Here is a 144179-nt window from a genome sequence, read left to right on the forward strand (position 1 = left end):
CACTTTAGTCCCTGAACTTTACTTTGGAACGTTTCTTGGCATTTTTCCTTTTAATTCCAAATCCAACTTTCCAGTTAGGATATAATATTAAATACTTCGTCGTTAACTTCTCGAACCGACCAACTTGAATTTGTATTTACTTTAATTTCTCGGAAGTCCTTCCGATATCGCCACTCCGGCCACCCAGAACTGGACACGTGGTCCAATTAGATAATTAAAATCTTTTGGGGTATTACATTATGTCTGAATAAGGAATATCACTCCTAATCAGGATCAAACCCTACAAAGTAGGATTCACCTTCCTACTACAACTCTACAAGGTTCATCTACTATAAAAGGAGTTTGAGATATGTCTAAACACAGAACTATATTCATATACACAAAACTCTGCTTAAACTCAATGCTGACTTTAGCATCGGAGAATTAACCACCATCCGATTAGCTTCTACCCTGTTTTGCAGGTCGAATTACCGGATTAGAAGGCACACTCCATCAGGTACTATTGGGTAATGTTGTTGGCATTAAATTTCAAGAGTTATGGGCTTTTGTGTTGGCATTAGGCCCTTTAGTAATTTGTTGGTATCCAATTTATTACTTGAATTTATTCAATTTATTATTTAAATTATTATATTAAGCACTTAATTATTTTAAGTTGGTTTGATAACTTAAAAAATTCAACTTAACTTATTCAGTTAAGTCAAAAACCACTTAAGATAATAAATCAAAAAATTTAATTTTTTTTACTGAAAATATTAAGTTATTAAATATTAGTCTTATCATTAAATAAACTTTATATTTTTATTATTTTCAATTATTACTCATAAATAAAAATATTTAATCTTACATATTTTTATTTTTTTATTTTTTTTAAATATCATAATAAGTGTATTATATTTAGATCAGCACTTAAAATTGCAAAGTACTATTTTTTTCATTAGAAATATTTTATTTCTATCTTTACCTTTCTTTTTATAGTCTATATGTTAGTTATTTAATATTTCCGCTTTTTGATATTATTTAAATTTATGTTTGTAATTGATGGAAACTGAACTCCAACATAACTATAATGGAATCAAGTCGTACATGATTTACCCTTAAGGAGAATTTTTAACACTCGCCTAAAAGGCAAAAGTCTGATGGTATCGACAACCAATTCCATGAGATTCGCCGAATTTGAAAATTATCAGATTTAAATGATTTTTCAAAATTTTAAAAACTAGTATTTTATTATAAGGGATAATTTTCATGTTAAAAGGGAGCATTGTTATAATCTTTAAGGACTATTTATCAACATATGCAATTAAAATTTAATATTTATGATATATATTATTCGTAATATTTTTTTTATATTATTTATTTATATTTTAAAAATTTAAATAATATATAATTTATATTTAGTAATTTATTTTAAAATAGTTCATCTTTAAAGGTTTAATATATAAATATAATAATTTCAATAATGTTCAATAATTGCAACATACAGTTATCAAACAGACTTATTTAATTCAGCACTTAAAAAATCAGCAATTATTATTTTCAGCACTTAAAATTCAGTTTTATCAAACGCCACCTCAGTCTCGTTAAACCTTGTCTCCTTCCTTCGTTTTTCATCTCTTGTTCACAGTTCAGCGCTGGCAGCCATGGCTGAAACTCAGCAACTTCACGCCCGCCTTTATCATTCACACCTCTAATTTTCGATTTTTTGACGTCAGTCCTGGCTCTAACCTATCCTAGTCTGAATCTAGATCCGCTCCCTGGATGCAACTGAAAAGGGGCTGAAAGATGGAGATTTTTTTTTGTGATTAAGCCTTACAAAAATAATAAATATACCTAAATAGCAAAAATAAGTAAGAATAAAACTCTGGAAACAACATATCCAGACGCAACAAAATTAAGTGAAACATGCAACATCTTCCTATATTCAGCAATCCAGAATCATGAATACTAAAGAAACTTCAAATCTTTCCTATCAGAACTCAATCCAAATCCTAAATAAGAACTTCAGCATGTGAAAACATCTTTTAATTTCAACTCTAGGAGATAAATAAAAATGGATAAAAATTGAATCTCTTTCATTTAACTCTTTATAGAAATTATAAATGGCCAAGGAATCTAAACAAAATGGAGAAGTACTGTACAATTAGGCATAATATAAGATCACTTCGTCATTCACTAGAATATTTTTCCTAATTATTTCGTTCCAAGAATATGAGCTTTAGAAGGATTCTAGTTTATTTCAAGATTCTAACTTAAATTATGAATAAAATATAGGAATCGACCCTTTCAATTGTATATGGCAAATATTAATGTTGTTTGTATAGTGAAACAAAGCTTTGAGCATATTTGTATTAAAGCTAATCCTCTGAAAATCTTTCATCTTTTAACTCTAATTCATTGGCACACTCACGCTGTAAAATCACTAATTTTATCCAAATTATGACCTTTCGGTTTCGATTGCACCCTCAATAATCAAAATCCACACCTTTTGGTTTCAATTACACCCCCAAATATCAAATTGGCTTTTTTCAATACTTCAAATTTTAACAAATATTTAAATAGTTCTCAATATTACAATTAAAACAAAAAACCATCTTCCCTAAAATTTCAAAAGTCAATAATAATTTTTTATTAAATAAAAATCAATTGAATATATCATTAAATAATTTAAAAAAAATTAAATAATTTTTTTAAACATAAAATTAATTTTAGTTTTTTTTAAAATTAAAATAATTAAAATCCGCCACGCCATCGACGCCAGAGAACCGCCACACCACCAACGTCGAAGAACAGACCTAGTTTGGGTCTGTTCATCATTTCAGTAGTGGTCCGGCCGTGACCAGCCGTTGACCGCTGTTGACCAGTAATGGTCCGGCCGTTGACTAGCATTGGTCCGACTATTGACCGCCGTTGACTAGCGGTGGTCCTGCCGTTGACCAATGGTGGTCCGGCCAACAATTATTTGACTAGCGGTGATCCGACAGAAGTGGTCCGGTCTATAGAAAATAAGGAGAAATTATTGAGTGTAATAAAAATGTAATAGGCAAAATACAATATAGGAGGGGAGATTATCGAGTGTAATATAAAAATACAATAGGTAAAATACACCGTAGGGATAAAATAGGAAGAAAAATAATAAAAGGATAGGCATATGAAATTATTTTTAAGAAGAGAAATTTCTGCTTATTTTTTTTTGAATCACTAACATATTTTTATTTTTATTTTTAGGGGATTCCATAACATTTTCTCTATTATATATGCCCTTATTGAATGCAATAATATATTTTTTTTATGAATTATAGTGGTAAATTTAATTTTCAATATTAATTTCGAGAATTGATTACTCATTTATTTTACAAGCCACTACTTAAATAAATAAAAAATTGATCATTCAAAAATTTCAAACAGTTGCATGTGTGGTTAATACTAACCAAAAATATTAAAATTGTCAATTTCAATTAACATTTCAATTTTAGCGTATCATTTAATTTTTTTTAAAAAAACAATTTATTTTCGATTTATTTCAGTTATGACCATTTCATCAATTATATCCTAATTTTAATAAGTATTTTCAAATGAAATAAAAATTAGCTTTGATTATAATACAAAATATTAAAAAAAGTTTGACATTTTGTGAATGAATAGGTCATTAAATTTGATAAATGGCTATAACTAAAATTTAAAAATACAAAATAGGGTAAAATTAATGTCTTGGAAAGGTTTGGTTAGAAATAATTATTTCCGAAGAGGTTTGAAATTTTTAAGACATTAAATAATAAATAAGGGTATAGTTGTAGTATTATTCTTCTTTTATTAAATTAATTCAGTTTATGGAAATAAATCTCATTTCTTTATATGTAATGAAATTTATTATAAGATGATCGCGGATTGTAGTCTAAAAGGAATATTAGTATTATTATCCCACGACAATTAGCACTCAATTTCCCTAGGAAATCCACCTATAAAGAATCTAACAATTTGATGGATTAAGTATTTCATATAAGTTCCACACTTTGAGCTTTGAGAATGAAAGGACTCAAAAATAGCCACTTGAGCATCACTTACCCTCTATACATATATATACACACACTATATAATTAAGATACACAATTTGCTCAAAGAGAGATGAGAGCCGTAAGCAAATTAGCAAATAGTAGTAGGTTGAGCAATGATCTTAGCCGATGGAAAACACCACTTCCGTACGCATTCGGAGGTCTAGTATTCATCATCGGACTCATCTTCCTCGCGTTGCTCGTTCTTGCTTGCTCGCACTCATTTCGGTTGTCAACTCGCAACGAAGAGGAGAAACTAACGAAAGACGAAGTTGTTACTATGCAGCCTAACATTGTTGTAATCATGGCTGGTGATGACCATCCCACCCATGTAGCTAAGCCTTCTTTGATTTGCCTTGCTCAAAAATCTTGATATCCCTATGAACTTTAGCTTATGAAACTCTTCATCACTTGTGTTGATTTCTTTGTTTCGGTTTTCCTCCGATTACTTCTACTTCTATTTTTGTAAATCTTGCATCAAATGTAAATTACTAATGGTATTAACAAGAATAGATAACATTTTATTTCTTTTTGGTTATCGAAGTAAGTACCTTTTCTGTAATAAAATTTATAGTTTAGTACCTTTTTTGAAATAAAATTCTATAGTTCGATGACCTTTTTGAATTTATATTTGAAATTAAAAAGATAATTTTCCGGTAGATAATCTCCCATTTAAAAAAAATAAGTATTTTAGTAATCAAAAGGAAATAAAATAAAGTATAGTTTCCGTTTAGTGACCTACAAAGTTTAACTGAAGAATGTATTGCCCTCGTTCGGAAAAAACTTCCACGAAAGGCAAAGGATCCGGGAAGCTTATCCATCAAGAATTCTTGAAACAGTTTCCTACATGTTCTCACTTGGCAAGTTACTGAATGTGCTTTAGGAAATGAATTTTTGAAGTGAAGATTATTCATTTATTTGCATGCCTTTTGTGTTCTGCAACTCTTTGATTTACTTGCTAATTTCCAGAATGATCATTTATCATCAGTTTTGTATTAGCCAATTCAATCAAATCATCTGATTACCAGGAAAATAAGCATTCAAGTTATGTTGATTCAGAGAATGCCAAAATTGAAAGGAAAAGTAGAATCAAAACTATTAATTTATTATTTCATACAAGTTCAGTCCATTCAGACTTCTCATGAGATTAATCATTTTAGGGAACAACGTATGTTTCCAGTGCAAGTCACTTGCATGTACATGCCTTCAGCTTATCAATTGAGTATATAAGAAATGTGAAATATATGTAGCTTTCTTATAATATGTGCATGGGTACAGATTCTCTCTTTGGATAGAGGTAATTCCTGAGAATTAAGTCTTGTTTTATCTCCATATAAACAAGACATAAGAGAAAACATAAAATATTTACATATTAACACATGAAAAAACAACAATAATAGTCTAGGTAGCACCACCACTTCATTCCTTCAACATGTCCCGTTTCAGAAACGTTTCAGACATTTGACGTTTCAGATATGGAACTTCATCATTTTACATAGAAAACCCTTAAATAACACTGTTTCCCCGTGTCTGTGTCCGTGTCTGTATCCGTGCTACCTAGATAATAGCTCAAGAGATGTCCGACTCTAAGGGAGTGAGCAAAAACAAGTTCATATTCTGTTTTTGTTTCAGGAGAATATTCAAGGACAGGCTGCTTGAGCCTCCACAAGATGTGAAAGACCTCTTCGAAGAATACTCGCAGAACGGAAGCATGTCCCAGGAGGATCTGCTCAGGTTTTTAATTGAGAGACAAGGCGAAACAGATGCCAAACCTGAAGATGCTCAGATCATCTTCAATAGCCTCAAGCATCTCAACATCTTCCAAAGAAAGGGCCTCCACCTTGAAGCCTTCCTCCGATATCTCATCGGAGACCTTAATGTCGCTCTTTCTCCGTCTCCCAAGCTCCACGACATGAAGGCACCAATGTCTCATTACTTCATGTACACAAGCCATAACACCTACTTGACTGGCAATCAAGTCAGCAGTGACAGCAGTGCAGAACCCATCAGAAAAGCTCTAAGACAAGGAGTCAGAGTCATTGAATTGGATTTGTGGCCTAATTCCAAGAAAGACAATGTCGAAGTTCGCCATGGAGGGTAATCTTATTTGAATTGCAGCCTCTATTTCCTTAACTTCTCGAACTAATGTTTTTCGTGGCTTTGATAATATGATCCGCGAAGTATACAAATTAAAATTAGTTCGCATAAATAACAATGCAGGACACTTACTGCACCGGTGGATCTCATCAAATGTTTGCATATTATTAAAGACAATGCCTTCATAGCATCTGAATATCCTGTTGTGATCACATTTGAAGATCATTTAACTGCAGATCTTCAGGCTAAAGTGGCCGAGGTGAGCATAGATTTATTAGAAGTCAGTATTGTGCTGGAGTGTAACTTTAGTTTGAATACATCAATAATAATTTTGCCTGTAGATGGTCAAGAAAACATTTGGAGATATGCTTTTCGCTCCGAAATCAGATCAAATGGACAAATTTCCTTCACCAGAAGAATTAAAGAAAAAGGTTTTGATTTCAACTAAACCCCCGAAAGAGTATCTTGTAGTTCAGAGTAACAAAGAGAAAGAAACTCACCGTAAGACACGAAAATCATCGAAGATAGAACATTCGGATGATGAGAAGGCAGGTTCAATTCAAGAATTGCAGAATTCAATTAAAGATTATTCTAAATGCTCTCTATGTTCTGTATAAATAATTGCCTGCTCGGGCTTGGGTAAACAGCAGGAGCTAGGTGAGCAAGACCACGTTCCAGAGGAAGACGAAGAGAAGGCATACTCTGGATATAGGAACATTATCGCCATTCACGCAGGAAAGCCGAAAGGTTCATCAGAAAACTGGCTAAGCATTGATCCAAACAAAGTTAGACGTCTGAGTCTGAGCGAGCAAGAGCATGAGAATGCTGCAAGAACACAGGGAGAAGATATAATCAGGTAAATATTATGACCACATATTCTGCCTATCTACATTTCAAGGTATGAATTTGCTTTTCTGATGACAAAAAGTATCACACACTCTATATTTCCGCACAATAATTATCATAGCGAGCATAGTGACAGTATTTGCTTATTTAAATAGGTTCACTCAGCGAAATTTCCTCAGGGTTTACCCGAAAGGAATTCGACTTGATTCGTCTAATTATAATCCATTTGTCGGGTGGAAGCATGGAGCTCAAATGGTCGCATTTAATATGCAGGTTAGTTTCAGATTGCAATGGTGAAGCCAAAGAGTTCTGCATACTATCAAGAGTCATTCGACAATTAACTTTTTTTGCAGGGGTATGGGAAGCAGCTTTGGATTATGCAGGGAATGTTTAAAGCTAATGGTGGCCGTGGTTATCTGAAAAAGCCTAACTTCTTGTTGGAACCTCATTGTCATCCCACGACGAAGATTCTGAAGGTGCATTGACTGTTGATACATTTAGACTTATTACGAGTTAAACAAATTCGCGGTAACCACAAAAAGTTTAACCCGACGTATTATTCTACTCATCTAAATTTTGGTTATAAACAGGTGAAAGTGTACATGGGGGAAGGGTGGGACTTGGATTTTCACCGCACGCATTTTGATCTATGCTCGCCGCCTGACTTCTATGTCAAGGTAACAACATATACAAGCCAATCCATTAGTTAGATGAGGAATAATCGATCCGGTTGTTTCAGATTTCGGTTGCTGGGGTGGCAGCAGATAAGGCTAAGCGGAGAACAAGAGTAATTGAAGATGACTGGTTCCCAGAATGGAATGAGGAATTTGTGTTCCCACTCAGCTGTTATGAATTAGCTCTTCTACGGATTCAAGTGTACGAGTATGACCCATCAGCAAAACCTGACTTCGGAGGCCAAACTTGTTTACCTGTCTCAGAGATCAGAACTGGGATTCGATCACTTCCATTACACGATCGTAAAGGAGTACAGTTTAAGCATGTAAGGCTGCTCATCAAGTTTGAGTTTCTTTGATCTTGAGCTAATGCTCCATATATTATGGAGCACGAGTAGTTATTCCACGTAACGGGTGAACCACATCATATTTACGACAAGTTAATGAATGTTTGCAATATTGGAATATTCAATTAAGCATGTAAGGCTTCTTGGTATTACTTTATCATATCCACACTCTGCATCAACTAGGTAGCATGGACACGGACACGAGCATACGGGACACTTGGACATGGACACGGCGAACCGGTGTAATTTTAAAGTTTTCTATGTAAGAAATGAAGTTTCGTGTCCTAAATGTCAAGTATCAGAAACGTTTCCGAAACGGGACACGCTGATTGAATGAAGTGTCTGTGCTACCTCAACTATTTGATTCTCTTCTGTTTCAATGATTTCTTTTCCAAAAGTTCAAAAATCTCATGCTGATGTTGTACTTAACTTGACAATTAAACACAGATTAAAAATTAAATCTGTGACCAAATAATTTGGACTTTTAGATTTCTCTTTAGATAACATACAGCCTGTGACACAATACTGCATCACATTTACATAGGATTATGTTGCCCGGGAAAACTATACCTTTTGCTGGTTCATGCAAGAAGAAACAAAAAGTTAGAAAGCAGCTAATGGGCTGAAAAAACCTCGACCTCTATTTTAGTTTTCAATTTCACCCAAACATAGCAACTTTTTCAATTATACTCTATTTCGGATTTTTAGTTTTCAATTGTACCCTGATACATTAAATTGAACTCTTTTTATTTGGTTAATATTCAAAAGAGGTCCTTCATTTTTATTAAAAAATCTAAAAAAAATAAACAATTAGGAATAACAGTTATTTTCTCTCTCATGTTTTCTCTCAGCGCAGGATAAGCTTTTATAGCTAATATACGCTGTTTCCCAAATCATGGGGAAGAAGACGAAGAAAGTAACTACTGCTACAGCAAAGAAGTTTGATCTGAAATTACAACTTGTTAAGGAGGTATTGGATGAGGAACAACGAAGAGAGGAAGAAGCGGAAGGGGTCCATGAATCGATTTCAGATCTGAATATGGCAGTGATTGTTAGTGATGACAAAATAGAAGAGGTAAGAAATCTGGAAGTTGGTGAGGGTTCTGAGCAAATAGAAGGTGAGCAGAATGTACAGATCGGTGTGAGTAATCAAATTGCTGAGACGTATGGTACAAGAGTTTGTCAAGAAGAAATAGCTGATGAGATCGTAGAAGATGAAGATGCTCCAAAGGCTGGGAATGAAAATAGATCTTGGAAATCTCTATTTACTTCGAATAGAATGAAGGAAAATGGTATTAAGCTGCAATATCACCCCCCATCGTTGAGTAATGGGAAACGAGTGGTGAAGTTTAACTCAGAAGAAGTTAATGAGGGTGAAGAAAGATGGAAGTATTCATTAGTTTGTTCAGTCATTGGGATTGAACCGAGATATTTTAGATTGAAAGGGTTTCTTATGAGTAGATGGAGGAATATAGGGCTTACTGAGGTCATCCAGATCAATCCTAAGATGTTCTTATTGCACTTTGATTGTGATGAGGGCAAACTTAAGGCTCTTCATGATGGGCCAATATTCTTTGATCAAAGACCTGTTGTGGTGAAGGAATGGAAAAAAAGGATGAAGTTTAGTATTGATGAATTATTGAAAATCCCAATCTGGATTCAACTCCCAAAACTCCCTTGGGAGTTTTGGTCACAAGAAATGTTGGGGAGGATATCCAGCTTGTGTGGGAGGCCAATGTACTCAGATCAGTGTACAAGTGACTTCTCAAGACTTTCATATGCTCGTGTGTTGGTGGAGATGGAAGTGTTTGGGGATTTCCCTGATGAGATTGTTTTAGAAGATGAAAATGGAGAGCAAATTGTGCAGAAGGTGGTGTATGAATGGAAACTTCAAGCATGTACTAAATGTAAAATGCTAGGTCATAACTTGACTAATTGCAAGAAGAATCCTGAAGTTCAGAAAGCTTGGGTTCCTAAGGAAACAGAAGTAGTGAAGGAAAGGGTGGAAAAGGTGGTTATTGGTAGTAAAGACATAGAAGGGTCTATTAGCTATTCGGTAGTGAACAAAAGTACAGAGAATAACAGTAATGATAATCAGGAAACTCCTTCTGGGAGTAAACCTGTAACTGTTGCTAAGGGCAAAAACAAAGTGGTTAATCAGGCTAAATCTATAACTGTGCTGGGCAATCCAGGTGGGAATAGGTTGGGTTTGAATGTAGGTAAAAGTAATGTTGTGAATGAGATTACTGGAATAGGAAAGATAGGTGTGATTGGAGACAGGAGGCCTGCAAAGAACAATGTTCCCCCTGATAAGGGAAAATGATTGGTGTGTGGAATATCAGGGGTCTTAATGACCCTATTAAGCAGTTAGAGGTGAAGAAGCTTATTAGATCAAATCAGCTCTCTCTAATTGCTATAGTGGAAACCAGGGTTCGTGAGGTAAACATTAAGAAAGTCTGGGAATGTCTGAATTTGCAGGGATGGAGACTTGTTAATAATAATGAATGCTGTTTATTGGGGAGAATCTGGATTATGTTTAAGCAGGATATTTGGTCAGTGAATGTGTTGCATAAAACTGATCAGATGATTAATTGTGTAGTTGAGAACAGTAGTAAGAAGTTCAGGTGCACATTCATTTATGGGGCAAATGATCACCTGAAGAGAAGAGAATTATGGAAGGATTTGTGTAGTATTGCTATGAATCAGGAGATAGCTTGGGTGATCCTTGGTGATTTCAATGCTATTCTCAGAGATAGTGAGAGAATTGGGGGTAATTGTGCTAACCAGAATGATTCTGAGGAATTTCAGGCTTGTGTTGATAAAGCAAACCTACTGGAATTGAAATGGTCTGGTAACCTTTACACTTGGACCAATAATCAGGATGCTACTAGCAGGATTTGGAGGAAGCTGGACAGAGCTTTAGTGAATGAAGAATGGTTGAACAAATTCAACAATACAGAGGCTAGAGTTCTCAATTCAGGTATTTCTGATCATGCCCCTGTCATTATTGAATTCAATGAGGCTGTAGTGAATAGGCCAAAACCATTTAGATTCTGTAATATGTGGACAGAATGTGATGAGTTTTTGAATATGGTGAGAAATGTGTGGAGTAAACCTATAATAGGTCATCCTGTGTTTAGAGTTGTACAAAAGCTTAAATTGTTGAAACATGACTTAAAAGACCTTAATAGGGCTAAATTTTGTGATATTTCCATTCAAGTGGAGAGGGCTAGAAAAATGCTAGATGAAATTCAAGGCAGAATTCAGAGTAATCCCCTAGAACCTGACCTACTAGATGAAGAACTGGCAGTTGGGAATCACTTGAAAAAATTATTGAAATGGGAGGAGGCTTTCCTAAGACAAAAATCTAGGGTACAATGGATAGAACTTGGTGATTTAAATACTAAATTTTTCCATAAAGCTTTGAAACAGAGGAATGCTAGCAACAAGATTAACCATCTTAAGATCAATGGTAGTATAATCACTGATCAAAATGCTATTGCTAGTAACATTGTGGAGTATTACAGGAGTTTGTTTGGCACCAATAATACTAGGAATGCTAGTATAGACAATATGATTTTATCAACAGGGAAAATGGTGTCTGAGGAGGATAGTATGAACATGTGTAAGCCTGTGACTGATGTAGAGATTAAAGAGGCTATGTTTGGGATTGGCAGTGATAAGGCCCCTGGTCCTGATGGGTATAACAGTTTATTTTTCAAGAAGAGTTGGGAAATTATAGGGGTGGAGGTCTGTAATGCAGTTAGGGACTTTTTTGAATCTGGCTGTCTGTTGAAGCAGATCAATACCACTGTCATAACAATTATACCAAAAATAGAGAATGCTGAGACCTTGGGGGACTTTAGACCAATCTCTTGTTGCAATGTGATTTACAAATGCATAACAAAGATCATCTCAGCTAGAATGAAGAACTGTCTGGAAGATATTATTGACAAAGCACAATCTGCATTTGTACCTGGAAGGAAAATTGGTGACAACATCTTGATGGCTCATGAGCTTGTTCACAATTATCACAGAATTAATGGGAAGAAGGATTGTGCCTTAAAAATAGATTTAAGGAAAGCTTATGACTCAATAAACTGGGATTGTATTGAGGAGGTGTTGCTGGGGTTGAGATTTCCTGGAAAGTTTATCAAGTGGGTTATGTTGTGTGTTAGAACCCCAACCTTCTCTGTGATGATAAATGGCTGCCCTGAAGGTTTTTTTAAAGGAACCTGTGGAATCAGACAAGGGGACCCAATGTCCCCTCTACTGTTTGTCCTAGTAATGGAGTACCTGTCTAGAGTATTGAATGAAGCTAGTAGCAGAGGGTTTGATTTCCACTCAGGGTGCAAAGAGCTGAAAATTAATCACATGTGTTTTGCAGATGACTTATTTATTTTCTGCAAAGGAAATATGAGAACCATTAATCATATTGATGGGATTTTGAAACATTTCAGAGATGTGTCTGGACTCCATATTAATGCTAACAAAAGTAATATCTACTTCAGTGGTGTTGAGAGGAGCATAAGGGATAATATTCTGCAGGCTTTGGAGTTCAAGGAGGGTAATCTACCTATCAAGTATTTAGGGGTTCCCCTAATTAGCAAAAGACTGTGCAAAAAAGACTGCAAGGGTCTTATTGAGAAGATAACTAAAAGGGTCAACCACTGGACTGTGAAGCACCTCACTTATGCTGGGCGCTTACAACTCATTAAATCTGTTATGTTCAGTATGCAGGTTTACTGGGGATCTAGATTTATTCTGCCTCTTTCTGTTACTAGGGGTGTTGAGAAAATTTGCAGAAACTTCTTATGGAGAGGAGTACCTGAGTACAAAAGTGGTAGTTTGGTGGCTTGGGAAGAGGTTTGTAAACCTAAGAATGAAGGGGGATTGGGAGTAAAGAATTTGGTTCTGTGGAATAGAATTGCAGTAATGAAACATATTTGGGATCTTGTGGCTATTAAAAAGTCAATGTGGGCTCATTGGGTAATTAGAAATAAGCTGAAGTTGCTCAGTTTTTGGGGCATTACAAAGCCATTCAATGCCAGTTGGAATTGGAGGAGCTTAATCAAGCTTCGAGATGAGGTGAAATCCTGTTACTGTTACAAGCTTGGTAAGGGAGATATAATGTTCTGGCATGATCCTTGGGTGGATGGATGTTCTTTATTAGAACTGTATCCAAGTATGGTGATTGAAGATACTGATGTATCCTATACAGCAAAAGTAAAAGACCTTTGGAGGAGGGGTAGATGGAATTTGCCAGACCCAATGGATGAGATTACTGAAGAGGCTTGGGAAAGAGTTAAGAAGCTCAGTGTGAGCTCAATGGAGGATGTAGTGGTTTGGAAGCATAGCAAGAATGGGGCATTTAGTATTCAGAATGCTTGGAAGATCTTTAGACCTGCATCTGGTAAGGTCTCTTGGTGGAGATTAATTTGGAGTCCAGGGCTTGTTCCCAGACATAGCTTTATTGTCTGGCTGGCAATCAAGAAAAAACTGAGAACAAAAGATAAATTGAAAAGATGGGGCTGTGTAGGAAATGATAGTTGTGTGTTGTGTGGTGATGAAACTGAAACTATTGAGCATCTGTTCTTTAGTTGTCAGGTCTCTACAACAATATTTCAGAAGGTGCTCCAAGCTTGTTTGATTAACAGGAATGTATTGGTATGGAGGAGAGAATGCTCTTGGTTTTCTAGAAGAGCTGCAGGTAAAGGCTTAATGGCAAGATTAAGGAGAGTAGCATTTGCTTGTTCAATTTACTATATCTGGAAAGGGAGGAACAGAAGTGTATTTGAAGAAGAAGCAGTGAATGTTGCAATGATACTGAGCTGGATTCGTAGAGACATGCTTTTGAAAATGTATAGCAGGAGGGATAATTCTCAGAGGTTCATGCTAGTTTATGAAAACTGGCAAAAATTTTGTTAGCAAGCATACTTCTTTGTATAGATAGGGGAATACAGGAAGTCATTTGTAAATAGATATATAGATGTCTGAACTGTTAATTGATGCTTAAGGGCAGTTTGCTTTGTTTGAATTCTGGCGTTTTGGGCCTTTTTAATCAAATTGGTGTTTACCAAAAAAAAATCTAAAAATTCTTTAATGTTATAAATTATAATAAAAAACTATTTTCTTTATAAGATCAACAAAATTAATTACATTTAAATTAATTAAAAAAAATTAATTTCCGGAGGAGGAGGAGCTGCTCCTCCTTCGGCAGCTCCTCGTTGAGGAGCAGATCTGCTCCTGGCCTGAGGAGCAGCAACTCCTCAGGCCAGGAGCTGCCGGAGGAGGAGTTGCTCCTCCTCCGGAAACTGAATTTTTTTTAATTTATTTATTTTTAGGATTTATCTGAAATTTATTTAAATTTAAGGACTTGTTTGAATTTGGCCAAATGGTAAAAAATATGTAATAATCCTTAAATGTGTTTGTTTTATATATTTTAGTCCTTATAATAGTAAATATTTTTAATTTTTTTTAAACCAGGATGCAATTGAAAACTAAAAATCCAAAATAGGGTATAATTAAAAAAATTACTATGTCGGGGTGAAATTGAAAACTAAAACAAAGGTCGGGGTTTTTTTAGCCCATTAGCCTAAAAATTAAAGCAAATAATGAATTAATTCCAAAAAGTTCAAGTGGTGGCTACAAAAAGAAATTGAGCAGAAAAATAAGGAACGGTGGAGTATGTACTAGATAATACTCTGCTAGGCGTGGGTTAAATATTTTCTGGATACCAAACTATATGCCTTCTACACTTTCGATGGTTAATTTTTCATTTGTTATATTTTGGCAACCTAACATCTATTTTCATTATAACGGAAGATTAATCATATATTTTAGGTGAAATCTGCTTACGTGTTAAAGTAAAATTATTTACGAATCCAAATAATAGAAGTCTTGCATCTGGAAAGTAAAAGTCTTGCGTCTGGCAAGTTTGCGGCTCTGCTTTGCTTCGTGTCACTGAGTGGTTCTCATCTTCTGGTCTGTTTTTGCAATCATTTTGTCTTGTTTTTGTGGGTGCAGTGGAGAGCAAAATTTTCTATTTTATTAGAGCTGTTTTGCGGCGGGTGTATTCGAGAAATATTATGAGGAAGGTAGATATGAAGCTTGGTGAGAAATGGCTGAGGGATGACAGTCCAGTTAGGGTTTCCAAGAAACAAGATGACAATGACGTGGAGATTCAAAATGGCAAGATCTCAGAAAATCTGTTCAATATTAATTCAAATTATGCATTCAAATTTGAAAATAACGGCAGATATGAGCAAGATTCATCTTATTCGTATGGAAAGGAAATATATGGCTTGAAGGAAAGAAATATGAATCAGCAACTGATTCCTAATTTTAAGGGATTTGTTGACACAGTTTTAGCAATAGATGATGATGTGATGGAGGCAGATTCTAAGAGGAACATGGGGCTGGTGGAGTTGGGCTTTTAAAGTTGGATGTTGGGTCTAGTTTTCATAACTTGGATATGATTATAGACTCAAGTAGTGACAGACCGGTGGGCTCTGGATTCCAGACCCGCCCGCAACAATGAGTTGTTTAGTTTGGAATTGCCGTGGCATGGCCAATGCACATGCAATTTGTTTTTTGAAGGAGTTGGTCAGACAAAATATTTGGGTTCATTGTAATGACTAGGTGTGGTCGAATTCAGTCCTGGAAGTTGTCAACGTTGCAAACTATCTTCTTCTGGCATGGCAATCAGCTAGAGTGCACTATGTTGAAGCTTTGATAAATCTTATGGAGAAAGGTGATGGAGCTGTCAAATGGTCCAAGCCTAAAATGGGTGTGTGGAAAGTCAATGTTGATGCAAGTTGCAATGTAGATGGGTCTTCGATTGGCTTGGATTGTTTGGTGAGGGACTACGAGGGTAAACTTGTGCAAGCTAGAGTGATAAACGTTCCGGGAAACCTTGGCTCTCAGGTTGCTAAAATCATGGATATCCGAGAAGCATTGAACTGGCTCAAGGTTGATAGTGGTGGAATCAGACGCGTTGAATGTTATTTTGGATATTCAGAATCCAAGTAGAGCGGACACATACCCTTTGATTATGAATTTTGGGGAGTTAGCGAAACAGTTTATTAATTTAAGTTTTTTCTATGTAAGGCAATCTGCGAATCAGGTTACGCGTGTATTAGCGCAATTTGCCTGTTCCATGTCAGGTCATCAGAAGTGGTTTAATGAAGTATTTTGTTTTCTAAAAAAAAGAACGTCATATTAGCAAAACTAAAGAGAAATAATATTCCACGGAGAATCTTGTTGTTGAAAAAAAGACCATATAAGATTGTTCTTAGGAAAAACTGTAAACAAAGCAGAATATAAACAAGAAAACAGAACAGAACAATCACACAAGATTTTACGTGATTCGATCAATGTGATATATATCCAGGATAGAGAGAGAATTATATTCTGTATGTTTGTAGTCAATTTCCTTCTTTAATGAAAAACCTTTCATTATAAGTCTCGCCTTAAATCTAGCTGATTTAATTCCTGGAGTACCCCCTTTCTTCTTGAAGACCGATTTGCATCCTACCCATTTTACTCCTTTTGGTCAAGATACCAACTCCCATGTATTGTTCTTCTCAAGAAACTGTATCTCCTCATTCATGGAAATTAGACCATTCAGATGTCTTTCTACTCTGCATTGCCTCTTTATACAACTGTGGCTCATTAGAATTAATGATCTCACTTATTGCCAAAGCATAAGCCATAGGATTGGTATCAACCGTATCGACATAATCCACATACCTAATTGGTGTTATGATTTTCCTTTTACTTCTCCTTGTTGCTATATTTTCTTCTACCACTTCATCATGAGACTTGCCTAAAGGATTAGTAGTAATCCTATGTGGAGTTACAAACTCCACCTTCTTGTTAGCACCAATGTTAGTTTTTCTAGCAAAATCACCAAGTTCCTCTTTCTGGCCAAACATAGTAGATACATCAAAGGTTACGTTTCTACTAATAATTAGTTTTGAAGTTATATCCATCTCTGTACACCACTGTCTGTACCCTTTAACTCTAGTCCCATACCCTAAAAATATGAATTCCATTTCCATTGCCTCAACTTTACCATCATTCACATGAGCATAGAAAACACAACCGAAAACACGCAAGCTGGAATAATCAGAAGGTTTACCATACCGTATCTCTTGAGGCGTCTTCACATCAATTGTTGTAGATGGCGATTTATTCACCAGATAACAAACAGTGTTTACTGCTTTAGCCCAGAAACACATTGGATGACCAGCGGTTAACCGCATGCACTGAACACGTTGTAACAGTGTTTAATTCATCCGTTCTGCAACCCCATTCTGTTGTGATGTGTATAGTATAGTGTGATGCCTCACTATACCTTCCTTTCTACATAAGTCATCAAGTGGTGCATTCAAAAAATCTAACCCATTGTTCGTCCTGAGTGTCTTGACTTTTCAGTTAGTATGTTTTTCAACCATGGTCTTCCACCACTTAAACCGCCAAAACACTTCATCCTTTGATTTCAGAAAATAGAACCAAACCTTTCTCGAGTAGCCATCGATGAATGTCACAAATACTTGAGTCCCCTATGGGTTTCAACCCGAGCAGGAGCCAAAAAATCTGAGTGAACATAATCCAAGATGCCTTTAGAAGTGTGTCTGCCAGAATTGAACTTCACCCTCCATTGCTTGCCAATAACACATGTTTCGTTGAATTCCAGTTTTCCTGTTTCCGCTCCTTGTAACAACCCTTATTTACTCAATATGGACAACCCCCTCTCACTCATATGACCCAGCCTCTGATGCCACAACTCGAATGTACCATCATGCACTTCTAAGGATCGAGCAACCATAGTCGTATCCACTACTGCACTCCCTGTGAGAATAAAAATGTCGTGTTGTAGCACACTCTTCATTACAGTCAAAGAACACTTAGAAATTTTGATTTGCCCATCTCCACCTGAGTAGTTGTACGCTTGTTTGTCAAGTATACCCACATAAATCAAGTTCTTCCGCAGTTAAGGAATTAAACAAGCATCAAATGTTTTAACCATACTGTCATACATCTTAATCTGAACAAAACCACTACCCTTAACACCAATCTTCTTATCATTCGCCACCTTTATAATGTCATTCCACTCCTTGAAAAAATTAAACGATTCCTTTATATAAGACATATGATAAGATGCATGAGTATCTAGGACCTAAGTGCTGATTATTAGCAAAAAGCCAACTCGTAGTACTCGACAAGTCGAGGTCGACCCCACAAGGACTAGAGGTTTAAAGTGAGTGAAATACGCTTTTGAAGTTCAATTCGGAAAGCAAGAAAGGAGATTGTTTTTGATTAACACTACAACTAAACTCAAACAACTAATCACTTAACAATTAACGAAAAGCAACAACAAACAACTAATTGAGAAATAAGATAAAATACGATGGTTAAAAACGCCTAAGGGTTGTCTAATCATGTCAATTGAATCCTAGGATAAATAGGCCGAGTCTAAGGATAATGGTTTGGATCAAGCTATTCGAAGGTATCAAGTCCGCTCTCTCGAGCCGGAGGTTGAAAGAATCGCTACTTGATTAAAACACTGAAATCTAACTCACTCTCGCACAATTAGATTTCAATAGGACTAATCAAGCCGATTAATTCGCAAACTACACAATCGCACAAACCCTAAATCACTCTCGTGTATCTAGGTTTCGAGCTAATGCTAGCTAGGTCCGCTCAAATAATTTAACTCTCGTTCTCATTAATTAAGCAATAACAAAGATTAAGGGATCAACTTAATCTAGGAATTTGGTTCAAACTAGCACAACAAACCTTAATCCAAAACCCCAAAACCTACTTACCTATTTAACAAACATGGCAATCATAAACAACCCCTAGACTAGGAGTTTAGCTACTCATGGTTAAAGTTAAAGCAACAACTAAGCAATAGTTAATCAACATAATAAAAGTGGGAATGAATACCTTAAATAGCAATGAAGAGCAATAAATCATGAACAAGATAATAAAAATTCAATAACTAAGCTTGTATTGAAGATGATATTAAACCCAAAATCTGGAAATAAAAGCTTGAAGCCTTCAACAATGGAGGAATCTCCAAGAACAAGCAAAAAACTAAAGAGAATATTATGCTAGAGAATTAATTGTTTCTACAAAAGGAGGCTTAACCTAAAATGTGACATAAGGTGCCTTTATATAGTAAAGCCCAAAAAGGAAATAAAAAACATCCTATTACAAGCTTGTTTGTCCAAAAGTGGAAATGGGCCAAGAGAACACAAGAACCCAAAAAGATTTGAAATGCTGAAATCTGGGGCTTCTCGATCGAGAAGCTTCATTAAAATCAGCTTCTCGATCGAGAAGCATGAAATGTCGAAAATCTGGAAAAAATGGCCCTTCTTCTCGATCGAGAAGCTAAGTGTAAATCTGCTTCTCGATCGAGACCATGTAGAATAAGGGCTTCTTTGATCTTCACTTCGCTCTTTGCTTCAATCTATCTTCCGACTTCCAAATATCATCGATTCTTTGCTCTTTTGGACTCAAAACCCTTCAATACGCTCCGTTTATCCTGAAACACTAAAACACGTAATAAGCGATATAATCACTCGAAACATGCGATAAAAGTGTACAAAGCGATGCAAAAGTGACTCGTAATATAGGAGTATTTTACTCATATCACTGATAGAACTTGATGTACTCACATTCAAAATATCACCACTATCTTCCTCATCAGAACTCTTATTTACCACAACTGCATTCACATTACTACTTGATTCCTTGTTTTCACCACCCTTCTTTAGCTTTTGACAATATTTTCTAAAAATCCCAATCCCGTTGTACTGTTAGAATCGCCGTCCATTAGACTTCGATTTGGAACATGACCTATTTTCTTTCCCACCATCTCTCTCATGACTTCTGCCCCTACTCACTGCTAGACAGGAAACCGATTCCTCCTAATTAGAGTTAGAGACCTTTTTTTTAGTTCTTTCGATTGCAAAACATCGTTTACATCACTAATCAAATTGAATCTCTGCCATATAATATTGTATCAATAAAACTTTTATATGAACTAGGCAAAGGACATAAAAGAATGAGGGCTTGATCATCTTCTTCAATCAAAACACCAACACCTTGTAAATTTATAACAATTTGATTGAAGTTGTCAGCATGATCTCTTGCCTGAGTATTCACCCTTAATGTATACAAATGTTGTTTCTGATACAACCAGTTTGTAAGAGATTACTTCTAAAACTTCCTTTCCAACGCTCCCCATAAAGCATTAACAGTTCCTTTACTGATAACCTCTCTCAACACCTCATCTAAAAGACTCAATAGAATCGTACGACGTGCCTTATATATAATGTCAGCCTTCTCTCCTACAAATAAACCCACCGCAAAATTGTCTTCTCCTTCTAACGCCACTACGCATCCTTGTTGAACCAGAATAGCTCCATATTAACTTTCCACAAAGTAAAGTCATTTGAACCATTGAAATTTTCAATATTAAATTAATAAAGCAACATATTCAATCAATAAATAAATAACTAGAATCTCAAATTTAAAATCTAGGCTCTGATACCACTTGTTAGCGTAGTAGAAAATAAATAAGAAAAGAGAAAAAACAATCACACAAGATTTTACGTGGTTCGAGCAATGTGATCTAAGTTCACGGGTAGAGAGAAAATTTCATTCTATATGTTTGTAGTCAATTAATTGCTGGTCCAGAAGAAGCACAACGTACGAGAGAATACATTCATGAGGCCTAAATGAGAACCATATAACCGTGCACGAGACACCATATCAAACCCAAAATCCTAAGATAATATTGTCCACTCCACTTATATGTTTCACATTCTATTCATGTCTTTACAATGTGGGATTTATGATACACTTAATATTCAACAATCTCCACTTTAAATGTGATACCCTTTCACATTAGGCCGTTCAACTTCCCCCAGAACTAGACTCTCACCTGTTTAGGATGGGAAGCCTAGAGTCACCAAGTTCCACCCAACTGGATCAAGCTTTCATACCATTAGCCAATAACACGGCTGACCCACTGACAAAGCCCATGACTTAGAGTCATTAAGGTTTACATCTTGTGAAGATGGGGCTTAGATATAGTTGCCAATGACACTAGTGCAAGTGGGAGATTGTTAGTAGTATGTTCCCTAGGGCCATTTTATCGTGTATATTTGTAGAACTAATCCCAATGGCAAAAGATATATATGTTTTATTTGAACTAAGTGTCTCATCAACTAAGTGTTCATTTAATATGTATTGTCCTTATCACATTGTGATATAATATTTTCTTAAGGTGTTAAGAATATGAGTGAAAGATTCTATAATATAAGTGATCTAAATAACCATTCACGATCGATAGGGTCCTACGAATAAGGGCATCACATTATCCCGGAAAGATCGTCACCTCTGTTTATTCTCCTGATTAGTAAAGAGTTACTAATTATAGGAAGTAGTGAGCCTCATACTACTTGATGGGGATCAGAATAAACATGCGGACACTCAAAGGGTTTGAGTGAGTCGAACAAGTGACGCTAGATGACTTATACATGGTAATTTATCAAAGTCAATTTAATGTCATCTAGTTCATAATTGTACATATGTCCTTTGACTTGCGGTAACACTATCTTGTATATAGGTGATTAGAGTTTGATACTCCTTAACCCTAGATCTTTCATGAGCTAGGATCGCGAGATGTGTTGACTCTAATTAGTTGTATATGGAGATAGGGGTTTAACCTAGAAAGAATTCATCACTCTGGATGAACGGAGACAAGATTCTATGCTATCTCGAATTGTTCTTGATGGATGATAAAACTTGCGCAAGTGTATATGACTTACTTAGAAAGTTGTTTCTAGTGGAAGTCATATTTATCAAGTATAAGAACTGAGATGAGGTCATATGATCAAGACAAACAGTGTTTGACTTAACCGTGACACTAGTCGAGATCGGAATCTTAGATGAAGGGAAGTTTAAGTGTACGGTAATTATGAACATTGGTTCATAAAGAATGCATCGAAACATTCATATCTATTTGGGGGTCGTGATATGTGGCTAGACGTCACTCACGATCTACGAGAATTAATAATTAATGGGATTTAATTATTTAATATAAGAAAGGCGTTTCTTATGACTCTCGTTGCCATATAGATGTGAACCTAGTTAGTCACACACAATAGGGTGTGCAACCGATTGAGTTTACGACAGATCAATTTCATATAGATACTAGCATATCTCGAAAATTAATCTAAGATGAAAAAAACAAGAATAAATTAGGGACTAATTTGTAAGAGTTATAAATTAGTAGGCACCTAATTATATTTTATCCAAGTTAATGTGATGGTGTCACGATGATGTCACGTGATGATGTCACGATGATGTCACGTGATGATGTCACGATGATGTCATGATGATGTCACGTGATGATGTCATGCGATGATGTCATGTATGTCTCTGTGTGTGACACCTAGCATCCGACGTGTAAGAAGGTGGCAACACCTATGCTTGATGTGTGACACCTAGCATGTAATGTGTCAGATGGTGGCAACACCTATGCTTGGTGTGTGACACCTAGCATGTGAGGTGTCAAATGGTGGCAACACCTTTACTTGGTGTGTGACACCTAGCATATAAGGTGTTGCATTCTTAAGCAAAGCTCTACCCTATAAATAGAGGTTGTCTTTGCTCATTCTAGATACACCACACTTAAGAGAGCATATTTGAAGGAGTTCAAGTAGTCATCAATCACAAAAAAGCTTGGAGAAAGTTTTTCATACATCCCAGCAAAGACGTAATCGAGGCGAGAGTTTGAGCTTACGGTTGCTCGACAAGAGGAACTCTTGCAAATTACTTCAAGGCAAGGATTCAATCCGACGCATACTCGTGTGGACGAGCTTGAGGTCGCCGTAGTATTGGGACTACAAGAATCGTTGGAGAATCGACATAGGTATTCTTCTTACGGTTTCTAGATGCGTGCTTTAATTACTAGATGATACGACGATCCATTAGTTATTGATATGATCAATTTCTGGATCCGAATTGTTGGAATTCCAATTTTGAATTGAAATATACGATTCAGACCCTCACGTCCCGCTGCAACAACAATTATACGAGTTTTGTTACATGAAAACTAAGAAGCAACAGCTTGAAACTGTCCAAACCACATAGCTTTGATCTCCAAATCCGAGAAGACTGCCTGACTTGCTAAACTAGTGCCGTCACCTACAAAAATCCGACAAACAGGTCTTGAAGGAAAGGTTTCGATAGCGAGTCCGAGAAATCCTGCATCATCGTTGTTGTTCACACTTGAGTTATCTTGATTCCTAGCAAGAAGTTAAACCCTTTGACAAATCTACAAAATGAGTTGGATGAATACAAACCTGTAGTGGAGTTCCATAAAATGACATCAGCAGTAATGGACGTACAGTCCAGGCGACCGAAGATGTTTTGGAATGATTGGAACAATAATGCCTCGGAACCCCGCAAATAACGTCTCCACGCTAACCCAAAATCCAAACCTCATCAATAGACACTCTTTTTTGGTTTAAAAGATTGTATAACCTAGGGAATAAAAAAGAAGTGGATCCATAATCTATCCAATTAGCGTTCCATAGATAAATAGAATGCCCCTTCTAATATCATAATTAACATTTGCAATAGATATGACCCATGCAAATATATCCAAAAAACAAGATTTTTGAATTTCTTTTCAAATAAAAGATAATTTCTTAGCATCCCTATTGAAAAGGCAATCCTAACTCATAATTGAAGAGCAAGTCGAAATAATCTTAAATTAGAGAGAGTTATCGTTGTTACTCCTCAATTTCCACACCTATTAAAACAATAGGCTTTGAAATCTGATATGTAAATTAGTGTTAGCAAAAAGCCAACTCGTAATAAAGTGGACTTTAAGTCCGGGTTGTCGAACCCACAAGTACTAGAGGTTTAAAGTGAACGAAATTGATTGTGAAATTCAATTCGGAAAGCAATAGAAAGATTGGTTTTGGTTTCAATTAAAAGGAACACACAAACAAACTATTAATTAAACACGCTACTTAACTAAAACAATTAACTAAACAATCAACTAATTAACACGAGATTTAAACAACTAGGGTAAAACGCTTAGAGGTTGCTAGTCATGCCAAAGTAATAATTTGGGAGTTCGGGTCAAGGTGATTGGATCTTAGGCCGGGTCAAACTATTCTACGGAATCACTTCCGCACTCTCGAGCCGGAAGCGGAGAATCGAACTTGATTAAAACACCGAAATCTAATCCACTCTCGTGCTCATAGATTTCGATAGAATCAATCAAGCCAATTAATAAGCAAACTACACAACCAAATTAGCCCTAGGTCACGCTAGTGCACCTAAGTCTCAAGCTTGTACTCCCCTAGGTATAATTTAATTAGTTAACTCTCGCCCTCCTAATTAAATCACAAATCATAGATTAAGAGATCACTTTAATCTAAGCACTAGGTCCAAGGAGCACAACAACCATCTTAATCCAAAACCCTAACCCTAATCACCTAGCTAATCAAACAAGGCAATCATAACAATCCCTAAACAAATGGTCTAGCCACTAATTATCATCACAACACAACTAATTAAACAATAACAAAGATTAAGCATAGAGTAGAGAATAAGTACCTTGGAATAATAAATGAACATTAAAAGCATGAACAAGATAATGAAGCTTCAATAAATAAACTAATACTTGTATTGAAAAACTTTTCCAAAGTAGCAAAATCTGGAAATAAACTTGAAGAACACTAAGAACTATGATGATATATTACTACAAATAGTAAGAACAATAAGAACTACAACTAAAAGCTATTGCTACAACTAAAAGCTAGAGAGTAAAGTGTTCTACAATAATTGAAGTTGACTACTACTTACTATCAAATCACATATGGCCTAAAAAAGAGATAAAAGTGTTTATATAGTGTTTACAAATGAGGAAACAGGAGACAACTATGAAAAAGGGTGCTTGGCCAAATTGGGGAAGTGGACTTCAAGCCATGTGCCTTTGTCTTGTGCTGAGATTCCTTATTTTCTCTTGTCTCGATTCGAGACAATCAACTAAGGGCATCTCCAAGGGGAGTCACCATTTTTTCCTCACCATTTTTCAATTTGGTGAATTTTCACCAAATTCACTTCAATGGTCATCACCAAATTCTTCACCAAAAAACATACTTTTTTACTTTTTAATATAATAATCATTTTTAATTCTTAACATTTTATACACTTTTTACCAATTACACCCACAAACTTATTTATGCTCATATTCGTCCGAATTATAGTATGAAGATAAGGGTGAAATCTATCCAACGATCAATTTTTTTACGAAATCCATCCGACGGTATTAAACTTTTACGATTATTTTTAATTTTTTTTACTTTATCCATAAAGAAGATAAGGGTAAATCTCATCTAACGATTGATATTATTACGAAATCCATCCAATGGTAATAAATTTTTACAATTATCTTTTTTAACTTTTACTTTATCCATACTTTGTTCTATTTATTGAAGAAGATTTTATAGTTCTCCAACCCACAAAAAAAAGTCTATCTTCTTTTCAATCAACAATATCACCTTCATATTTTTAATAGCCTTATTTTCATTACAAAAATGTATATTCGAACGTCCGGTTACGGTGTGCATGAAGATATACGATTATGTGAAGTGTATATGGAGATTTCTCAAGATTCTATTAGAGGTGTGCAACAAAGTTCAACTTCATTTTGGAATCGAGTTGAGGAAGCGTATAATAAAGATAAAAATGAAAATTGGGAGGAACGCAACGTTAGATCGGTGGGTGCTCGTGTTCGTACTATAGAAAAGGCAATCCGAAAATTAAATGGGTGCATGAGACAAATCGAAGCAATGAATCCTAGTGGAGTATCGAATGAAGATATTGTAAGTACTCGAAATGTAATTTTATATTTTAATTTTATAAAAAAAAATCTTGAAATTTAATTTAAATATTTATTTATTTTTTTATAAATTATTAACTTGATATTTTTAATAACTTGCAGTTAGCCCAAGCAAAAATATTACTTATGCAAGATCCAAGCTATAGTAAGGGTTTCAAATTCGACCATGTTTGGAATATCATGAAAGATTTTGAAAAATTTAATAATATTAGTAAGAAAGGTACAAACTCTGTATCATCAGAGTCGGACAGTCCTATGTCTGATTATCCTACGTGATCTCCAGGTTTATCAAATTTTTCTATGAATTTAAATGATGATGGCGCAGGTAATTCATCGGCTGAAAGACCTATGGGGGTTAAGAAATCGAAATTGAAAAGAAAAAATGACGAAGAAGTTACGAAAATCCTCAACTCCATCAAAGAAGATAATAAACAACTAAGGGAGATGCTGAAGAAAAGTCAGTCAGACAGAGGTATATACATGGAAAGTAATTCCAAAAATATGGCACTCAGAGAATTTAGTGAAGAAAATAAAATTTTGATGATGGACTTGAATTCAATTGTTGATCCAAATATGCGTGCATATTGGGAAGCCGAACACAGGCGAATATTTCAAAAAAGAGCTCAACAATCATCCTCTACTTCAAATACTTTTGGTGACTATTTTACTAATATTGGTGGATCTGATACCAATCTACCAGATTATTGATAGAATATGTGTTCTATTTTATTTATTATGTAATGTCGTAGTATGTTTGTTTTTAGGTTATTATATCGTAAAATTATCTATGTAATGTTTTATATTATTGTCTCGTAAAATTAATTATGTAATATTTTTTAATTGTCTCGTAAAATTATTAATGTAAGATTTTTATGTTATTGTTTTATAAAATTATTCATGTAATATTTTTTTATCATTGTGTCGTTAAATTATTTAATAAGTAAGTAATTAATTAAATACAACTACAAATTATATGTACTAAAGTGTAAATTAACCATATTATTATATTCAAAAAGTAAAATGGTGAAGGAAAAATTCCTTCACCATTTTTGATGAAAGAGAGTGTGAGGGAGTCACCAAAATGCATTTTGGTGACTCCCTTGGAGACGGGGAGTCATCAATTTCCATTTTGATAACTCCCCTTGGAGATGGTCTAAAGGAGTATGTCTCGAATCGAGACACAAGTGAAGCACAATTCTGGTTCTAATTTCTTTGTGTCTCGATTCGAGACACCATCTTAAGTTGGTTGTCTCGAATCGAGACATACTTTCCACTACACAACCATGAACTTCAAAACTTCATAACTCGGTGTAGAAACGTCCAAATGAGTTGGTTCTTAAACCTCTGGAAAGATTAGGATGTCTACTTTATTTCTTATGAAGAACACAAACTCGTTTGAAGCCTCGAACTAGTCCAAATTCTTCAATGAGTGCAGCGGGGTCAGATTCTAAAATGTGATTTCAGCGTCTCTTTACTTCAAGACTTCGCCCTTTTCCGAATTTAACGATTCTTCACTCTTTAGGCCTTAAAACACTCCACAATGCTCTTGATTCCCTGTAACACACACACACGCTATAAGGTATACATTATCATAGAAAAGCGAGGTGAAAACATATGAAAGCATGCGGAAAAGCACTCTAAATATAGGAGTATTTTACTCCTATCAATTAGTAATGCCAGACCACCTTTGTCATAGTCTTGGCATATAATATGTTATGAAACCTTGCTTAAAACCCAGTTGGAAGCATCCCCTTTCCAAAGAAATCGAATCATATACGGTTCCAATTTCTTATAAACAATATTCGACATGCTATGCAGAGACATAAAATAAACTGCAACACTAAAAAGAACTGACTTTATAAGAACCAACCTTCCTGTAGGAGACAGTAGAGATCCCTTCCATAAAGCCAAACGTGATTTAAACCGCTTAATCACATGATCCCAAGCACCAATAACAAGCTTTTGCCCGGTTAAAGGACCCCAATACTTTAGAGGGAAAGAATCAATAATGCACATAACCATTTCAGCCTCTAAAAACAAATCATCACCAGAAACATTAATTCCCATAATAGAGCTTTTATAGAAATTAATAGGGAAACCAGAGACAATTTCATAACAGTGAAGGATCCTGGTAAGTTTCTACAGCTACTTAATATCAAAACGAAGATGAAGTAACGTATCATCCGCAAATTGAAGCCACGAGATAGGATTTTGATCATCCGCAAAGCAATAACCACTGGTGAATCCCATTTCACCTTATCTGTCTGAATGTGTTTTAGCCCCTCTACCGCATTAAGGAACAAATAAGGTGAAATTGGGTCCCCTTGATGAACACCTCTTCTTAAGTTAATCGGTTCCACAGGAATGCCATTAAATAGCACTACTGTAGTTGCCGATAAGAGACAGTTAACTATCCAATCTATCCACTTTGCAGGAAAGTTCATACACCGCATAACACACGACAAATAGTTCCAATCTATATTGTCGGAAGCCTTACAAAAGTCAAGCTTAAGGACTAACAACTTATCCTTCCTCCTAGAGCCCAAATGAACTAGTTCGTTGCCAATCATAGAACATTCTAGAATGCCTCTGCCTTTTAAAAAAACATGCTGACTATGAGAAACCACCTTAGTAAGCAAGGGCGCTAATCTCAGAGAAGAGACTTTGGGAGTAGCTTAAAGAAACCATTTACTAGACTAATCGGTCTATAGTGCTTAATATTAGTTGACTTTGCCACTTTAGGAACCAGATCCATGAACGATGTGCTAATGCTAGAGGGGCGAGAATTCGAGCCATGAAACTCAGCAAAAGAACTAAAAAAAACATCTTTCTTAAATGCCCAAGCTCGTCTGTAAAAGTAGAAGTTAAACCCATCAGGTCCAGGAGCTTTTCTTTTACCACAAGAAGAAAGCGCTTTAAAAATTTCTACTTCACTAAAAGGCACACTCAGCCCCTCTGCCTCTGAACATCGAAAATTTTCTAAAAAAGCAGCCACGAGAGATTAAAATTTACAAAATCTTGTTGACTGTAAAGAGATTTATAAAAATCTCTTATATAAAACCAAATATCGCCAGGCTCCACAAATACAGACTCATCCACTTGAATACTATATATATGGTTATTGCTATAGTGTTTAGAAGCGACACAATGAAAGAACTTAGTATTCTGGTCACCTGCATTACTCCAGTTAAGCCTTAACTTCTGAACCCAAATCGATTCTGCCCTTTGCCCTTTTTCGGCTTGCCAAAGATCAAATTTAAGCTTCTGATCTCCATCTTTTCCTCCTCAGAAATCACGTTATCATCAACTCTAGCTTCTTTCAAAAAAAACTCAGCTGAAAGCTCCACGATCCTCTTATTTTGGTCACAAAAAATATCTGATCCCAAATTTTAATAAAATGTCGAAACTCCTTTAGTCTCAGAGTGAGATTAATGCGCTTTGCACAAACTGTCACCCAACTATCCGCTACAAACTTAGCAAAATATGCATGGTCCCACCACACATCCACCAAGCAAAAAGGCTTTGTCCGCCAATCAAAAATATTTGTTGAACGAAAACATAAAGGAATATGATCTGAGTGATTTCCAGGCAAGGCAGTGAGAGACATGTAAGGCCAGATAGTACCTGCTGCAGTAAAGATCAAACAACAATCAATATGCGATTTGGAGAAGGAATTTTTCCAAGTGAATAATCTACCCTGAAGCGGAAAGTCCATCAACTTAGAATTGTTCACAAAATTACATAAAGCCAACATAGAAGGAGAATACACAACCTCACTCTGTCTATCCTCTGGATGAATAGTTTCATTAAAGTCATGATAAAAGTAGTGCCAATGAAACTCAACAAAGACCTTAACTCTTGCCAAAGCAATAATCTCTATAGGGCCAAGTTACTAGAATAGATAAGGATATGGCGGCAGCTAAGACCCTAGAAAAGAAAATCCATGCAATCCATCTAAATCCTTTGGAAATAGCAACATTACTTAAAATCACAGAATTTCAAATTAAAAGTAAGTCACCCGAAGCACCAACAAACGGAATCCAATTGAACATAAAATTCAAATTATACCATAATATTTTAACAAGAAAACCATCCACTAGCTCCCTTATAGACACTAGCAAACCACCAAAAGCAAGTTTATGAGTAGAGACCAAATAACGAATGAATTTTTATTTCCCATTATATAAAAGCCCACCTCTACAATTCCAAGATACAAAAGTAAGTGGCATTATTAATAGTCAATTTTGTTCTTTATCGCCAGAGCGGCAGTCAATTTTGGCATCCGTTCCTCGCAATAATGGCAATAATGTAATTAGCACAAAAATGCTTTCAATCGTTGAGAGAAAAAAGTTGAGAGAACAAAGAAGAGAAAGAAAACGTGACTATAACTATTAGTTACTAATATGTAGAAAAAGTCTTGTAAAAAATCTTTGTTTAACACCTAACAAAATTCCATTCTCTCAAAATACTATAGCATACCCATGCGTGTGTAATCATGGCTGGATAATGGATAGGAACATGATCCCATAAGTCAATAAAAGGGATTTTTTATGGATCATAATCTAAACCAATTGATTTATTTTTGTGATCTTGTCCCATTCTCACAATTATTTCATTTTTTATTTTCCTTAGAAATTATCTTTAACCCACAAACAATTAGAATACATTTCTTTTTATATACACACATACGAGCTAAAGCAATGAGAATCAAATCTCCAGCTTAGAAAAAGTTGTCATCGTATACAATTATACATGCAACAAAAACGACATGTTAAATCCCTCACGTGGGGGCCAATTAGAGAGTGTCATGTAGCAAAACGACAAGCAACAAGAATAATTCATGGGCCAAATTTTGTCTAGTGTGTAATGTGAGGTCATAGTTTTTGTGTAAATTATAAGTGGGGAACAACCCAATTCTTGCTTTCTAATACCAAGACATGGATGCCCCAAACCTTCTTGTCTTCCCCGTCAACTCTTTTTGTTGCTTAACTTCGTTTTGCTTTTTGTTTTTGCCAAAGAGTAGTTTATTTTAAAATAAAATATTATTTTCATTTTTAATTTAAAATTTAACAATTTATTAGAGACTTGAAATAGAATAATGAAAAAAAAATCTTTAATTAAAAATTTCAATTTTAAATAATATCTAGAAATCTGTCGGTCTATGAGATCCTTCTTAAATTGCTCAGATTGGTTCGGTTTGAATTTCAAACATTCATCTCTTTATGCACGGCGGACCCATGCATATAGCCTGAGGGGTATTTGCTCTTGTCAGTTCGTCTTTTTACTTTCATTTTTAAAAAATAAAATAGTCATTTTTATACGATTAACCTTCTTAAAAAGTTATACGATTAAACCGTTATGTTAGAAAAACTAGTTCCGCTCATGTCTATGGGTACTCAAGAAAAAAATTTAATCATTTTCCTTAATGATAGAGTCTGCTTAATTAATAATATATAGTAGATGTATATTCTATGAGATGAGGCTTGAACTAATTCAAAATTGAGACATAAGGCATGTCATGTGCCCTTTGAAAAGAGATTATTATAGTATTATATTTTTTGTCTGATTTTACCTACCAAATACTATAGAACAAACGTTTTTTCATTATTTTTATTCATATAAGAGTTAGTTTTGAGCTATTTTTGGTCAAAAAATTACTTCACAATATCTTCAAATTCAAACTTTTTAAATATTCTTACAGTGTTTTTGCTTTTAGTTTTGAGTAAAGTTCCTTTCTTGGCAAACTTTGATCTAAATTTCAAATGTATTCTAGTCTAGTTTTTTATTTGGATTAAATTTAATCTAATCTAATCTAAAAATAGTTTATTTTTTATATTCAAAGATGTAGATGTTGAGCTTTACCTTAAAGCAAGTTTGATCTTTACGATTATCAAAATCGTAATTTTGCGATAGATTCCATCAAACATAGGTGTGTTTGGAAATTCTTTTGATGGCTCCTCTATTATAAATAATAGATATAACACAAGAACGAAAATTAAAAATTGCAACAGTAAAGACAGAACTGCTAGTTATAGGAGTTCTGTGATCAAAGATAGTATTATGTTAGCAATAAAAGAATATCTCACGCCCTTTAGTTTAAAGCTGTAGCACTTGTGGATACCTTCAACAGGTTTTTGTTCTCTTGTAGTAGTATAAGTTTGATGGAGAGATTCTTAGATAAATTTAGTCTACCACGTTATCCTTGAACTAGCCTATCACATTATGACACGTCATTAAAATAATAACACTATTATAATTTTGTTTATTACTTTTTTACACTTTAAAATAGTAATATTATGATACTGCCGTTATTTTAATGTGTCATTGTTGCGGAAGCTTAACAATTATTACTAGCAAGTCACGTATTGTGCTAAATAATTATACCGGAAAATTCCCAGGAAAGATTGGTGGGTCACAAGTGGACCACTTAAGTACCAAACTCCTTAGACAGAATTTCACTCGATATAACTAACTTCACAATAAATAACTCTAACTAGTCTAAACGTTAGCTACTAAATAAACAATAAAGAGAATACCAGGATTTTAACGAGGTTCAGCCAAAAGAACCGGCTTACATCCTCGGGCACTGCCAAAAAAATACTCCACTATTTGTTTGTAGCAAAATACAAACTCGAGAGAGAAAGCAAACCGAAGCCTTAGGAGTAATAGGCTAGCTCGCTATAAGAAAGAGTGAGATATAGATACTTTAGAAGTGGAAAGTGGGCTTTCTTTTATAGGTGAAGAAAGGCCCCACCTTCCACTTCATTTCCAATGTGGGACAAACCACAAAAATGAGCCTATTTCTACAAATCTCCACCTAGGCGAATTTTCTCTTTCTACAAACTTGGACTATCTTCAGTAGTGCCTTCCGTTGCGCTTCAAAGCGCCAAATCTCAAATTTTGAGAATACTGATCAAATCCAAACAATGTTTGAATTTGACTGCTGTCACCACTTTGGTCAACATATCTGCAGGATTTTCCGTGGTCAAAATCTTCTGAAGTAGGACTCCACCTTCTTCGATAACCTCTCGGATAAAATGCTACCGGACATCAATATGCTTTGTCCTTGCATGGTAAACTTGGTTCTTTGCTAAGTGAATAGCACTCTGACTATCACAGTGTATCTCTACATGCTTCTGTCCAACTCCCAGTTCACCAAGCAACCCTTGAAGCCAAATTGCTTCTTTAACAGCCTCTGTAATTGCCATGTACTCTGCCTCTGTGGTAGACAAGGCAACTGTTGACTGCAAAGTAGACTTCCAACTAATCGGCGCCTTTGCTAATGTAAACACGTAGCCTGTTGTTGATCGCCGCTTATCTAGGTCACCCGCATAATCTGAATCACAATATCCAACAACTTTTTGACCATCTTTGTTGTCCCGCTCAAATATTAGACCAACATCTACGGTGTTCAGAATATACCGTAGAATCCATTTTACAGCTTGCCAATGCTCCTTTCTAGGTGCATGCATGTATCTGCTCACCACCCCAACTGCGTGCGAAATGTCGGGCCTTGTACACACCATAGCATACATCAAACTGCCAACAACACTCGCATACGGAACCTTTGACATATAATCTCGTTCTGTATCATTCTTTGGAGATAGAGATTCACTCAGCTTCATGTGAGGAGCGAGTGGAGTACTAACAGGTTTTGATTGTTCATTCATACCAAAACGCTTTAGTACCTTTCTCAAATATTCCTTTTGAGACAAACAAAGTTTTCCCAAACTTCTATCTCTACTTATCTCCATACCGAGAATCTTCTTGGCTTCACCTAGATCCTTCATTTCAAACTCTTGACTGAGTTGAGCCTTCAGTTTCTCAATTTCTCCTTTATTCCTCGAAGCTATCAGCATGTCATCAACATAAAGGAGAAGATATATGAAGGATCCATCTTGTAGCTTGCGCAAATACACACAATGATCATATTTGCTTCTTATGTACTTCTGCCCCAACATAAACTTGTCAAATCGCTTGTACCACTGCCTTGGTGATTGCTTCAATCCATACAACGACTTTTCAAGTTTGCACACCAATTTTTCTTTACCAGCAACCTTGAATCCCTCTGGCTGAGTCATGTAGATTTCCTCTTCCAAGTCTCCATGTAAAAACGCTGTTTTTACATCCATCTGAACTAGTTCCATATCCAGCTGTGCTACTAAGGCCAACAAGATTCTAATAGAGGAATGTTTGACAACTGGAGAAAATACCTCATTATAATCAATTCCCTCCGTCTGAGCATAGCCTTTAGCTACCAATCTTGCCTTATAGCGAATATCATCCTTGTCAGGAAATCCTTCTTTCTTTGCATATACCCATTTGCATCCAATTGCCTTCTTTCCCTTCGGCAGACTTGCCAGTTTCCAAGTCTGATTCTTATGAAGAGATTGCATTTCTTCATGCATAGCATTCTTCCACTTTTCTACTTCTGAACTTTGCACAGCATCCCGATAAGTGGAAGGAAGCTCATCATTTGTAATTGAAGATGCACACGCTACCAAATTAGCATAGCGAGCGGGAAGTTTCTTTGTCCGTTTACCCTTCCCTAATGCAATTGACTCATGTTGTTGTGGAGGTTCTTGGGTTTGAACCTCTTCTTCATCTGACTCCTCTTCCGTAGGAGTTTCCATGTCTGCTTCTTCATTCACTGGGTCAACAATTCTTTCAAACTCCACCTGTTTTGGAGTGTTCTCCACGTGCCGTGAAGTACCATCACTTTGTATGTTTTCTGATGTTACCTTCTTTAACAGGGCAGACTCATCAAAGGTAACATCCCTGCTAAATATTATTTTCTTTGTCTCTAGACACCAAAGACGATAGCCTTTCACTCCTTGGCTGATTCCCAGAAAGAGTGACTTCTTTGCTCTTGGGTCTAACTTTGATTCCTTTACGTGGTAGTATGCAGTGGAACCAAACACACGTAAAGAATCATAATCTTTAGCAGGTTCTCCATACCATTTTTCTATAGGTGTCTTGCCACCAATAGCAGATGATGGTAAGCGATTAATGAGGTGAGAAGCATATGTTACAGCCTCAGCCCAAAACTTTCTGTCCAACCCAGCATTGGACAGCATACACCGAACTTTCTCCAGTAATGTTCGGTTCATGCGTTCTGCCACCCCATTCTGTTGTGGTGTATGTCTGACTGTGAAGTGTCGAACAATGCCTTCATCTTTGCAGATTCTCATAAAAGGATCACTAGTATATTCTCCGCCATTGTCCGTTCGGAGACATTTGATCCTTCTATCGGTTTGAGTTTCCACCATCTTTTTCCAAGTCAGGAAAACTCCCAAAACCTCATCCTTCGACTTCATAGTATACACCCACACTCTGCGAGAGAAATCATCAACGAAGGTAACATAGTAATGCTTGCCTCCCATTGATGCCGTTTTGGAAGGGCCCCACACATCAGAGTGAACATAATCCAAAATACCCTTAGTATTGTGAATCGCAGTGCCAAATTTCACCCTTGTCTGCTTACCCTTCACACAATGCTCACAGAAATCCAATTTGCAGGAACGTAGTCCCTTCAACAATCCTTGAGTTGCAAGAACCTTCAAAGATTTTTCACCAGCATGCCCCAAACGCCTATGCCACAGACTGGTTTCCTCTAGCTCCTTATCATCACTAGAAGCTACTGCAGCTGTCCCAATAATTGCACTACCTTGATAGTAATACAAATTATTGTTCTTTCGAATGCCTTTCATGACTACCAGTGCACCAGAGATTACTTTCATTACTCCATTTTCTGCAGTCACTCTGAAGCCCTTTGATTCTAGGACTCCTACAGAAATGAGATTTTTTGTCAAACTCGGTACATAGCGAACATCTTTCAGAATCCTTGTTGACCCATCATGGTTCCTCAAGTGAATTGAACCAATTCCTTCCGTCATACAAGGATTGTTACTTGCCGTGTAAACAGCTCCACCTTCTAGCTTTTTGAAGTCAACAAATAATTCCCGATTGGGACACATATGATGACTGCAACCCGAATCTAGAAGCCATGCAGTAGGAGTATTTGTCAATGACACAACAACTAATGAAAGATCTGAATCTTCATTGTCACACTCAGCTACATTCGAAGCAAAGACAGCTTTTTCATTATCAGTCTTGCTTTTGTTCTTCCGTTTAGGACAATCCCTTTTCCAGTGCCCTTTCTCTCGACAAAAGGCACATTCGTCTTTCTTTAGACGGGATTTTGATCTCCATTTCTTTCCTTTCATTCGGCTTTCTGGACGGCCTCTAACCACCAAAGCTTCTACCGCACTACTAGTTGTTTCTTTCTTATCATTTTTCCTCAATTCGTAACTATATAATGCAGCACAAACTTCACTAAGAGACACACCAACCTTCCCGTGAAGAAGAGTAGTTTCAAGAAACTCGAACTCCTCAGGAAGTGATCCCAACAACATTAAAGCCAAATCTTCATCATCAAACGTCACATCCAAATTTAACAAATCAGCCACTAATTGATTGAAATTTGTGATGTGTTCATTTATAGTAGTACCAGGGAGATACGTGAATCGAAACAGCCTTTTCTTCATGTGAAGCTTATTCTGACTGTTCTTTTTCAAGAACTTCTCCTCCAATGCATTCCACAATTTACACGCAGATGTTTCCTTTGAGAAGGGATACTTCTGCTCTCTGGAAAGGCATGACCGAATGGTACCACATGCTAAACGATTGATGCTACTCCATTCTCTCTCATCCAGGTCTTCCGGTTTCTCTTTTTCAATAGCGACGTCTAGACCTTGTTGAAATAAAGCGTCTAGAAGCTCACTTTGCCACATGCCGAAATGTCCCGTACCATCAAAAATCTCCACCGCAATTCTTGCATTTGACATTGCCATTCTTCCCGAGGAAGAAGCTATCAATGTGGACGAACTTTTGTTTCCCGACATTTCTGCTCCAACTTTATTTAATAGCTAACCAGTACGCCAAGAATAGAACCTTGGCTCTGATACCAATTGTTGCGGAAGCTTAACAATTATTACTAGCAAGTCACGTATTGTGCTAAATAATTATACCGGAAAATTCCCAGGAAAGATTGGTGGGTCACAAGTGGACCACTTAAGTACCAAACTCCTTAGACAGAATTTCACTCGATATAACTAACTTCACAATAAATAACTCTAACTAGTCTAAACGTTAGCTACTAAATAAACAATAAAGAGAATACCAGGATTTTAACGAGGTTCAGCCAAAAGAACCGGCTTACATCCTCGGGCACTGCCAAAAAAATACTCCACTATTTGTTTGTAGCAAAATACAAACTCGAGAGAGAAAGCAAACCGAAGCCTTAGGAGTAATAGGCTAGCTCGCTATAAGAAAGAGTGAGATGGGATACTTTAGAAGTGGAAAGTGGGCTTTCTTTTATAGGTGAAGAAAGGCCCCACCTTCCACTTCATTTCCAATGTGGGACAAACCACAAAAATGAGCCTATTTCTACAGTCATAATGTGTCATATGTTTTTCTACTTTTTAGTTTGATTATCGAATTTTATCACAAATTTGTTCTTATGTTAGATTTTTAATGACTATATGTTATTAAATATATATCAGTTATGTTTTAATTCGAAGTAAAAATCTTAAGTAAATTATCGGAAACAAAAAAAATGCCAAATATAATGTCCACCACAGAAATTTAGTACCTTCTTTATAGGGGTATCAAAATGGGATAGCGGGTCGTGTTCCTGTCGTGTCGACCCACTCTGTTGCCACGATTATGGTCAACACGAAGACGACTCATTTAACAAATCGTGTCAAAATTTCCAACCCTAACACGACACGAGTTTTAAACGAGTGACACGACATGATTAACACGTTAAGATAAACGGGTAACACGATTAACACAATTACACGGCTAGCACGACACGACTAACACGACCCACTTATCATTTAAGAATTTTTTAAACCATATAAATATAATTTTAACTTCAAATTTATCAATTAATATTCAAATTATAAAATTTACTATAACTAATTTTATTTTTATATTAATATAACTAATTTAGTAATTTTATTTTATATTTTTATAATTATAACTATTTTATATTTATATTATTATAAATAATGAAATTTGTAAACAGGTTAGGTGGGTTAGATGGGTTTGCAAGTCAACCCGTGAAACAACCCATTTTATTTCGTGTCATAAACGGGTTGACACGTTTTCGACACGAACCCGCTAAACCTCAACACGGATTCGCCGAACTTACGGGTTAGGCGAATCATGTTACCATGTCATGATCCATTTTGACACCCCTATTTCTTCATGTCAACCTTAGGCGCTTAGCTTCTTCATTATATTAAAAATAAGAGCAAATTACTTATAGGCCTTTGAAGTATAGCATAATTAACAGTTTGGTATCTCTTGTTTCAAAAGTCTACTTAATGGTCCCTCAGTTTTAATTCCGTTAACTGAGAGATCCTTCTGTTAATTTGAGGGATCAAATCGTTTAACAGATTGAAACTCGGGTACTAAATCGTTTAAAAGTGAAGGACCAAATCGTTTAATAAAATTAAAAGTGAGGGATCAAATCGTTCACAAAACTAAAGGTGGGGTACCAAATCGTTTGAAAATAAATGTCGAAATTAACGGAGGGACCTAATAGTTACCGGAATTAAAACTGAATGACCATTAAGTAGACTTTTGAAACAAGGGGTACCAAACTATTAATTATGGTATACCTAAAAAATAGCGTAATTTACTCTAAAAATAATTTGAACGTAATTATTGATAGGTGAATATAATCTAATTTCAGACACCCAAATCAAAAATATTATAGAAACTGATTTGCAATTTGATTGTATAAATTATAAATATCATATTATCTCAAATAGACCCGGTTTTTGAAAAATTTATAAACCAAACCAATTAAATATGAAAAATCTAATATATTTTTCTCTCACTTCACATTTTGATAACATTTGATTGGTTTGTGTTTATGAATTTATCATAGACCGGGTTTAGGGATAAAGCCAAGATTTTTTTGAGGGGTAAAAAAAGAAAATATTAGATACTTGGAGGGACATACAAATTTAAAGAAAAATTTAAAGGGTCAAAAAAGCTAAAAATATTCTTAAGAATAAAATAGTAAAAATTTAAAATTCGGGGAGGGTAATGCCACTACTAACTCCCCTTATCTCCATCCATGACCGGGTTTAGGCAAGAATTTACAAGAGTCAAATATGTTCGACCGTGAATTACCCTTTGGCTAGGGTCGATTCAAAAAAAATACAAAAAGATGGAGATAAATTTGTAAATAATTTATGATCAAATAGAGGTTAAGCCGGGACTACCAAAAAAAACTACAGATAAATTTAAAATTGAGGGTGGGCTAAAATGAGATTATAATTCTGCCACTGGCATAGGATTAACACAATATAAATGATAAAAATATGATAAGCAGATAACATATATATTATCCGGGAGAAAAAAAAACATATATTCATGCAGAAGTAAATTTAATATTTTAAAGAAGTCATTTCAAAAGTTGTAAAATCACTTCAGAAATGAATGCAGAAGTAAATTCTGGGAGTTGTGTGTCTGATCAAATATTAATTCACCGTAGCAGTAGCTACTTCTGCTTATATTAAAACCGAAATCAAGTGAGTTACAGTCCAATAATTACTTAGCTATCAAGAATTTACTCTCAGATTAGCCCTTTACTAACATGATCCTCTTCCCATTTTAGGATGCTTAATGAGTTTTAAATTATAGTATGGCATGCAATTTTACTAATTGATTGTTCTTTATTATGTCAAATACTACACTGCATGCGTACTCTTATATAAGTCGTAGTATGAATTTTAAATTTATAAAATATTAAATTTTAAAAATGAAATTTAAAATTTTAAAATTATTGTTTGAATTACATATAATAAATTATAAAGATAATTGCAAAATAATAAAATATTAAAATAACTTTCATCCATAAAATAGTGAATTTTCAACTTTTTTGAAGATAAATTATAAATGATTTTATTTTAAATGATAAAAATTTAAGATGTGTCTGAATTGCCGTAAATTTAATATGACTAACTTTCTTTTTCGGAAAGTAATATTAATCTTTTACTTGGTTTGTTTGTTATTTTATTCTATTTTCCGAGAAGTTGAGAGACTGACTTCCCTTTAATTAATAAAATAGCGTTCCTCATCTCCAACCCAAAACCCATTTTTGAGTTCTAATTTACACATTTTTAGATTTGCTATAGTGTTTTTACTCCAACCCTAATTTCCACTACTAAAAATGAGTATGGGTTGGAGATGGTCTAAGAAAACTAAATAAGTAGACTTAGTACTTTTCTAGTAGAATTAATACAAAGTATAATTTTATCTTCAAATTTAATTATCTTAGTTAGTTATTAAAAATATATTATTTTTAAATTTTAACTCACTAATAATAAAATGTAACTTCTTGAAAAGTTAGTAAATAAAACAAAACAATATGTTTTTTTTATATTCCAAAAGGATTGTCATTTTTATTTATTAATACACATGTTGATATTGATAATTTATTGCGTCATTTATATCTCATACAGAAAATGTATAGGTCATACAATACTTCATTGGATTTAAACATTCATGTTGATATTAATATTGCTATAATTAATTTGGATATTGATAATTACTTAAATATAGACAAAATGTTTATTTAATATGATATATAAATTATTATTTTTGATTTGGCTTAAAAGACAAAATGTTTTTGTTAAGGTTTGATATAAATGGAATCAAAAAACTAAATTTAATTAAAAAAATCACCAAATCAATAAGTCTAATTTGATTTTGAATTAAAAACGTAAACATTCTGTTTAATTTATTTCGAACGGAATGCATATTCCTGATTGTTACTGGTTGTCTCCCAAGCATTATATTTTTATTAATTTCCTGATTCCATTTTTTTGTTTCTTATGCTAATTTAGAAAAAAAAAAAAAAACACGCAGCTTCTTTACAATTATAAGAAGAACAGAATAGCAGCAGCTATACTGATAGAGCTAGCCCAAGACATTTAATCTTTAACTATCCAAATTAAATTATTTCCGTATGCTAAATTGACACCAATCATTTAAAAAAATTTATATTAACGATTTATGAACTTTTTAAATTTTTAAATTTTGGTGTTTAAACTTCTTGTTTTCATAATAGCGTCTTAACTTTTTTTTTTAATGTATTAAAGACGTATTTTCAGCTATTTTCTGGTCACCAATTTGCCAATAGCAAAATAACTCCTGTTTTAGCCTAAAATTATGTATCCCATTAGTAAAAGGATAAATATCTTTGTATTAATAATACACTTACATATATAAAATTAAAATGAAAAATCATATCAACAAAATTAAAAATAAAATTTAACCGTGTTACAGAGAAAAAATAATTATTTGATATATTTTTAAGAGCAAATTACTCTAAAACCCCTCACATTTGTCATAATTTACAGTTTGGTACCCCTTGTTTGAAAATCGATCGATTTGGTACTTCAGTTTTGATTTTATAAATTATAAGGCCCTTTTGTTAAATATAGGTACCAAATCGTTAACGGAATGAAACGTGAGGTACCAAATCGTTTGCAAATCGTTTGAAAATGAGGTAACAGATCGTTTATATAATTAAAACTGAGATACCAAATCGTTTATATAATTAAAACTGAGCTACCATTTCGTTTGAAAGTAAATAATAACTTATTAACGGAACTAAAATAAGGGTCTTATAGTTTAAAAAATCAAAACCGATGTACCAAATTATTTGATTTTTAAATAAAGGATATCAAACTGTGAATTATGACAAACGTGAGGAGACTTAGAGTAATTTGCTCTATTTTTAAAAAGGTGAAATGTTAATAATTAAAAATAAAAATAGAAGATTTAGAAACATTGTTGGTTTAATATTATCCATTAATAAATGGAACACTGAACAGTTTCCAGTTGGGTAAATTAGAGACAAGTGAAAAAAGGGTAGAAGACAAAAAATGAGAAAAACTAAATGAAGTAGTCAATTAGGTGTCATTGTAGACAATTTAAAAATCACAAGTCATATTCTCTCTAGTTTTGTATTGTTTGAGCCAAGCATTTCTGATTGTATTTAAAGCACATCATCTTCCCCTTTTTATTATTAATTACAGAGGCACAGAGAATTAAAGATAATTTGTTCAACCCAATGACCAATCAAGAAATTTATGCCTTTTGTAAATCAACAAGTTAATTTTACATTTTTACTTTCTTTCATTTCATGCCAGCTTATACCTGTATTTCTGCTGTTTCAGGTCAGAAAAATATTTAATGTTCTGCTTATTTTTAGGTTTCCACTGAGTCTTAATTGCCTCTTACCATCAGAACAAAAATATTGCATGAAGTGGGTCTTACTTGTTTTTTTCTTTTTTTTAGTAGCTTTCAAGATTTTTTTTTGTTTTTCCTGTAGGGAAATTTACTGGTTTAAACGAGGAATAATTATACAACGCACCGGTTGCGACACGTTATTTGTGTAACAAACCAGTGAAGTGTTTGCTATATCAGAAATTTGGTTTAAAAAAAAAACAGTAAGCGTGGCATAACCGCTGTGTGAGATAAATAAATTTTAAAAGAGTAGTTAAGTTTTTTTTTCTTTTCAGGTGTCTCTATAATAAATTCTATTTAAGAACCCAAAAATCCTTCTGTTCTGTTCATTCTCTTTAGTTAAAAGCTTTCTCTTTCTTTTCTTTTTCTTCTAAAAAGTTTTTTCTTTTGCTTTCAAGATTGATTAATGGAGTCTTCCCAGTTTTTTGGAGCATCAGCAGAAGAAGAAGACGAGTGTCACAGTACTGAATCAGGATGGACCATGTATCTTGGCTCCTCTATCCATGGTGATGATGATGATGATCAACATAGCTACAGCAATGGAGGAAATGGTGGCCGGAATGGTAAATATTACTGTCAAGAAGATGATGACAGTGATGATTCTATGGCTTCTGATGCTTCTTCCGGTCCGAGTCATCAAGACACGGCTCATTTAAAGCGCGACGATGACCGGAATGAATACGACGACGACGGGGACGGAAAATATTGTTCGGAGAGCAAGGTTAACAAGATAATGGAGAAACCGAAGAAATTAGGTGATGGCAGGAAGAAATTAGCAGAAGTTGGATTAATGGGAAGCAAAGGTAATAATAATGCTAACAGTAATACTAGTCCTACTCAGAGTGGATCAAAAGTGAGAAAAAGCAGTTGGTTGGGGAAAAGAAAATAGTTATTTTGTGTCCTTTTTTCTTTTGTTTTTGTTGCTATTGCAAGATATGGATATGTCCATTGGGGGAGAAATATGAAAAAAAAAGTAGCAAGGATAGGGTACAACTTATTTATTTTATATTTTGTTAACTGTGTTGGACCAATTTTTTTGATGTTGTGGGAGTACTTTGAAATATGATGATCAAATTTCCACAGAATATTTAACAAGCATGCATATGATCTTTAGTTATTTTGCACATACAGAAAAATTATAGATGATGGGGTCCGCAAAATTTAGTTTCTAAAAAAACAAAATTAAATCCTTCAATGTATATATAGTTGGAATCCCAAACATATTTTTATCGACAGTTTTTTTGTCGGTAATTAAACCAATCCATCGGTAATTATCTTTACGATTGCTTACTGAAAAACTATGTTTTTTAATGAATATCGAAAAGTCATGTTCGTCGGTAATTGTATTTACTGATGGCTTGGTGAAAAATTATGTTCATTTTATTTTGTCTTTACCAATGGCTCATTAAACAATTATGTTCATCGATGAAAGTGGTGAGCAATCCGAACCCCAACTGTGTTGCTTAGGTTTATGGCAACATGATGACCGTTACTGGGATGAAGTCGCAACCTAGCCGTTTTAGGACTACCATTTACAACGACTTACAAATGTTACTCTTTATCTTGAATGCATAGAGTAGCTTACATCGTATAAAAAAATCTAGGTCTGAAATTTATTTCAACTCGAAGAATTTTTCATTGTTAAATTTATTAATTTAGCATAAGACACTCATTATCATACGACATGTTATAAGCATGGCAGATTAAATCAAACTAGAAAATTGAAAATAAGATAATTAATTCGAAATATATGCTAACAAAATTGTAATGCATGAATTGAGACATGGTTGGCATATGACTTAGTAATTGACCGAAATGACAAGCACAAAATATAGAGTTCCGAACAAGTATATAACCCTATATTTATACTAATATTCAAATAAATTAAATTTTATTAAAATTATATGCACCAAATTTTAACCGGATGTATATGTAAGATTTATTTTAGATATTTACCATCTTATATTTTTGTCATAATCTTATAACTTATTACTCTAGAACTGAATTAAGTTCTTATTAATCTTTAATTTAATTTTGAGTACAAAGTGTGAGTTTAAATAATGCTAAATTGATTAATACATACCTTTTTGTACGTACGTTGAAAGTAATAAACAAGATTTGAATGCTCAAACGACAATTTGAACATAAAAGAGGTATTTTGAAACGGTTGACTATTTATAATTTAGAGTATAATGATAGGCGTAAAAATACTTTTATATTTTGTGTATATTTCGAGTCATATTCGTGCATATTACATTTGTTTTGGACTTCTTCGAACTCATTTTGGGACGTTTGAGCATTTCAGGCACCATATTGGCAGATTTCATGAGTTTTAAGTCATTTAAAATTCTTTGGGATCATAATTGAAGCATGCATACTAGAATTTAATGCGAAGATCCGATGAAAATATACGCCTCGAATGTTATTTTATTCAAATTAGCTATCCCATAATAGAATTTCTAATTCCGCCCATGCTGCTCGATTTTTTTTTTCCGCTAGTGCTGTATACATAACCACATGGAAAATTAGAGAGCGGAGACAGCAGTGGGACCTGTGGGTAACACAATGCCATGCATGTGGGGGATGAGAATTTGAGCAATTTAGTTAAGATTTTGAGAAATCCCTACACCCGGGGCCAACATATACAACAAACCAAAAGAAGCTCCTCCAATCTAATCCAACCTTAATCCTTTTCATGTTCAGGCTAGGCAGACCAAACAAATTCATTATTTTGTGTTGCTTTCGGCTGCATCTTTTTAATTTTTTTCTAACTTTCTTTCCAGTTAAACATCGATTGGGCTGGCTGAACCATATATGTCTACGACGGGGGGAAGAAATTGTATTCTTCTGAAGGAAATTTATACATGTACAAGATAAATTACAAGGTAGTGACATTTTTATGTAACATTCATTTTTGGTAAAATGTATATTTTATCCACAACTTTAGTTTACTTTTTGAATATATCATGTTTTTAAAATCATTTTAATCATCTTTTCAACCATAGGCAAATATACTGAAAATCAGTTCGGATCAGATGTGTCGCGATATTATACTTCTCTTTATAACCTTATGTGGCAATACATAACATCGTGTCATATCAGCTCTAAATATATGTATATTTAGCAAAAGTCAAAAAAGTGAAATTATATAATACATATTTAAAAATATGGTATATATAGCAAAACAACTAAAATTATTGATACATCAATACATACTGTTTTCATTTTTTTATGGGAATGCATCATCGTTTTTAGGTTTGGATGCACATTTTATTAGTAATATATTACGAAGTATCAAAACAAGTGTTCTAATAGTTACGTTTGGACCAACAAGTTGTATCTCAAATGGTATAAACGCTAGACAGGAAACTGTTACGATCGTGAGTTCAATTCCTCTCTCAAACGCTCACTCTCCCAATTATTAAAAAAATAGTTACGTTTGGATGCACATTTTATTAGTACTTGATAAATAAATAACACAAGTGATCTAATAGTTACGAAGTATAACAACAAAACATCATGTGAATATAGTATAGAACAAAGAATCTGAAACAAAGTATCAAAATCGTACAAATTGAGAAAACCGGATCACTTTTACCCTGAACTGGGTAAACCGGTTCAAAAACACCCTATGCTGACGTGGCATCTTAATTGGAGAGTGAATTTTTAATAACTCATAATTTCTACTAATTAATTATATTTCAACACTAATTAATCATAATTACACTTTAATTAATCAGGCCCTTTATAAACCTTTTTCAAAAAAAAATAGTTTTTTTTTAATTTTCCGGCGAGGAGCAGCTCTTCCTCCTCCCCGGAAAAGAGGAGATGCTGCTCCTCGGAGGCGAGGAGTAGCATCTCCTCTGAGCAACTTTGCTCCTCAGACGAGATGCATGAGGAGCTGTTCTTGACGAGTGTTCTGCACAAATTGTAAAGAACAGCTCTGTTCTTCACGATTCGTGAAGAGCAGATCTTCTGTTTTTAACGGACCCGTGAAGAACAAAGACTGTTCTTCACGGGTCCGTGAAAAATAGTCTATGTTCTTCACGGGTCCGTGAAGAATGGAGATTCGTTTTCCAAATCTGGATTGCTGGAGAAAATGGTGGCTGGAAAAATTTTAATATTTTTTTTGTTAAAAATATAAATTTTGGAGGTTAATTTGTTATGCATATAAAATTTAAGGATCAATTTGTTATATAAAGTTTTAAATCATAGGAACTATAATTGTTTTTTCTAATTATTAGGTATTAATTTAAAATGAAAAAAAAATAATCATTTTAAACTTTTCTCTATTAAAAACTACCTTGATAAATAAAAAGTAAAATAGACAATTCATTTTTACTTTAAAATTAATATTTAACTATTTAATCTTATTATTTGTATTAAATTAATTTTCTGTGAATGAGTTAACTATTATGAAAATAAATGTTAAAAGCATTTTTATTGCTATGCTAAATCGACCTCAAAATGCTAATAAATTTAGTATTTATAATGAAATACACAACTTCATTGCAATTCTATATCATATGTCAAATTTGGATATGTCAAATTCTTTTCTCTTAAATTTGAATTGTCTATTTTGCATTCTATATATATATATGTATATATGTATATATATTGAGAGAGAGAGAGAGGGAGAGATAATTAACTATTTAAAACTTAAAATTAATATTTAATTATTTAATTGTATTATTTGTATTATTTGTATTCAATTAATTTTGTGTGAATGAGTTAACTATTATGAAAATAAATGTTAAAAGCATTTTCATTGCTATACTAAATCGAACTAAAAGGTCTAAATTTAGTATTTATAATGAAATGCACAATTTTATTGCAATTCAATATTATATGTTAAATTTGAATATGTCAAATTCTTTTATCCATCTAAATTAATATTATTAATAGAAATTTTATTGAGAAGATAACAAAATTATCACAAAAAAGCCTTCTATTTACATGCTTTACCATATATTAAATTTGTTTTACATGAGCACCATCTTTATTACTTTCATACAATTTTGATGATGTTACGCACACATCACCGCATTGTTAGGAACAGTGCACTGTTATGCACTATTCATAACAGTGCACCAATAATACCTACATATTGTTTTGTTTTTGCTTTTTTAAAATAATTACAATTATTTATATAATTATTAATTTGAAATATTAAAAATTTACCAGCATAAATATTAAAAATACCATTAATTTTAATTTTAGAGATATAAATGTATTAAATTGTAAAAATATAAAATATATAAATACACAAATAATGCAATTTTTAAAAATATAATTTTACAAATTATTTATCGGATACATTACTGATACATACCGAATACAAGTCCGATGCATAAATAATTTATTTATCATGTATAATTATATATTAGAGATGTATCTATTAAATATATTTAATATATATATATATATATAATGTATAAGTTATATGATAAATCTATAAATGATGTATCAACAATGTATCCATTTAATACATTTAAAAAATGTATTTAGCATGTATAAATTATATATCACCGATATATCTATTAAGTAGATTTAAAAAAATGTATTTATCATTTATTTATAGCATAAATTACACTTTGATAATAAATATCTCAAAAATATATCTATCATGTATAAAATATGTATCAGAAATGTATAAATATAAATCGGGCCTATCGAATTAGTCGGTTGATTTAATTACAATCGATTGAATATTTAAATTATGTATTAACAATGTATCTATTTAAATACATTTAAAAAATATATTAGAAATGTATTTATTGAGTATATTTAAAAATATATATATTATATAAAAATTATGTATTAACAATGTATCTATTTGGGACAACTTATGCGATTGAATTTCGTCTCATGCATTTCTTCAGCGCAGTAAGAAGGATTAATGAAAATACATTTAAAAATATATCGATCGTGTATAAATTATGTATTTGTGATGTATCTATTAAGTACATTTAAAAAATGTATCAATCATGTTTAATATTTTTTTTTGGATAAATATCACGTATAAATTATGTATCGGAGATGTATCACATATGTATATGAGATGTATAGCATACGTATAATTTACATATATGTTTATAAGCTTTTCTAAATATAAAAACGAACCAATCGAATTAGTCAATTAATTCAATTAATGTATCAAATATGTATTTATCATGTATAAATTGTGTATCAGAGATGTATCAGAAATATATTCGAATTACAATTAAATGTAGTTGATTAGAATTCAATAAGCACTAGAAAATAACATTAGCAGCAATAACATATCCGAAATGCACTATATAACATTCAAAGATTAAAAATTTAAACTCAATTCATTAAAATAAAATTGGAGATGTATCTCAGATGTATCAAAAATGTATCAAAGATGTATCTGCTCTATTAATAATTTTCTAAAGCTGGTCTCCATTTAAAATTTTGAAAAATAAAATAAAATTAATTCATCTTGCAGAACTATAACAATAGAGGTATTATACTCATTTAACCGAATAAAAATTATAAACAAAAGTAAAATGAATTTAAAAAATAAATTTACAAATAAATATAATTTTATAACCAATTCGAAGGTGAAGAAAGTAATAGCCAAACAACCCCTTCCTCTAAATCAAATATACTTACTACCATAATCATCAATTAAGGAAATAGTATCTTGTTCAAATTTATTTGCTCAACTTTCTTTATCACTCTTCTTCCATTATTATTCTCTCTTATTCTTCCAAAAAAACCTGTAACTACTGTTTTTTGTGAAATTTTAACAACAGTCTTCCCTTCTATAGAAAGCCTCCCATTTCTTCTTCTTTTAACTGTTTCTAAGTTTTATTTATTGTGGATCTTATTCTTTTTACGCTTTAAAAAATGCAGATTTGGAAGTGGGCTTTTTGTGGGATTTTCTTGCATGTTTTTTTTTTATATCAAATCTCATTGCTTTAAAGATGGGCACCAATTTAGAATCAGACTGTGAGAAAAAACGGGAAAAAGAAATAATAAAGAAAAAAAGGATATGAAGATCAATAGGGTAAAGTATATGTGTGATTTGGTAGATATGTGTTGGCTTGGGAGGATGATGGTGCTGATTGAAAAGTATTAAGGGAAGATGGTATTAAAGAAAGAAAAATTGTATGAAAGTAAACAAATTGATTAATATTGTATTATGTGAAATAGTGAGACATTATTGTGGTTTTCTTGTTATTTTCTCAATTTTATTTAGCATAATTATACCGACAAAATTTATTTGAAATTAATAAATTATAATAATAAGAAATTTTAATATCTTTTATTTCAAAAAAGTATTGTATAGTTATTGTTATTGTTAAATATAAATTAAATGATAAGTAACAAAAATTGTGTCAATATAATATATTTTTATTAAAAAAATATAAAATATAAAATATAAAATAATTACCGTTAAAAATTATAATTCAAATAATTAATTAATAGCATATTATATAAACAATATTAATCTAATTCTAATTGTATAACATTTATAAATATTTATTTTATTATTATATTTAAATTTAAAATAATATTTTTTTATTAAAAATAATTTATTAGAATATATATTAATATATTTTGTTTTATTAGTAACTATTAATGAGATGTAGATATTAAATTAAAGTTATTATTTAAAATTTACGTTTCTTGTATATCAAAATAAAAGGCCTTAGTGCCTTAAAAAAATCCAAATCTTTCATCCCCTTTCAATCCTACCCTGACATTGAAAATTTATCAATTTATCCATTTTGCATTTTTTTTTTCATTTTAATTGTACCATGAAGCATATAATTGACCTTTATTTATTTGACAAAAGTTCAAAACAACTTTTCAAAAATGGTCAATTTAATATAAAAAGTTAATTTCATGAAAAAAGGATCAATTTAGAGAATTTTTGCCAAATAAAAAAGGTCAATTTTGTGCTTTAAGGTGCAATCGAAATGAAAAAAATACAAAATAAGGTAAAATTGACTGATTTGCAACGTAAAGGTAGGATTGAAAAGGGAAGGCTAATAATCATGGACGATCCTCGACTTTTGCACTAAGCTTCCCTAAACCCCTTGACCTTTCAAAAGCTTCCCTAAACTCCCTGACCTTTATGGCGGCGCCACTCACGGCCCTCCTGAAAAAAAAAACCAAAATCGCGGCGCCGCCAACGATTAAATCGTTTGCATGCCAGTTCCTCGCCACCTGTCCCCACGTGGGCTCTCCTCAGTCAGAATCAATAGTTCCTCCCTCAGACATGTCGGTTGACTTTTTTAAATTTTAAAATGAATTTTTTTTCACCTTCTGAATTAATTTTCTCTTTCTCTTTTTTCACCTTCTGACATACTCTTTCTTCTTCATTATATTTGTTTTTGAAATCAGTCTTTTTCTATTTTCCCTCCCCTCTGACCTAGGCGTTTGTCCTCGTCATTTGTTGCTTGTCATTTTCTCTCGTTCTCTAGTTCGCCTGCGTTGCATTTCGAGGAAGAACAAATCTGGGTATGGAAAAAAATGGTTGATTAATTTTTGTAGAGTTGCTGTCATGTTGACACATTTTTGGTATTGATATGTTTATAGGGTAAAATAGCAAAAGAAGATAATGGGAAAAGAAAAGATCTTTGGCAGTGATGAGACGAAAGGGAAGAAACGGCCTAGGTTCGAATTTTAATTTTAGGTTTATGGTAATTTTTTTGGTTTTTGGGTATGTGTTTTTGGATACTTCAAATTGTAATTTTAGGTTTATTGTAAATTTTTTGGTTTTTGGGTATGTGTGTTTGGAGGAGTTATTCTTAAGTTGTTTACTTGAACAGCCCCTACCATGAAAGTGGATTCTGAGATCCTGGAAATTGTTCTGCACTACGATGGACAATTTGGAGAGGGTGGTTATTTGTGGGGTGATGTGTGTGTGTCACAATCCAAAATATTGAGCCGCAACCGGCGCTAGGGAATGGGAGTGGTAGCTCCGGAACCCGTAGCAAGCCTCAAATCACTATTAATTTTTTGCAAATAATATAAACAAATAGCATAACACAACAGAAGCAAATATATAACATATATAAACATTTGCACTAACTGTTCTGTTAACCTCGCGGGCTCTAGTTACCGTACCCTGCACGAACTGGCCTCGCGGTACTATATACATCAGTTAGTGTATCCAAACATTTCACCGGCCTCTGGGGCCGTAGATTATATATCAAACACGTAGCTTATCAAAAGCATATAAAACAATGACAGCAGTTAATATATACAATCAAAATGAACTGCTGTCTAGGCTACTAGTCTGTCAACACAGGACCACTACTGCAGCGCTCACAAAAGTCAGAAACTAACATATACAGCTGATTTCTGGACTTCAAAATTGGCCTCTAGCTAGGTCCACAAACTAAGCACCTGAAAGACATCAAAGGTGAGGGGTCAGTATTTGGGAAAATACTGAGTGAGTTGACATTTACTAACAGTATTAATATCGAAATATAGCATCGCATCTCAAGAAAACAATAATGTAAAACATATAAACAGGTACTTGATCCGTACGAAACTAATATCCTAGCATGCGACATATTTCTCGAATAATCATTATCATTCAACCCAATCGTAAATATCAATCGCGAGTCCAACTCGCTGGTGGCCCAGCCACTAGATACGGGGACTCCAGACTACACCGTAGCCGAGTACTCACTCGTATCAAAATCATATACCCAATCGTAGATATCAATTGCGAGTCCAACTCGTTGGTGGCCCAGCCACGTAAATTTAATAATCATCATCAGCTCCCAGCTGTGTCAAATCATTTCTCAAATACAAACATACTAGACTGACTCGATACTGGTGATCACACAGCCTATTGACACCCAATAGGTAGCTAGTTTCTTCGGATCGCATACTAGTTCTTGTATATAGAAACTAATAAAACATATAACATTTCAATCAATTATATATAATGCGATGCGTGTAAACAGTATATATATTTATATAAAATAACTTTAATATATAATACATGAAAGTAACGTGCAACTCACAGTGACCGCTATCCACTCTACAACAAGATCGATGTGGTAATATGCTCGTACTAGTACACCTCTATTGTCCTCACTGCTCGGTCGTACGTCTGATACATATTAATAAACGTTTAATAGTTAGACGCAGACCATGTGTTTATACGTATAATACCTTCATAATTTAAGTATTGGTTTCATTTTTAGTATTATTCTTGTATTCGGAAATTCTTAGTCGTATCCACGACTTATCGAATACCATTCCTTGTATTCGAGAATCATATAATTCCCTTAACGTTTTTCATTATCATAATTCGTGTAAAACGTCGAGCTAAATCTCCATTTTTGACTTATCGAGGTCTTTAATTGAGTTTTAGGGTTTAATGTTCAATATTATCGAAATTCGGGTCAAACTAGGTCAAAAGTCCGTTCCGGTACCCCGAACCTACTGTGCGGGCGCATAGTGTGACTATGCGCTCGCATAGTCTGGCTATGCGGGCGCATAGTCTGGCTATGCGCTCGCATAGCCTTGCTTGGCTATGCGGGCGCATAGCACGGCTATGCGCTCGCATAGCTTCTGCTATGCGGGCGCATAGCTGACCGCTATGCACGGCCCCGGAAACGTCGTTTCCGGGCCGTTCCGCCGCACCCCGACCTACTACACATATCAATCATCTCATTTCTCACCAAACCCATCATTTCATTTTCACCAAAACGTCCAAACCGAGCCAAAAACGTCAAATTCATATTCTTTACCAAAACAGCCCATATAACTCGAATTTGGCACCAATTCTCAAAATCTTACCTTGAAATGAAGCTTGAGATCAATAGAGATTTCGATTACGAAGAGATCGACGTGAAAATCGCTTGAATCGGACGTCGAACGAAGAAACGGCGAAACGACGTAATCGGCGATTTCTCTCGCTGTCTCTAGAATCCTCCTCTGCTTCTTCATTCAAATGAAGAATTATATATATTTTGGTAAAATTCCCACTTTGATCCTTTCTTTATTTACTTCTTACTTGTAATACCCCGGAAAATTTTTCAGTGTTTTTCCGACAATTTTTCCAATCGTTCTGAATTAAAAATTGAAGTTATCGGTTTGGTTCGAGTTGGTTGGATTGGGGTTGATTTTATTGGTTTAACCAATTAATTTTTTTAATTAAAAAGAAAAAAAAGAAATTGTTGGATTCCCGTTCGAGAAATTGGATTCTCGAACGAGAATCCAGTTTCAGGGCTTGGTCTCGTTCGAGACCAGGTGGTTCTCGAACGAGAACCAAGCCCAAAAGGCTGTTCTCGTTCGAGAACAAGGTATGTCTTTTGGATCCCTTCGCCTAGCCCACTTCGAACTCATTTACGGCCTATTTCCGCTCGTTATTTTAAGTCGATTTCTAAATGAAAAACCTAGATCACGCTGCAAACAAACCCTAGCCGTCTTTCTTTTATTCTTTCGCTGAGAAATCGCTGTTCTTGATCGCTCTGAAGTTTTCAGAAAAATCTTGGGTAAGTTTGTATTGAATTTCAGATTTTTGCTTTTGAACGGCTTTCCGTATTTTGATTCGTTCTCCTTCGTTTCTTGGTCGAATCCAGTTCCGTTTCGTCGATGAGATTGTAGACACACGGCTCTTCAATTCCCATCTTTGTTTTCGCCAAAACGGTACGTAATTCTATGCGATATAGTCGCCGCCGTTTCATCGTATTTACACGTTGTGATGGTTATGTTTTGTTCTAAGTTTCTGCCTTCTGTCTTGAGTTGGACTATGTGAATCTCATGGATCTTTTTGGGTTTAAAACCTATTTCATGTTATTATAGCTTGGTTTGAATCATTCGGAATCTTTTCTCATCGGTTGCTTGATCCGATCCGCCGCTCTTTGTCTTGAGCATGGCACTGTCCTCTTGTTTTGTTTTAAAATCATTAAAGGGTGAAGTTTGTTATATTCGATTGTTTAATTAGGTTTACCGTTGATGATTGGAGCTGCTGTTTTGTTAACCTTGGAATTTATTAAGTTGTTTGCTTAAGAATCATGAAAGCTTGTAATTTGGAAAGTTTAAAATTCATGTTTATTGTTTCTGTAACTTCATGTTATTATGTTTTGGGTTCAAATATTCAAATGAGGAAGATGATAGTGGGCGGGGTTGTTTGGTTTTGATATGCAAGGGATGGCTAATTAGCCATTATGGTTATCAAAATTTTATGGATTAACTAATGGAATCCCTCTAGTTATTTAGCAATTGTTTTTGTTTTAATAATTTTTGTTTCTCGCTCTAATTTATTAATACGCAAATTGTGAACGATAAATATTTTAACAATTTAAGTTATAATTACTCGGGTAATTATATTTGTTTTCGAATATTAAAATTTGCTAATTTACCATTTAGCCCCTGGACTTATTTTATAACTTAATTAAGTGGATTTTTGGTTAATGACTTTATGGTTGGTTTTAATTATAAACAAAAGCAATTAATTTGATTTCGGATATCAATTTGGTTAAAGTACAATTTAGTCCCTAGTTGGCTAAAGTACAATTTAGTCCCTAAACTTTTATAAACTTAAAATGTTTAAGTTTTTGATTGTAACTCGGCTTACTTGAAGTTAAAGATATTGGGTTCCGTTTTAAATATTGATTTATTATTTTATCAAAAATTGATTTTATAATTATAGACTATGGTTTATAATTGGGTATGATTAAACTTATTTTATTAAGGTGATTTTGGGAATTATAAACTCTGGTTTATATTTTGATAAAATATTTTGGGTCGGGTTAGACTTGGATCACCCGACATGTGAGGTAGCTTGGTAGTTATTGGTAACTCGGCTAACCCAATATTTGAGGAAATGGATTTAAGTTATTATATATTTATTATTTAAGTAATATTTTCGGAACGGATTTTAAAACGGGAACCCAATAGACTTTGCTTAATTATTTGAGTATTGTGTTACTCGATGTGATTCATTTTGACTCGGGTCATTACGTGATTAATTGTTCATTCTATTCTTGCTATGTTTATGCTTGGCTCGGTATTGTGCTAGTCCTATGTGGTGTCTAGTATTCTTAGAGTTAGGGGTTGAATGGAGTTTAACTTATATATTGTTTTAGACCCGTCGACTGCTCGTGCTTCGGAGTCTACGCAGGGTTAGCTGTTTGCCAAGATTCACGTGGATAAGCAAGCAGTGAGTTTATATCGCTATTTACCGCTTTATTAAGTAAATTGTATTTTGTATATATGTACATATTGTATAAAAAGATTTCGAACTGTTTTCGGCATTATGGATCTGAATTGGACGGGCTACTCGATGGGCATCATCGAGACTGTGTGCGCACCGGTACGATCATATATGGTATTTGAGGTAGGTTAGAGATACGTCTCACCTAGTGAGGGGGCCGGTGGAAGATACGTCTCCTGGGACTCACATGTTTTATTCGAGTGACAGTCGGGGATCGGTTTTTGAGATACGTCTCACCGAAACGACAATGGATTTAGTATATTGTGGTTTAGGGTTTCAATACTTATCCATAATGATAAATTCCTTTACAAATGTTTTAAAAGTGTTTTAAAGGTTTTCACTTAATAAATGTAAATAGTTATATGAACTCATCTCAGTATATCTGACCCCGTTGTTTTCCCAAATTTTCCAGGTTTATGATTTGAGCATTGGTCGATCTCCGTTTCTTCATTCTCGGAGGTTTTTATTTTATTTTCAGAATAAAAGAGTCGAACTGTTTTAAACTCTTAGACCGCAGTAGTAGTATTAGATTATTTATGATTAGCCTTTTATTATATTTTAGACGGTTGATTGTCAGTGATTGCTTTTCGCTTTTGGCATGGTTACAGTAATTATGGTATTTATATTATATTGCCATACTGTTGGAGTTATGAATTTAATTAAGTATACTTTGAATATATGTTGCTTATTGTACTGCTAGATTAGGCTGAAGTCTCGGTTGCCCCAGAGCATGTGGTTTTCTGCAGGTACATTGTTTTAAATGATATAAGTTGATAATCCGCAAGGCTAGCTACGGGTTTTGGTACAACCATACCCATACCCTAGCGCCGGTCACGATTCATGAAAATGGGTCGTGACAAAGTTGGTATCAGAGCTTTGGTTTCAAACCAAGGCCTTATGCATGTTGATTGTTATGTGTTTTTGGCATGATAAGTTGATGTCGTGTCTTAGGAACTACTGCAGAATTAGGATTCGAGTCTTGTCTTTTAAAACGTCATCATTTGTTTTCAAACTTTCAGCCTACATCCTATAGGTGATGTCTGTCACTCTTTATTTGATGTTGATGATATGTCCGACAATTAATTTCACTTAGATGTTACTTGTTGTGTCTTATCATGTTGAGTTTATTTCACTTGAGTGATTTTAATTGCTTCTGATTTCTCGGGAAATCTTTTGTTGATGAAATTTTCTAAACTCATACTTGGGTATGATGTTGTTTGGTAAATTTTGGCATTTAAGCCTGATACGATTTAGAATATATGGAATGGTTACGGTTAATTTACATGATGCGTTGAATTGCTTTTGACTTATTAAAAAGTACAATTTGGCTTTTTCCTCGATTGTTGATTTTGAATGTGATCGTATGCTGGGCGTTTGCCTTGTTCTCTATTAAATAGATTTTGGGTTAAATTTTAAAACGTGTTTTGGTGGTCATACATTACTTTGACCACATGTCGCTTTAAAATTTTCATTGAGAATATTTGTTTTATTTGATTTGTGTGTAGACACAGAATCATAAGTGAAGTTGGCTTTAAATTCTTAAAAAGTTTGACTTTTGGTTAAGTTACCAGTAAAAAAGAAATTCTGGTATTTTTAAATACTATGTTAGTCTTGGTGTTAACAAGCGATGATTTCAAAAGGATATTTTTATGAGATAATTCATTGTTTTGAGAATTTTAACGTTGAAATTATTTTACCATGTTGAGGTATATCAACATTTTAAATTTTTGGGATTTACGGAATAGATGTTGAGATTAAAGATTTTTCATTTGAGATTTTAGATTGCCGTTTAACAGTTGGGTTAAGTTGAGCTCTCAATTTTGAAAGGATGGAAATTTTATTAAAAATATTTTCCAGTTTTACGAATATTTTGAACACGTTTGTTGAACGATTGTTTTGGGTTCGACTTGGGTCACCCAAATTTAGGAGTTGAGCTTGGTAGTTATAATGACTCGGCTAGCTCGATGATTTTATGATTTGAGATACTTGGGTATCTGTTTTAAAGCAACTAATTAATAAAAAGAGATTTTTACAAATTGTGATTTTGTTTTAACCATGGGGCTCAACAAAATTTGGAAGTTTTCGTATTTGACTTTAAATTTCAAAACGAATTTTGAAGCGTACTATTAAAGGATGATATAATTCCACGGTGATTTTGTATGAAATTTCAAGGATATGTTGTGACATATCCCGATTTGTTTTTTTTAGTATGTTTGAGTTAATTGGTCTCAATGGTATGCTTACGTGGTTTACGATTTACAGATTTGTTTTCGTGTGAATTTAGTGGTGTTGTATAACTTGCTTATCTGTTGGATTAGGTTGATTGTTTTTGTTTTATCTCTTCGTACGGAGTAGCACGTGAGATGATTTAATCACGTGGTTATGGTTGACTTACCTCGATGTATAGTTTGACCTTTGAGTAAGAACTTCCTTTAGATTTTGTTTCCTTCGTTTGGTTTAGGGTTGCGCGGAGTTTTGCTGTTTCTGTTTCGTGGATCGAAACCTTTGGTTTTGATATCGAGGAATACGAGGGAAGTATTCCCTTGGATTGGCTGATGATATCTGATTATCCTAGATCGGATATTGAATACTCTGAACCGAGGAGATAGATCGGTGTATTAATGCACTGATGTTTCCATCAAGTCTGGTGATGCGATGCGGTAGCTGGCGGTAAATTTGGTAGGAACGTTTTGATGTGTTATTTCTTTGGGAATGAGTTTCAATTAAAGTTTAGGGTAGGTTGGTATTTATGCGGAAGAGTTGTAACGGAATTTTAGGTCGAATTGTTTAATAACATCGAATGTTGCTAGGTTACAAGTAAGGAATTTTGAGAAATATTTTGAGGTTATCGAGTGCACATCTCACAGAGTGTAACATCTAGCAAATGTTTTATTGAGGAATGGATTTCAAAGATCGATTTGCTGAAATATTTAAAATATTTTCAACACGTAATTGTGCCCAGACATATCATGAACATGCATTTTGAATGTCACGAATAGGTTTGCATTAAACACAGAGTTGTTCACTAAATATAAATAAATTAATAATTGATACATGCATAATAGTACATGCATCACGTGCATAGAAATTATTAGGGTTGGATGCAACTCTTTGGGGATGAGAGATGTCATCACCCTGGCGCACAATTATGTAAAATGGATTTTTATCGATAAAGTGTTTTGAGAAAGATGTTTTGAAACAAACTCGCGAGTCCCTTTGGGGTAAATGTATTTATAAAGTTGTGAAATTTCAAATGATTTTGAAACTGTTACCGAGAGGTAGCTAGACAAATACTCTGTGATGATGGTGATGGTTATTGAACGTTTACGTTGTGAGTGATTGGTCTGTAGAATCAGAATCTTGTGGTTATGAGTAAAAATGATTTAAAGGTTGCACTCGAGATATAGTTGTGCTAAGAGCAGTATAGAATATTTTAGAATAGAAAGCTTTCGTGATAATTTCCGATTTGTAATTTAAGGATTTGTGAATTTTGAATGTTGGTTATGCTCATGTGTGTACACTACGTTTGTTGTTTTTAAGGAAACCTTATCTTTTCAGTTTTGAAAATGTCCAAGTATTTTGGTGTATTGATATAAAGTTATTTTCATAAACAAGAGAATTACACTTGCTAATTTTACCTTTCTGGGGAAAGGGAGAAATTTTGTCAAAATTGGTTCAAAAGGGATAAGAAATGTTTTTCGCTTGAGCGATTTCTTCAATTGTGTTTTTGATTAAGAGGAAAAATTCAGAAGTGACTTAAATTTAGATGTTTGAAATATCAATGTGTATTTTGAAAACGGGGAATTTTGTCATATTTTAACTTATATGAAAAATGGTATAAACTATTCAAAAGGGTGTCTTAGCAAGCTTGGTTTAAAGAGAACATGAATTTAGTCAGTTGAACTGTTTAATAAATTTGCAAAAGTATTTGAAAGTGGGAAAACTTTCGGAGTCTAAGTGTGGATACTTTGAAAATTTTCAAGATTTTGTAAAACCAATGGTTTTCAACGGCAAAGGTATTTCGTTTGTGAATGAAAATTTTTATATATAAATATTATGTATTTAAAGATTTTATACCCACAAGAGTTGATTTTGAGCATAACTGACAATCCGGTCATAGTAAACTGGTTGTATTGATCTATCATTGTATACGAGGTTTTAGTCAATGGATTGAATAACTTTGAAAATTTTGAGAATTTGAGTTCGATTTGGTTATATGAGATAGTTGATTTTAGAATCGGGAATCGCGGTTAATAGGTTTCGACAACCATGATTGGTTGATCGATTTTGTTAATTGATGGTGTTATCGTAATGTTTGTATATCGTTTGATCATGGTTGAATAATTGTTGTGAGAGACAAAAAAAATTTAAGTTGTCAGACGCAGTCTATGTTCAGTGTAGTCGTGGCATTGTGTATTTGAAGTTTATTGGGTGTTGTTATCGATTATTTTATATCGATCTTATTATTAATGGAAGGAAATAGGTTTTGTAAAACATAAGATTTTATCAGCTTGTGTTTTTGGTTTTCCTGTTGAGACGATAGAGTTTAGAATCATAAGAGCTATAGTTGACCTAATGGCTTGATCTTGAATTTTGATATTGAGGATTTTATAAGATTCGAGCTGGTTTTGGAAGCCACTCCGGTATAGAGTATTTGTGACTCTCAGTTGAATAATTGTGTTATCATTAGTTGGGGTATCTAATGGCTAGAAACAGAAATTGGTACATATGTGTGTTGTGATCGCTTATTGTGAAACAGTTTTAGATTTGAAATTGGAGGTTCGTTTTTGTTTATCCTAATTGTTTCAGTTGAGTTTTGTCTGGGAGACTTGGTGTTTCTTCAGGTTTCGCTATGTAAGACGTGGTTCGTTTTGGTGTCAATGGAAAGTTGGCACCAAGGTATATTGGTCCTTACGAGATTTCAGAGAGGATTGGAGCTGTGGGTTATCGTCTGGTTCTGCCGCCAGACATGTCTTTAGTACATCCTGTGTTTCATGTTTCTATGTTGAGGAAGTGCATTTCTGATCCTTCGCACGTGATTGTGCCTCAGAGTGTTGAGATTGACCAGGAGCTGTCCTATGAGGAACAGCCAGTTGAGATTGTTGATACGCAGGTGCGTAAATTGCGGAACAAGGAGATTCCGATGGTCAAAGTTCTCTGGCGCAATCATTCTGTAGAGGAGTGTACGTGGGAGACCGAGTCGGATATGCGAAATCGCTATCCTTTTCTTTTTTCCGTGAGGTGCGATATCTTGAATTTTGATCTTTTATAATTTTCTACTTGTGTTACAGTTGTCCTGGTGGAAATTGCTTATCGTGTTAAATTCGAGGACGAATTTTTATTAGTTGGGGAGAATGTAATACCCCGGAAAATTTTTCAGTGTTTTTCCGACAATTTTTCCAATCGTTCTGAATTAAAAATTGAAGTTATCGGTTTGGTTCGAGTTGGTTGGATTGGGGTTGATTTTATTGGTTTAACCAATTAATTTTTTTAATTAAAAAGAAAAAAAAAGAAATTGTTGGATTCCCGTTCGAGAAATTGGATTCTCGAACGAGAATCCAGTTTCAGGGCTTGGTCTCGTTCGAGACCAGGTGGTTCTCGAACGAGAACCAAGCCCAAAAGGCTGTTCTCGTTCGAGAACAAGGTATGTCTTTTGGATCCCTTCGCCTAGCCCACTTCGAACTCATTTACGGCCTATTTCCGCTCGTTATTTTAAGTCGATTTCTAAATGAAAAACCTAGATCACGCTGCAAACAAACCCTAGCCGTCTTTCTTTTATTCTTTCGCTGAGAAATCGCTGTTCTTGATCGCTCTGAAATTTTCAGAAAAATCTTGGGTAAGTTTGTATTGAATTTCAGATTTTTGCTTTTGAACGGCTTTCCGTATTTTGATTCGTTCTCCTTCGTTTCTTGGTCGAATCCAGTTCCGTTTCGTCGATGAGATTGTAGACACACGGCTCTTCAATTCCCATCTTTGTTTTCGCCAAAACGGTACGTAATTCTATGCGATATAGTCGCCGCCATTTCATCGTATTTACACGTTGTGATGGTTATGTTTTGTTCTAACTTTCTGCCTTCTGTCTTGAGTTGGACTATGTGAATCTCATGGATCTTTTTGGGTTTAAAACCTATTTCATGTTATTATAGCTTGGTTTGAATCATTCGGAATCTTTTCTCATCGGTTGCTTGATCCGATCCGCCGCTCTTTGTCTTGAGCATGGCACTGTCCTCTTGTTTTGTTTTAAAATCATTAAAGGGTGAAGTTTGTTATATTCGATTGTTTAATTAGGTTTACCGTTGATGATTGGAGCTGCTGTTTTGTTAACCTTTGAATTTATTAAGTTGTTTGCTTAAGAATCATGAAAGCTTGTAATTTGGAAAGTTTAAAATTCATGTTTATTGTTTCTGTAACTTCATGTTATTATGTTTTGGGTTCAAATATTCAAATGAGGAAGATGATAGTGGGCGGGGTTGTTTGGTTTTGATATGCAAGGGATGGCTAATTAGCCATTATGGTTATCAAAATTTTATGGATTAAGTAATGGAATCCCTCTAGTTATTTAGCAATTGTTTTTGTTTTAATAATTTTTGTTTCTCGCTCTAATTTATTAATACGCGAATTGTGAATGATAAATATTTTAACAATTTAAGTTATAATTACTCGGGTAATTATATTTGTTTTCGAATATTAAAATTTGCTAATTTACCATTTAGCCCCTGGACTTATTTTATAACTTAATTAAGTGGATTTTTGGTTAATGACTTTATGGTTGGTTTTAATTATAAACAAAAGCAATTAATTTGATTTCGGATATCAATTTGGTTAAAGTACAATTTAGTCCCTAGTTGGCTAAAGTACAATTTAGTCCCTAAACTTTTATAAACTTAAAATGTTTAAGTTTTTGATTGTAACTCGGCTTACTTGAAGTTAAAGATATTGGGTTCCGTTTTAAATATTGATTTATTATTTTATCAAAAATTGATTTTATAATTATAGACTATGGTTTATAATTGGGTATGATTAAACTTATTTTATTAAGGTGATTTTGGGAATTATAAACTCTGGTTTATATTTTGATAAAATATTTTGGGTCGGGTTAGACTTGGGTCACCCGACATGTGAGGTAGCTTGGTAGTTATTGGTAACTCGGCTAACCCAATATTTGAGGAAATGGATTTAAGTTATTATATATTTATTATTTAAGTAATATTTTCGGAACGGATTTTAAAACGGGAACCCAATAGACTTTGCTTAATTATTTGAGTATTGTGTTACTCGATGTGATTCATTTTGACTCGGGTCATTACGTGATTAATTGTTCATTCTATTCTTGCTATGTTTATGCTTGGCTCGGTATTGTGCTAGTCCTATGTGGTGTCTAGTATTCTTAGAGTTAGGGGTTGAATGGAGTTTAACTTATATATTGTTTTAGACCCGTCGACTGCTCGTGCTTCGGAGTCTACGCAGGGTTAGCTGTTTGCCAAGATTCACGTGGATAAGCAAGCAGTAAGTTTATATCGCTATTTACCGCTTTATTAAGTAAATTGTATTTTGTATATATGTATATATTGTATAAACAGATTTCGAACTGTTTTCGGCATTATGAATCTGAATTGGAACGGGCTACTCGATGGGCATCATCAAGACTGTGTGCGCACCGGTATGATCATATATGGTATTTGAGGTAGGTTAGAGATACGTCTCACCTAGTGAGGGCGCCGGTGGAAGATACGTCTCCTGGGACTCACATGTTTTATTCGAGTGACAGTCGGGGATCGGTTTTTGAGATACGTCTCACCGACACGACAATGGATTTAGTATATTGTGGTTTAGGGTTTCAATGCTTATCCATAATGATAAATTCCTTTACAAATGTTTTAAAAGTGTTTTAAAGGTTTTCACTTAATAAATGTAAATAGTTATATGAACTCATCTCAGTATATCTGACCCCGTTGTTTTCCCAAATTTTCCAGGTTTATGATTTGAGCATTGGTCGATCTCCGTTTCTTCATTCTCGGAGGTTTTTATTTTATTTTCAGAATAAAAGAGTCGAACTGTTTTAATGTCACGACCCAATTTCATGAATCGCGACCGGCGCTAGGGTATGGGTATGGTTGTACCAAAACCATAGCAAGCCTTGCGGAAAACAATTAAATATTTAAACCTGCAGAAAACTGCTCGGAGGCAACCGAGACTCCAACCTAAATATAGCAATTTATATTACAGTTCTAATATAAATAACTTAATTATCCAAAAAATGCTCAACAACATGCCTTAAATATAATATTAAAGTAATCCAGAGTAGACATGCTAATAGTAAATAATCGATCAAATCGATAATCCCAAACTGCGATAACAATGTAATATACTAACTAGTTCTACTGCGGTCTAAGAGTTTGAAAACAGAAGTAGTTTAAATAACATAAAACCTCCGAGGAATCAAAAGAATCGGAGTGGACCAGCTTTCAAATCATTAACCTGGAAAATTTGGGAAAACAACGGGGTCAGATATACTGAGATGAGTTCGCAATACTATTTACATTTATTAAGTTTAAAACCCTTAAATCAAACATTTTATACTACTATAATATGATTATGGAAAACAGTATTGAAATGATCCCAGCGTAAGTATGACATAGCATACTGATAAACCCAGAGTGGACGGGAACAAATCCTCGTCATATATATATACCAGCGTAAGCAAGACTTTAGTCTGCCGATTCCCAGAGTACTTACCGGTGCACACAGTCTCGATACAAGCCTATCGAGTAGCTCGTTTCAATCCAGATCCATAATCGCTTAAAACAGTTCAAAATCATTTATAATATTAAAATATAATGCGGTACTTAATAAAGCGGTAAATAGCACTACAAACTCACTACTTGCTTATCCACGTGAATCTTGGCAAACAGCTAACCCTGCGTAGACTCCGAAGCACGAGTAGTCGACGGGTCTAAAACAATATACAAGTTAAAATCCGTTTAACCCCTAACTCTAAGAATACTAGACACCACAAAAGACTAGCACAAAACCAAGTCAAGCACAAACATAACTAGCATAGAATGGTTAATTAATTACATAAAGACCCGAGCCAAAGTACGAACCACATCGAGTAACACAACCCAATAAATAAATAAGTCAAGTCTATTGGGTTTCCGCTTTAAAATCTGTTCCTGAAAATATTACTTAAATAATAAATAAATAATAACTTAAATCCATTTCCTCAAATATTGGGTTAGCCGAGTTACCAATAACTATCAAGTTACCTCATTTGTCGGGTGACCCAAGTCTAACCCGACGCAAAATATTTTATCAAAATATAAACCAGAGTTTATAATTCCTAAAAATCATTTTAATAAAATAAATATAATCATATCCAATTATAAACCATAGTTTATAATTATAGAATCAACTTGATAAAATAATAAATCTATATTTAAAACGGAACCCAATAGCTTTAACTTTAAGTAACCCAAGTTACCACCAAATACTTAACTAAAATAAGTTAAGAAGACGTTATAAAAGTTAAAACGTAACTTTAGCCAAAATGGAATAACAATCCATAATTCTCGAAAACGATAATTACTCAAACAATTATTCGATTTAGAGATTAAAATAAAATATCGTTTCAAAATATAATAATCAAAACAATTTAAATTATAATCGATACTAACAATATTTTAAAAATTAGATATCGTTATCAAACAACAAAATTAGAAATTAAAACAATAATCTAAAGTCCGGATTTTAAATCAGTATTAATCAATTCAATAATCTTTAATTATAAGAAAACCAATCAATAGGCATAAGTATTTTAAATAGCCCAATCACTTTGAAACAAGACATTGCCGCCATAGACAAACCCAAACAGTAAGAAATAGTGAATCATTTAACTAACACCACATCTCAATCAGTAAGTAGAATATATGCACCTCCATTAACATTGGATATCATCATAATTAATGTCTCAGCCAACAATCATAACCATATTATTATGAGAAAACAAAAGAAAAGCATGAGCATCCAAACACATAAGTTCATACTGCCATGAACTATAGGAAAACGAATAGAGCTTAAAATGAGACTCATTGACAAATAGAGCAATCAGTATCCTGGTCACAATTAACAAACCATCTCAAATAATCGTTAAACAATTATGGTCATAGTAAGGCATCTATAATATCAGAAAATTTAGTAAAACCTTGGCATGATCATGAGTAAAGAAGGGCAGCCAAGGCTCAACAAAACGGATAACGAACCCGCAACGAAATAAAAAGATCGAAGCAAGGCAGAAATCAAACCGTTAAGGACCATCACATAACATGAACCACCTTTAAAATCACAAGAACTCATCCGAAGAAGATATCATACGGCAGAATTAAAGAGAACAAAACAGTAGCCAAAGTAATAACAAAACGATTTAACATAAACTCAAGAGAATTGACGTACCGTTAGACCCACCATGCTTGGAAGGCTTCAGAGGTAATTTGGCAAAGATTGGACGTGAGAAACAACTAGTCACAATGCTAGAACAACACAACATAACAAGTCACGAAACGGCAAAACGATGATGAACGAATTCCAAGGAAAATAAACGATTAAAGCTTACCGGATTTTAGAGAGATTTGGAGAGATGAGGGATGAGTATTCTCAGAGTGAAAGTTAGGGATTAGGTCGGCTAGGGTTTGCGAAATAAACTGAAAGAAACCTAAGAATTGAAATGGATAATGCAGCATATATATACTGCTAAAAAAAAGATCTGCTACTTATAAAAAAAAATGGGCTTCTAATATAGGCCACATACAAAATGGTGATGGGCTTTTCACGTGGGACTTAGAATGTATGTATGAGTTGCATGCAATTGTCATACTTTTCTCTTTTATTTTTCTTTTTAAAAAAAAAATTTATAATACAAACCAAACATGAATCGTACGACGACCGAATCAACGAACGACTAAAATAAAATTTAATAAAAATATATATTAATAATATTAATAAATTACCTAAGCTTGACGGAAATGCAAAATTTTAAAATTAAAATTTGAAATAATTTAATAGTAAAATAAAAGAAAAATACGGGATATTACATTCTCCCCAACTTATTAAAAATTCGTCCTCGAATTTACCATAAACCAAAGTAATATAAAATCCATTATATCACGCAAAACAAATCACATGTAACTCTAAAAGTACGGAGCAAAGCATCCTCAACGGAACGAAAGAAAACAACTAATCGTAGCAAATTTCAGATTCCCAAAATCACTTTATGACTAGGTGACAATTCAACGGAAACAAAATTACATCGCTTAATTCAATCTAAGCAAAACACAACCACAATCTCACTAGATTAAACAAACTCTCATCAAAGGTAATCCTACCACAATGAAAACTGAGGAGAGTGAAAGCGAAACGAAACATATATCAACCAAAAACACGCTGAAAATATATGGGGTATTACATTCTCCTCGGCTTATACAAATTCGATCTCGAGTTTAAAACTGATTTAAAAACTCGAATGATCACCACACGCATACACGAAATTATTCCGAGTTCAACAATTTGGTACATCAACGACTTCTCAAACACCACGGGTGAACGAATTAAAAATTTATTTTCTAACCGGAAATAACCAAAACGCTATACGATGAAAAATTTCGAAAATAACAGGCTCAACTCTCAAAGACTGCCAAAGCAACACTACACGTTTGGGAACAATCCCAAAATTCAAATCGTAATCTTACTAAGCCAAACTTCATGCTACAAACCGAAATATAAAGACACTCTCACTGAAAATAATCTTACATCTCTTCACGCCTATGCACTATATCATTATGTGATCACAACGCCAAATACCTCATGAGAAACTTACTACTCCCATTAACAAGAATACGAGCAATTCAAATGTCGTCCTTCTTACATACGCTCTCCCAAAATAATTGCTGAAACTAAATACCACTAGAATCGTCTCGGTTAACTAACTAAGATCAGCTCGACAATACGATCTACCTTTCGAGTCAAGACGTAAGAAAACACATAATTTCTAAGGAATATATAACTTAAACTTTCTGACAACAATATTTTCCATCCTCGACATTTATTTTTAATCACCAAAACCCCGAATCCTACTGAAGATCATTAAAAGTCAATCGCACTCAAATTGATTATTGGTTATGCTCAAAACAGAATTTTTCCAAAAAAAAAAAAAAAACACTTTATGTAAACACAAATATATTAAAACGCAATCCACTTTCAATTTGAAATCACTGGCACCTCAATTTATTTTTCACTTTAAACCAAAAATAATTAACCCGTTGAAAAATCCCTTTGTTCGTAAACGTACTAACAAAATAAACACTCTCATTTTTTTTTTTTTTGTAATCGAATTTACTTTCAAAATAAATTCACGATTTTTATATAATCTTTCGTTTAGAAAAGTCTTAAATCTACTTTAAATCAAGCTGATAAAATTACATCACTTTTCCTAAAAATAAATTTTGCAAATGAGAATCCCTTTGTTTACAAAATAGTTTCTATACCGGTATCAAAATTTTTTAAACAGATATTAAATCTGTAAAAACAAAATTGTTTTTAGTTCTTTATAAAAACACACGCAGAGTATAACCAATGTTCTTCAAAACAAAACTCCTCAAATCATATACTCTAAGCTGACACAACTTTTTAATCTGAACTCAATATTTTTTGGCACCTAGCACAACTAAACCTTGAGTGCAACTTATAACCATAGCTCCTATTTACCAAACGCTGATACCCCAACAATATAGAATAAATCCTTACAATGCCATTTCTCTTAAATCACTACCGTCGTCACAGAGTATTTGTCTAGTTCCCAACCAAATAAAAATTTCAAAACCGTTTGAAATTTAATAACCTTTTAAACACTATTTTCACAATATAACTCGCCAGTTTTAAACAAAATATTTTTCTTGAAAAATCTCACTGACAAAATTTATTTTACATAATTCTGCGCCAGGGTGATGACAACTCTCATCCCCAAAGAGTTGCATTCAACCCTAATAATTTAATGCCGTGATGAATGTTCTAAATGCATGTATCAATTATTTATTTCTCTTTTAATTAGTGATCATGCTTAATGCTCAATGCAGTTTCCTATTCGTGGCATTCCAAAATGCATGTTCATGACATGTCTGTGCAGAATTATGTGATAAAACATTTCAATGAATTTTAACACGTTAACATTTGAAATCAATTTTTTTTTTCCTTCGAAACATTCTCTAGACATTACACTCTGTAAGACGTACACTCGTCCATTTTGACATATTTGCCCATCTCCATAATCCTAGTCCACCAATTTGAATTCTCAAAACGAAATAACCTAAAATCAACAGCGAAACTAAAATTTACCTAACAACGAATTTCTCTTCAAATCAATTTGAAAATTTTCCAAAGGCATCAAAGCAACACGACCGCCTTCACAGCTTCAATATCAGTTTCGATATTTCACCAATCTATCTAAAGAAAACACTATTGTATTACTACACTGATCAACCTCGATTCACAGATTCCATATCTAATTCTAGAACACTAACAGCTGAACTATCGACTTATCACAAACGAGTCCGACGTAGAAACACATAGCGTTTAAAATTTCACGCACGAGGAAAACTCACACGAGAAGAAATATTTCACCGGTGCTGACTAATATAATTAATTCGTCCTCCTCCAACTAGGACAAGTTTCGGGATTTGAATCTGCGAACAGCTCTTGAGAATCGCTCCTCAAATTTATTGATAAGAAAATTAATCACTTCGATTTCCAGGGTCAAACGCTATATCCGGCTAAAACAATTATAACGTCAAAACTAATCGTAGGGTAAAATAAAATAAAGGTTTGAATCGCACATCGACACTAATACCAAAATTAAGCCAAAGAAAACTAGCGAGGAATACTCTCACGTGTTACTCCACACAATGAGGTCAATGAGGACAAAAACTGATATGGCTTAATTTAATAAAGCACGAGATACAATAATAATAACATAGTAATATAGATCAAGAATTAATTACACAACCGATAAGCACTAATGCATCTTGCAGTAAAACAACTACTCATTAAGGTAGATAACCAAAACAATTTCAAAAGGTTAAGCACACAACATCTTATATGATCCACGAATTCCTACCGACATGACAGTAATATTAAATAGTCCAACAACGATTAAAATATTAAATCGTGCAATATATTCAAAACGTCAACTCAGAATAAAACGAATTGTGATACTGATCAAAAGTACGCATTAAACCGATTTCGAAAGATAGTATTTACAAAATAGGTTTCAAGTTTATGTCGAGCCCCACAGTGTAAAAATTCATTTTCCGGAAAACCTCTTTTATAAAACATTAGATATAATTGTTCCCAAACGCTTCAAATTAAAAATTGTCGAGTTGGCCGAGTGATTACCACTTCCAAGCTCAACTCCCAATTTGGGTGACCCAAGTCGAACCCCTAATAACCAATTGTAAAACGTTTACAAACATTCTCAAGTCCGAAAAACGCATTTTAAAATAGATCTTAATATTTTCAAAATAAAAAGCTCGACGTCACACGATAACAACATCAGACTCATCGCCCGAGTGAAAAACAATTATTCTTTAATAATCTTTTCAGAAATACAAGTTTCATTCAAAATTAGCAATTCGCAGTCATGACCAACAACACCAAAGTACTGAAAAACTACAAATGGTAAAATCACAAATGTCAAAATGATATTTCCCTTTTTTTAAAAAAAAATAATTAATAATAATTTTTTTTTTTGAAAACCGTCGTTTTGGAACAACGATTCAGATGTAGCATTTCAATTTTTTTTTAAAAAATAAGAGAAATTCATTTTTTTTTCAATTTTCAATCAAATACACAATTTTTGAAATATATGAATTTCATCATTTTTTTTTTTAGATACTTAAAATAATATTTTATGGTGTCGTGTCTAGACCACTCTTTTGACTTTTTGCATCAAAACACCAGTTAGGCAAAATTTATCTCCTTAAGGTAATTTTAAAACTAATACGTAGCCAACAACGTAATTCCTAAACGTGTAAAAAGATTTTTCGGTCAAAAATTATTTAAACTCAAAACAGTGTCAAATCCTGACAAATATATATATTTTTTTTTAAAACAATCAAGGCTCTCGGCCAAACCAGAAGTACTCAGAAAATAATTTAACGTCAACAACATCCTTAAAGCATAACAGCCAACATATATCACCCAAGTGAAGAGCAACATCATTAAGATAAGGCAACTAACATCATACCCAAGTATGACATAAGGAAAAATTAGCAACATAAGAAGAAATCAAAAGCAATTAATTCACCCAAGTGAAATAACATCAATAAAATAAAACATCATATCAAAGCATAATAAACGACTGACTTGACGCAATCCTATCGGTGTGGACAGAAAGTTTTAAAATCAAAAGATGACGTTTCAATGACAAGACGTGAACCTAATTCCGCAGTAGTTCCTATGACTCTATAACAAACTTAACAGAGTAAACACATAGCAAGAAAATGGCCTTGGTTTGAAACCAAAGCTCTGATACCAAGTTTGTCACGACCCAATTTCATGAATCGCGACCGGCGCTAGGGTATGGGTATGGTTGTACCAAAACCATAGCAAGCCTTGCGGAAAACAATTAAATATTTAAACCTGCAGAAAACTGCTCGGAGGCAACCGAGACTCCAACCTAAATATAGCAATTTATATTACAGTTCTAATATAAATAACTTAATTATCCAAAAAATGCTCAACAACATGCCTTAAATATAATATTAAAGTAATCCAGAGTAGACATGCTAATAGTAAATAATCGATCAAATCGATAATCCCAAACTGCAATAACAATGTAATATACTAACTAGTTCTACTGCGGTCTAAGAGTTTGAAAACAGAAGTAGTTTAAATAACATAAAACCTCCGAGGAATCAAAAGAATCGGAGTGGACCAGCTTTCAAATCATTAACCTGGAAAATTTGGGAAAACAACGGGGTCAGATATACTGAGATGAGTTCGCAATACTATTTACATTTATTAATTTTAAAACCCTTAAATCAAACATTTTATACTACTATAATATGATTATGGAAAACAGTATTGAAATGATCCCAGCGTAAGTATGACATAGCATACTGATAAACCCAGAGTGGACGGGAACAAATCCTCGTCATATATATATACCAGCGTAAGCAAGACTTTAGTCTGCCGATTCCCAGAGTACTTACCGGTGCACACAGTCTCGATACAAGCCTATCGAGTAGCTCGTTTCAATCCAGATCCATAATCGCTTAAAACAGTTCAAAATCATTTATAATATTAAAATATAATGCGGTACTTAATAAAGCGGTAAATAGCACTACAAACTCACTACTTGCTTATCCACGTGAATCTTGGCAAACAGCTAACCCTGCGTAGACTCCGAAGCACGAGTAGTCGACGGGTCTAAAACAATATACAAGTTAAAATCCGTTTAACCCCTAACTCTAAGAATACTAGACACCACAAAAGACTAGCACAAAACCAAGTCAAGCACAAACATAACTAGCATAGAATGGTTAATTAATTACATAAAGACCCGAGCCAAAGTACGAACCACATCGAGTAACACAACCCAATAAATAAATAAGTCAAGTCTATTGGGTTTCCGCTTTAAAATCTGTTCCTGAAAATATTACTTAAATAATAAATAAATAATAACTTAAATCCATTTCCTCAAATATTGGGTTAGCCGAGTTACCAATAACTATCAAGTTACCTCATTTGTCGGGTGACCCAAGTCTAACCCGACGCAAAATATTTTATCAAAATATAAACCAGAGTTTATAATTCCTAAAAATCATTTTAATAAAATAAATATAATCATATCCAATTATAAACCATAGTTTATAATTATAGAATCAACTTGATAAAATAATAAATCTATATTTAAAACGGAACCCAATAGCTTTAACTTTAAGTAACCCAAGTTACCACCAAATACTTAACTAAAATAAGTTAAGAAGACGTTATAAAAGTTAAAACGTAACTTTAGCCAAAATGGAATAACAATCCATAATTCTCGAAAACGATAATTACTCAAACAATTATTCGATTTAGAGATAAAAATAAAATATCGTTTCAAAATATAATAATCAAAACAATTTAAATTATAATCGATACTAACAATATTTTAAAAATTAGATATCGTTATCAAACAACAAAATTAGAAATTAAAACAATAATCTAAAGTCCGGATTTTAAATCAGTATTAATCAATTCAATAATCTTTAATTATAAGAAAACCAATCAATAGGCATAAGTATTTTAAATAGCCCAATCACTTTGAAACAAGACATTGCCGCCATAGACAAACCCAAACAGTAAGAAATAGTGAATCATTTAACTAACACCACATCTCAATCAGTAAGTAGAATATATGCACCTCCATTAACATTGGATATCATCATAATTAATGTCTCAGCCAACAATCATAACCATATTATTATGAGAAAACAAAAGAAAAGCATGAGCATCCAAACACATAAGTTCATACTGCCATGAACTATAGGAAAACGAATAGAGCTTAAAATGAGACTCATTGACAAATAGAGCAATCAGTATCCTGGTCACAATTAACAAACCATCTCAAATAATCGTTAAACAATTATGGTCATAGTAAGGCATCTATAATATCAGAAAATTTAGTAAAACCTTGGCATGATCATGAGTAAAGAAGGGCAGCCAAGGCTCAACAAAACGGATAACGAACCCGCAACGAAATAAAAAGATCGAAGCAAGGCAGAAATCAAACCGTTAAGGACCATCACATAACATGAACCACCTTTAAAATCACAAGAACTCATCCGAAGAAGATATCATACGGCAGAATTAAAGAGAACAAAACAGTAGCCAAAGTAATAACAAAACGATTTAACATAAACTCAAGAGAATTGACGTACCGTTAGACCCACCATGCTTGGAAGGCTTCAGAGGTAATTTGGCAAAGATTGGACGTGAGAAACAACTAGTCACAATGCTAGAACAACACAACATAACAAGTCACGAAACGGCAAAACGATGATGAACGAATTCCAAGGAAAATAAACGATTAAAGCTTACCGGATTTTAGAGAGATTTGGAGAGATGAGGGATGAGTATTCTCAGAGTGAAAGTTAGGGATTAGGTCGGCTAGGGTTTGCGAAATAAACGGAAAGAAACCTAAGAATTGAAATGGATAATGCAGCATATATATACTGCTAAAAAAAAGATCTGCTACTTATAAAAAAAAATGGGCTTCTAATATAGGCCACATACAAAATGGTGATGGGCTTTTCACGTGGGACTTAGAATGTATGTATGAGTTGCATGCAATTGTCATACTTTTCTCTTTTATTTTTCTTTTTAAAAAAAAAATTTATAATACAAACCAAACATGAATCGTACGACGACCGAATCAACGAACGACTAAAATAAAATTTAATAAAAATATATATTAATAATATTAATAAATTACCTAAGCTTGACGGAAATGCAAAATTTTAAAATTAAAATTTGAAATAATTTAATAGTAAAATAAAAGAAAAATACGGGATATTACATTTAAACTCTTAGACCGCAGTAGTAGTATTAGATTATTTATGATTAGCCTTTTATTATATTTTAGACGGTTGATTGTCAGTGATTACTTTTCGCTTTTGGCATGGTTACAATAATTATGGTATTTATATTATATTTCCATACTGTTGGAGTTATGAATTTAATTAAGTATACTTTGAATATATGTTGCTTATTGTACTGCTAGATTAGGCTGAAGTCTCGGTTGCCCCCGAGCATGTGGTTTTCTGCAGGTACATTGTTTTAAATGATATAAGTTGATAATCCGCAAGGCTAGCTACGGGTTTTGGTACAACCATACCCATACCCTAGCGCCGGTCACGATTCATGAAAATGGGTCGTGACATTACTATTGATCTTTCTAACTTTTCTTTCTTACGATTTAGTCCATAGCTAAATTGTTAAACTCTTTTATTACGACTTATACGTATTATTTATATCCGATAAATAATACGAAGCTCGATATTAGCACTTTCCCGTCAAAATCCGATATTTCTATTTTCGACTCAAAGTGGCTAAATTACCACTTTGGTCCATGTGCCCTATTTTGGACTTTTCTTGACATTTTTCCTTTTAGTTCCAATTCTAACTTTAGAATTGAAATATAATCTAAATTTTCGCATAATTAGTTTCCCAAAACCGACCTACTTAAGACTTATTTACTTTATCTTTTCAGAAATTCTTCTGATATCGCCACCCTAGCGAATCGCAACTGTCACTGAATAGGCTTGATTTGTGGGCAAAAAAATTGTAGTGAAGGGGTTGGTTATGTATTATTGGAGGCAGCCAGAGTTGGACTATCATCAAGGGATAAAGCCAATTGAACATGATAGAGATGTTGAGGAGATGGCAAGGGCTGGGCTAAAAGCAGGTGTGGTTGATGTGTACGTTAGATATTTAACCTGTGATGATGTGCATAATTTGGTGCCTGAGAGTGGACTCAAGTTAGAATTGAAAGAAATTTAAGAAGATGGTCCATTTGAGCCAGTTGAAGATGGTCCAGTCGAGGCAGTTGAAGATGCTTCGGGAGTTGAAGAAGGTCCAGGTGAAGAGATATTGTTGTTAGAGTGGTACGGCACTGAAGATGAGGGCCAAGTAGAAGCCTTGGAAGTGCAGATTGCTGCTGTTGAAGGCCCATTTGACGTGGCTGAAGGTTCAGAAGAAGGGTGCAGCAAAAAACAAAAGAACAAATAAAAACAGCAGAACAAATAAATGTAGCGTTGTTTTTTATTTCCGGATATGTTGTTATTTTATTTTAAAACACTTATATGTTTTTTAATTTTGCAATTTCATAATGTAGCATTGTTCTTTATTTCCTGATATGTTGTTATTTTATTTTAAGACACTTATATGTATTGGAAATTCTAATTTGGAAATTTTACAAATTTATTTTTAGAAAAATGAAATATGTATAGTTCATGCATGACCACTATCTTTCATTCTTATAATTTTGTTCACATAAGGTCCCTGACTTTTAAAATGGATTGAGCAGTGGACCCTGATATTTATTACTCTGGACAAAAAAATATACATAAAACATATAGAACATACATTACTTACAGAACATGTAAAATATAATACATAAAGACATATAAACAAGCAGAAAAGTAAAATTAATATTTCATTTCATTAAATATTCAAACATTTCAGAACATTTAGAAAAAAAATACATAAACAAGCAGGAACCCTGAACAAGAACACAAATCTCCATCTTGACCAAAAATACATAAACAAGTGATCCTCTTAAGCAAAAATACATAAACAAGAAAAGATAAACAAGTCATCCTCTTAAGCAAGCTCTAGTGCGCGATAAACACAAAACTCCATCTTGATCATACCGTCAACGAAAAATTTGTGGTCACTATCAAGAAGGAAACCTGAAAAAGAACGATAATAATTGATGGTGCCTTGAATGTTCTGGGTAGCACTGTGAAACTTGTGACTTGAGTTGGCATTCACTTCAATTTCATAAGGGCAGCATCCAGTTGCTAACGGTCCAAGACAACACATTGTAAGAATATTCCCATAAGAACAAATTGTGTTGTTCAGAATAAACACAATGTCGGTGTTATCCTCTTGGAGAATAAAACAATTATCATTCAGCCGGACAGAAACATGGAATTTACGACAAAAAACAAACGGCTTCACAAAATCTTTATGCATCACTTTACAGTGAGCATAAATCATTTCAGATGTTCCCTTGACATTGCAAACTTCAATGGGGCATGAACACTCTATAAAAGAACATAACTTTTCGTGGTTGATCTTATCGGGGTACCTAACAGTTTCTGGGCATCCATAATTCTTGAACGCGCAACAAACTCTCAAAGACTCAGCAACATCTTCCAGAATCCGGTTCCTCATTCTCCCGATAGGCAGGGTGCAAGAATGGCACTTTTGAGTCTTCTCCGAGCATGCGTTGCATGTTGCATGCCCATTTTCACACTGAATATAATTACAGAAACAATGCAATTACTAAACAATACAATTACAGAAATAAATAACAGTAAATGGTAAAGAGAAACAAATGGGTACAAACCTGAATAATTGGAGTTGTTAAGGGTTCACAGCATATTGGGCAATCCATAAGTTCCATATTAAGTGAAGACACAACAATATTATCGGACATCTTCTGGTTAATCTGAGAATATGAACAATTTGTGTACTCTGAAATGCTTGAATCAGTTGCTATGGTAGCCTATTTAAATAAGTTAGCATCATGACTCTTCAATTTCTTTAGATGCCCTTTGTGGATGTAATTAATTAGTGATTGTAGTTAACGAAGAGGCTGCATTGGAACAATACAACTGATGGAACGGGTGTAATGAAAGGGTTTCTTGGAAAACCCATTTCTAATCTTTGCTATTAAGTTTTTATTTTTCTGGCGGTTTATTTTTTCTGTGAAGTCTAATATAGCCCTTAAAATTTCCAACAATTATAAAAGACAGCACCTGAACTTATATTTTATAATCAAGTAAACCCCTTCAACATTGAACAAGGGTTCAACGGCAGTACTGTAATTTAAAATTTTGAATCACACACAGTTTTCATAGAAAGCAAGTTGAATGAGTTTAAGATAATACAAAAAATTATTGGAACGCAGTTAACTAACAACACTGCACAAACACAAGCCATTGTCACTTAACAAAAAATGCATCAATTTTTCTTGAAGCAAGCAACGGCTAAACTGCAATCGGCAACTGCAAATGCCACAAAAAAACCAAGCTTCATGATCTTGTTTTTCCTCTCCATGTCTGAGCACTTGACTTCCATCAGCTTGATGTGGTCCTTCAGAGTCTCTATCTCCATAAGTTGCAGACCACTTTCCTGCATCATAATCACATTTTCTTCGTGGTACATCTCATGAGACTCCTTCAATCCCTCGAAGGCCTCATTAAGTTCCTGCAGTTCGTTAATTTTAGCTGCTACATGAGTATGGGCATTAACTAGTTCCAGTAGAGTGGCATTGCGTTCTTGAGTCATGTCATTAAGCTCACTTTTCAACTTCCTGACCACCGTCATCTGATAGGCCATGTCGTTATCGACCCAGGCAAAAAAATCGCATTGATTCTGTGTAATGTAGGTCAAACGACAGTTAGATGGCAACAACGGAGGATTAAGTTTAAATAAAATACTTACATTTCTCTTAGAACAGCAGTAAAATCTAAAATACTTACATTTCTCTTAGAACAGCCGTAAAATCTCCATCCTGGATTTCGTTCCGTAGAGGAAATCTGCAGACGGCATGGAATTCCACAATCGCACACAACTTGTTTAGCTTCTCCTTCCATTGTCGTTGTGTCTTGGAACTGGAGATCTATGGGAAGGCTGGTAAGAAAAAAGAGAAGGAGACGAGGGTTTTCAGAAAGGGGTTGAGTGTTGAGTTGAATTATGTGTTACACCTTCATTTATGTAGGGTTCATATTTGCTTTTTGTTGTCAAGTGTGACAGATGTCCCTTTTTAAATTAATAACGAACCTTTAGTGTTTTAATTATGAAGATTGAGTACCTTAAGTGATCTTGATTTAAGAGGTTGAGGTCCGAAGCTGATCTTTGAGGAAAAGGTTGAGTACCATATTTGTTCTTATAATAAAAGATGAGGATCGTGGTTGATCTTTAAGAAAAAGGATGAGGACCTTAGTTGGCGATATAAAACGTTGACCTTATGGTTGCTAAAAAAAACTGACAAACACAAACTGTTTAATACAGGAACTGTTGAATACATCCATTCATCCATTCAAATACATCCATTCCAATACATCTATTAAAATTCTACTCACAATGTAAAACCTACCTGCACACCCTAACAAAATACTACCTATGTGCACCAAAATAATTAACAAAATAATTAGCACTAAACCATGATCTAGAACTACGTGTTTTGGATCTCTTCCTCAAGATGTTCATGTATCTAGAGGGAACATATTTAGCTATCCTCTTCCCTTTTCCTTTTTCAGCTTGAGTAGGGATAGGTTGGGACGGAGCTCCATCTTCAACAGTGCTCCGTTGGCTGTGGAAGGCATGCTCTTCTGCATCACCTGGGTGGTTCTGGTTGTTCTGGTCTGGTTGGCCTTGGTCAGCAACCGGAGGTTCCGCCTGAACTGCTTCATCCACAAATGGAAAGGTTTCACATCTACTCGGTGACCTATGAACGACTTGACTTGTACCCTGCCATGGAAAGACACAGACCAATTAAAAATTTAATGGAATAATAAACCAAAAACTAAAAACAATAAAACCAGACATTCACTAACATCCATCATCCAGCGGAGGGTGACTGGAGCGTCAAGAAGCACATATTCTCTTTCAGCAGACTGACCACCAGGCTCTCTTTCAGCAGACTGACCACCAGGATATCTTTCAGCAGATGGACCACCAACCTCATGAGTTGACTGACCCCCACTTCTCTTTAGGCAACCCCTCTTATTGTGTCCAAATTTGCCACATAAACTGCAAGTCATTCTCATATTTCCCTTCCTTGGAAACTTTGCCCTACTTGCAGCGGCTTCCTTGGCTTTTTCAACCCTTTGTTTCTCTAGTTCCTCCGCCTCCTTTTTTCTAGCCGTTGGTATTCTGCCCCTCTTCTTCTTATGTACTGGGGATGGTGGGAGTATGATGTTGAATGGCTCAGGGTCTGTTTCCCACATGTCTGGCCCATTCATAGGGTTGATTACATAGATGTATACCTTCTCATACGTAGCTATGCTGTAACAGTCATCCACAAACTCTTCAGGCCGTCGATTATTTCCATATATGCATGGTGTAGCATGCGAACATGAGATTCCACTAAGTTTCCACCTTCGACATGTGCATGTTCTGTTAGCCAAATCAACCACGAACTGGCCCCCTGGGCCCTCTACCTGCCACTGAGGGCTACCACCAGGATCTGCGGTGAACTTCCAACCATAATCAATGATTTTGGCCAACTTCTTTCTGATCTTTGGACACATCTCACCCTCCATATTTCTCCCAAACTTCTGCTTGTCATTTATCCTCTTCATAAGCTGAGTCCTTATCATTTCGAACATTGTCAGCATTGGCTTCTCTCTTGCAGCAAGTATGTACTTGCTGAATGCTTCAGCCAGGTTGTTTAGGAGGATATCACATTTCACTTCCTCCTTGAACAGCGCTCTACACCAGTGTTTCTTGTCCTTCTCTTTGATTCATTTGAAGCCAGCGTCATGTTTGTCTTCCAGAGCTTTCATTGCTCTATCCATGGCTGCTTTATAAGTTGCTGTTCCAATGTTCCAATTGAAGGGCTTCATGTGTTGCGTGTGAAACGTGCTCCTGAAATTGGCCCACAAATGCCTCCAGCAAAATCGATGCTCTGAATATGGGAACAGCTCCTTCACAGCATTCACAAAACCCTGCACAAACGCACGAAATATAATCACCCATGGAATCTATAACAGACCCTATAGTTTGTAAATTATACACCAAAGGACCCTGACCTTAATGTAAAAAAGCTAATACAGCACATTAACATTGATCACTAAAATCAACTAAGATTGTTCACCCACGGAATGTACCTTTTGTTTATGGGACATGAAAACAGTGGCATTCGTAAGGTGCAGATCAGCTTGAAGTAGCTCAATAAAAGGTGTCTGTGTTCTCCGTTTTAGCTCAGGCATATGCTAAGGGGTACATACAGTCGTTTGGATCAATCCCTGTTGCAGAAAGAAGTTGACCCCGTATTTACCCTTCAACCAGCACCCATCCAGACAGACAATCTGTCTCATCCCATTCATGAAAGCTTGCTTCAACCCATGAAAGCATACATACATTCCCTGGAACTCCCCCCTTGCTTCTTTAAACTCCACCGTGCTACCTGGGTTGGTTCTCAAAACCTCCCTCTTGTAATCATACAGCTTCGCATATTGCCGATCCTCATCACCCTCCAGTTTGTCCAATGCTGCCCTTCTTGCTCTTCTGGCTTGCTGAATGCTTATTGATTGTTTTAGCTCCGTTTGAATCTTCTTCATAAACACTTTAGACTTATATTCAGGATCATTTCTAAATTCTTCTAAGTACTTGTCGGTGAGGAATGCACTAGTCAGGTGGAAGTTTTTCCTCACTTTATGACATGAATGGCACAGATTAAGGGTCTTCACTCGGAATGTGTTGTCATCGGGATCTTTGAGGTGCAGCTTTGAGGCAAACACATAGAAGCCACATTTAGTCTTTGAGTAGCACTTTGCCCTCACTCTTATTATCTCATTTACAGGGAAGTGCAGTTGGTACCTGTGGTGTATCCCCCACTCACGGCATGCCTTCTTAAATTGCTCCCTGTCATTGAACAACATCCCAACAGAGAAAGTTGGACCCTCCTGGTCGTGGTCTTCATCAAACACATTAAATGTCTCCTCCCCATCTTCTTCTGAATCTGAAATAGATTTATTACCATCAGACTCTATGTACTCTGAATCACCACCTACAGTGTCCTGGTGAATGGTTCTAGACACACCACCAGACTCAAATTGGGCTTTACCTTTATGTCTCCCACCAGCCATGTTCTGCGAGGCACCAACATTCTCTTCATTCTCTTCATTCTCTTCATGCAACTGACTGGTTGACCTCAACTCGGTAGTCAAATCTTCATCACCATCCAAGATGTCATAATCAGGATCCATAATGTACTCATCTAGATCATCATCCCAATCTTCAACCCATTCCTGTGAATCATGATGCTGTTCTTCAGTAGGCATCGGTGGCTGGTCTTCACTGCACCTTTGAGGCAGTTCCCTGTTCTGGTCCTCAAATAAACCCTCAAATGGGGGCTGATGTTGGGTCTGGAAGAAATTGTTAAAGTCCACATCTTGAGTTTGTTGAGTATGACCCTTATCATGCAGCCCCTCTTCCTCAGCCATGTGCGGCCCATTGTCAGCCCCCAAATCATGAGCTTCCTCATGTGGCCCCTGAATTTGAACTTCTTCCTCATGTGGCCCATTCTGTTGGCCATGAAATTCCTCATGGGGTATATTCTGTTGGACATCCACAGGTGGCCCTTGATCTTGGCCATCTTCACCAGCCCCAGCCCCATTCACGGCAATCTTCAGCAGCCCCATCCCCCTTATCATGGCAATCTTCATCAGCCAACTGAACGCTTACCTCTTCATTTAACCCCTCAGCAGTAACCTCATAATTCCCAGTATCAGTTTGGCCCAAATAATCTGCCCCTTCATTCCCCTGAGCCTCCATATCTCCCTGGACCATAGAAACCCCTTCACTTACATATGGAATCAACCATGACCCCACTTTCTGAAGGACCTTCACCAACAGCCCTGGTAGCCAGTGGTTTAACCCTTACTTTTTTCATAGGAGTGGGATACACATAAGTGTCATCTTTGGGGTTTGGAATCTCCTCAAGTACAACATGTGGGGGCGACGGGGGCGGAGGGACTAAAGACTCAATGTCTTTAATTGTCAGTTTCCTAACATAGACATCCACTTCTCCATCCCTCTTCCCAGCCCTTGCCATTTCCATGACATCGTCTTCGTGATTTATCGGTCTAATCAAATCATGAAATTCCTTGTCTTTTTCTTTCCAATAATAATCAACTAATCCGTTAACTTTTTGGTTTTTCACTCATCTATCTAATTTCCTCATAGACATATTGGACACAGAATAAACGCCGGTGAACACTTCCCCATCATGGTAGCCCCATTCCCCCAATTCCCCGTTAATGTGAAGGTTGATTTGAAAGAATTCTAAACCTCCTGGTGACACTGCAAACAGACAAATATTTAAACACACCAACAACCATCAAACAACGCAACAAGAATAGTAAATGCCAACCAATAGAAACGTGAAAACAAAAAACAAGTCGTACAAAGATTAAACAAATCAAACCAACTAGTGGTCCTACAGCAGTAAACAAACATAAAGCAACTTGTATTCATATGTCCAAAAGCAATAAACAAATCAAAGCATAGAATAACAAATATTTACAGAAATTAAAGTACTGATGTGGTCCTACAAAAACAAATGGGTACCAAAAAAAACAAAACAGGGTCAAAATTGACATACCTTCCACTACATCATCACTATTGCTCTCATCCATTAAACCCCATCCAGGAGTTCCAGGTGGTCCCGTTCGTTCTCTTTCCTTTGATTTTCCTTTTCCTTTCTTTCTCATTTCTGTAATTCCTTCACTATAAAAACCTGTGACAGAGAGAACATAAATAAACCACATTAACCAGACAACAAGAGTAAAAATAAATCTTTCTCACTCTAAATTTTTGTTTTGTTCCTTCGTTATGTTATCTTCTTCGCAATGCAAGAACGGAAGACGAACAGGCAATCGAAGAAACAATGGTTGTGTGAAATGGAGATTTCGAGAAGAAAGAGAGGGAAGGAAGTGTATGTCAGAACGAAGATGAAAGAGAGAGAAAAGTTACCGGGCGGTTACTTTTTTTTGATATTTTAATTTAAAAAGTCAACCTGCAACTCTGAGGGAGGAACTGTTGATTCTGACAGAGGAGAGGTCACGTGGGGGACAGGTGGCGAGGAACAGGCATGCAAACGATTTAATCGTTGGCGGCACCGCGATTTTAGTTTATTTTTTGTCAGGAGGGCCGTTAGTGGCGCCGCCATAAAGGTCAGGGGGTTTAGGGAAGCTTTGGAAAGGTCAGGGGGTTTAGGAAAGTTTAGTGCAAAAGTCGAGGACCGTCCATGATTATTAGCCAAAAGGGGATGAAAGGTCAAGTTTTTTTAAGAAATTAGACCAAATAAAAATCAGTATAATATTAAAAGTTTGTCATTTAATATAACAATGTGCATTTAAATTAAAATTTAAAGTTTATACTGTATTTTTTGCTATATGTTTTTGCTAAAATTGTAGAAAATATAAGTTGGGAGATTTATTCACTTAAATAGCAATTTTCCCCTTCAACTTGTAAACAATGGACAATTAACACAAAAATTAACTATATGGTCAAATTAGTCATGAGCTTGTTGATTATGACAATTAACCCTATTTTGGTAATTTGCCCTCTCAAATTATAAGCTAATTTGTGCAAATGGGGTTAATTGCTCATAACTATCAAATTCATGACTAATTTACTTAGAAAGTTAATTTATATGTTAATTGCACATTGGTTACAAGTTTAGGGAGCAAATTGCCACTTAAATCAAAATTTATTTGTAAAAGTCGTGACATGCAATACAAGTTTAACAAAGTTATAATAAGGTCCTTTTATTCACAAAATAAAATATTTAAAGTTGTGATTAAATTAAATTAAATAAAATTGAAGTTGGAGGATGCAATTACAATGAAAGTAGAACATAAAAAAATCTCTATTTTTTTAAAGTACAAATCAACCTTTTTATTTTTTTAGGCACAATTAAACCTTCATATTTTTAAATTGTACAAGTAAACTCTCGTTGTTTTAAAATTGAACGAATAAGCCCGTTTAATTTACTTTTTGAACACTTACCCCTCAAATTTTCAGTAAATATTTTAAACATTATAATTATTTTTGATTTTTTCTATAATTATGAGAGACATGTCAGCTATTAACGAGTGTTTCTAATGGTGTTAGACGAAAATGATTATTAGTTTTATTTAAAAATAAAGAGAGTTTAATTATATCCAAAAAACCTGATATGTACTTTTGTAAAAACTATAAGAGTTTTTTTTTTATATTTGGCCTAATCACTCAAAAACCCCTCACCTTTAAACTTTTTTTCAATTCCACCCCGACGTTGAAAATTTGTCAATTTTACCCACTTTTAAATTTTCCGTTTTCAATTGTACCTCAATATTTTAATTTTTGTTAATTTTTTTACTTAAATCATGAAATCATTCAATTAATTAAGTCTAAACATGAAATTAAATTCTTTTTTATTCAAAAAAGTACAAATAAGTCCTTTATTTTTAAAAACTAACTAAAAACCATAATCAAATTAACACTAATTTAAATTCTTAATTAATTTAACTAAATTTAATTAAATTTTAAAAATATGCAATTAATATATGCGAGACATGTAGAATGTTTTAAACAAATTTCCAAACGCAAAAGACGTTAGTTTAATTTTTCAGGGTACAATTGAAACACAAAAATGCAAAATAGGGTAAAATTGATAAATTTTCAACGTCAGAGTATGATTGAAAAGGGGTTAAAAGGTCGGATTTTTTTAAGACATTAGGCCTTTATATTTTACCTACAAAGAATGTAGAAGTTTGTTTGAGACCCTAAAATAGTTTTGAGACCCTAAAATTATATTTTGTCGATAAATAATGACATGCAAGGAGAACTCTAGAGTTTGAAATAGCCATTATAGTACTGTACATTTGTGTATATTTTTAGAGAGAGAGAGAGAGAGAGCAACCGTTGGGGTAGTAGTAATAGTACAGGAGCATGTGACCACTTGCTCAATTATATATACACACAACGCCGTTTCACTATCAAATGGTTTCTTTGAATAGATAATGAAACCATTGTACGTGCATGTGACCACTTGAGGATAAATGATTTTCAAGGTAATTGATAAATTATCGTTTTTTTAATTTTCTTATGATAATCTTTATTTTTTTTTAATTAGGGAGGAGAACGATCTGTGGAAAGATTGAATCTACGATCTAGCAGTTTGTCGTCCAGTATTTATATCATTTGAACTCAGGGACGAAGAGAGGGTAGGGCCAGGCTGTGCCTAGGCCCTACCTCAATTCTTCTTATGAAATATTATCTATGATCAATTAAAAAAATTTAATAAATTATATAAAATGTCCTATCTCAATTTTTTAAGAGATAATTACTATTACTCATGAAATTTTATTCGAAGTATTACTTTTTCTATAATTTTATTAAACAAATTTTATATTCTCTCGTATTTAAATTTTCTTTAAATAATTTCTCATTTATTACGGATTTAGTTAGGTGAAATATAAAATTAAGCGGAAACAATTATTTTCCAAAACTCATGTAAAAGTAATATTTCAGACGAAACCTCATGGTGGTAATAGTAATTATTTCAATTTTTAAATTGTTATATGTTCTAAGTGTTTATTTTTATGACAATGTAATTAATTAAATACCTAATGTTCCAAAAAATCTTGACCTTTTATTTTTTTTTTCAATTTCACCCCAACATTATAAAATCGTCAATCGTATCCAAATTTACACATTTCACTTCCAATTGTACCCGTAAATATTATGTTGATTTTTTTTTCATTATAAATTTTTTTTACTCATACATTTTGAATTTTTCAAATGAAAAATACTTCGAAAAGTTTATATTATATATAAGGATTTTTTTAAACAAAATCGAATAGCAAAGAGTCGAATTTATAAAATTTGATACAATTGAAACCTAAAATGTGTGAATTTAGGTACAATTGATAATTTTAGAACGTCGAAATAAAATTAGAAAGAGACTAAAGATCGAGATTTTTTAGGAATTAAATCTTAATTAAATTGTGCCCTATCTGAAATTTTAGTCTGGCTTCGTCACTGTTTGAACTATTACTTAAATTTTTATAAATATTAATTTTATTTTAACGAGAGATTTGTTTGAGAAAAAGGACATATATAACAACCAAACTTTATTTTTTGTTTTCAATAATTTATAATGTATGCATAATTTGGCTTGAAAATTCTGTTAGAAATGAAATTATACATATATAAATTTTTGTAATGAAAATGCAAGTAAAGATTGGTTGCCACCTGGAAAAATCCAACTGCAACATATGTATAAAAAAACTCGTTGAAAAAAGTTAAAAGTTAGTAATAACAATAAACAAATTTAAATTGTTCTTATACTGAAAACAATCCAAACCTTTAAAATTTGTTGTAATTTAAATTAAATATGTTAATTTTTGTGATCTTAGTCAGATTGTATTTTTTTCATTGCACTATAGCTAAATTGTATTTTTTTGTGCAAAAGCTTTGGACCTAATTTTAAGTCGTTTTGTCAATTTGCCAATTATTATAAAAATTAAAAGGTTTTATAAAAATTAAAAGGTTTCGTCTCAGACTGTTAAGTCAGAGTCGCTAGCACTACAACGCCCAATGACATTAACTGACCTTTATGTCAGACACAGTCTCGTCTCTACTGTACAACTGGTGATCACACGGTCCTATTGGCAACCAATAGGAAGTTTGTTTCAATGGATCTTTGATGGTATAAGCATACTAGTGCGATTGTTATTAAAAAATAGTTTAAATTTAAATATTCGAAAGTAAAAACCATAAAGTAAACTAACAAAACTGATGTCCCCCAAAAGCTTATGCTTCTGATAGCTCACTAGTCAAACACCCTGGTGTCTTGACTTGGCTGATCGACTACTCCTTTTATCTAAACATAATGAGAACATCACTCTCAAATCAAATATAGACTTTTCAAGTCTAGACTTTACAAACAAAATTTAACTTATAACGTTTGAACTAATCCCATCTTAAGATATCTCGTTCAAACATAATATTGTTCTACGTACCAACACATAATCCTTTTAACATTAATCCATTGATTATGTATGGTTTAATTAAAACGTCGCAGCGTTTTATTATACCAAATAACCCTTACTTTTTACAAACGTTTTAACCCTTTTAAACCTCCTAATTCACTTTTTAAAGTCTGTTTAATCAAATTCTAGTGTACGACTCGAAAAGAATCAAAACGTCCAACTGCCGACAAATTGACGTCATTGTGCGTCCGCACAATGTGGGGTTTGCGTTCGCACAGATGGGGTGTGCGTTCGCACAGCCTGAACGCATAGCCTCATGGTTGTGCATTTGCACAGCTCTTTGGCTGTGCGGCACAGCCACGAGATGACTTCCCCGGGCTGATTCCGACCTACTTCGATATTCAAAAATGACAAAAATACCAATTCCACATAACCAATTCCTAATCCGCAATTAAAACGTTAAATCGATTTAAATTCGATCAATTCGATACGGTTGACGTTATAAATATAATTATAATCTAAATTATTAATAACCAAATTTAAATTAACGGTTATTACCTCGAATACGTGTGGATTATTGAAGAAATTGAGGTCGAAATTGCGAAATCAATCGCGCCGCGACGAAACCCTAGGTCTCGCGCATTGAGAGCTTAAGCAGCTCAATGATTTCATTTGAAATCATAAAAACTAGCACAATACCCGCGCTACGCTGCGGGTTTTTCATTATATAATATATAAATGTATTTTTTTTTATCAAATATTATTACATCAATAAATTATAGGGTTAATTCCTAAAAAAATCACGAACTTTACACGAAGTTTCATTTTAATCATGACCTTTAAAAATTGTCATTTAAAGGCACGAACTTTCATATTGTTTCAAATTCATCATTTCAGTGTATTTTTATTGACTAAATTCTTCATTAAGCCATTAATGAAAGGCCCAAGTTATTAATTAACATTAAATCTTATTATCTTTCAGTTAGAGTATATAGGATTAAGAATTTTTAGTCAGATAAAATACACCGAATTTTACTTTGGTGATAGATTTGAAATAAAATGAAAGTTCGTGCCTTTAAATGATAACTTTTAAAGATCATGATTAAAATGAAACTTCGTATAAAGTTCGTGATTTTTTTAGAAATTAACCCTAAATTTTATAGTAAAATTTATTTATACAATAGGATCTGAAATTTTTAAAATATACGACAAACACATCATATGATTATCCAATATTTTTACTACTATATTGAGTTTTTACAATGTCTTATTAATTTATAAATATCCGTGTCATAATTTGTTAGAGTATTTTTGGTACAAAATTAAAAAAGTATTTGATCAAATTTTAATAAAGTATTATGCAAAGCAAGACATTTTTTTTTTCGTCTATAACACTTCCAGCAAACATAATTGATTGCATTTTATTATTATTTCCAATAATTTGCTGATTAGAATCTTATTATGTGACATATATACCGTGAAATATATATATCTCCTAATCCAATGCGAAGTCATTCAAGTGGGAGAATGTATTAATCCGTTTTACTTTTAATACAAATAAAGCAATGTTTTAATTATAAACAATATGTCTATTGTTTTTTGTTTTGAGTTTAATGTAAAGTATACTATAATTGTAATATACATATGTGAATCCAATTAATTTTATGTTAGAATAAACATATGTAACAATATTTAAGCTGCACTAGCCTTCAAGTATCGGAAATTTTGACCCTCGTGCGGAACCGACATACAAATTGGTGCTCTTTTAACATTGTTTACCTTAATTTATGGGGGGTTTCGTTCTTTATATGCACTTTATATAAATTTGTTACTAATGAAGATATTTTTTTTAATTATGTAAATAATATTGCAATAATTTTAAAGTTTGAATTTATTCTTGTTTTGTAGCTGCGCTTGTTGACTTATAAAAGGGAAAAATTAATTTAAATGGTTTTAATTATAAAATACATTATTTTTGTTTGTCATTGGAATAAAAGGGTGTTTGATAATTTGGAGAGTTCACATGAGACCTTAGCTTACTTGTGTATTACCAAGACGGTTCTCTATTTTTCTTCTTTTCATCCTCATTTTCCATATAACGGAAATGATGTGTTTAGATGTTTGGATATTTTTGTAGTTCCTTTTTAATTGATCCTTTTTAGGATCTTTTGCCTTCCACTACTTGTGGTTGAGCTAATAAACTATCATTTATCCAAAAAAAAGAATCTATTATAATGCAACATATATACTGTCAGGGGCGAAGTTGTTAATTATTTTTAAGAGGATTTAATTTTATTGTTTAGTATAAAATTAAACAATAAGGAGGTCGATTTATATTAAAAAGAGTATAATATATTAAATTAGCCCAATTAATACAAACTTTTACTTAATGTGATCGTTGCTATACATCGTTAAAAATATATGCATTTTTTTCAGTTTCTAATTCAATATGATGCCATTCATGTTAAAAAATATATCAATGTTGTTTTACTCTCAATATAAGTATATCAATGTCACTTTAGCCATAAACAATATGCTATTATACATTATAATTGTTTGATTTTAACTTATAATATAATTGTAATATGAATTTATGTAATTATTTTAGATCAAAATATCAAAAAGGCCAAACATTTCATGAAAATTTAATAGAAGTCCAAACTTTTTAATTTTATCCAATTTATCCTGAAATGCATGATTTTGTTTTAATAATGTCTAACTGTGTAATTTTACTCATGTGAAATCTACGTGGCGCTGATATGGCATGGCACACATCAGCACTACATAAGTACAATTGTGTAGTTGGACATAATTTAAACGAAATTAAACGTTTCAGTTAAAAAGTATGGATTTTTGTAAAACTTTATAAAACGCTGGCTTTTTTTGATTATTTGGCCATTATTTTTAAAATATAAACAGGTGTAAAAATAGCCAAAGATCATCATTTGCAAAATATTTCTACATTTCTTTTATTTTTTTATCGTCTATATTAACACCACTTTATCATATCTCTCAATATTTAATATTTATGGATAAAGATAAAAGTTTAAAATAAAAAGCTTGTTTTATCATTGTTGTCTTAAAAATTTACATATATGGATTTTTTATTTTGTACTTTATAGAATATGTATTTTAAAATGAAAAATTTAGATAAAATTATTTTTAGGAAAAGAGGCAAATACGCCTCTACAGTCTAAAAAGCAGCAAATAAACCTCTAACGTCTTTAAAAAGGGGATATAAGTTCTCCTAACGGCGTATGCATAATGTGTAAATTTTGTGCACATGACATACCTGAATCTTACATGGCACTCCTATATTCACGAATTGCATTTGTTTTATCTTTTTTTTATAATGAAAAGGGCATATTTAAAATTAAAAACTCCAATATCTCAAATCTAAATCAATCAACAACTCCAATTTAAACAATTTCAATTTTACTTTCACGTCATAAATTAGGGTTTTTGATTGATTTAAATTTAATAGAATTCACATTTGCCATATTATCAAAATTTACACACCGTGCGCACACTGCTAATATACCGTTTAGGAGAAAAGGCATATATGTACCTTTTTAAAGACACCATAAGCTTATTTGTACATTTTTAAAGACATTAAAAGTTATTTATTTCTTTTTCAGACAATAAGGGCATATTTGGCTCTACCCTCAAACGTTAGGGCATATTTGCTCCCTTTTTCTTATTTTTTTCTATACATAATAAAGTGCACATATATAGTTTAAAAAAAGGTACTCTTATAGGAAAAAATTTCATAAAATTCAAAATTAAAATTTCTAGAATTTCATATTTTTTTAATCTTTTAAAGTCATCATATTTTATTTTTTATAGATAATGAATAAAATAAAATAAAATAAAAGTGATAATAATAGAATTTGTTTTAAATACTATTTAATTATATTATAGCAATGAAATATATTTATATTAATAATAAATTATAAGATGTTATTTTTAAGGATTAATGTTAAAAAAATTCACGAACTTTACATGTTTTCTCATTAATAATCACACAGTTTAAATTTTTTCATTTCATGCACGAAGTACCACTTTTTCTCAAATTCATGCACGGTGCTGAGGTGTCACGGCTCCATTGGTATAATTCGTTAAGGTGGAGCTCATTTTACACCAATGAATGAGTGCCAGCTCAGCACCATGTATGAATTTAAGAAAAAATGATAGTTCGTGCATGAAAATGAGAAAATTTAATCGAACATGAAAATGAGAAAATTTAATCTTTGTGATTAAAATGAGAAAACGTGTAAATTTTTTGATTTTTTTTGACATTAATCCTATTATTAAACAAATTGATTCTCCTTAAATAACTTAATCATGAAAAAAAAGGTAAGGATTGAAATGTAACTCATGATATATATAAGGACCAAAAAAATTATATCCCTATCTTATATTGACATATTAAGTTAGCCTTACTTCAAACCAGAGAATTTTATGGAATAAGACACGTGTTTTGCTTAATGGGACAATAATTATTGCTTGTTGTGTTTTGTTGACTTTTTATCCAAACCACGACATCCAAATGAAAACGGCACCAAGTGGAATAATATGAGTTATGTCGTTTACCATTTGCGTAGTTTTGATTTCAAAATCATCTATCTATCTATCTATATCTATATCTATATTATCTATCTCTATATATTATATAATTGAGAGGACCAACGGAGCTCTCTCATTCATTCTCACAAAATAGAGCATTCTGGTAGTCTCCAACTTTTTTAAACAATCTATTTTATTTTAATTGATTTAAATGTATAATTATAATTATTTAAGCTTTTTAATTTAAGTCCAACTCCTATACCTAAAACACAAAATAGAGCATCATGGTAGTCTCCAACTTTTTTAAATAATTTATTTTATTTTGATTGATTTAAATGTGTATATTTATAATTACTTAACCTTTTCAATTTAAGTCCAACTTCTAAACCTAAAAGAAAATCACAACCTAAATAGCTGCCCGTAATATAAAAGAAATCAAAGTTTATCAAGCAAAAACTGAAAGACGATGGTTGTAATAGGTGATTTCATATTAATACCTCATAGACCTTTTCTTTTTGATGAATTCATAGATCTTTTTATATAAGCATTATTGTTTCTTATTGATTGTTTGTGTTTTTCTTCATTATTAGAACAATTTTTTTCTTTTTAGGGTCTGATTGCTTATTATATATTTGCATATATATTAATTTGATTTTTAAAAACTAAATGAATACATGTTTGTTGCTGGCATTAGAAAGGCTTTCTTTAATTATTTCTTACTTTCATGTCTTTTTTTTTATTAATTCGTACGTATATTTATTCATGAGCTATGTTTCATAGGAAAAACAGTATATTGGAAACGAAACATGATGAAGACGAAATTTTAAGAGAACAGATAGTGCTCGCAAATTTTTAAAACTTGAATTTATCAAAATATTGGCGATGTCAAAATTTTATTCTTAATTTTTATTATATTATTATGTTTTTAGTAGATCAATTGCTCAATTTAATTTAAGTTTTGATTTTTTTATAATAGTTATATTTTTATCAATATATATTCTATATTTGATAATAAAAACATTAATAGGTGTGCAAATTGAATTTTCTCAAATTCATTGCAGATTATTGACTTTGCGCTAAGCTAATATTATTCATAAAAATTGTCTATTTATTTTTAACTTTCTTCTCTCTTCTAAAAGAGATGGTTGATTTATATTGCTTATTAATAGTATGTAGTATTCAGAGAATTACTTATCTAGACACAATAACACTACTATTTGTGTTAGTATTAGGAGAATTATTCTTTTAGACACAAAATTCTCCTATTTGTCTGGATCAGACCTTTGTATTTTATTGTTTCTTGCTAAGTAATATTAGGAGAATTGCTTATCTAGACACAAGAACTCTACTATTTGTTTTAGTATTAGAAAAATTGTTCTTTAAACACAAAACACTTCTATTTGTCTAGATCGGGTTTTTGTATTTTATTATTTTAATTGATGATTAATGAAACTTCCTTTAGTATCACTATAATTTAACTAATAAGTTTATAATTTCAGTTTAGAATCGATTGTAATTTAAAATTTATAAGAAATTTAAATCTTTCAAAATGTTGAGGCAGACAATGTTTGTTTGGTGAATTATGAAGCATTGCTTAGTAACAATTTGATAAAATTTATGAACAGTGCATGTTTATAGGATCTGCATGCTCATATGCTTATTATGGCTTCTCACAATCATTTTATCATATATTTATGTTTTACTTAGATTTTTCTAAACACATGTTAATGTTGAGTAAAAACTATCACTATATTCGTTTATACACATGTTTATCCATTTCTTTACTAATTTTTTTCTTTTAGAAACTCTTTTAATATTAAATATATTTTTATTATAAGTTAGACTATTTTTTAAAATTTTCTATCTTTTTATGGATATTACGACAGTTATATTTAAATTATAAAAAATCTAATATTATCTTTTAAAAAATTGCTACAAAAGTGGAAAAATCAAACATGACTTATTTATAAATTTTAAAATTAATATAAATAAAAATTAATTAATTATTTACCATTATAAAATATTTAATTTAGTGTAAGCAATTATTTTCTTTTACGAATCATTCAACTTGTATGTTACAACATAAAAAATCAAATTTTACAAAGAATTTGAACCTTGAGTTTTTTTTTGTTTTTTTTATTTAATGTTAAGAATGTGTATATATATATATATATATATATATATATATATATATATATATTACTGAAATTGAGGAACAGTGATTAGCGCTTATTTCATTCTCTTCTTTTGGTTATGTTTTTATACACTATAAAAAGAAACACGATATAAGTGTATCTTGTGCAAAAGTTTAAACCAAACAAAATTTTACTATGAAGTTTTTGAATCTTGCTAAAAAAATTTCTCTAATATAAAGTGTGTAACAAAACATAAGAATAATATATGAGCTTTAAATTTATTAAACTTTTTTTTTTTGATAAAATAAATTTATTAAACTTTCTGTTTGTAATTTAATCTTCATCGATACATTTTATTTTTGGGAGAGAAAAAACAGAACATGAGATAGGATGAAACCAAGAAAAAGAAGAGAATGTTTTCATAACACAAAGTTATCTTCTCAAATTAATTGAATAAAATTGTTAGTAAAAATGTTAGTAACTATGAAGATCAATGTTATGTAATTTATGTTGCAATGAGTGAATAAGAAAGGTGTTTCCAGTTTCAGTAATAATGTTGGTTAAATAAAATATTAAAAAGGAGGGAATTCAATCATTATTTATTTTTAATATATTTTTATTCATAAATTAGATAGAAATAATTATTCAACGATAATAATAAATGGATAAAATAATAATTATTTTGTAAAAGTCAAAACAATGGTAGAATTAGAAAGCACTTTAAAATGGTAGGTTTAAATAAATGGAGTTGATTGAAATGGTAAGAGCTTATTTCTTTAATCAAAAACTTAGATTCATTTTAATGAGCAGCCTTATAAATCTTATGAAAAAATGTTATCTTTTTAGTGAGTCATATTAATATTCCGAATATCAAATGAAAATTGTTAAAAGAAAAGTGATGGCTTTAGGTAGACATGATAAAATCAAGATTTCAGATTTTTTGACCTAGCTGTAACATTTTAAATATTCTTGTTCCTTACTACTCCTACGGTATATTTAAGTGGTGTAGGTTGCCCATAATGTTTGGTAGAAATCCAAACATTATCATCATCATTGATTCTCACCAAATAGAGCATTCTCAGCAGTTCCCACTTTTTTCAAAATACTAATTTTAATTTAACTAGTTTCTTTAGCCACGTGCTACGCACGTTAACGATATCTATATGACCCGTTATTTAATATTATAATTTTATATTTTTTAATAATATATTATTATTTAAATTTTATTAGACTTGTATTTTTTTATTTTGTTTGTTTAATTATTTTATAAAATTTTAATTTCTTTTATTGGAAATGTTAAAAAGTTAGAATTAAGCAATAGATTTAATTTTTGATATTGTTATTATTAAAAAATGATAATATGATTGAAACAAATTTATATTTCATTGTAAATAACTAATAAATATCAAAATATCAAAATTTTAACACAAATATTATAATATAATTATTTAATATTATTGAAACTCGTCATATTCTTTTATATATAATGATATATCTGTGGAATTTCTATTAGAATTAGGAATTTAACACATAATGATAGTTGTTGCACAATTCCTTTTAGAATTAGAAATAATTTTTAATATATTTCCTTTATGGATTAGGAATATCATCTTTTTATTTGTTAAGTACAAATATGTAAAGGGTATTTTTGTCCGTGAATGAAAGTGTTCCCCCCGCGAATACACTTTTATATTTGTTATAGATAGATATAGATTAGATTAATTAGATTTGTATAACAACTTTTAACTTCCTAATCTATATAAACTATTTAAAATCCTAATCTCTATAAACAACCTGTTTATTTACACCAATATAAATATCAACTTAATATTCATTTTTTATTGCAGTTTCCAACACTAGAGTTTAATTTTAATATCCATTTTCTTCTTTCCGTTGTGATTTGTAGCCGCCATGGTTTTACTTTTTCTCATTAGGAAATGTTTGTTTACCGTTTTGTTATCAAAAAGTGTTTTGTTTGTGTTAATAACATGTCTAAGTGAATTGTTCATTGTTTTCATTTAGATTTTAGTTTTTGTGTTATGGTTGTTACAATCTGAATTTTAGTTTCTTGTATCATCAGATGGCAACGTAAATTGTGAGAAAAATGGCAGCTACCAGCTTTAATTTGGAGGTATTACATAATTTTCTGTTTTTTTTTTATCAATTCAGATAAATTACTATTTGGTGTGGTTCCGACGGCAGTGACCTTCAAAAAGACGCACCCACTTCACTATTGTCAATCAAATTTATTAGTATTACAACAAAGACCAACAAATTCAATCAACCAGTAGTATATGTTAATAGTAAAACTCCTATAACAAAAATTCAATGCAATTAAAAAAGAGAAAGAGTGAAATGATGACCAATAAATAATTTAGTGAAAAATTGTTGACGAACCCATAACTATCTAATTAAAGGATACGTTATACTTTTTTTTTTGTAAATATTAAAACTAACAATTTATTGAAATATTGAAGATCTAAATTAAGTTGAATTAGTTGGGCTGAGTTGATTGTTTTTAGTTTATTTGATTTGTATTTAAATAAAATTAACTTTTTAACTACTAAAATTGAACTAAATAGTTATTTTTTATAATTTCAAATTTTCATTCAATTAAGTCGGTGTTGATGTTATAATCTCCTTAAAAAAAATCAAATATAGTGTTGTACTATAACATCTAGCTTTGAAGTTTAATATTAGTTATGATATAATTGAATGGATTTATATGCAAGAAAGTGTGACGATTTGAAAATTTCATAATAAATTCATCAGTTGGATAAAATCGTGTAATATATGAAACCTACTTTTTCAAATTAGTGTCCAGTTGCACGGAAGTGAATATTGCATTGGTTGTATGTGAATATGTGATAGAAATAGATTTTTTTATGTTATATTGTACTTGATAATCAAAAATTTAAAAGTTGGGTGCAAATGTTGCTTTTGATAAATTTCAATCAAAAATATTTGAATTGTACAACAATAATTTTGATCTATCCTTTAACACTGCCAATGCAATTATTCACATTTTATAAGAGAATAAGTCGCAGCCTTTGATCGAATGAAAAATAAATTCAACATGAAATTACTAATAAATCAATATTAGGGTTCTTTGTTTAACATAACCCTTTGCTCCTTCAATTACCAATATCATTTTTTGTTTTGTTATGTTCCCGCTTATTAATTAAGTGATATGTCTAGACATATTTCAAATTTAGTGTTGGAAAAGTCTAAGACTGTAAAAGATAGTAGTTAATTACTTCAATTTTCAATGGTTTAAAACAACCATCGCTATAGTTTTTAGTATATATAGATTTTATTTTATTTAATCTTTAAGTTTTACATACGTTTACATATTAATATGAATTTTTACTTTTATCATTTTATGTATTATAAATATCTAATAAAAATATTTTTAATTTATATTTTATATTATATTAATTTCATGCAAATGTGTTATATCTGTGAGAAAACCAACATAGGCTTCTCATATTTTTTCACTAAATAGAATTTTCTCATTAATTCTCGCCAAATAGAGCATTCTCATTAGCTTTCACTTTTTTTAAATCACTTATTTAAATTATATTTATTTTAATGAGTGTTCTAATTTATATTAACCTCTAATGTATACACTTTATAGTGTTCTACTCTATATTAACTTCTAATCTCTACACTTTATAGTGTTTAATATTTATTAACTTCTAATCTCTACGACTCATATATTTATTGAATATTAATTTTTAAAAAATAAAATTAATCTGAAATTTTGACAAATTCACATGTTATAAAAAATATTTATTTATTTTTTTATAATTTTAATATTATACTTTATTTTATTTTAATCTAATATAAAAGTTATTATTAAAAGAGTTTTAATATTAGAGATCATCAAGAATTATGACAAATTTTATTTCAAAGTATTAGGCCAAAAAACTATTATAAATTGAAATAAAAAATTTATTTTAATTTTTTAAAATTAGTTTAATAGGTAGTTTTCATTAATTTTTCAAATTGAATAAAAAATATTTTTGTGAATTTTAAATTAAAGTAAAACACTTATTCTAATTTTTTAAATGTTAATATTAATAGGTAGTTTTTATTAATTTTTCAAATTAAATAAAATATTTATTTATTATTTAATAAAATATAAAATATTAGATTTTAGCCATTATTTTTATAAATTTATTTTAAAAATATAATTACTAATTAGATTCCGTGCAAATGCACGGGCTTACGACTAGTATATTATATAATTAAGAGGACCAACGGAGCTCTCTCATTCATTCTCAACGAATAGAGCATTCATGTTAGTTCCCATTTTTTTCAAATTACTTCTCAGTAGTTCCCACTTTTTCTAAACTACTTATATTATATTATCTATCTATATCTATACTATATATAAAAGCACGGATGGGGGGGTGGGGGGGGGGAGATGCAAATTTATCGAATAATCCTTTCAGTTTATTACTAAATAAAGGTTTTATAGTCATTAACTAATTAGTTATTTAATAATCACTATTGTAATTAAAGTCTTAATTAGAATAGGTAGCCAAATTATCTTCAATTCAGTTTTAGTATATAATAAATAACTAAATTGTCTCCAAATTATTAGAAATACTTATCTTTTAGTTTGATTTAACTACAAAATTAAAATACTGTATTTGGTCAATATATTATTATTTAAATATATATTTTATTATTTTTAAAGATATTATTAATAAAATTAAGTTAATTATTTAATTATGGGTATTATAAAACCAAAAGAAGAATAAATTCAGCATGAAAAAAAAATTTAATAACTGAATAAATTTACTAATATGTTTATTAACGAGTTACGTTACGAGCCACGTGCATAACACGTAACGCAAAACTAGTATAATTAAGAGGACCAACGGAGCTCTCTCATTCATTCTCACCGAATAGAGCATTTCTGTTAGTTCCCATTTTTTTCAAACTACTTCTCAGTAGTTCCCACTTTTTCTAAACTACTTATATTAAATTAATTTTTTTAATTAAATTATTATCATAAATTCTAAGTGATTCGGTTAAAAAAATAAAACAAATCAAACCTGCCAACTGATAATCAGTATCCTACTATACATCAACTTTCTAAATCAACGGAAAAACATATTGTCTTCCACCTGTGCTATGAAGCACCAAACATTTATTTCTCATAATATCCTCTGAAGGCTGAAACTAATCTATTCTCTATATTGCACCAAGAAAAAAGGAAATTTAGCAACAGACATTGCACATACATGTGATGATTAATGAATGTTTTTGTTTTTTGATTTCCCACTCATCAAATTTAGTATGATTTACAGTGATGCCGATTTTTATTTTTCAAATCTGATTCATGTACACAATTATTTTTGTTTATTAACCTTTGTCCATCATATTTATTATAGTTTATCGATGTACTAATTTTATTTTTCTTAATGTTTATATTTTTTATTTCTGTCCATCAGATTAGTATTTTGCTTGTGGGTTCTAAAGTTTTGATTCGAAGGAAAAATCTTCATCATGTATCTAAGGTGAGTTATGTTATTTATAATTTTATATTTAGTTTAATATGGAAAATAATTAATTGTTTTGAATTTTAATTTTATGTTTCTGTTAGCAAATAAGTTTTGAGCTTCTTATTTTTTTTATTTTATCTTGTAATTGCGAATCTATAAATTTATAAATTCAACAAATTTTAAATTGAATCTTATTAGGCAGCTTACTATGCAATAATATTTTTAATCTTTTTTACATATTTTAGATTTTAGTTTGAAATTAGTATCACAAATTATTGTGAGTTGTGGAGTTTAAATTTTTCATTTTTATTATAAATAAAGAACATGCAAGGCGAGAGCTAGCTAATGGAAAAGGATTTTGGAATATGAAAAGAAGTACACTGTTAGCGCATATTATATAAGATCTTCATAAATGAATTTATTTTAAATATATATACTTATATAGTCATATTAGTTCAAATAATCCAATGATAATCATCTTCCTTATCCAATATTTTTCTCATAAACATCATTGAGAACCATGATACGTTGTCAATTGAAGAACAATCATGTGGTTCAGGTAATCATTCTACAATTAAATTTTGAAATTGTAGTTATGTATCTTTTTTAGTCTAAACTATGAAATGTTCTTAATGTATCCCAATTATTTTTAAATATTTCAACACTCAAACTAATTTGTCCATTTTTTAATTAACCATTATCATATATGAAATCAAAATATCTATTTTCCTTTTCATCTATATTATGTTTTTAAATTTGGAATTAGAAATCCTCTTATTGCAATACTATTTGAAAAACAAGTCATGTTAATATTTTAATAATTAATTTTTTTCTCATTTACTATTCAATAAAGCATGCTCTGGTTATTAGTCTTTTTCCTTCATTCTGTTAGACGTGCAACTGAGGTGAAAATATTTAAAATTATAAATTTGTACATTCAGAAACAATGTATATAATTCACATTTCATTACAAGTAGTAGCTACATAGAAATTTATAAGAATATGTAAAAAAATAATTGAAGAGATGAAAAAATAAATGTGGTACAAAAAATATTAAAAATATAAAATAGACTAAATCTATTTTGGGTTCTTAAACTATACAATTTTAGTTCATTAGATCCCTCAATTTCTATTTGGCTTCCTCAAATCCTTAAATTTTTATTTTTTGGTCAATTGAGTTCTTAAACTTTTGTTTTTTGTATTATTGGGTGTCTAAATTTTTTATTTTTGTGGTTCATTTGGTCCTTAAATGATTTTTGTTTAAGGACCTAATGAAAAAAAAACAAAAATTTAGAGATTTGAGAAAGCAACATAGAAATTGAGGGATATGATAAACCAAAACAACATAATTTAGGGACTTCAAAATGAATTTAGCCAATAAAATATAAAAGTGTATCATAGTTATTACTATTTTGAAACAATTCATTATTCAGATTACATTAAATATTTATTCTATTTTATTTTATTAGTTTCCAAGTTATGAACTTTAAAGTTTTTAGGAATTATTTATATTATTATTTTAAAATTAAATTGTAATTAAAATTATATATAAATTTAATTACGCGCAAATGCGCGGGCTTCCGACTAGTGTATAGTATAATATAATGAGCTTCTGTGCTCTTTTCTTAAGCTAATGGATTGGCATAAATATATATATACACACACGTTTTAATAGTAGCTCAATTATGCACTTTAATTCTAATTTTAATTAGTCGTCTGTAGTTTAAATGGAGACTAATTTTAAATTTTACGAAATCTTACTCAAACATTTAATAAAATATAAAACGAATAAAAATATAATTTTTATTCGCATCCGACTTATATTTTAATTTTAATAAATCCTGCATGGAAGATTTATTAGGTCTAAACCAATCTCACTTGACTAAAATTACTACGTCCAAATTCCATACAATTTTGACGGTAGCTTCGTCAAATTATTCCGCGAGTATTGACATCAAAATTATCCATTCGGAATTTATAAATTATTTTATTTTAATTTGAACTAACTAATTATATTTAATTAGTTAACAATTCAAAGTAATTAAAGAAAAAACATTAGAGACTAAACCGTATTCTTTTTATTTCTTCCTTTGCACACATCACCGCCACATCCTTTTCTTTTGCTTTTCTTTTTATTTTTTTAATATAAATATATACCTTTTAATATAACGTCAAAACTCCCGAATTTCGACATTCTAATTTCGGAGTTTTATCCGAAACTTTTAACTCTCCAATAAAAGATGTATATTGATATATTAATTATCAACATATTTCCTTATACAACACCTAATAATACTTTCCTTTATTTTTTCTTATTCTATAATTCATAATTTTTAATTCATTAAAATCCTATAAATACGACATACTTTTCGGGATATTAATAAATTTAATTTATTTTTAAATTTAATTTACATACTTCCGGCTGTCAAAATTTTGACACGTGGCCTATTCAGACGATTAAAATATACAGAGTGTTACACCCAATCTGTATAGTTTTCAGTATATGAACTCAATCGTTAAAAGTGGGTATTTAGATAATAAAGGGAAGTTTAGGAGAATACCTAAAAAACTAAAATATTTGTAAATTTACCTCAAAAATTGAAAGTTTATAAGCGTACCTAAAAAAAAAATTTATTTTTTTACTCTGCAATTTATTTTTTTACTCCGCAGTTTCAAACAGTTTCAAATACAGTTTCTAATAGAGTTTCAAACGGTTTATAACGGTTTCATAAAAATAGAGTTTCAAACGGTTTCAAATACAGTTTCAAAAAATACAATTTTAAACTGTTTTATAAAAACGTTTCAAATAGAGTTTCTAATAGAGTTTCAAACGGTTTCAAATAGAGTTTCTAATAGAGTTTCAAACGGTTTATAACAGTTTCATAAAAATAGAGTTTCAAACGGTTTCAAATACAGTTTCTAATAGAGTTTCAAATGGTTTATAACAGAGTATTTTTAAAAAACTTTGACATTTTTGAAACCGTTTATAATACAGTTTCAAATAGTTTAAAAAAACGGAGTATTTCTACAAATTTTTTCAAAGTAAAAAAATAAATTTCGGAGTAAAAAAATAAATTTTTCGAAAAAAAGGTAGACAAATAATTTTTCAAAAAACGGAGTATTTTTGCAAATATTTTAAAAACGGAGTATTTTCTGCAAATTTCTCGATAATAAAGGGTCAACATAGCCTTCAACAAGTATCCAACATTGTCAACTCCAGACGATGTACAATATCTGCATTACAGGATATTTGCGAAGATATCTAGCATCTGAAAACATCCTTCACAGAGGTCTTTTTCCAGTTCGTTCCGAGAACCCAGAACTCAGAAGCACACAAATGGGCCCAACATATAAAACATTGTATTCTTATTTAATCCTTACATATGTTAGCTATTAGCCTGTATTGCTTTTTCATTAATATATCTCCGGAAAAAAAAACATGGCCTTCAATTTCTGTCATCAATTTTATTTCAACTTTTTGGATAAATTATATCCAAAATTTGTATTTTTGAAGTCAAATAAGTTATTAAAGTCAATTAAACTTTTAAATTTGTATTTCAGGGTCAAATAAGTTCATATAATATTAGAGTTATTTGGTCTAAATAAAAAGAGTTTTAAGTCTAATTGAGTTATAAAATTAAAATAAACTTATTCTATCGAAAATATAAATTTTGAGTTTGATTAACTTAAAAAATTTAAATGAATTTATTTGATTCCGAGATGCCAGTTTGATGGCCGCGCGTTTTGTCCTTTTTTTGATAATATTTCAACCGGTAAATAAGAGAACACATAAGCATAATATCCATGACACGTCGTCCCAACCAAAAAGAAGTTGATTACGTGGACTAAACTTCACCTTGTCATCCCTCTTCTTCTTCTTCACTCTTCAATCTTCTCCCATTCTGTTGTTTTGGAATAACAAAAATGTCAAAATTACTGTTATTCCACTCTCCACACTTACCACCAATCTACCACACTCGAACAATTACTTCACTCCTCTCCTCCTCCACTAAACCCTATCTCCACCTCCCTCCGCCACACTCCGCCGCGTACCACCGCCCTTCCATTTCCCCCTCTGTTTTTCATTCTTTTTCGCCGTTTCTTTCTAGGAACTTCTCGACTCCTAGGGCTTTCGATTCTTCTTCCGAGGATGCGGAAAAGGAATTATCAGCTGAACCTGAAAATGTTAATAAGATTAACAAAGAAGATTATCCAACTGGTGAATTTGAATTCAAACAAATTGGACCGTTGAATCGTTTTCTTGTGAAAATTAAAATGCTCTTTGCATTCCCTTGGCAGCGCGTTCGCAAGGGTAGCGTTTTAACCATGAAACTCCGCGGCCAGGTTTTCTATTGTTATTTCTTTAATTGTCTGATTATATTAAACCGTCGTGCTATGTCATATTTACAACAATGTAAATATCTCACATATATAAAGAAGTTAATAAGCATTTGCAATAAAGAATTTTTAATTAATTATTTTTTTATCATTAAAACGTTTTATTGGTTTGTTGCACGAATGACATGTTGTCTTGTATAATCTTCCTTAATTGATTAGTTATATTTTACTTTTGCAGATAGCTGATCAGCTGAAGAGCCGTTTCTCATCAGAATTATCATTGCCACAAATTTGTGAAAATTTTATAAAAGCTGCTTATGATCCTCGCATTTCCGGAATCTACCTTCATATTGAGTCTCTCAACTGTGGTTGGGCTAAAGTTGAAGAAATTTACAGACATATTTTGGATTACAAGAAATCTGGTATAAAAACAAACCTTAATAGGATTATATCTACCACATTTTGTATTACATTAATGTTACAACTGTATGTTTGTGATGAAACTGTAAATTGTCATTTTGTTACTTGGTTAGGTTGAAAAATGTCGTATCTGTGATATTTGCGCAGGTAAATTTATTGTTTGCTATGTCCCTGCTTGTAGAGAGAAAGAGTATTACCTTGCCTGTGGCTGCGATGAGATTTATGTCCCTCCCAGCGCTTACTTCTCGCTATACGGTTTAACGGTTTCAGCATCATTTCTTGGAGGTTTGTGTGCTGATTTTTGCAAGATATTGCTTCAATAATTTCTTTGTTTGAGATTGCACCAATTATAGAAATCAGTAGTTTAATGATTTTGATTATTTGATTTAGTTCAGGGATTGACTTTCTTAAATTGACCCAAACAAAAAATATCTTTCATAAAGATGGTATCATCTGTCATTTGAACAGATTCCATACAAAGTTACAATTGGAAGTCTCATCACAGTAATGTGATGATAAATTTTGTGCACCAGTGTGGTTGTCATATAAATTCAGTAACTGGTATACAGTGACTAGTGCTAGTAGCATTACTCGGACTTAACATCTAAAAGCTCGATTCAGCGGCCTAAACTGTTCAACGCTTTCTCAGCTGAAGGCTGAAATCTCTAAAAACACTGTAGTTCGGATGGTGGTGATTTTGGCATTAATTGTATTCAAGGCTAAACATTGACTAGTGTTGACTGTGCTTCTTGAAGATGTTCACCTGGTTGATACTTTGTGTCTAGAAATTCTTTGTTTCAATTTGCTTGCACATAAATGCTCCTTAGTGCACAAAAATCACTCAAGTCCAACTGGGAAGAAAAATAGAAATTTACCTTTCAATATGCCTTTCAATTTTTTGGTATAATTATGACTGGTAATATACTCCTGTATACCCATTTGACTTATACGGCTTCCTATCTCCAGATCTTTGTCTGATTAATGATTATTATACAAATTTCTGTAAATGTTTATTTAAAAAACTTACTGTCACTAGTTGAGCTTGGCCGCCTTGCATTCAGAATCTCCTCTGTGATGGGGCACCATAAAGTTAGGTGTTTTAAGTGAAATAAATTAAAACATAAATATCATTGATTTAAAATTACCTTGACATACTGAAACAAAGATTTTTGTTTTTATTATTTTTGATATGGAACTAATGCTGATAAGATAAGTTAGATGAGAAAAGGTGAGAAATTGTTTGCGAGCTCTTCTAGAGGAGTCTTATCAATCCCTCTTCTGTCCCAGATAATTTGCTACCACATAGGTACATTTTTCAATACTTCGATGTAGAATACCCTCCCAGTTTTACGACTATTTGAATTGCAATGGACTTACTTGCTAAGTACAATTGAATGAGACTGAGTATCATCGTACTTTTAACATCCTTTTCAGGAGTTCTTGAGAAAGTAGGAATTCAACCTGAAGTGCAAAGGATTGGTAAATATAAAAGTGCTGGCGATCAACTTACACGCAAAACCATGTCTGATGAAAATTGTGAGATGTTGACCACATTGCTTGATAACATCTACGGGAATTGGCTGGATCACATTTCTTCTACGAAAGGTTTGTTTTATCTCAGATTTTGGCTCGATCATGTTGTAATTAGTATGATTCATGGGTGTCTGCAAATTTACTGCAGGAAAAAAGAGAGAAGAAATTGAAAATTTCATCAATGAAGGAGTCTACAAAGTAGAAAGGCTAAAAGAGGAAGGCTTGATAACAAATATAAAATACGATGATGAGGTAGAGTTAGAGATTTCTCTTTTCTCTATATCATTGATTTAACTTATTCTTTTATCTTATTGTGTTGGTGACACTAAAATAGCTTTGTCAATTGCTATTATGTCAGTATCTATCTATATCTGTACTATCTATTCATACAATACTGTTTGAATGTTGTCTTGTTATTATGTCAACCTGCAGGTTATTTCGATGTTTAAAGAAAAACTTGGAGTTCAAAAGGATAAAAATCTTCCTATGGTTGACTATAGGTAATCAATTTCTTTATGGATTTATGTTCCCTTGTTGCCTCTATGTATGTTATCCTCCAGGAATGGATATTAATGCGACTAAACTTGGTACCCCTTAGATTAGAATTTCAACAATCAATCTCTCATTTCCTTTTATGTTAGACTTAGAAATATAAGGTTTAAATGCAAATAAAAGCATGAATTATAGCGTGTGTTGTAATTTCAACAAAAACTTATAATTCTTGTAATTCGAAATACAAACTTTTATATTTTTACAATTCAAATCATCAATTGAAAATCCGATCAATCGGTGCTCGTATGGGAGAACAAAAGGTAAATTTTGTTAAGAACCAACCAATTAACCAAAATTGAATTAATGGAATTACTCTATCTTTTCAACTAAACCGATCGAACTGTCAATTTTAACCAAAATCAGTTTAACAGAATTAACCAATATCTTAAAATTGCAGAACTTAACCAACAAACTGAATTAGTCAGTTAATATTGGTAATTTGATATAAAGAATAATAATATAAAATAAATCACAGTCAAAAATCTGTAGAAAATTGATAGTATAATCTTGAAGTTTGAAAATTGACAACTTTACACAAGAAATCTTGGGATCGCTTGTTCTGTCTTATCCACCTCATAATTATACCTGTGAATCTTCTTCTGATAGAAACACTTGCAGTAAACATAAATGGTATTTCCTATTTCTTGGTGAACTGGACTTAAACTTGATAGTGCAATCTTGTTTGTTTTGGATTTGTCATTGAGCACAGTTAAAATTCTGTAGAAATTCTAGAAATTTAAGCACTTGCTAAATCCTTACTGTATTTTTCATTTCAATATCTTGATAAGGTCTTGACCCCTCTCTCATAAATGCCCACCTCAAATAAATCTGAAATATCTCGAGAATTTCATTTTAATCCTCTGAATTCCTAGTTATATCAGTAACTGGTTTCCAAACTTCCTAGCCATATCCTTACTGTATTTTTCATTTCAATATCTTGATATGGTCTTGACCCCTCTCTTATAAATGCCAACCTCAAGTAACTGGCTTCTTTTCTTAGATTCTCATCTCCTGGTCCTCCCAATCTTCCCTCCATCCCAGTTGAGATAAATATTTGGCCTCTCTGCTGGTTAAATAAATCATGTATTAAGTATATAGCTGTTAGATGTTATGGATGTCAGTTTGGTCAATTTCATTCTTTTAAAAAATATTGATGTTAAATTTGTGCACAGATCTTTCTGTATGATGCCCAGCAAATTGCATGTACAGGAAATACTCACGAGTTAGGAAATGGACACTTGGTTTAACCGGTGGCAAAGACCAAATAGCAGTGATTAGAGCCTCGGGGAGCATTAGTCGTGTGCGGAGTCCAACAAGTCTACCTGGATCTGGTATTATTGGGGAGCAATTCATTGAGAAAATTCGCCAAGTAAGAGGTATAATTGATCCTATGAGTCTCTTCCTCAATTTAACATGTATAAAACTCTTCCTTCTGCTAATATATAGACAGAATAATTGAATTTCAATCATTGATATTATCTACCATATGTCCAGTGTAATTATATCATACTTTTTGAATGATTAGTGATGACATTTCTCCCTTTTTGTTTTGTTGTGAAATGTATGTCATGTTCCCTCGTCTCTACAGAAGTTTGGAAAATTCTGAACATTAATTTATGCTATTTTTTAAGATAGATTTTGGCCATTCTTTTCTAGTTGAAGGCAGGAAAATGCTAGGTCCATTCACATAAACCTCATAGAAATGCATAATATCTAGCTTATACATTTGTTAAAATGTAATTCTTCTAATAAGAAGATTAAGGTAGAGAGAATGAATAAAAGTACTTATAGGGTAGGTCACTTGATAAATCATCAGACTTGCCAAGTTTTGAATAAAGGAAAGAAATGGTGAATACCCAAAAGGAATAGTGATCAAATCTGTCTCCCATACTTTTGTTTTGTTTTATAACTCACCAAGTCATTAGTTGTCTTACTTTTTTGTACCCGTGACTGATGTTTTGTCAACTATTTTTCTCTCTCCGATTTTAATTTCCTCTAGAGTCGAAAAGATTTAAAGCTGCTATTATTCGGATTGACAGCCCTGGAGGTGATGCCCTTGCTTCTGATTTGTAAGTGGTTCTTTTCTTCCTTTTATATTTAAAGATAAGTGGTTCTTTTCTTCCTTTTAAATTTAAAGATAAGTGGTTCTTTTCTTCTTCTTAAATTTTTCTCTAGTCTCCCTCTTTCCTATTCCTGACTCAAGATTTAAAGGAGCGAAATTGGTTTTGCTAAGTAATGAAAATACACTAGCTGCACTTCAAACATGTAGACAGATCCCACACTCATTTGAAGTTGAATGTAGAACCTCATACTGCATTCAACTCTATCAATACATATTAAATACATGTACCCATTCAATTTTATGCGTCGTTTTCCAATCTAAATGATTCGACTTCTTTCAGGAATCAAATTACTTAAAATTGGCATGTAGATCAAAATTGAACAAAATGCTAGATGCATTTATATTAGCTGTATGATCCTATGATTCAGTGCAATATTGTCATGATTTATTATAAACCTACATTTGCTAACGTGACTTGAGAAATTAGACTTTTGCTTGAGGAAAAAGTAGCGAGAACTTGAAAACAAAATAAGTAAACATAAATTCCAGTTTAAATGCCTCTAACATTTATCATTTACAGAATGTGGAGAGAAATTAGACTCCTGGCTGAAACAAAACCTGTTGTTGCATCAATGTCTGATGTGGCAGCAAGTGGAGGATACTATATGGCAATGGCAGCAGGGGCTATTGTTGCAGAAAATTTAACCTTAACTGGGTCTATTGGAGTTGTCACAGGTGAGCCAAGATCTCTTAATACAAACTAAGTATGGAAATTAAAGAAATCTTTGAAAGTTTAGGAAGCCGTCCGTCTGGACTGGACTGCCTAACTTGGGGGAAGGGGGAAACTACCTCCTTCCCAAGTCATTACTCTAAAGTTAAGTGGATGCTTCAATTTATTGCATAGAGTTCGATGTTATCTTGAACAAGGAGTAATATAAACATGAAAATGTTCAGCTGAGATTTATGGATCTTAATCTATTGAGGTGAAGTGTAAAAGTTGACTAATAGCTTAACAGCAAACCAAGTTTAAAAGAAAGAAAAAAATGCTGAAAATGAAGAAAAAAAACCAGCTCTAAGTACTGAGATTAATGCCTTTATGTTTACATTTTCTTTTTTTTTCTTTTATAAATGAAAGTGTTCAGTTCCTTAAAATGGTTATTTATAGGGAAGTTCAACTTGGGGACACTATATGAAAAGATAGGGTTCAACAAGGAGATCATATCAAGGGGTAGATATTCTGAGCTACTTGCAGCTGACCAGCGACCTCTGAGGTGAGAAATGTTGTGGTATTTCTCTTACTATACTGGTATGTTTTCTCCGAACTAATAAATGCAAATCTTATTTGAGGTTAAAACTTGGTTTGTTGGATATTCATATGTGGATTTCTTGAAGGCTTATAGCAGATAGCTCCCTAATTGTTCATTTTTTTCCTTTTCCTTGGCTCTTTGTTCCATTTGCTGTGGTAACTGAAGGTAACCAGAGTATTTTTTCAGCCCAGATGAAGCAGAACTGTTTGCAAGGTCTGCTCAAAATTCTTATCAGCAATTTCGTGACAAGGCAGCATTTTCGAGATCAATGCCTGTAACTTTTTTCAACCATTTATTTTGAAACTAAATTGTTTACTTTAGAGTAAACATCAGGATATTATTAGAAAAGACAAAAAGTAACTTGTTTTTCTTTTATTGTGTTTACGTCGCCAGGTGGATAAGATGGAAGAGGTTGCACAGGGTAGAGTCTGGACTGGTAAAGATGCAGCTTCACGAGGTTTGGTTGATGCTATTGGTGGGCTTTCTCGAGCAGTCGCCATAGTAAAACAGAAGGCTTCAATACCTCAAGAAAGACAGGTTTTTTTTTCTTCTCCAAAATAAGGTTTTGTTTTGTATATCATGTTGATTTCAATTGTCCTTCTATTTGAAAAAGAGCTTGTATCACTATATTATTTTCTTTAGCTTTCTTAAACTGGCACAAATTTCTGTAATGTCACATAATCTTGTTACTTAAGATCAGGTTGCATTAAAAACAGGTGTGGGCAAACATGGAAATGCCAAATAGGTATCTGGAATTGCCATTTTCCAAAATTGTAGGTGAAGAAACATGAGGCAAACATGTAAACATTAAAATTTTCGGGGTATTATACAAACATTAAAAATATATAAAATACTTATAAATTCCAATTTTAGATACAATCTTAAGTTTAGGATCCCTGAAAATATAAATATGCAATGTGAAGCTCTTGTAGCCCCCTTTTGTAGTTACAAATGGTTCACCAATGCTTATGCAAAAATGGCCTCTAGTGTCTTAAATTACCACCCAGTAGAATCCAAGTGGGACATTTGCAACGCTGTTCCCCTCATGCGATGAACATTATTAGTCTCTGGGAAACCTCAGTTTTAGCGTTCATGTAATTTCTGTAGATGAATCATCCAGTGGTATGCAAACTCTTCGTTGGAAATTGTGAGCCGGAATCTCCTTCCCTCTTTCTCCCTGCTAATTAGTGGGCCACTGCAGTTTAAGTTGCAATATTTTCTTCTATCAACATTTTGTTTCTGTGAGCCCTGTATCTCAATGATTTTTTGCCTAGGGTAGTAATTCATATTTTTGATGGTCATGATCAGGAGGTCAAGATATGTATGAGGGAATGGTCGCCTTATTTATTTGTTTATTTATTTATGCAAACATTATGTTTTGTCCAAAATCAAATATCTCAAAATCTCATTCTATAGAAGTCCAGCACTCTGATTTTATCCTATTTTCTGTTCACCCTGTCTTGATACCTGTGCTTTAATTGTTCAGGTAAACCTTGTTGAGATGTCAAGACCCTCACCAACATTACCAGAGCTCTTAAGCCGCGGAGGGAGTTCTATAGCCGGAGTTGACACAATGTTGAAAGAATTATTACAAGAGTTGACAGTTTCAGACGGAGTTCAAGCTCGAATGGACGGAATCATGTTCCAATATTTGGAAGGAGCTTCATTTGCCAACCCCATTTTAACTTTGATAAAAGATATCCTCAGGTCCCTCTGATCTAGTTCATCAATAGTTATTTCTGTCCCTTTTGAAGGGAAAAACATATTAAGGTTATTAGATTTCTATACAAGGGATGGAGCTTGCTTCGGTCTGAAAAAAGATGCTTGAAGGAGGTTCAATCCAACAAATATATTCTTTATATAGCATTATAATGGCATTTAAGAAATTGAAAACATACAAAAATGAAACCTTCATAGCTAGTTTATAGCCGCAAGACGGCGTCGTTTCACTTCAGTGGACTTGTGCCAAGAAAGAATTTGTAATCACTGTAGATAACATCTTTTACAAGTGGCAAATGTATACTTGGTATGAATATAGTGGGAATTGGTGCTCAAATTTTTATTTGATGCAGATCTAGAGCCAATTACTTTCGAAGAAAAATTCTTACCTTTTTATTCCAGATTTTATGCATGCAAATCTTATTATCAGAATGTTGAAGCGACAACGCAAGGATGCAGTTTTCCGACGACAAGACCTCTACAGTTTTCAGAACCAAGTGCAAACTAAGTCCGCGACCATGGAGATCATATTGACCATCCGAGCAGTCTGGTTTAGCCTTGCAGGTGAGGCAACTGTAATAATGGCCAGAAAAGTGGCCACTGCATAAAGACTGCCGGTGCTCTAGCAGTTGCGCTGTAATGGACAATTTGATATTTTAAAGAGAACGGTTATATCCTCCATTGAACAACAGTACCCGCTTCCTTCATTCATACCGCCGTGAACTGGATTTTCACCGCCTTTGTCCATTAACAGAATCTATGTGCCGGTAACCGCTTCTTCAGAATTCCAATTGTGGCGCACATTTGTTCCGGGTAATCCAAAGTGGCCAACGCTTAGCCGATGCCGGTGATGGCCATATACGTCAAGGATTTCCCCTCCTTCATTCTCAAAATCAACACAATAAGGTACCTTTATTATGTATATATTTATGCGTTTTGTGGGTAAAAATTTATGAAATATTTAAAAACTAAAAACTAGAACCTAAAAATGGGTGCACCATTCTCAAGCAAAATTTCTCACTACAATTAAGGTATTTCTTTCAGTATATTTTTGAAATTATAATTATTATAGTGAATTTATAAATTTATAGAGTAATTGAGATCAATATTATGTTCTTAAATTTTGTTGTCTTCTGCTTTGCAGTATATAGGGTATCCAATTCTTTATTTTATTTGTATAGAGTAGGAATTTCTAGTGTTTAATGACAGTGAACCAAAAGTTACAAAATTTAAAGGACATTTAATGAATCAAAAGTTGATGAAAAATTAGTGTTTTTAATTCATCTAAATTTAATCTTTCCAACAAAAATTTTACAATGCAGTTTTTCTTATTTGTTAATTTCCAATGTAAATTTGCATTTCCTTAACTAATGGATTTTCCATGTCCGTGAGAAAAAAGAAAAACAATTATGATTATCGTTTTAACGTTGCAAAATTTCCAGTTATTTACAAATAGAATTAAAAAAAAAAGTTATTCTAAATATAAATAATTATATTTTAATACAATAATATTTTATTTTAACCTTAATATATTTTATTTTCTTTTTTTAGCAAGCAAATACTCATGTACATAAGACTTGGCGTGATTATATATCACATTCTTGGCACTTTCCCTTTAGAGCATCTTAAATGGAATTAATTTTATTTAATATTTTATTTTATTACTTTTAAAAGCATATTTAAATAAATAAAGAGGTTTTAATAATAAAAAGTGAAAATTAATTTTATTTAACATTTTTTTAAATTTAATGATTATAATTTATAATTTTAAAATAAATAATTGAAAAAGTCATAAGAAAAAATATTTTTATTATATTTAAATAAAAAATTATTTCTAGTGTTTAAATAAAAATTCATTAACGCATTGTTTTTATATTATATCTTTATATTAAAAAAAAATTATCTCGTTAAAGACTCCATAATAGATGCTCTGAAAGGGTAAAGTTTATATATTTGGCAATATCTGTAATTTTAGATGGAATATGGAGTTATTCAACACCGAAGACAGGTACCTCAAAACATATACTTAGTTAATTTGATTAATTCGTTGTGTTATAACTAATATAAAAAAAAATTATATTTTATAAATATGGTATAGATATCATGGTAGCATAATAGAATGTTTCAATACGTGAATTGATATTCATGGCAATAACACATATTTGCTGGCTTTCTCTATGGTTATTTTGTTGTATTTACTTTATTTATTTTTCTATTGGAAGAAAATTGGTAAAATTCATCCAATAGTCATAAATAAATAAATTAAAATACCTTATACGAACAAATTAACCATAGACTTATATTTAATGGCTAATTTTATTTCATTTGGTTAATATTTGGCTTATTTAATTATGGCGAAGTTATCGAAATTTTAGACACCTAAGAAAAAGTTGTTACTATAATATCATCTCATCTTTAAAGGAACACTCACATTTTTAATTTATTGGTGCAGGGATTTAAAGTGACAATTAGTTTCAGTTTAATTTTTCGGTCACTTTATATATATATATTTGGGTGGCTCATTTTGTAGTCAAAAAGCCCTATTGGATGACTGTTTTGCAGTATCATCATTTGATTTTGATATCACTCTCTCATTGTGATGAGGAGTTGTTGTCTCTGTATATAAATACTTTCACTTCATTTATTGAAGTATAGCCTATGCTAAAAAAAAAAAATATTATAAAATAATTAAATTATTTTAATATTAAAATCATTAATATTTTAAAGTCACTTACACTGTAATTAAGTTTTATTGTTATAGATAATGTAATGGTTGGTTATAAAAAAAATGACAAAAATAGATTAAAAAAAAGAGAAAATAAGAAAGAAGAAGATAAAAATAATAAAAAAAACTACCATTTTATTTTTAAAAATATTCAGATATTGTAAGTTACCATATTATCTCCATGCAGCAACTCAACAACACTACTATTATCCTACACCCTCCCTTCCCGTCCTTCTTCCCTCAACCTCACCACGGCCACTCTCACCTCTACAGAACCAATCTAAAACCACCTCCAAACCCAAGAACACCACCTCTCCATTTCTCCTCAAAAACCATCTCATTCCCTCCACCAAATCACACTGATCCCCTTAACCTCTCATTACTACCACAAATTTCCAATCTCTGCCAAACAAATAACCTATCCTCAGCACTCACCCTCATTCAACAAACCCTCAAACATGAGTCCTTCAACCCCTCACAAACTAAGGAAGCAATGGGTATTCTTCTCCAAGCTTGCGGCCGCCAGAAAGACATGGAGACGGGCAGAAAGTTACACCAGATTGTTTCAGATCTTCACTTTTATCGCGACGACTGTGTTCTTAATACCCGTCTCATTACTATGTACTCAATGTGCGGGTCTGTGGTGGAATCCCGTGCTCTGTTTGATGGTTTAAAAAGGAAGAATTTGTTCATGTGGAATGCGATTATTAGTGTTTGTGCGAGAGATGGACTTTATAGTGATGCAGTTAACCTGTTTGTGAAAATGCTGACGGGTGGCGAGTTTAGACCGGATAATTATACTTTTCCTGGAGTGATTAAAGCTTGTGGTGGGGTTTTGGATTGTAGGTTGGGTCAGGTGGTTCATGGGATGGTGGTGAAGATGGGTTTGGGTTCGGATGTCTTTGCGGGTAATGCTTTGGTTGCTATGTATGGGAGATTTGGGTTTGTTGATGAAGCAGTGAAGGTGTTTGATTATATGCCTGAGAGAAATTTGGTTACTTGGAATTCGATGATTTCCGTGTTTTCGGATAATGGGTTTCATCGAGATTGTTTTAGTGTCTTAGTGGAGATGTTGGTTGATGATGAGGCATTGTTGCCTGATATGGCGACTATCGTGACTATACTGCCTATATGTGCAAAAGAAGGAGAAGTTCGTATGGGAATAGGAATTCATGGTTTGGCGGTAAAGCTGGGGCTGACCGAAGAGGTGAGGGTTAATAATTCTTTGGTTGATATGTATTCGAAATGTGGGTACTTGGTTGAAGCTCGAATGTTATTTGATAAGTACAATAGCAAAAACGCAGTGTCTTGGAATACTATGATTGCAGGATTTTCTACTCGTGGATATGTCTGTGAGGCATTTGATCTTATCAGGAGAATGCATATGCAAGGAGATATTGAGGTTAATGAGGTTACAATGTTGAACATTCTGCCTGTTTGTTTGGAGAAATCACATTTGTCAAGTTTAAAGGAGCTTCATGGGTTTTCAATTAGACTCGGGTTTCAATATGACGAGTTGGTGGCAAATGGTTTTGTTGCAGCCTATGCTAAATGTGAGAAGCTGAGTTCTGCTCAGCTTGTTTTTTCCAGCATGGAGAGAAAGACTGTAAATTCTTGGAATGCACTTATAGGTGGTTATGCACAAAATGGTGAACCTAGAAAAGCTCTAGATGTGTATATTGAGATGACAGATTCAGGGTTAAAACCTGATTGGTTTACAATTGGCAGTCTTCTGTTAGCTTGCGCCAACCTGAAGTCAGTCCGCCATGGCAAAGAAGTTCATGGATATGTGGTACGAAATGGATTAGAAATTGACTCATTTATTGGCATCTCGCTACTTTCGCTTTACATTCAATGCGGAGCAACATCTACCGCTCGTTTATTGTTTGATGCGATGGAAGAAAAGAGTTCGGTGTCTTGGAATGCAATGATTTCTGGTTACTCCCAAAATGAGCTTCCAGATGAAGCCCTGGCTTTGTTTCGTAAATTACTTTCTGAAGGAATTCAGCCATCTGACATTGCTATTGTTAGTGTGCTTGGGGCATGCTCACAACAATCAGCTTTGCGGCTGGGAAAAGAGGTTCATTGTTATGCATTAAAAGCCCTCCTTATGGATAATGATGTTTTTGTTGCTTCTTCTACTATAGATATGTATGCAAAATGTGGATGCATAAAAGAATCTCGAATTGTTTTCGATCAGTTGAGAGATAAAGATGTTGCTTCGTGGAATGCTGTAATTGCTGCATACGGAGTTCATGGACATGGAAATGAGGCAATAGAGCTATTTGAGAAAATGAAGAAAGTTGGCCACAAGCCTGATGTTTTCACATTTATCGGTATTTTAACTGTGTGCAGTCATGCCGGTTTAGTGGAGGAGGGGCTGAAATATTTCAATGAGATGCAGACTTCAAATGGAATAGAACCAAAACTGGAACATTATGCATGTCTTATGGATATGTTAGGTCGCGCTGGAAGATTGGATGAAGCTCTAAGGCTTGTCCACGAGATGCCTGAACAACCAGATAGTCGAGTCTGGAGCTCATTGCTGAGTTCCTGCAGAAGTTTTAGCGAGGTGGAAATAGGGGAGATAGTTGCAGAGAAGTTGTTAGAATTAGAGCCAAGGAAAGTAGAGAACTATGTGTCACTTTCAAACTTGTATGCCGGTTCAGGTCAGTGGGATGATGTCCGAAGGGTGAGGAAAATAATAAAGGATATCGGCCTTCAGAAAGAAGCGGGCTGCAGTTGGATTGAACTCGGAGGTAAAGTATATAGTTTCATTGCGGGGGACAATTTGCTACCGGAGTTAAAAGAGATACGGACTACATGGAGAAAATTAGAACAAAGGATAAGTAAAATTGGATATATACCTAACACAAGCTGTGTTCTTCATGAAGTGGAGGAAGAGAAGAAGATAGAGAAATTACGAGGTCATAGCGAGAAGCTTGCAATTTGTTTAGGATTGTTAAAGACAAGAAAAGGTACAACTCTGAGAATCTTCAAGAATCTGCGAATATGTGCAGATTGTCATAATGCTGCTAAGTTCGTATCGGAGGTTGTTGGAAGAGAGATAATCGTTAGAGATAACAAGCGGTTTCATCATTTTAGACATGGACTGTGTTCTTGTGGAGATTATTGGTGAAAAGAGGCAGTCAAGTTTCCCTTCTGTTAATGTGTGTTAACAGGATCAAAGTACAAATTGTATCTATCCATTGTAAAATCAAAATTATGTATGTTTATTCATAGTATATAATTAGAAATGATTGAACAAAGAGACTTGATTCAGTCTGAAATGATTCAAACAATTAAATAACAGTACCAATTAAATCACAAACTTCATAACGGAAAAGGAATATTTAACTATCGAGTTCAACTATTTTTGCTTCTTGTTCCCAATCATCAAAACAATTAGAAATCAGTAGGCTTCCCAATTTTAATGTTCTGCTCTCCCAAAAACCCTGTAATAGCAGTTTTCTGCCAACCCTTGAAACTCCTGCAAGCATTGATTTGCATCAAGTTACACAGGCTTAAAATAATCACTTCCAAGGTTTTTAATTTAGGTACAAATTCTTTCTAGAACTGTACTCCTTCAAAATTTCAAGATTGGATAAACTATGTTCTTGTTCGTCTGGTTATTCGGAGAGACAAACAAATGCTAATTACGGAATTTACGGGCATTGCCATGGAGTAAATTCCAATTTGGACGAATAAACCTGACTTCTACAAGCAATTTGTATATTTAGTTAACTCCATTACGAGAATTCCAAAATTATAGAAAAGCTTGAAAAAGAAATTGCATCCAAAGCTTGTAAATATGTTTACAGCTGTGAGAAATAAGAAGATTACTCAGAGTTCGGTAAGCTAGGGAGCTTTGGATTTTTTGCCGTTGAGCGGAATGACTACACAGCATTATTAGAAAATAATTATGTACTGTATTATTTTCTTGGTACACAGCATTCTTCTCAAGCAACTTACTTGTGATCAAGATGTGCCAAAATTTCCCCACCAGGAAAAGCTGTTCTAGTAGCCTCATATGCAGCTTTAATTGCTTCTCTCCAATTTCCACCAATATCTTTATTATTATTATCTTTGTTTGTCTTACTAGGATCTTCCATGGGTAAGGAATACCCCGAAAGGAGGTGTGACACCCAAACACCATCTTTTCTGCAAGTACACGCATCAAAAACTGTTAACTTGGTAATCAGAGCATGTTAGAATAATAAAAGATAATCTTTCATATTTCAGTACGTCAACATAGGGCAGGTACAAAATCAGGTTTGAAACAACCCTTAGTGTCATGGTTGGCCACATGTGTGCTATTTCGCCGACCAATGCGAGTATCAAATTATAACATTAAGATAGCATGGTAAAGTCAATCTAGTGATGGTGTATATGATCATGTATGACCAGATTTTTAAGCATATCTAAGGAGGGGAAACATGTTGGCGATGTGTTCAGAAATGTCCCCCGCGACTTAAACACAAAGTAGACTTTTGCAACTCCAGCATATAGATGATGTAAAATATAACCGGCAAGGACGATCAAATTCTCAAAAGGAAGCAAGCACATAAAATGACTTACAGTGCTATATCCATATGCCGAGGTGCATAGTGTCCTCCTCCTATTCCAAGAAGGACTGTTTTCTTGTCATTGGCACTATACATCAACAAATAAGAGCTATGGTCAGAGAAGCACCAGAACAATGAAACAGTTTCAGATAATTTACACAATGCAAATTATCGGAAAGTATATAATTTATTAGGACTTGAGTCAATTAGCAATGAATATTTTGACCAATTACGCAGGGATCATTTCAACACAGATACACAAGCATAAGAAGCAGTAAGAAGTAAGAAAAAATTTAAACAAAAAGGAGCTGGAGTGTAGCGATTAATATTTCTTTATCATGTAACATGTGCATCCATATCATACTAATGAGGATCTCATAAAAAGCATGCAGGATATTCAACTCAACACTTTCTTACTGTGTCAAAATTATGAAGAAAAAACCTGAAGGTTAGCATCAGATTGCTGCATTACCTGCTCCAATTTCCTACTGAGGGACCTCCTCCAAGCCCAAGTCCTTCCCAAACTAGCTTCACACACAAGCAAAATCAACTTATCAATATGAAATCATCTTCCACTAATGTGTTTACTGTACCAGCATGCCACAAGAAAATGTAAAAAAGAGATGATTTTGACTCTAGAGGGTAAATGTATGTAAAAATAGTAAAAGCTGTAGATTGCAAGCATGCTCTTTCTATTTTTGTGTCATATTGTTAAAATATGTGATAAGAGCGGGCATGATGCATGCAGAATTATTCTGTTCCTTCTTTTCTTCTACTCAAGAAAAACAATTTTTTTTCCAAGTCGGTCTTCTTAAATATGCAGCAAGACTCGCTAAGTCACAATGATGTTTCTTGTATAATACAAATCACAAGAAAATGAATAAGCCATTAAATTTGAAACACAAAATGAAGAGTAGTATCATAGTCTTTAATATATACTCAACTAGTGCAATGAGTTGAGCAGCATCGAGCCTTTTCCAATACTCTTCTGTGCTACCTAGCCAATAAAAAAACCAAACAAACAAACTGTTTCAATCACCTAAGAAATGCTCAATTAGGCATAGAATAAATAAACCAAAAAAAAAAAACCGAAGATCAAGAAAAAAAAATCAACGAAAAACAACTACCTATTTCAATGAACATAGTTGGTTTAGTGGTGACAGGTCCATGATGAGTAGCCTCTAAAGTAATCTACAGATTCATCAGTCAAAACAATCCAAAATGAATAGAAACACATCTCAACAAAAATTAAAGAAATGAAATAGAAAGTACCTCAAATTCAGGAAGTAAATTATGAGAATTAGTAATCTTTTTAAGAAGCCTAAGCCATGGTCCCATTCTTGGATCAGGTGGTGCAGCCCATCCCGGTTTCCCTCCTTGTGGTGGCACCTCATCTTCGCGTAAATGAGGAACTCCTATCTCACACAATGGATTACATATTTTTGAGGTTATCAAACTATACTCTTTTTTATAAAATGGTTACCAAATCATAAAAAAATACAAAACGGTTACACACACAACTATTGTATTTTAATAAAATAGTTACAAAACAACAAAAAATTACAAAACAGTTGCCGGACTATAGCTTTCTTACAAAACATAAAATGATTACCAAACTATAATTTTTTTACAAGATAGTTACTGGCTTGTTGCATGGTTGTACAACTTTTCCTTGTCAACATCTACAGTTCGGTAATTGTTTTACTAAAAACTAATAGTTCGGTAATTGTTTCATAATTTTTTTATTACATTTCATAAAAAGGCCATAAATAGTTCAGTAACCGCAAAAATATTGAATCTCTCATACAACTAACATTTTTCTGAAACAAAATTCAACATTTTCATTTTTTTTTAAAAGCTAAAGTTTTGTGTAAAATGTACCGATGGGATGAATAGTAAGAGCAGGACGATTCGAAACGGCAGTGTGTTTACTAAAGAAAATAACCTCATCCACCACCTCACCGGTAGCCTCCTCCCACCGCCGATCTAAATCGTCTTCTTCAATTATGCTTTTATTATGCTGTATCAATCTCACTTCTTTGTTACTGTAACTCTTCATTTCCTCCTGCTTTTTCGAATAAATAAAATCAGATACTGATTCATTATAGCTTAGGAATTAAAATTGAGAAGTTACCTGAAGAGAGGGGCCAGGTCGCCACCCTGTCATGGCTAGGAGTGCGGTGGCCGGATTAATAGAGGCGGGATCGGTGGTTGTCGCCACCAATAGTGTCACCATTATTCTTTAATAACGTATTTGTTGATAGGGCGAGATACTAGTACTAGCAGTATTTCTGCTGAACACTTAAAAGTGGCGCGCACATAGATTTTGACGGCACACCGACGAACGACACGCGCGTCTAATAAACGGTGACGTTTTAAAGATGAACTTATGATTAGCATTATAGCCACCGGATCAAAGTATTAAACCGCTTTAGTCCCTCTTAAACATTTAACACTCTCTGCGTCCCATTTAGGACAATGAGACTTTCTAAACGAGACGGACGAGTATTAAATGGTACACACAAAAAATAACAATGACACTTTTTAAATAAAACAACAAAATAAATCTTTGTGCTGTTCATTTTTCATTTAATAGGTTATTTTATGAAATTAGTTGCGGATGTATCGCTCAAGCTCAATTAAATAATTCACAATTTTGTATTTAAAAGTGATAATTTTCTGAAATACATGTTTCAGTAACTTATTTACACTTTTATCTGTTAAGTTTTGACTTTTCTTTTCTAACATTTTTTATTTACGAAAAATACTTTTTTTTTTAATTTTACAAATACCTTTCTCGGTTTCCAATTCCGATTTTTGGTTTTTTTGGTTCGACCGACCAAACCGATCGATTGCACAGCCCTATTTTTCAGTTTTTGATAATTTATTCTTTTTTTATAGATTTTTTTTCTGGATTTTTTTTTATTTTTTATCGTGTGGCAATAGTGTATATATAGTGTTTTTATGATATTTTTATAGTGTAAGATTAGTGTATATATAGTGTATTTATGGCATTTTGTAGTGTTTTTATGGTCTATACCATAAAAACACCGCAAATACACCATAAACATTGTAAATGCACCATAGATATACTAAAAACCGGCAGAAATACATCAAAAAACATAGATACGCGAAAAACACCAGAAATACACTATAAATACACTAAAAATACACTAAAACGTAAATATATTATAAAATTATTACAAATGTATCAAACTCAATTTGTTCTTTACAAAATCAGTAGTAATAAACAAATATATGAATAAGAGAAGACAAAATAAATAAGTATATGAATAATAGAACAATTTTATAAGTAAAAAATTATAGATTTATAATAATTTATTTTCAAAATGTTTAAATCATTATAAAAAATCTAAAAAATTACACAAATCTAAAAATGAGTCGAGAAATCCATAGCGCGAACGGAAGAGACGAACAGACTAGCGCGAACGGAAAAGACGAACAAAAAAACGACTGGAAACGACGATAAATCCATTGGAAGTAAACGAAAGGAAGCGCGAACAATAAAGCGAACGGAAAGGACGAACGAAAAAGTAAACGGAGGAGACAAACTGAAAATCAAACGAAAAAGAAGAAGAAAAGAAGAGAGAACTTTGAGAGAAAAGAGAGAAAAGAGAGAGAGAGAAAATGGTGTTTATGTAAAAGTTTAATCTAAAATGAGATAAAACTTTTATATATAATGGGTATTTTTGTAAATAAATTAGAAAAATAGATAGCGTAGGAAATAAGGGGAAGATGAGCCAAAATGCTGTAAATACTTTGCCAAAAACAGGTATTTAGAAAATAATCCCAATTTAAAATGATAAAAAGATGTTGTACTCTAAACTTTTATGCTTATTTAAGTCATTTTTAAAGCTTTTTATTTAATAGATCTAAATATTTATAATTTTTCATATAGTTTCTTTTTCTCAATTAATTTCGAAATTTATATCAACTGAAACGTAAAGCAATTACAAAATTTAGCTTCGGGATAAAGTCCGATGACCTGAGATATAACAACGCGCCTAAACTACAAATACAAACATTCTAATTGTAAAACGTCTTACAAACTTTATAAGTTGAATTACATAACTGTTTTGGAGTTATATAAAATTTTTGATTCTTCAAAACTTAGTTATATGCAAGCTTATATAATTATAAAAAATGATGAAATCGACAAAAACCAGCAACAAACAAACTTAAACATTATAAAACATGGAAAAAAAATAGAACCAAAAAACGAGATTCATTAAGAATCGGTATAGGTGATTGTCCATAACTCTAAGAAATTGATAGAATCTGAAAAATATCAATATCAACATAAAACACACAACACATCCAGAACTCCACTCGGAATGAAGATATTTTTTCAGAAAACAGAAAAAACACACACAAAATGAGATTCATTAAGAATCGGTATAGGTGATTGTCCAAAATTCTAAAAAAATTGATAGAATCTGAAAAATATCAATATCCATAAAACACACAACACATCCAGAACTCCACTCGGAATGAAGATATTTATTCAAAAAACAGAAAAAACACACACAAAACAAGATTCATTAAGAATCGGTATAGGTAATTGTCCAAAACTCTAAGAAATTAATAGAATCTCAATATCAACATAAAACACACAAAACATCCAACGGAATGAAGATATTTATTCAGAAAACAGAAAAAACACCCACAAAATATGTCAAATCAGTTGAATTCCGTCTCACGAGCCTTTCACGGCGAGCTAATCTACGACCCTTTTCCGTTTAAAAAAAAGGATATTCAAAATAAATTAAGTCCACGAATAGATAAAAGATAAAAGTAGAAACAAGGATCAGATATACAAAAGTTCAGAAATACAGGGACCAAAAAGAGAAATTAGCCATTAAACGATATGAAGAAAAAGAATGAAAGAGAAGAGATAGTGAGTGTAAATTAGGAGGTAGATGATTTACTGCGCTCGAGTATTGCACTCCACCTTTCTCATGGCTTCTAAACCTCACCGTTTACACCAAGGTAAATTCTTTCTCAATTACTATTAAAAGTTTCTCATTCTGCTTATTCTTACCCGTAAAACTGTTAATTTTTTCTGCAACATATTCAGAAATAACTAAATAATTATAACAGTTGCAGGCACAGTGTTACAGAGCTCAACGAAGAGAGCAAGGACGACAATGAGCACACAAAGTTCTTCGTCTTCTTCGTCTTATATCAAAGACGCCTTTACAGATTACGCTGATTATCTCAATAAACTTGTATGTTATAAATTCGTAATTTAAGTGTTTTTTCTTTTACTGCAATTGTGAATTAAAGTTTAGTTTAGCCAAAAGACAACTGATTGTAGTTCAACAATCTTCATGAAATTTAAAAATTAGGTTTCCCTAAAAAATGATATAATTTGAAGCCCAAGATTAGAGATTTTTTGGGCACAAATGGAGTATTTACTGTAAACCTAATGTATTGATATTTAATGTTCATTCCGAGGGTGCGTTGAAGTTTTATGGTATTGCACATTTGCACCTTTATTTGTTGTTTCACATTATATAGTATTATTGAAACGACACAAACGTTTACATTTATGTTTTTATTGTAGAATGAAAAGCGTGAAAGATTGGTAAAAGCAAGTCGTGATGTTACCATGAACAGCAAAAAGGTCATATTTCAAGTTCACAGGTTATAACAAAAACATTTGTGCATCTTCCTTTCTTGTATGTTTTCACTTTTTCTTTTCGCTATAAGACTGGCCTTTTCTTAAGTCCTGATCTTTATGGACCGGGTATTGATATGGTTGTTTCTAATCTTTTCTGATGACAGACTCGGTAAAAATAACAGAGAAGAAGTTCTTGAGAAGGCAGAAAAGGATTTAGCAGCTGTCACTGATCAGTATATGTCTCGATTGATTAAAGAATTGCAAGGGATTGACTTTTGGAAGCTAAGGCGCGCCTACTCTCCTGGGGTAACTTCCTTGCCTGCTTACCAAGTCAAGCCAGATACATGTTAGTAAATGATCCATTTTTGGTTTGGGACTTTGCAGGTACAAGAATATGTTGAAGCTGCCACGTTCTGCAAATTCTGCCGAACAGGGACACTTCTGAATCTAAATGAGATAAACGCTACTCTATCACCACTTAATGATCCAGCTGTTGAGCCTTTTAAATTAAATGTCCTTGACTATCTTTTGGGGGTAAATGTCTAAATTTTATACTGATCTACAACAGTTTCTTTTGCCAATAAAATTGTCACCCAGGGTTGTGTCTGTATTAGCTATAGACATGCATCTATGGAAGAGTAAATAAATCTGTATAGAAGAATTGCAAATGAATTTGGTCGGTTCCTGTGTAGATATAGTAAATCCTTTTGTCGTAGTGGAAGTTGTATAAGAATCCTTAAGCATGGTCTATCCATTTATAAGGGTGCTTGTCTCTTCATTTTTAATTATTTTTGTCGTATTAAAAACAGGTTTAGCCTAAAGTGTTCACATATTAACTATTCTATCATGTCTTGTGATCAAATACTTCCGATCATTTCTCTTTCAGTAATAGGATTGAATCATTGCACGACTAAAATGCCTGTTTCCACTTCTGTCTGTGAATCTGTTTGTTTGTATGTGTCCATGTGTAAGTGTGTTCACATGCAAGGCGGTACTTAATCTGCTTATACAGCTTGCAGATTTGACTGGAGAATTGATGAGGTTGGCAATAGGTCGCATCTCAGATGGTGAGCCTGATTTTGCAGAGCGCATTTGTAGGTTTACACGTGATATCTACAGGGAGCTGACCCTTATCGTCCCACATATGGATGATAGTTCTGACATGAAAACCAAAATGGACACAATGCTTCAAAGTGTGCTGAAAATAGAGAATGGTACTTGATTATATTTTCCTATTTAAGTAAATAGTGAATAGATGGTTATATCTCATTTTACAATTATATAGTTATATCATTTTTCTCGCATTCAATTTTTTAACTGGAAAAGGGATGCCCATGTTTGAACTCTTGAACTCTTAAGCTCTTATGCTAAGTGCAGGCACTTGTTCACTGAGCTACTAGACCAGCTGAAATTCCTATTAGAGTCCTAAACAGGATCTAGTGTTTTTCATTGATAGCCCAGCCAGACTTGTTCTAATCATATTTTCATAGAGGATTCCGTGAATTTTGATTGCAAAGATAGATTAATTAATGGATTCAGGTGCCAGTTCGTGCACGTCCAATCATGTTATTTATGATTTTGAGTGAGGAGGTAGAATTACAATTTGGTTTTCTTATAAGATCATGATAGTTTTTTTATTAAAAAAATTGCTCACGACTTCTCTCTGCTATTTCAAATGCAGCATGGTGTTAGGGGTATCTTTGTATTTTATTATTATTTTTTTTACCGAATGTATTTTATTATTAACTAAACCTTTTGTAGCTCCCTCCAGCAAACAGCGCTCTAGGCATCTCTGTTTATTTCTTTGTGATTGATCTTTATCTACTACAAGTTATGAAGATCACATTTCAGTCAAAAGCCTTATATTTGTTGGTACAATACAACTTTTAATTGAGGTTTTGCTGCAGCTTGCTTTAGCGTTCATGTGAGAGGATCAGAGTATATGCCAATGCTTGGATCCAATGAGCCAAATTCCTTTTTATTGGGGGTGTCCGAAGTTGAATTATAAAGTAAGTTCATCTCGAACTATAAATAATTTGATCTTTTGTTTGTTTTTCTCCATATGTTTGCATGCTTACTTCTTTACCCTTTCATTGCAGGGTAGCTGTCCTGTCCCAGCCTGGAAATGCTTAGAAGAGAAATTTTGGTGCTTATTAACGGAATGGTGTTGGATCAATTGGAAGGGATTCGATATTTCCAAGAGCCTTTCTCTAAAGAAGCCCTTGTCTTGTTTGTTTAGTTTGAGTTGTTTTTGCGAATATTTTGTGCATTCTGTTCAGTCACCTTGAGCGAAACAGAATATGCGACTTTTAGAAAGAAAGAATTTCTTACTGCAGTGTTTCTCAGCAGAAGTCATTGTGCTGCTAACATTTGAATATGGAAGAATGAAAGCCTTGTGATAGGAGTAAAATTACTCCTATATTTCGAGTCGTTTCTACGCATCTTTAATCGATTTTATAGTATTATTCATACATTATTTAGTGTTTTTATGCTTTATGGTGTGTGTTAGTGTTTCAAGGATTATTTAGTGATTATGGAGCGTTTTGAGCAATAAAGAGTATAAATCGTGGATTAGATCGAAGTCGTGAAGCTTGGGAATGAAGAAAGCACATTTGTACATATGAAAATCTGACCCCGACGCATTCATTGACAATTTTGGAGCAGTTAAAGACTTCAAATGACTTTATGTTCTTCATAAGAAATAAAGTAGACATCCTAAGCTTTCCAACGGTTCAAGAACCGACTCATTTGGAGTTTTCTACATCGAGTTATGAAGTTTTGAAGTTAGCAGTTGTGCAGCTGGAATTGGGTCTCGAACGAGAATTTAAGGTCTCGAACGAGACCTTCGAAATTTGCTCACAGAGAGTTTTTTTCGAACGAGAAAAGCATCGAAACTCCAAATTAAGTCATGTCTCAAACGAGACATGCATTTTCTCGAACGAGACATGACAAAAAGGCTGAATCCGAGTTGAATTTGGATATTTCTCCTATTTAGACTCCAACCGAAACTCCTATTACAAATTCGACTTGGAAAACGACATTAGAAGACTCTAGAGCTTCCTCCACTATATAAAGGCATTGTAATAGCATTAGTTAAAGAAATCAATCAATAGATTAAACATTAGATTAGAGTAGTTATAATTTAATTTTTATTAAATAGCTTTTAGTTTAGTTTTTTTCCAGCAGTTTATAAGTAGTTTATAATTAGTTTCTGCAAGACGATTGTTGAAGATTTCAAGTTTAATCAAGACGATTCTCTCCGAAATTGACAACTCCGGTATTTATTGTTTAATTATGCTTTCTTCTTCATCATCCTTCTTGTTTTGTTTCAGTTTTAATATGAGTAACTAAAACCCTTGTTCAAGGGTTGATATGAACTTATAAATTGGTAATTACTTGGATTGGATGGATTAGTGTTACTTCGTGTCTTAATTATTAATCTTATTGCTTGGATTAAATTAGCTACTTAGTTCATGATTTTGTGTTTAATTAACTAATTGAGAGATTGTTAATTAAATAGACATAGATAATTAAGAACTTAGAGGAAAACGCCGTGAGAGCGGGTTGGAATTTAGGTAGTCATTGAGTTTGCTTCATAATTATAATTTGATTATTTAATTCAGTTTAATATCGTGAGAGCGAGTTAATAATTGGTTAGTTAATTAGGTTGTGATTTTATTCGGATCTTTGAGGCTTGAGAGGGCGGGATTCGGTGCTTTAGAATAGCTCGATTCGCGATAAAATCACTAAGAAATCCTATTCCATAATTTTACTTATTTATTTGGGATTATCAATCCTTGAACTTTTTAATTTTATTGTTTTAAATCATATTTTATTATTTGTTTTCAGTTTATATTAGTTTAATTAAATTACAAAACCCTATTGATTTTTCTAGCTAGCCGATTAAAGAATATTTGAAATTAGTGATTAAGTCCATTGTCTCTGTGGGATCGATACTTGGTCTTCCAAGTTATATTACTTGAGCGATATCGTACACTTGCGATTATTTGCCAACAAGTTTTTGGCGCCGTTGCCGGGGACAATTGCGTACTTAATAAATTACGAGTATTATATTCTTGATTGTGTTAGCTTTTATTTTCTGTTTTTTATTTTTATTTTTTTCGTGTTTATTGGATTTTACGTGGGGTGTTCTTGTTTTTGGGTGTGCAGGAAATTTGATATTTGTTGGTTTATCCTCAATTTGTTTTTGGTGTACCTATTTTGGAAAGAGTAATGGCATGGAATCAAAATTATATGCAGTACCAAAATTTTCAGTATAATTGTGAAATTTGTGGGGATTTTGGTCATACTCGAGTTGACTGTCATGTACTCTATCCAGATTGGAATGGACATGCCAACTATATGGGTGATCAATGGCAAGCTAGTGAAACTTATAGTTGGAACGATACTTGGGAGAACTTCAATGAAAATTTGAACTTTAATTCAAGTTATCACCCACATAAAAACGAATGGGATTTCAATTCCAACTTTGATAATGAACCACAACAATCACCAGATTTTCAGCAAAATTGGAATGTGGATGAAGGAAGCAAGATTGACGAATTCATTGAGGAGATGAGAACCGGTTTCCAAAATCAAGTCGCGGTCAACCACCGTCTTGAGACGCAAATTTCTCAATTGGCTATTTTGATTCAAAATATAGCTCAAGATGGTCTACCATCTACAACAGAATCAAATCTAAAAGAGCAAGTAAAAGTAATTGAGCTTCGAAGCGGAAAATCACTTGACAATCCATATGTTACGAAGGTGGTTCAAGTTGACGATGTGCCGATCAATGAGATAGCTGAAATTTTATATGTCAATGCCTTAGTTGGACATCATCCAACAAAGGTACATGTAGAGGTCGAAAAAGAACAGTGTGAGGATGGAGAACTTGAAACTCCGATTTTCCACCCAATTACAACATCCATGAGTTTAAATAATGAAAGTGAAGAGCAATTTGGTATTACAGTACTCTACGAAGAATTTAATAAAACCTTTGATTTCAAAGATCCATTCTTAGAAGGGTTTGATTCTGAGTATGATGGAAATAATACTAAATATATGAATATGATTCATACTCCTCATGTTCCCTACTATAGAGTACAACCGTACTCTATATCATCTGAGTTTTTCTTGAAGGAGCCAACAAGAAAAAAAAGGGAGAAGATGCTACCAAGACGGCTTCCTCATGTTAGGTTTTATTTTTAGCAACCTTACGCGAAGAGTCTAGCTTTAGACTCTAACTAAAGCGCACTTGGGAGGCAATCCCAAGAGGTATTATTTTCCTTTCATCTTACACTCATGTTTTTCAATTTTTTTATTTCATTACACTGAGGACATTGCATGAAATAGTGTGAGGATGGGGGAAAAACATATCGTTTAGTTAGGATTTTTTATTTATTTTATTATTATTATATTTTCTTAGGGTTAGTTTGTGTTTGTTTTTTTTTTATTTTTTTTTCTTGTGTTTTTATGCTTTAGTAGATTGTTTTAGGGTGTTGTTAGGGTGTTAGTAGTTTATTTTCAATGCCTTGTATCGGTTTAAATCTTTGTCTTTCAAGTATGAAAAAAAGTGTTAGTTGATTTGGTGTTATCTTTTAAATTTGTCAATCTTAGATTTCCCCGAATCAATGAATGTATGAACGCGACTTCTTAATTCGACAATTGATAAGTGATGCTTGCTTCATGACTTAATAATTCGTTGACATAATCCGATGAAATAAGGGTGAATTCAAAATTTAGACTTGTTCAAATCGTTGAAACATAATTGAATAACTTGATGCGGATTTATGACATGTTGATTGTTTATTTTTATAGTCGTTTTTAAATTTTTGGCATAAGTAGCACAATTTTTGTAGGAATTGAGTTTATGGCATAACACTACACACTTTTGAGCGTTTTGAGCCTAATTTTCTTGTTGTGAGTGTTGATTGCATGTTTTATTCCTAGAACTTGCTCGGTGTCCGTTTAAAGTTACACGATTGAGTTTTCAACAATTAAATGATTATGGCAATTAGGTATAACTTTTCGTTTAGACCACTTAAATAGACTACCCTTTATCCCTTAGATTACACCAATTTGAGCCTTAAACCTTTTTATTGTTTTTACCATATTTTACCCTTTACCGTTCTATGCTTTACCTCTTTTGTTTACCTTATCGACTTTATATATTATTTGTTATGACTATGATAAATATAGGTGATTAATAACTCGAGATTAGTAAAAAGAGAAAGTGAACTACATTGTGCTTAAAAGATTAAGATTGCGTCTTGAAAAAGATTGAAAAAAAAAAAAAAAAGAGAAAGATAAAAATTTGCAAGCAAAAGCTTCAAAAGAAAAAAAAATTTCTGAGATTGCAAAAAGCAATGAGGAGAGCGTAATTCAAAAAGAAAAGAAAGTTATAAGTTCATATAAACGCAAAACCGGAGTTAGATCAACCTAGAAGTTAATAGTAGTAATAAATAGTTATTGAGTTGATAATTAGCCTTTGTTTAACCTTTTTACCTACCCTTTACCTTAGCCACATTACAACCCCATAAAAGACCAAATGATTTTTGTTGATTACCGAATCAAGTAGCGGAGTCCGGGACTATGAGCAAGCTTATGGTGAGTATTCATGTTTTCAATTGTGAGCTTTCTTTGTTATATACCCTACTTGTTGAAATATTGATGCCATTAGCTTAGTTTTTACTAAATTGTGCTATGATTTGCCTAAGTGAGAAATTGATTATTTTCCATGTCCCGCAAGTGATAGTGAAGCTTGAAGTGTGATTCAATTTGACCTTGGACTAATGAGTTAGTAACCGTTGTTATATTGAGTTATGTCATTAATTATCATTGTTATTTGATTGCATCACTATTTAGTTGTCGGTTTTAGAAGTTTCGTTTTTATATTGTTCATAGGTTTCGGGGATTTCTATTATTGATTTATTGTTAAGATTGTGCCAAGTTTTCTAACATATTTTGTAGAGTAAAATTTATTTCTTGCTTGAGGACAAGCAAAGGGTAAGTGTGAGGATGTTTGATAGGAGTAAAATTACTCCTATATTTCGAGTCGTTTCTACGCATCTTTAATCGATTTTATAGTATTATTCATACATTATTTAGTGTTTTTATGCTTTATGGTGTGTGTTAGTGTTTCAAGGATTATTTAGTGATTATGGAGCGTTTTGAGCAATAAAGAGTATAAATCGTGGATTAGATCGAAGTCGTGAAGCTTGGGAATGAAGAAAGCACATTTGTACATATGAAAATCTGACCCCGACGCATTCATTGACAATTTTGGAGCAGTTAAAGACTTCAAATGACTTTATGTTCTTCATAAGAAATAAAGTAGACATCCTAAGCTTTCCAACGGTTCAAGAACCGACTCATTTGGAGTTTTCTACATCGAGTTATGAAGTTTTGAAGTTAGCAGTTGTGCAGCTGGAATTGGGTCTCGAACGAGAATTTAAGGTCTCGAACGAGACCTTCGAAATTTGCTCACAGAGAGTTTTTTTCGAACGAGAAAAGCATCGAAACTCCAAATTAAGTCATGTCTCAAACGAGACATGCATTTTCTCGAACGAGACATGACAAAAAGGCTGAATCCGAGTTGAATTTGGATATTTCTCCTATTTAGACTCCAACCGAAACTCCTATTACAAATTCGACTTGGAAAACGACATTAGAAGACTCTAGAGCTTCCTCCACTATATAAAGGCATTGTAATAGCATTAGTTAAAGAAATCAATCAATAGATTAAACATTAGATTAGAGTAGTTATAATTTAATTTTTATTAAATAGCTTTTAGTTTAGTTTTTTTCCAGCAGTTTATAAGTAGTTTATAATTAGTTTCTGCAAGACGATTGTTGAAGATTTCAAGTTTAATCAAGACGATTCTCTCCGAAATTGACAACTCCGGTATTTATTGTTTAATTATGCTTTCTTCTTCATCATCCTTCTTGTTTTGTTTCAGTTTTAATATGAGTAACTAAAACCCTTGTTCAAGGGTTGATATGAACTTATAAATTGGTAATTACTTGGATTGGATGGATTAGTGTTACTTCGTGTCTTAATTATTAATCTTATTGCTTGGATTAAATTAGCTACTTAGTTCATGATTTTGTGTTTAATTAACTAATTGAGAGATTGTTAATTAAATAGACATAGATAATTAAGAACTTAGAGGAAAACGCCGTGAGAGCGGGTTGGAATTTAGGTAGTCATTGAGTTTGCTTCATAATTATAATTTGATTATTTAATTCAGTTTAATATCGTGAGAGCGAGTTAATAATTGGTTAGTTAATTAGGTTGTGATTTTATTCGGATCTTTGAGGCTTGAGAGGGCGGGATTCGGTGCTTTAGAATAGCTCGATTCGCGATAAAATCACTAAGAAATCCTATTCCATAATTTTACTTATTTATTTGGGATTATCAATCCTTGAACTTTTGTTTTCAGTTTATATTAGTTTAATTAAATTACAAAACCCTATTGATTTTTCTAGCTAGCCGATTAAAGAATATTTGAAATTAGTGATTAAGTCCATTGTCTCTGTGGGATCGATACTTGGTCTTCCAAGTTATATTACTTGAGCGATATCGTACACTTGCGATTATTTGCCAACACCTTGCAAAGAGCTCTTGACATGAGACACATGGTAGTAATATAATTTGACTTATGAAGTCCGACAGACAGACGAGAGGCTAATCATATACTTGTGTGCTGAATCATCCTCCTTCCACGATTACGCCCTTTCTCCCTGCGTATCATTATGCGTGGTGACCTGGGATGTAGCTCCTTGTCAAGGCGCCTTACGGTTTCCGTAAAGGAGCTCGTCTTGTTAAGCTCTAAATGATAGTTGACGTCGGTGACTGATCAGAAGGCATATAGGATTACTCTATTATTACTTGGTTTCTGTCATTGCATAAAGTGCTAGAAAGGGCCAAATCTAAAGGTCTTACAGAATGATTATAATAATGTCCCAATCATATGCCTTAATTTCTTCCTCGTCTCTGCCAACGTGAGGTACTAGGTGCTTTTCTAAAGCAGATCACCGACAGCCACAAAAACCAACCTTTTTATTAATCTATGTCATTTAACTTTATACTTGACCTCCCAAAATATTCCATCTTTTTTTTTGTTATTTTATTACTTTATCTTTTAAAATCTTTAACTTTAATCCAATTTTTCATTTTCACTTTCGATTGTATTCATTTGTCCAAATTAAAAAGTGAAAAAGCTCAAATTTTCTATTTAAATTATTTCAAATTGTTTCAATTTGCATTTTTATCATAATAAATTTTAAAAATAAAACAATATGAGAGGTTTATTTAATTTTTTCTACTCCGATTTAAATAAACGGCTAAAATTAAAAAATAAGCTAAAATTAAATTTTTTAATGAGTGAGGCCATAAATAAAATTTTTTTTGAAAAGATAAGATATTTTTAGATGATTAGACCATTAACTTTATTGTCATATAGAATACATTCAAACTCTATTTTTATGGAATTAAATTGACCCAAACACATACCTTCGATAATCCATGTTTGCTCAATGCACAGATAAAACAGATACAACTTCAATTTCTCACAATTTTACATTTTTTTTAATTTGCACCATAAGTATATAAATTAGCAAGTACTTGAACCGTGCATGACGGTCTCTGCTGCTGCAAGCCTTCCATCATCTTAGAATCTCTTATTTCATAGTTGTTCATTGCATCATTAAATTTTTTACAAATTTAACGAGGTGTTTTAAAATAATTGGCTTATTCCATATGTGGTGAACTGAGTCTATTTAAAAATCGAAGAATTTTCTCATGTATAATTAAGAAGAAAGGTAGTAATACGACAAATTGATAGTTATATCTTTTGAGAAAATAATTATTTAGTGATTAGTGCTTGCTAGTGTGATTAAATGGCCCACTAAAGATTGGTTGTTGAAAATGTGACTAGACAAAGACAATAATTCATGTGTACGGACTGTGTATGAATAATATATGTCTAGACATGAAATACAATCGGCTAAATACGAATTTCAACCATTTACTGATAAAAAAATTAATTTATCCGCAGATTTTAATCTTTCAGCGACGGAAAAACCCATTGCTGAAATGTCATTTTTTAGTAGTGATTATATTTAACTAAACATACTTATGAATCAATCTGTTTAAATTGACACATTTAAATTTATCTAATTATTTGAATAAAATATATTTATTTAATACAATATAAATAAGCCTATTATCGCCCGCACGTATTTGATCTAGTGGTCTAAATCTCAGCCATCTGGGCGCCAAAGGTCGCGGGTTCGAACTCCGGCTATGCCCTTTCTTAATATGGAGTGGTTGAGGTTGGATTGTTGGCCATTATAGCCCGGAATTACCAGGTATGTGGGCTTGCGGGCGGTCCACATCCCGGGTTTGACAATGATATTGAGTTTCGGTTTAATAGAGTGAGTCCTCGTCACCAAAAAAAAAGCCTATTAATATTAATTAATTTAAACAATATTATAATTATATATGCAAATATAATTAAGAATTTTAAAAAAGTAAATCAAATAATATTTAATTAAAAATATTCAATGGCGTTTTAACAATTTAGTTGTTTGATGATCCATTCAGACTCAAAATTAATCTTGTTATAAATAAATTGATCCGATTATAATTCAAGCTCATCTACATCAATCTTAAATAAGTTTAAATTCATATGATGTCGTATTTAAAATTTTCAAGGTCTAGATATGAACAAAACGCACATCAAATAAGTAAGAATAGACCAAATTATTTACGACTAGAGGATAATGCTACATAATACAAATCAAATTGTATTGTACTATAAGAGTTTGAATTTTAGGGGACTTTTGGTTTAGAGTTAGAAAGGTGAATTGAAATGGGAATAGAAATTGAAATGAGAATGAATAACAATGATTGTTTTCATATAATATTTGGCTCAATTATAAATTAATAATTAGTTTTTCAATTTGGTCTATTTTAGAACTTATTTTTTAAGTTAAATTATAATAAATCAAACCGAAATAATCGAATCAAAAATCCGTCCGAACCAAAATAACCAAAATTGGTTTTTGATTTGGTTTGTTTTACACAATTTCTTTTCTCGGTTAAATTATAATGTTAACCACCCAAAATAATCGGATCAACTAAAAAACCGAACCAAATTCGGTTGGCTTGATTTTTTTAAATAATTGAATTTTGAGTTTAATTTTATTTTGGACATAATTTTTTAAGTGGTAAGATAAACTGAATCAAAATAATCAATCAAATCAAAAACCCAACCGAACTGCCGGGTCTGGTTTGATTTAAACATTTACATCCTTACAATTTTGTTTCAGCTCGATTTTGAAAGAATCAAATATTTTGGTTTGATTCGATTCAATTTGATTTTTTTCAAAAATTTATTGGATTCATTTTGGTTTTTCACATAATTTTTTCTATTTAAATTTCATTATCAACCATCAAAATGAATCCAAAAACCGACGAAAACAACTGGTCCTATTTTATTTAAAATTTTAAATTCTTAAAATTTTGGTTCGATTGAAAAATAATTTTTTTATTCTGCTCGATATGAACCGAAAAAGCTTTTATGAATGAGATCAATTTCGGTTTTCTTTATATATTTTCATTAATATATAATATCAAATAAATAAACAAGAATTTATTTTGATTTTTAAAAAGAATTATTTATTTTTAATATTTCTAAAAACATATTTTGTATTTTTTAAATATAAATTTAAAAATATTTTTTAAATAATTATATATTATTTATTTATTATTAAAATATTGCAGAGTAATCACATTTTCATTCTCTAATGAATTTGAAATACACAAAAACAAACAATAAAAATCATTTATTTCCATTCCTATTCTCTCCATTTTTGATGAACCAAACGCCCCTTATTATCCTCCTATATCTACCTTTTGTTTGCATGTCAATATTTCAACCTCATCCTCCTTCTCAAAGCCATGCAAACACTTCAAAATCCTTTAATTGATCCTCCTGATTACTTGCAAGACAAGGATGTTCTTCAAGAATGCAAGGATTTAATAGCCTCACTACCCACAGAAAAAGGGTGGGTTGCAAATTATCTACATCAATACCAAGGCTTTTGGCACACAACTAGGCAACTCAAAGGAGTTATTTCTTGCCAAAATCATTTCCAAGCTCAAAATTCTGATATCTTCCTTGTAACCACTCCTAAATCAGGTTCAACTTGGCTTAAATCAATCATATTTGCTTTAGTGAACCGGGTTCACTTCCCAAACCCTAAAACACACCACCCTTTGCTCACTCATAACCCACACCATCTCGTTCCTTTCTTAGAGTATCAATACATCAAAACCCAGTTTCCTGACGATGTCATGATCGAATCTCCGAGATTTTTCTCGACCCATTTACCGTTTTCTTCTCTTCCGAAATCAGTGGCGGAATCAGGATCTAAGCTTGTTTACTTGTGTAGAAACCCTAAAGACACTTTTGTGTCTATGTGGCACTTCACTAACAAGTTAAGACCTAATGAAAAAGGTGAAAATTCACTGGAAGAGACTCTTGAAAAATTCTGTAGAGGTGTGAGCTTGTACGGACCGTTTTGGGATCATGTTTTAGGGTATTGGAAGCAAAGCTTGGAGAATCCTGAAACGGTTTTGTTCTTGAAATATGAAGATTTCAAGAAAAAGCCTAAAGAACATGTAATGAAATTATGCGAATTCTTGGGTTGTCCTTTTTCTGAAGAAGAAGAAAATAATGGTGTGATTGATGAAATCTTGAACTTGTGTAGTTTTGATAATTTGAGCAGTCTTGAAGTGAATAAGACCGGGAAGTTGCCGTCCGGGGAGGAGAATAGTGCATTTTTCAGGCGAGGTTTGATCGGAGATTCTGAGAATTATCTGACGGATGAGATGTCAGAAAAAATGGACCGCATCACTCAGGAAAAATTGCAGGGTTGTGGATTATATTTGTAATGTAAGGTCATCATCAGTACTCTATGGATTATTCTCATAATTTTGGCATATCATCTATTAATGGTTGAACATTAGTCTATTATTACTGTGTAATGGTTGGCTTAAAAGTTTATTGTCCTTTTGTCGCATTATAATCAAATATTATGTGGGATTCGACCTTTCTTCTGTATGCAAAAAATTCTAATAATTGGAAGACAAATAAATTAATGAAAACTTGTATAAAAATATATCATGAGAGCCCGCACGGATTTGGTATAGTAGTCTAAGCCTCAGCCATTTGTCGTTAAAGGTCGCAGGTTCGAATCCCGGCTACACCTTTTCTTAAAATAGAGGGGTTGATGTTGGATTGCTGGCCATTATAGCCCGGAATTACCAGGTATGTAGACTTGCGGGCGGTCCATATTCCGGGTTTTGACAATGATATTGAGTTTCGGCTCAATAGAGTGAGTTCTCGTCACAAAAAAATATATATATCATAAGAGTCTCTAAATGATTGAACCATCATTTTATTTTATATTTGGCAAGAGGTGCGGATATTGCCCTTCAACTTTTGATAAAAGAATATATATGCCCTTAAACTTTTACTCAATTTGATTCACTTAAATTTATAAAAGCAATAGGTAGCACGGAAACGGAAACGGAAATGACACAAAACAGACACGAAGAAACAACAAATTTTTAAAAATAAAGGACACGAAACGTGGGGTAAACGTGTAATAATAAAAATATAGTGATATATTTATAATATTAGAAAATTAGAAAATATTATATATATTAAATTTTAATTATTTATTTATGCCAATTAATAAAATAAATCAAACATAATTCAACCAAAAAAAAAAGAACATAAGTTTTATAGATAAAGTAAACAATACAAATTATGGATAATTGATTTAAAAAAATTATTTGTTAAATTTTTTTTAGATTTGTTTTATAACCATATATTTTTTTATTTACAGAAAAGGCCCGAAACATTTCCTTATAAGTTTCTGAGAGTTTCTGAGAGTTTTCGGTTTTCGAAACATTTCTGAAATGGGACATGCGACTTCATTGAAGTTTTCGTGCCTCTTATTAAATATATCTTTTTTCTAACGAACAAATAAAAAAAATAGTGTGAAGGACTGATTTGTACCAATTTTTAATTTAGAGACCGAGTAACATCAAGTTAAAATTTATGAAAACAAATAAATTAATGAAAAAATATATATAAAAATATCTATCTATAACAACTATATAAATGGGAAGGGGTCGGGGAGACATGAAAAACCGTTATCAATTAAAAAATTTACGAACTTAAATACAAATTCAGTTCTAATAAGAAAAGTAAACCCCTTATTATCTATATTAATGTTTGATGAATTGGTGAGTTTTACGATGGCCTGACCATGCAAATCAGGGTGAATAGCTTATCAGACGGTGGTAGTTTGATTAACTCTCCTATGCTTAAGTCAGTATTAAGTTTAAGGGAGAATATTTGTATTTCAATTCAGTTGTGTGTAGGCAATACCTCAATCCCTTATATAATGACGAGTGAAAACTTGGTAGAGTCCTGAAAGTAAAGTAATTCCTTTTAGAAAGTTGAACCTGAATAGAAAAAGAATTCATATTTATTATGTTTTCCTTTTTATGAATGAATTCTATTTAGAATTAAGTCCTAAATAGGGTAGTCTTTCTGTATTGTAATTTAGTCTCAAATAAAAGACTATTATTGTAGAAGATCTAAGTCTTTTAAAATCTTCTTTCTTTATTGCTAGTATAGAATTCGCTCTTTTAACGAGAATCGTATTTTATCTGACGTTTTTTAATGACTGAATCTTAGAGAATTTGGATGTCGTTTTTTTGGGTAAACCTATCTTGACTTTATTCCCTGGTCGACAAATCTAGTAGGATTTGGTTTTGACTTTTAGGACTCTCTCTAGTTGTATTCGTCCCGCGTTTAGGTTTCTTATGGACGAATCCTCTTGCGATTCGGTTTATCGGTATCGTGTGGAAAATGATCGAGTTTCCATCATTAATTCCCCCGTAAGTAAGCTAATATATGAGTATTTATGCCCGTTTTGATGTTTAGCCTTTCTTTTTTCTTTTCCGTCTTTTCTTTATTTAAGGCGAGTCTTTTTGGATTCAGGAGAGACTCTTCAGATTGTTCATTATTTTGTTATCTTGACACGTGTTGGCAAGGGTGTGAGAGGAGAGGGGGTTCAGGGGCCACTCGCTCAACCTTTTGGCTGACTTCAGATTTGAAAAGGTTTGAAAAATGGAGTCGCCACTAGTTCAGCTAGGAAATACCTTTTGTACCGATTAGGTAACCTCAGTCGCTTATGGGTGAGATTATCGTACATCGGACCAAAAGACCGGGTTCAATGGAAGCTATGATCTGATCTTGCGGTTCCTTCTCCTTTTCTTGTGTTTGGATTAAGCCTGGTGTTATGACGCACAACCATTGGTACGCTTGAGCTTAATTCGAATGGAGAATGAGAAACACTGAGAAGTTGTTGTTTTTCTTCTTGAGAGACTACATAATAGGCATGACGGACTATTAGCAAAGGATTCAAGAGAAATATTTTTGCTCAAACAACAATGTAGGTCTCATTCTATCCCAATAAGAATTACATGAGCTTTTGCTGTTCTAATTGTGGAGTTTCTGAATATGAAGCCAACTCATCCCAAAAACTCTCCAGTTTGGTATAGTAGGCTGAGATTGATAATTGTTTGATAGGAGTATTTTACTCCTATTTAGAGTGTCGTTTCCGCATGCTTTTATTATGCTTTATCAGGGTTTTATGGTATTCTGAATGCCTTATTACGTGTTTTAGTATTTCAGGTACTTGGGAGCATTGCGGAAGCATTTTGGTGCAAAAGTTGGAAAAGTCGACAAAAGAGATGCGAAAGCTCATTTACAAGTTTGAAAAGCCGACCCTGCATTGGAAAATTGGAACCAGCTAGAAGCTTCAAATGAATTTTTGTTCTTCATGAAAGTTGAAGTAGACATCCTAAGCTTTCCAACGGTTTAAGAATCGACTCAATCAGACACTTATACACCGAGATACGAAGTTTTGAAGTTCGTGGTCCGGAGTGCAAAGGGTAGCTCAAATCGAGCTCACCTATTTAATTGTGTAGCTCGATTTGAGCCACCATATTCTGAACTCATAATTGCCTAGCTCGAATCGAGCTCCTCATTTAACCATAGTGAGCTTGATTCGAGCCAAGGCTTAAAAAAAGGGGGATTTCTGATTTCAAATGCAACAAATTTTGATTCTAATTGATTCTTTGGGCCAAACACTCTTGTAGTTGATGTTTTTATTTCCTCTTTTGTCTAGTACTATATAAACAACATTATCTCTATTTTTAGGTCATGACATTTTTACTCAACATTATTCCTTTTGAATTATTGCTTCTCTTAGAATAGCTTAGCATCTCTTTAGAATTAAGTGCTCCATAGCTTCCACCATTGTTGGGGCTTGAAGTTTTTAAGTTTGATTGAACAAGATCTCCTTATTATTAATGCAAGCTTATTTATTGTTGAATCTTCATTATCTCTTATGGTTTATTGCTCAACTCATTTAATTAAGGTAACCCTTCTTTACTATATTGTTCTTATTCATTGTTTGCTTGTGTTGCTTTAAGCATGAGTGGCTAAACCCCCTTGTTTGGGGGTTGATATGAATCCTAGTTAATGCATGATTGAGTTAGGGTTTGGGTTTGTGTTGATGTTCTAATTAATGCTCCTAAGACTTGCTTAGATTAGCTACCTAAGTATTGTTGTTAGATTAAGACTCACCTTGAGAGAGGGTTTGTTAATTGGAATGAATTGATTAGATGCTTAATTAGTGACACCATGAGAGTGGGTTAGTAATTAAGTGGCCTTTGGGTAAAGGTGGCCACGGTTCATAACCCGGCGGTTCCGGTTCGGAACCGCCGGGTCACGGTTCAAGAAAAAGTGGAACCGGCCCGGAACCGCCTAAGAGACGGTTCCATGACGGTTCGGAACCGGACGGTTCCGGTTCCGGTTCCGGGTTAAGACGGTTTAGAAAAAATATTAAAAATAAAATTAAAATTTAATTACTAAAAAATGTAATTTAACAATAAAATAACTCACGGAGATAGTATTACAAGAAAATAATTTTTTTTTAAAAAGTTAAAATATTAACTAAAACTTTTACTAAAATAAATATAACATATATTTTATTGCAAAAAGTAAATATATTATATAATAAAGATATAATATATATTTTAAATATATAATATATATTTTTTATTAAGGGGTTCGACCCTTGAACCGCCGGTTCCGACCCGGAACCGCCGGGTCACGGTTCAACAAATCTGGAACCGGCCCGAAACCGCCCTTTGTACGGTTCCGGGCCGGTTTTAGTCCGGTTCCGGGTTTGACCGGTTCCGGTCCGGGTTTAACCGGGCCGGTTCCGGGCCGGTTCACGGGCTGACCCGGCCCATGGCCACCTCTACCTTTGGGTTGTGATTTATTGTAATTACCCTAATTGTGTTTAGTGCTACGAGAGTAGGTTAAGCTTGATTAGGTGTGGTTTTGTAACTCTTTGAGGCTCGAGAGAGTGGGAGTTGCGACTTAGAAACGCTCGGCCCTCGTTTTATAACTTTAAACCCGAAACCCGTGAATGCATGACCTAGGTGGATTGTTGACCTCCAAACCTCGTTTATCATTTGAATTCCCGTTAATTGTTAATCGCTTAAGTCTTTTGTAGTTGGTAATTAGTTGTTAATTGCAAGTTCTTTGTTAGTTAATTGTTAGTTGTTAGAATTTGTCATCTAAAACCAATCTTTAATTGTTTCTTTCTGAATTGAAATTTAAGATCGTAATTCACTCACTTTAAACCTTCAGTCCTCGTGGGATCGATATTCAACTTCCGGATTTACTACGAGTTGGGTTTATTCTCAACATTGTTCTTATCGAAGACAAGCAATTTCTCGTTGGATCTCAAAAATATGTTGGGTATTGCCTTGAAAGAAACGTTCACGAAGATCTTCCCATACCTCGTGAGCCGTAAAAAAACAGATAATGTTATATGCAATTTTTAGACTAACAGTGTTGACAATCCAAGAGTGCACCATGTTCGCGACCAAGTCGCATAGCCTTTTGGATCTGTTTGTATCAATGGAGATAATTGAATTGTCGACAAAGCATAGCTTATTTTGGAGTTTAGAGCCAAAGTCATTGCCCTTTTCCAATTAGAATAATTGTCTCAATTCAAAGGTTTGAAAACAAGAACTAGACATGGATGGTCTAAGTGATGAACAAAATATGGGTTTGAAGAATCGACACCTGATTTGCAGGAAATTTTTTAGTGAAGGAACACCATCTCAGTCCATAGTGATAACTAAGAAGGGCTGCCAAAGAATTCAACTCAGAGAGCCAGGTGTAATACCATTCTGATACCATAGAAAGAAATAAGGTTAAATTGATGGTTTTATTAATATATGAATGCCTCCTATATATACAACAGTGATTATAAAGATTTTCAAGATTTTCTACAAATCAAAAATTAATTACTCCCTAAATATATAAAGGAAAAGTTACAGCCAATATACGACTATTAATCAATCATGGTACTCGAGTTTAGCCCTTCCAATTACAAAACCCCCTAAAATAAAACATCACTAAACCCTATAAATTTTACTTAATGGTCCAATAAACTCCTTTTCCCCCCAAATCCCCCAAAAAAACCTCCCTTACCCCAAAAATGACCAAAATATCCCTAAATCATAAAAAAACAAAACTAATCATCTAACCAAACCTAATCAAATATAAACCAACTATCCAACTAAATCCAACTAATCAACCTAATCAAATACAAACCAACTATCCAATCAAATCAAACCTAAATGACTTTATCCATTCAACTAAATCAAACTACTCCACTGAAGCTGTCACCCATCGTCACCACCTTTTTCCGGCTACCGCCACCCATCCATCTCCAAAAAAATCCATCCAAAAATTAAATATTTAAAATAATTTTTTTACATATTAAATAATTAAATAAATAATTATTTATTTTTCAAAAAAAACATTTTTTTAAACCATAGAACAGACCCGCCGGTGGTGGATCTGTCCAAATCTGAACAGACCCACCGACGTGGGTTTGTTCATCGGAGAAGACGAATGATCTACCCGTTCGTCTTCTCCAATTTAAAAATAATAATTGAAAAATAAATAATAATTTATTTAATTATTTAATATATAAAAATTTATATTTATTCAATTTTCAATGATTTTTTTCCCGGCGATGGATGGGAGGTGGAGGCCGAAAAAAGGCGGTGGCGGTTTTCGGTTGAGTAGTTTGATTTAGTTGGGTGGATAAAGTGATTTACATTTGATTTGGTTGGATAATTAGTTTATATTTGATTGGTTGGTTTGGTTAGTGTGTTTAGCTTTGTCTAGATGGGGTTGGTATTTTTTTTATGATTTAGTGGTATTTTGGTCATTTTTGGAGTAGGGGCGGGTTTTTTGGACAGTTTTAAAGTAAAAGATGTTTATTGGCCCATTAGATAAAATTTAGGAGATTTAGTGATTTTTTTTATTAGGGGTTTATGATAGGAGGACTTAAATTGAAGTGTCATGGTTGATTAATTGTCCCAATATACATATCAACCAACAATAAAATTGATTTCCTAACAAAATCAACTATGAACACAGGGCTAAATATATGCTTAAGGATATTGTGCTACCATAAATTATATGTATATATGATCTACCGCTCATATCACATGCAATTAATTGAACAAATATGATAGATTAGACAAATAGTAAAGTATAAAAGTTTATAAAAAAATTATGGAATAATAGTACCAGAATCTGAATTTCTTGTTGGTGCGGTTATAGTGTTGCATGATTTGGTAAAAACAAATAGTGTTCCATGATGTTATCCGGTCACCATCCGAATTTAAAAAAGTGATTCTAGTTTTACACGCGCAATAGTGAATTTTGACCTTCAAACTAATTTTCGTGATCAGTAGCGTTGTCTTAAGTTTTAATTAACAACAGTGTCGTGGTCACTAAAATTTTGAGTGTGTCACATAACCGCTCACGATTGTATAGTAATCATATAATTTTAGAAATAAAAATAAAATT

General features: G+C 32.8%; 10 protein-coding genes and 1 long non-coding RNA gene across 14 annotated transcripts; 7 read left to right on the forward strand and 4 right to left on the reverse strand.

The window, feature by feature from the left end:
- The first annotated feature begins 4743 nt into the window (after positions 1-4743).
- Positions 4744-8500, forward strand: LOC126685874 (phosphoinositide phospholipase C 1-like). The gene is given in 7 exon segments (XM_056106441.1): positions 4744-6146; positions 6270-6405; positions 6488-7002; positions 7148-7265; positions 7346-7468; positions 7583-7669; positions 7732-8500. Coding segments are annotated over 7 exon segments (1794 nt in total). The 5' UTR covers positions 4744-5625; the 3' UTR covers positions 8026-8500.
- A 17147-nt stretch (positions 8501-25647) lies between these two features.
- Positions 25648-26662, forward strand: LOC126687568 (uncharacterized). Its single transcript, XM_050382127.1, has 3 exons — positions 25648-25937; positions 26057-26174; positions 26280-26662. The coding sequence occupies exons 1-3, from the start codon at positions 25650-25652 to the stop codon at positions 26660-26662; spliced, it is 789 nt and encodes a 262-aa protein (XP_050238084.1). The 5' UTR covers positions 25648-25649.
- An 803-nt stretch (positions 26663-27465) lies between these two features.
- On the reverse strand, positions 27466-30183 carry LOC126687569 (uncharacterized). Its single transcript, XM_050382128.1, has 8 exons — positions 30150-30183; positions 29973-30068; positions 29285-29830; positions 29026-29235; positions 28640-28933; positions 28054-28547; positions 27825-27940; positions 27466-27508 (listed from the first exon to the last, which is right to left on the reverse strand). The coding sequence occupies exons 1-8, from the start codon at positions 30181-30183 to the stop codon at positions 27466-27468; spliced, it is 1833 nt and encodes a 610-aa protein (XP_050238085.1).
- An 11873-nt stretch (positions 30184-42056) lies between these two features.
- On the forward strand, positions 42057-43352 carry LOC126688212 (protein SOB FIVE-LIKE 1). The gene is made up of 2 exons (XM_050382833.2): positions 42057-42219; positions 42688-43352. Exon 2 carries the CDS (start codon positions 42696-42698, stop codon positions 43176-43178), a length of 483 nt encoding a protein of 160 aa, XP_050238790.1. The 5' UTR covers positions 42057-42219; positions 42688-42695; the 3' UTR covers positions 43179-43352.
- An 8016-nt stretch (positions 43353-51368) lies between these two features.
- LOC126654168 (uncharacterized) lies at positions 51369-74064 on the reverse strand. 3 transcript variants are annotated; one of them, XR_008791050.1, is made up of 8 exons: positions 73635-74064; positions 73475-73551; positions 71905-71978; positions 66115-71503; positions 65955-66031; positions 64385-64458; positions 52303-52391; positions 51369-51673 (listed from the first exon to the last, which is right to left on the reverse strand). It is a non-coding gene; the product is annotated as an uncharacterized LOC126654168 (long non-coding RNA). The 3 variants fall into 3 exon arrangements; XR_008791051.1 differs by lacking the exon at positions 52303-52391; XR_007632428.2 differs by lacking the exons at positions 51369-51673; positions 52303-52391 and adding an exon at positions 63752-63983 and having other exon boundaries at positions 73635-74063.
- Positions 74065-75917: 1853 nt separating this feature from the next.
- LOC126687570 (E3 ubiquitin-protein ligase SINA-like 10) lies at positions 75918-77264 on the reverse strand. Its single transcript, XM_050382129.1, has 5 exons — positions 77242-77264; positions 77081-77143; positions 76911-76917; positions 76669-76827; positions 75918-76574 (listed from the first exon to the last, which is right to left on the reverse strand). The coding sequence occupies exons 1-5, from the start codon at positions 77262-77264 to the stop codon at positions 75918-75920; spliced, it is 909 nt and encodes a 302-aa protein (XP_050238086.1).
- A 25816-nt stretch (positions 77265-103080) lies between these two features.
- LOC126687182 (serine protease SPPA, chloroplastic) lies at positions 103081-111534 on the forward strand. The gene is made up of 13 exons (XM_050381617.2): positions 103081-103595; positions 103828-104011; positions 104157-104294; positions 105444-105614; positions 105691-105794; positions 105975-106042; positions 107304-107470; positions 108094-108163; positions 108737-108891; positions 109322-109427; positions 109650-109737; positions 109857-110000; positions 110950-111534. The coding sequence occupies exons 1-13, from the start codon at positions 103176-103178 to the stop codon at positions 111178-111180; spliced, it is 2046 nt and encodes a 681-aa protein (XP_050237574.1). The 5' UTR covers positions 103081-103175; the 3' UTR covers positions 111181-111534.
- Positions 111535-114056: 2522 nt separating this feature from the next.
- Positions 114057-117176, forward strand: LOC126686793 (pentatricopeptide repeat-containing protein At1g18485). The gene has a single exon (XM_050381030.2). The coding sequence runs from the start codon at positions 114089-114091 to the stop codon at positions 117044-117046; it is 2958 nt and encodes a 985-aa protein (XP_050236987.1). The 5' UTR covers positions 114057-114088; the 3' UTR covers positions 117047-117176.
- A 9-nt stretch (positions 117177-117185) lies between these two features.
- LOC126686794 (D-aminoacyl-tRNA deacylase) lies at positions 117186-120817 on the reverse strand. Its single transcript, XM_050381031.2, has 9 exons — positions 120607-120817; positions 120354-120537; positions 119745-119887; positions 119600-119663; positions 119417-119469; positions 118945-119000; positions 118486-118560; positions 117880-118068; positions 117186-117397 (listed from the first exon to the last, which is right to left on the reverse strand). Exons 1-9 carry the CDS (start codon positions 120706-120708, stop codon positions 117313-117315), a joined length of 951 nt encoding a protein of 316 aa, XP_050236988.1. The 5' UTR covers positions 120709-120817; the 3' UTR covers positions 117186-117312.
- A 2554-nt stretch (positions 120818-123371) lies between these two features.
- Positions 123372-126557, forward strand: LOC126653855 (uncharacterized). 2 transcript variants are annotated; one of them, XM_050347835.2, is made up of 8 exons: positions 123372-123482; positions 123594-123721; positions 124060-124139; positions 124281-124422; positions 124501-124650; positions 125129-125330; positions 126024-126125; positions 126216-126557. In XM_050347835.2, exons 1-7 carry the CDS (start codon positions 123413-123415, stop codon positions 126122-126124), a joined length of 873 nt encoding a protein of 290 aa, XP_050203792.1. In that variant the 5' UTR covers positions 123372-123412; the 3' UTR covers position 126125; positions 126216-126557. The 2 variants fall into 2 exon arrangements, with proteins under 2 accessions (XP_050203792.1, XP_050203793.1); XM_050347836.2 differs by having other exon boundaries at positions 123374-123482; positions 123600-123721.
- Positions 126558-135977: 9420 nt separating this feature from the next.
- Positions 135978-137238, forward strand: LOC126685887 (cytosolic sulfotransferase 13). Its single transcript, XM_050379872.2, has one exon. The coding sequence runs from the start codon at positions 136085-136087 to the stop codon at positions 137078-137080; it is 996 nt and encodes a 331-aa protein (XP_050235829.1). The 5' UTR covers positions 135978-136084; the 3' UTR covers positions 137081-137238.
- Positions 137239-144179: the final 6941 nt, after the last annotated feature.

The sequence above is a fragment of the Mercurialis annua genome, linkage group LG6 (assembly GCF_937616625.2).
Source record: "Mercurialis annua linkage group LG6, ddMerAnnu1.2, whole genome shotgun sequence".
In the NCBI taxonomy this organism is placed as follows: Eukaryota; Viridiplantae; Streptophyta; class Magnoliopsida; order Malpighiales; family Euphorbiaceae; genus Mercurialis; species Mercurialis annua.

What these genes read in the sequence shown, in the direction of transcription:
- LOC126687569 (XM_050382128.1), bottom strand. Translation starts at nt 30,183, where the DNA reads ATGCCACTTACTTTTGTATCTTGGAATTGTAGAG. An exon ending in TGTATCTTGGAATTGTAGAG is followed by an intron (nt 30,069 to 30,149) that starts GTGGGCTTTTAT and finishes GTGGTTTGCTAG; the next exon opens with TGTCTATAAGGGAGCTAGTG. An exon ending in GTCTGTATTTGTGGAGCCTG is followed by an intron (nt 28,934 to 29,025) that starts GCGATATTTGGT and finishes CTGCTTTTTTAG; the next exon opens with AAAATTTTCGATGTTCAGAG.
- LOC126687570 (XM_050382129.1), bottom strand. Translation starts at nt 77,264, where the DNA reads ATGGCTTGTGTTTGTGCAGTGTT. An exon ending in GCTTGTGTTTGTGCAGTGTT is followed by an intron (nt 77,144 to 77,241) that starts GTTAGTTAACTG and finishes TTTAAATTACAG; the next exon opens with TACTGCCGTTGAACCCTTGT. An exon ending in TAACAACTCCAATTATTCAG is followed by an intron (nt 76,575 to 76,668) that starts GTTTGTACCCAT and finishes AATTATATTCAG; the next exon opens with TGTGAAAATGGGCATGCAAC.
- LOC126687568 (XM_050382127.1), top strand. Translation starts at nt 25,650, where the DNA reads ATGTATATTCGAACGTCCGGTTACGGTGTGCATGAAGATATACGATTA. An exon ending in GAGTATCGAATGAAGATATT is followed by an intron (nt 25,938 to 26,056) that starts GTAAGTACTCGA and finishes AATAACTTGCAG; the next exon opens with TTAGCCCAAGCAAAAATATT. An exon ending in TAATAATATTAGTAAGAAAG is followed by an intron (nt 26,175 to 26,279) that starts GTACAAACTCTG and finishes ATGATGGCGCAG; the next exon opens with GTAATTCATCGGCTGAAAGA.
- LOC126686794 (XM_050381031.2), bottom strand. Translation starts at nt 120,708, where the DNA reads ATGGTGACACTATTGGTGGCGACAACCACCGATCCCGCCTCTATTAAT. An exon ending in GACCTGGCCCCTCTCTTCAG is followed by an intron (nt 120,538 to 120,606) that starts GTAACTTCTCAA and finishes TCGAAAAAGCAG; the next exon opens with GAGGAAATGAAGAGTTACAG. An exon ending in AACTATGTTCATTGAAATAG is followed by an intron (nt 119,470 to 119,599) that starts GTAGTTGTTTTT and finishes TTTATTGGCTAG; the next exon opens with GTAGCACAGAAGAGTATTGG.
- LOC126687182 (XM_050381617.2), top strand. Translation starts at nt 103,176, where the DNA reads ATGTCAAAATTACTGTTATTCCACTCTCCACACTTACCACCAATCTAC. An exon ending in TCACATTTCTTCTACGAAAG is followed by an intron (nt 105,615 to 105,690) that starts GTTTGTTTTATC and finishes AATTTACTGCAG; the next exon opens with GAAAAAAGAGAGAAGAAATT. An exon ending in CATTTTCGAGATCAATGCCT is followed by an intron (nt 109,738 to 109,856) that starts GTAACTTTTTTC and finishes TTACGTCGCCAG; the next exon opens with GTGGATAAGATGGAAGAGGT.
- LOC126686793 (XM_050381030.2), top strand. Translation starts at nt 114,089, where the DNA reads ATGCAGCAACTCAACAACACTACTATTATCCTACACCCTCCCTTCCCG.
- LOC126653855 (XM_050347835.2), top strand. Translation starts at nt 123,413, where the DNA reads ATGATTTACTGCGCTCGAGTATTGCACTCCACCTTTCTCATGGCTTCT. An exon ending in CTGATTATCTCAATAAACTT is followed by an intron (nt 123,722 to 124,059) that starts GTATGTTATAAA and finishes TTTTTATTGTAG; the next exon opens with AATGAAAAGCGTGAAAGATT. An exon ending in TGTGCTGAAAATAGAGAATG is followed by an intron (nt 125,331 to 126,023) that starts GTACTTGATTAT and finishes GTTTTGCTGCAG; the next exon opens with CTTGCTTTAGCGTTCATGTG.
- LOC126688212 (XM_050382833.2), top strand. Translation starts at nt 42,696, where the DNA reads ATGGAGTCTTCCCAGTTTTTTGGAGCATCAGCAGAAGAAGAAGACGAG.
- LOC126685887 (XM_050379872.2), top strand. Translation starts at nt 136,085, where the DNA reads ATGCAAACACTTCAAAATCCTTTAATTGATCCTCCTGATTACTTGCAA.